The sequence below is a fragment of the Pogona vitticeps genome, chromosome 4 (assembly GCF_051106095.1).
Source record: "Pogona vitticeps strain Pit_001003342236 chromosome 4, PviZW2.1, whole genome shotgun sequence".
In the NCBI taxonomy this organism is placed as follows: domain Eukaryota; kingdom Metazoa; phylum Chordata; class Lepidosauria; order Squamata; family Agamidae; genus Pogona; species Pogona vitticeps.
In genome coordinates this window covers 200,505,921-200,650,099 of record NC_135786.1, presented here as the reverse complement: position 1 = coordinate 200,650,099, position 144,179 = coordinate 200,505,921, and the positions used below count along the sequence as shown (strand labels likewise).

Genomic DNA, 144,179 nt, shown 5'->3' with positions numbered 1-144,179 from the left:
TATGGTGATAGTTAATAACATTGTGCAACTGCATTAATGATCAAATGGCATTGCCATTCTAATTCTTTTATATATGTATTCTCCTCTGTGTACTTATGCAGGAATCAGAATGGTTCAAATAGCATTCATGCACAGGAAGGAATTTTTTCTTCTTCCTTTCCTAAATGAAATGGAGTTGGGGGGCAGTTGAGATTTTGTGCAATATGGTGCTATATTCAAAAGCAAGCATAAAACATTCAGAAGGAAGACGTATTTTGCAGTGCTTTTCATACCTCTCCCCATCACTTGACAAAATCAGGGAGGCCAAAGTGGGAGGTATAAAACATTTTAATTTTTAAAAGTCTGCAACACAGTTGTAATCCAGAGCAAAATTAGAAGTTCTAGTTTTCACGATTTATTACGTTGAAAAATGTAACAAAAGAAGATACAATTGTGGTCCCTCTTCTAAATGAGGGTGGGAAGCAGAGCACACATTCATAATAGCCATTAGATGTAAGGAAGCACCTTACAGGTATTGTGGGTTACAATAGCCTCAATTACACCATGGTCTACCTATGAATAGCATTAGGTCCCTACGATTCACAGGGCTAGATGGTGTGCTCTGGTGTTCAGAAGATTGTTTACAGCAGTGTGGCATGAGGTACAGTGATGTTTCTATCTTCCTGTGGCATGCGTGCCTGAATAGTGTTTTGAGCATGCACAGATATATGTGTGAGTGGTCTATGTCCCCTCCTGAGCCCCTTGTGGTTATATGTGAACCAAGGCCTACGCTGGAATTCAATCATGTCCATTTTGAATAGAATCAATATTGGTATAACCAATCACTCAGAACAAATGGTACATTAAGATCAGCAGGCATTTTAAACCATGGTTTAAAGCTATGTTAATTATATTATATTATTACTAAGATTTAATCAAGTTACAGAAGAATCATTTTCATATTTCGGATTCCTCTTTTCTTATTGCCTTCAATTTTTTACAATAGTACTGTTTTTTACAGCACATTTTGTCTTCTCATGATGTTCCAAAAGCACGACAGCATCAGTTTAATCATTTTTCTTTCTGAAGAGAGTTCATGCTTTATTTGATCTAGCATCCATTTAGTTGTTTTTCTGGTGGTCTATGGTATCTGTAAGGCTCTCCTCCAACACTATATTTCAAATGAATCACTTCCCCTCTTTGTTCCTTGTCCAGCTTTCACATGGTACATCTAAATACCATGATGTGGATGATCTTTGTCTTCATCTTCAGGGTCACATCCTTATTCTGAAGGATGTTTTCTAGTTGCTTCCTAGTTGCCTTTCAAAGTCTTAGTCCTCATTTGACTTCTTGGTTGCAGTCTCCACTTGGTTTGCAGACTGAACCAAGATACTGAAAAATCTTTGTTTTAAATTCCCATTATTTTTGTTAACATTAAAGACATATAATTCTTCTGCAGCCATGATTTGTCTTTTGTTATGTTCATGGTAGTCTGAACTTTTTTCTTTGTTTTTTTCTTAGTAGTCATTTCTGTGTTCTGCCATTAATATGGTGTCATCTTTTAAATTACTGATGTTTTTCCTGTAGTAGAGAGGGTACCTGAATATGTATATGGCTTGGCCCTCTTCATTGCTTCTGATGGAATTGAATAACCAGTCAGAACTCTTCAGGACTTTTTAAAGAGGAAACTCTGACTACATAGTATTTTGGTTCTTACCTAAGCTTCAATAGATGTGCTTCATTCATGTCCCAGTTCACCTTTAAAAAAAGTGTGTCTGCATGCTATCATGCTATTTCTAAATCTTTCTACCTATCAACATCTTCAGCTAATGTAAGCGAACTTCTTTTATGACATATTCTGCATATAGACTGAAGAAAGATTGAGATACAATACTCACATGCCTGACACTTTTGCCAATGCGAAATCATTCTTTTTGCCACAATAAGTCATAAAAATATACTCTTGTCCAGAGAATAGGTTATGCATAACGACAATGAGATATTGTGAAACACCCATTTGTTTGAGAACATTCCATAGCATTTCATGGTCAAAAGCTTTGCTGTAGCTTGTAAAGCACAGACTGAAATTCCTGTGAAACCCTTTGATATGCTCCAGCAGCCAACGTATATTTTTGATATATAAATGCTTTATATTGCCTCTTCCTTTTCTGAATCCAGCTTGAACATCTGTCCTAAAAATAGCCTCTTGTCCAGGGTACAGGTTATCAATCTGGTATTGTCCATGGGTAGTACAATACTTTTCTGTGAAAACTGGAATAGCAGTTTTGCTTTTTGGGCAAAATCAGTGCTATTCTCATCCATTTCTTTGCACTGATTATTGTAATAACTTTCTTTGTCCCCATGTTTCAGCCACAGAAAATTTACATTTAGAATTCTGACCCTGTTTTTGTCATCTTTAGCATCTTGCCTGTCATTAATGATAAGAGTTCTTCAATCATTCATCTAGTTTTTTCTTATAACTACAGGAATAATTTGCCTGCATTTTCCCCTGATCATTTTACTGGTTTCAATTTGTAGTGGGTTTAGTAAACATTCCATTTCTGTTATGTTGTGGAGCTTCAGACTCTTGTTTTGCCTCTGTGCACACTGGCAAATAAACATTTGAACTTTAATCTAGTTTGCAATGACTTTTAGTAAACTGCTATTCAAGCCTCATTTTAAAGCAAAATATACTTTTAGGGTTGCATTTTTACAGTCTGTTTAAATCTGTTATTAATTTGTTGTTGTTGTTGTGTTGTTTTGTTGGCAATAAAGACCTGCATTTTCCTTTCATACATTTTGCAGCAAAATCAAATACTTTTCCTCCAGAAGCTTATTACCTTTTGTTCGAGGGGGGGGGGGTAGCTATTACTTAATAAATTATTTTTGTGGGCTTCAGAGTTTATCAAAGATTTTTCTTCTTGATATAATTTCTTCTGTAGCTGAAATGCCTTCATGTCTTTCTGCATGTGAAATTGGCAGTGAAATTGGTATTGCATAAACTGGAGCTACTGTTGTTCTCTTGATCATTCAGAAAGGACAAACAGTTCTCCTAAATAGCTTATGCTGTTTAAGGTACTAACTACAAATTATACATTAATTGGCACAGTTCTGATGTATCTCTGGTATTTCTTAGTATATTTTTAAAATATGCTTTTCTTCAGTGAAAAATAATTTTAGAATACATACTGAAGTTTTGTCACTGCAACGTGTAATCACTCCATAACATGCAAGACTCTTAACATGCATGCATGTTTCATATAGAAAGAACTGAGAACAAATCATAATCTGCATCAAAAACAAACAGAACTCACATCTTATGCATGTTTACTCACAAGTAATCAGTACTGTCTGAAATAGGGCTTACCTCCAGGTAAGTATGCTTAGGATTTCCAGTATCTAACAAAAGACAGTAAGTGCTATGTCTAACTTATTAGCTAAATGTTTTCCATATTGTGTTTCCATAATTACTAATGAGTCTGATGAACTTTACCTTGAGATACTGTGTAATAATTTTGATTTATCTTTCATGTTTAATTTCAATAAAGCAGCAACACCTTTTTGTATTCTTAGCAAGCTGGAAGTTTTTCTAACTGGTCTGGAGGCTTCATCATGGAAGACAACATAACAAATACCCTTAATAGCCTTGGGGAGCAAACAAATGATTTCTACAATGTGGATGATATGCAGGGTGCAACAGCTCAGCAAAACTCACCTACCAAATATTTGGCTGTGGAGGCAAATGCAGTATTGTCATCTCTGCAGACTATTCCTGAATTTGCAGAGACACTAGAACTTATTGAATCTGTAAGTCTTAATCAATGTATATGTTTTAATGTTTTAATCTATATGCAAAAATAGATTAAAGAAAACTAACTTGGCACAAAGTTCGGCATTTGTTGTTATATACATCTAATAGGGGCAACAATGGGCTTTTAATATTAAGTATCTTGTTCACTTTTGTGGGGACAAAAGGATGTTGTTAGTAAATCTATACAATTTGGAAAAGCAAAGAATTACATTGGAGCTAAACCAATAAAATGTGTGTTAGGACTAGAGGTAAGATTTGTCGGGCTACATTAGAATGATACTTTGATAGGAATTCAGTTAAAATAATTCTTTCCTTAAACAGGAAAATGTGATACATTTTCTTCTTGTCTTCTATTTGACTTGGATTACTGTAGGATCCTGTAGCATGGAGTGATGTCACCAGCTTTGACCTATCTGATGCAGTTACCTCCCCAGTCAATAATGCTCCTGTAAAACTAATGCGGATTCAACACAGTGATGGAGCAATGGAATGCCAATTCAATGTAAGTGTTGTGCTTGATGGCAAAAAAGCAAGTGATGAAGAAGAGTCAACGTTCCCAAGTGCAGCCAAATTCAGTTCTCCTCCAACTATTTTGCGCAAGAAAAAGAAATTCAGAGCTGGACAATCACAAGTCAGTGAACAGAATGATGGCTCATGTAGTGGTGTTCCCAATATAGCATTAAAACAAACACCAGTGAAGACACTACCTTTTTCTCCTTCCCAGGTAAATAATATTACAGTGCATACAATAAACTGATTTATTTATTTATGAATTTATGTTATTATTCATCGCAATGACCAGATAGGCGGGGTATTAAATAAATAAATAAATAAATATTTAATGTTATTAGTTTCCTGTATTGCCCAATCACCAGAGCCTTCTGCCAGTTCAGAGAACAAGTAAGAAAGCCTTAAAAATACAAGTGATACAAATATAAATTATCATGTAAAATCTAAAGCAAATTAAAATAACCTTTGAATCAAATCTGAGTGAAACCAAAAACTGAGGACAACAGCAGTAGCACAATATTAAGCAAGACTCTAAACCTTTTTTTTGTTGAGTTGATTAGACTTTATCCTTTACTATAATCCGGTTCAAGAGAAGATGCTAGTTCATCTTATTTCCCTTGAAAAATTAAATAGCAAAGTATGCTGTTTACTTATTTTATTTATTTATTTTATTTTATTTTATTTTATTTTATTTTATTTATACCCCGCCCCTCTAGACCATGTCTACTCGGCTATTTTGTGTAGACATTTATACAGCAACATGTACAACCAGAACTACAAATGTGGACTATGTTCACTAGCAGTGGCTTAAAGATCCCTGTGTGTGTAGTGCAGTTTACTATTAGCATATAGATATATAGATGGGTAAATAAATACATTCTGCAGTTTTTAACTGGAAGTGAATCAGACCAATCTTGAGCTGTTTCATGGCAGACATTAACATCTGTAAAGAACTTCCAGTTATTTTGTGTAGTTATGGGGTTTTCTTTAGTCCTGATGACTAGGGATTATCATTTTAGATACAGGAATGGCAAGTCAGAATTCAGGAACTCAGCAGAATGGAAGCAATGTCTCACAAACAGCTGGTAAGGCTGCTATTAACTACTTGTTTTTTCTGGTGAGAGGATAGTGGATAAATGTCATGACGTAGAACCACAAAACTATATTGCTTTCAGAACACTTGAGAAATGCTGTGTATAGTTATTCATACAGCAATATATGCTAATAGACACAGAAAAGTGAATCATGTTTGCTCATAGTGTGATCTATATATGTGTATTGTGCAATTTACTACTAGCATATAGATATATAAGTGGATTTTAGACGAAGTGCTGAATAAGCATTTTTCTTGCTACTGCACTGTTCAGAAGAGTATGTGTAGCAAAGTTAAAGAAAAAACTAAAACAATTAAGATATATAAACCTATCTGTGATATTCTCAGACATTTAGAGAGAGGTTCTGTTCAATTTACAAAGAACAATTTCTGTTCTTGTTTCTTATACAGTTCTTCAACACATGTTCTGGAAATGATCAGTTCAGTCTTGAAAATCCTGCATTCACATCAACTCCAATTTGTGGCCAAAAAGTTCTTATTACAACTCCTTTGCATAATAAAGAATTGACACCCAAAGATCAAAAGGAAAATGCAGGGTAGGTGGATTATTTGATTTGAAATGGCTGTTAGAAATTAAAGATGAGTTTTAAAAGAAAAAGAAAATTTGGAAGTACAAAAGGGACTATCTGAAGTACCACAAAAGAAGTGGAATAATTTTTCCAAGGCTTTTCTTAAGAATGGCTGGTTTTTGACTATTTAACTTTAAGTCTGTGCTTAAATAATGTTTGTTTCTTGCTCAGTTTCAGAACCCCTACTATTAGAAGATCTCTGCTGGGTACAACACCAAGGACTCCTACTCCTTTTAAGAATGCTTTAGCTGCTCAAGAAAAAAAATATGGTCCTTTGAAAATTGTGGTATGTAGCATTTTGATTCATACTTCCTTTACAAAAAAAAGCAGAATACAGTGGTGCCCTGCATAGCAACGATAATCCGTGCAGCAAAAATCGCTGCAAAGCGATTTTGTCGATACGCGGTTTAAAAAAGCCCATAGGAATGCATTGAAACCCCTTCAATGTGTTCCTATGGGCTGTAAACTCAACTTTAAGCAAAAATCCTCCATATGGCCGCCATTTTCGCTGCCCGGTAAGCGAGGAATCCAGGCGAAAACAGCAGGTGGCCATTTTTTTACCCGCCGGCCATTTTGGAACCGCCGATCAGCTGTTGGGAAATCATTGCTATGTGATGATCGATATGCAAAACAGGGTACCGATCATCGCAAAGCGATTTTTCCCTATCTAAATCATTGCAATGCGATCGCAAAAGCGATTGCAGAAATTCATCGCTATGCGGACTCGTTGTTAAACGAGGCGTCCCTTAAGCAAGGCACCACTGTAGAGAAAGCAAAGGGAAAGAACAAGAGAACTGTACCTCCAGATTTCATTATCTGAAGCAATGTTTCTAGTATTGTGTAAATTAAATGATAACAAGACAGAACTGCTTGTACATTTGGATGAATATGTTTCAAAGTAGCATATATTGTACTCCTTAGGGAAATATATTCTTTGATAGTTTAACTTACTTAACTATTTCACAATGAGCAGTGGAATAAGCAAGTCATCATTTCTGATTTGGGTATCATCTGTCATTTGAATTATTTAATTTAGTCACAGCCCCTTGCTTATTTGGAAGAAGATATCAGAGAAGTTTTAAAGGAGGAAACTGGAACAGATATATTCTTCAAGGAAGAGGAGGATTCTGTGCCTAGAAGTTGTAAGTTAGAGGTAAGTTACAATACATGTAATTCTGAAGTTGCAGGAATAATGGGAACAGTTTAATTCTGTTTTTTCTTAAAATATTTGTTACAGAATCCTTCTGCAAAAAAAGTCAGAAAATCATTGGTCTTGGATCCTTGGGAAAAAGAAGAGCTTAGTGTTCCTCAGTTTTTTACAGAAGACAGTGTTTCTGATGTACAGGTGAATAGCATGATACATAAAAGCAAATATTTTATGTAAATGGAAACAAAGCTGGATATGTTTTAGTTATTTGGAGCAACAAGCAATGCAACAGAGTCCCAAAACCTTACCATCTAAAAATAAAGCTGCCTGAAAAGATTTGTATTGGTAGGAATAAATGGGAGGAAAAAAGCAGCAATCTTACTTCCTTTTTGATTGTGGAATTGTATGTCATATTAACATTTCTAATTTGTTTTATTTCTATATGAGCCTTTACATCAGGCTTGTCCAACCCGCAGCCCAAGGGCCGCATGCGGCCCAGGTCAGCTCGTAATGCGTCCCAGTGCAATTTTTTATTTTTAAAGTAATTCCAAAGTTTCAAGTTACACTGCCGGCACTTGCGGCCGGAATGTGGCCGGGGCATGTCACAACAGTAGAGGGGGAGAGAGAGAAGGAAGGAAGGAGTGGGAGGAGAGGGGACAGGGGGGCTGCGTGACTGCATTGCGCTGTCCCTGTCAATAGGTGGGCCCCCTCCCGGCCCCATAAAGCTGCCGGAGTCGAAGCTGGCAGCCTCTGCTGTCTGAGATCGCAGCTGCCGGTAAGTGCACTTGGAGCGGGGCTGCGGAGGACGGCTAGGGCTGCCACCCCATGTGGCCCAAACCAAATGTATGTGTTGCCCAAACCAAATTTTCATCTTCTAATGTGGCCCAGGGAAGGTGAAAGGTTGGACACCCCTGCTTTACATCATCTAAATAAGGCACTTTTAATCAGATCTATGTAGCATATTAATGTGGAGTTTTTGGAGTGACTATAACTTTCTTCCTTGTAAGAAAGGAAGTCTTCCTTGGAAAAGACTTTGATGTTGGGAAAGTGTGAAGGCAAGAGGAGAAGGAGACGACCGAGGATGAGATGGTTGGACAGTGTCATCGAAGCAACCAACATGAATTTGACACAACTCCGGGAGGCGGTGGAAGATAGGAGGGCCTGGCGTGCTCTGGTCCATGGGGTCACGAAGAGTCGGACACGACTAAATGACTGAACAAACGAACAAACAAATAACTTTCTTCTAAACATATTGTTTGAAGGTTAATAATTCAAAGTATATTATGTAGGATACTAAATCCTTCTAAAGCTCACTAATTACAAATTTAATGAGGGACAAACCTGCCAGTCTGTATTGTTAATATTAAACTAAATTATAGATTGCTTAAATATTACTTTTTTCTTTGCAATACAGCCAGAGAATATTTATACTACATCACTCCTAATGATACCATTATTGGAAATACATGAGAACAGAGGCAATATGACTCCAGAGAAACAGGATTTCAGTTCAACAAAGCTGAATTTTGCAATGAGAAAAAAGAAGAATACTTGCATTTCAAAAAATGTCAAACCGGAAAAAGCACTTCAGGTCTGTATTCCAAGAATTTTAATGTTGTGCACTGATATGTTTTTACATATTATCTTTCAAATAATACTTTCCAAATTGTTTAATCATATTTCTTAATATACATACATATATTCCAATCAGGAAAAGAGGATTGTTATATTTGAAACAGACTTTTTTTGCAACATGCTACCAATTGATTCATAATAATAAAAATGTAAATAATAACGACAATATGATGGATTAATTGTAGGTTTAGTAGTCCTCATGTAGACTTTGAAATGTGATCTTTAGAAAACTATTACTAACAAGTTTGCAAGTGTACTAGAACCAGATTGCAGGAAACCAAGAAAGCCTAGAAAGTTAGAAGTTGCATGCTAACATTACTGTATGTGATAGAAGATGTAATAGTACTGTACTACATCTAGTACTACTAGTACTGCCTGCCACCTCCACACCAAATATGTATATACCTGCTGTTATGCACCATTTATGTGTTGAGTAGAACATCAAAGAGGAGAGCCTGCATTTCTATAATAGTATATGTGTGGGCTCATTATAAGGACATTCCACTCAACATTCTAAATTGAGTGGAATGTCCTTATAGTGGAACTCAACATGGAATGTTGAGACAGAAGTCAAATCGATCAGAAGCAGTGTGGGCATATCAGAGATATGGAAGAAGGTATGGCTTTTGGAGGCTGCTACTCATGCTACCTGAGATGTTCCAAATACTTCACATATCTTTTTCACTGTGTTTATATTGGCCTGTAAGATATCCAGTACAGTACTATGTTTCTGTATATGTGGCTAGAGTAAGAGTATGTCTTAAAACTGCTAAGTGAACAGTTGTTAGGGATTTTCAAGTAGAATTTGGATTCTGTTCCCCCTACATTTGACTTTGGATTGCAGTGGCTTTTGTGTAGATGACAGTAAGTTTGATTTGATTTGTTAACTAGACCATGTGTTACAGGCAAATTGTGAATGGGAAACTGTTGTTTATGGGAAGACAGAAGATCAGCTTATTATGACTGAGCAAGCAAGAAGATACTTGAGCAACTATACAACTACAGGCAGCACTTCAAGAGCTCTGGTCTTGTGATTGTTTCAAAATGAACTACTCTGTCATCCCCCACCCCCCGGACTTTATACTGAATTTTTTTTCTCCGGTAATGCTTGTATTTAAGGCTGCCTTATGAGAGAAAATGTATATCTTTTTTTGGAACATGTCACATGTAAACTTTTTAAAGCAACAAATCTTAAATGGTCTTCAAAAAGACCACTCCAAAGGAAGTGGCTATAGAATAATTCAGTATTTTCTGTATGCTTTTTTTATTCTTTAGTATATACTACTTTCCTTTTAAAGGAATGTTTTAATATAGACTAGGTTTACAGGAACTTTTTGGTCTGTCAGAGAAAAACATACACGAGAAGGCTTTTGCTGAAATGCCTATTTACTTAGGTAGCAATTTTTATAAACACGAAAGAAAGGAAAGGAAAAATGGAAGGTTGCACTACTTGTATTAGGTATGCTGCACAAAATTAATTACAGTGTTAAATATATTTATTTGAGAATGGTACTTCTAATATGAGTAGACAAAGAATTGAATTTTTATTAGTATAAAGCATCAATATTCATAAATCTCAACCTGAGACCATTGTTGAATGTATTGTTCAGCATGTGGGAGCAGGAAAGCTATTGTAAATTGGAAAGCAGGTTATGTTTAATTTATTTTTGTTTCAAAGCTTAAGGCTGCAATCTTACTAAGTGTCCACATACTCCCACTGCTTTGTAAAGCAATGAGAATCAAGGAGGAAACTGAAGCAAACTTGCTCCTCCTTGCAAACGGGAGAGACATAATAGTATCCTAGTGCTCACTGCTCAAAACAATGTGAATATGCACTGCTGGGTCCCCTCCTTCACATTTTTGTTGTGAATTCAGTCATGTGCAGCAAGTGCACAGTGCATTCTAATACTTTTTAAGATGAACTCTGTTTCCTCTCTATTTCTGTCAACTTCTTACTCTATTTCCACACATCTCTGTGTCTATAGGGCAAAAATACCAGCCCGACAAGTCTGTCCAAGCACACAGTTGTCTTTGGTAGACAAGGCTAAAACTTGCTTACCAAATCCTTTCTCCTTCCAAGCACCACTGCCCTCATTCTGGTAATATTCTGGTAACATCTTTGCAGAAAATACCAATAGGCAACAAGGAAAAAAAAGCAGTGTAGGAAGCTGAAAGTAAATGGATATGGGTGGGTTTCATTCTGACACAGCTCTACTATGAAGAGAAACATAAGGGCTCTTTTTATTTCAAGGAGATGTGAGCAGTTTTTTTTAATGGCCTATTGTCATTTGCAACTGCAGAGTATACCTTTTGATAATGCTTAGAATATCTTGCTACTCTATAGATACTAAAGTGTATACTGTATCAGGGAAATCGAAGGCAAATGGATGGTAAGTGTTGATTTTGCAAATGGTTTAAGGAAGCTTAAGGATAGCAGATTATAGCATTATACAAAGTAAATATTGCAAGTGATAATATTGTAGGAAGATTGTAGAATAAAGGTCAGAGCAGAAACTAGAGTTGGAAAAGGTGTGGAGAAAGCGTTGAGCTCTTTAAAAAAAAAGCAATAGAAGCATCTTGCTCCTCATTTCTATTGATTAATTATAATTTCTCTGGAGAGAACACAGAATAGGGATGCTGCATGGGCTGTTAGATGGAAGTTGGTGGTCTTTGAAATGTTTGCAGCTGGTCTTTCCCAAGATTCTGAATCAGAGCAAAAGAGTTCTGCATTGTAATTTCAAAGAAGTGCACTTGCAGGCATAAACGCACCTCGGAGAGGAAAAATTCCCTTAGGCCAAGGCTGTTTTTCCTGAGTAGTGTAGTTTTCACAGTAAACATGCTAAAAGGGATAATGAGTGCCTGCTCTGTGAAGGATTGCAGTGGAAAATTAGCTATTCTGGCAGGTTGCTTGAAACGTCTGGTTTGCTCTGCCGATATGAGCATCTGAAGTGGGTCTGTGTGGGTACTAATAGTTAACAAGATTGCGGTCTCAGTGCATAGATATTTATAAATATACACACATATCTGTGCGTGCTCACACACACACATACACACACACACAAGCAGATTGTCTTAGAAGCTGATTTTAATTTTTAAGTAAAATACTGTAGATGAAAAAGTAGCAGGCTGTAGCTTTGGTTCAAAGAGCAGCAGCAACACAGGCTGTGAAGTACATAAATTTGCATTTCATCTATTTAAAGATTGCACTATTCTCTTCTAAATCATGTAGATCTATATATTTTAGAGCTTATATTGGCTACACTTTAAGCATTCCAGTAACTTGGTTACTGACGAAGGTTACTTTTCTGTAGAGACAGAATGGGATGACATACTATGACTTTGTGACCCTACACAGAAATTAACACCAATGCATTTCTTTACATGTCTGAGAGTATTGAGTGCGTTCATAGTCATTTCCCCCCCCAGTACAAGCAGCCACAAACCTTCTTTAGCCACATGTGGCTCTCTTTTCATGTGGAGTAATGTTGGTACTGGGCTGTAGTTAACTAACAGCCATTATTCTTTCAAGAATTGCAGGGCTGTCTTGTTAGCTTAATCTGTGCCCGGATCATGTTAACACTTGTTCATGAGCCAGTGCATGACCAAGGCTAGGCTGTGGCTGCTTGCTCTGAAATTGTGGACTAGTTCTACATCACGATAAAGCTATTCTCAGAACATTCAACAATGCAGTTACAAAACTTTAAAAAGGAAAGTAGTCATTTTTAAATGTAAGATTTCTGTACGTTTTTAATATTTACAGGTTACATTGGTTGCTTTATTTTGCCTGCTTTAGACATTTGCACTTACTCTTGTACCATTTGAAGGAATGTCTTGTTTATGCTGTAGCTATTCTTTAAGTTAATTTCTTGTAGAACATAATGGTGTTTTGTCAACCTAAATACTGACAAGAAAATAGAACTGTATACTGTAGATGTTAGCTATTTATAAATCTGACACTCTTCCTCTCCACTCCTGGATGTGCTGCTATGGACAGTAGCAGAGTCTGCTTGCTGCTATGAGAGATGGAAAGAGCGAGCATCATATGCACTGTATGTAACTGACAAATAGAATGATGGCATGTTCTCAAGTTAACATGATATCAACTGTTGTTGTGTGGGGAGTAACAAATTACTAGAAACGAAGCTGATACCACATAACCAAGAACTCTAAAAATGATTTTATTTTACTATTTTGTGTGGTTTGTAAAACAATCTATGGTGTTAGAATATGTTTTTAAAATTCCAGCTCAAGTCCCCATACCATAGTTATTTATTTATTATTCTAAATAAATATTTATATATAGAATATTTACCTAGCTGCCTTTAACAGGCCAGTTTAAAAATGGTTAGCATTTTTCTGAAAAACTCTAGAAAAGAGAATCATAATTTCTCATGAGAATATGAGAAGTTGGTTTGGAACTTATTTTGATATTGGTAGTTTTGGCCTATCCTCTCTTTACCTAAGCTTCTTTAGAAGACTCCCTAACCTAAAGCATGCAGAGGTTAAGTGAATATAAAACACATAGTAAGGCTGTAATTGTGAGAACTATACATCAACACTTTGACTTTTCTTTTAAAGTTGCAATCCAGCTTTATGCCATATTGAAAATTATTTCAAGCCTTAATGAGAGTTTATACAGTGGGGTCAGGGTGTTAGTTCCCCTGTCCCACTAAGTATATACAGTCACTTAACTATGTGCAGATGGCCTCTCTATGCTAGGATCGAAAGTGTGTGCTCCAGCACTGTCTGGATTTCCTCCTGACTATAATTCTTCAAGCTGCATTGGAAGGTACTGTAGAGAGCATTCTGATTTTCAGGAGTGGCTCTTGGGGAATAAGGAATAGCAGGGAAGGATAGGGTGGACATCCTACTGCTGTCCATTGTACATATACATTGGCAGTACCTGTTTGGATCTCACGCCATGCCTTACTCTTTTATACCTAAAAGGTCTCCTTTATCAGAGGCATGTAAATTATTCCATAGGATATTTTTAATGGTGCCAAAGCCACCAGTGCCAAGGTTTAACATAGGTCTTGAGTATGTAGTACAAACTGGAGTTGGTATTGGTTGAATCTTTCAGTGAATTGCTTTTGTATTGCTTTTAGAAAAACAAAACAAAAGGTTTTAAACCTTTGACAAGTTAGATATTTTTGGTACCTTTTTGGTCTTAGGTCTATTTGCATTTTAAGAAATGTTTATAAATAGAATATACCTGTAGCAGCGAAACATGTATCTTGGAAAGTGACCGCATAGGTTAATACTTATGTTTGTTCTAAAATTTTGACTTTAATTATAAGATTAAAATTTGTTGTAGTTTTTTTCTTTACTACAAATTTTGTTTCTTTTTGTATACAATGCAGGTTCATGTTAGCACCAGAAATAAAATGTGTGTGTGTTTGTGTGTGTGTATACACACACAACTACTGGACATTGTCTTTTGTTTAATAGAAATCAGGGTGACTTGAATTTGCTATATATTTATTGATCCCTCCATATACAGGAGAGGATTGTTAACGTATTGATGACTTATCACTTTCCAGTCATCTTCAGAATTTGCCTTGGGCTGCTTAAAAGCTATTTCAGTCTAACAAAACTGCAGTACACTTTTTATGGAACACTTTTCTTGCTTTGCTTTGATGAAGAGAAGTGTTGTTGGGGCTTACATGGCTATGGCAAGATCACTTATGATTTATTCAGATGTTAAGGGGAGGAGGTAAAATTTTAATGATAGAAATAAAGTAGAATGGAAGCAGATGGGGAGTTTATACAAAGTTCATAGCAGATGGGGAGAATACACCGAGAAATCAAAATCTAGGTTAAAGGACTGAAGGCTAGGGAAATGGAAACCAAAGGATGGAGTTTATAGTGCTCTGTTTGGGATTTTAAAATGGATAGCATATGGATGAAGAGGTTTGGGGTAGGGGGAGGAAAGAAGGCAGAAGGAACTAGCCAAAGAAAAACAAACCTGATAATCATTTATTAGAATAAGCTAAAAGCAAAAAAATTGAAAACTTGATGAAATAGACAAGAAACAACAAAATGCAAAGAGAATATAAAAGTTACACTTTTGTCTGCATCACTTGAAAGACTGAGCAATTTAGATTTGGTTTACTTTTGTTGGAATTCTGATTGCTAGTGGATGTACTGAACATCTGAAATCTATAACAACAACCCTATCCAGGATGTTCCAGGTAGAGAATACTCAGAAGTGGTTTACCATTCCCTTCTTATTGGGGTATCCTGGCATAGTGCAGCTTGCCCAAGACAACATAGGCTGGCTCTTCTCACAGGAGTCACAGTGGGGAATCAAATGTCTAACCTCTGACTCTGGAGACAGATTCCTAAATAGAAATGGGAATGAATTGGAAAAAATGATGCTTTGTCGTGACTCATCATTCATCAAAGTTGACAACTTAATGAAGCAACAAATTTTAGCAACAAATGAATGAATATTTGTCATCAAAACAGCTGATGATCAGGTCATCAACAAGCCAGCTGGCTGCTGGAAGTCAAACCCTGGGTTCAGTTGCTGCAGCCAGTCTGCTTGTCAGTGTCCAGACCACCAGCTGATGGTTGGGATTTGGGACATTGATAAGCAGGCTAGCTGCAGGAACAGAAACTGGAGTTTCCATTCCTGCAGCCAGCTTGCTTGTTGATGTACCGGCCATCTGCTGATGGTTTACCTTCCCACAGTCAGCCCACTTGTCAGTGTCCCGCTGATCAGAGGGACATTGACAAGCAGGCTGGCTGCAGGAAGGCAAACCCTATTTCCATTCTCACAGCTAGCCTGCATGAAGGGATGGATAAAAATGGGTAAATATTCATCCTTTCCTATTTGTTGGGGTGTCCAGATCTAACAAATATGAAGGGAATGAATATCCCACAAATCAGCGACATTTCAGAATATTGCAGTTCATTTTTTATTCATCCCCATGTCTATTCTGTCACGTTCCCGGAGGTTACAACAGCCGAAGTCCAATAAACCAGTCCAAGGTCAGGAATACCAAGAATGCAAAGCCGATAACCATTTACCAAACCAACTCACAGAATGTAGTCCAAGGTCAGAGTCCAGAGCCAAACACATAACGTAGTCCAAGGTCAGAGTCCAGAGTCAAATACACAATGTAGTCCAGAGTCAGAGTCCAGAGTCAAGAACACGGTTCAAGGTTGGAGGAGCGTGGATGCTAGCCAGAGGTTTTGACTTGTTGCTTCCACAGAAATTCTAGCTGACTAGGAGCTGTTTTTATAGCAAAACAGCTCCTTGAGCTGCTGGAAACCTTTCCATCCTGTCAATACTCAGGGCTAGTTGAACGGATGTTTCTGTGGACAGCCTTCGAGCGATCCTCTGACCTTTTTGCCATATGTCTTCCCGAAGCCTGGCCCGAAGCTTGTCTGCTGAGGAAGGAGAATCTGGAGGCAATTCAGGTGTTTCTGATTGCTCAGCATTCTCCTCAGCCTGAGTTAACCCTTCTGGTTCCAGGTCTTCAGCTGCACTCATGAAATATTCCTAGACTAATTGCATTTATGTGAAATTTGATGCATACATTTTCAAAATGGTTGTGTCTGAATATTTGGAATATTTTTATACATGCATGCCTTTTAGAAGAGCACCAAAAGAATCCTAATGCCAAAATATAATTTGAATAACCATTTTGAGAAATTTAAAAGTCCTCATAAAGAACAGATTTGTATTAAACTCAACTGACAGTTCTAAAAGAACTGTCGATTGAAACCAGAGATATTAGGGAAGAATGCAAAAACAGAATTGCCATAGTAAAAAAGAAAGAAAGAAAGACCTAGATGGATGATGGAAGAAAGACTTAAAATTGCTAAGGAGAGGTGAGAAGCAGAAAATATGATAGAAATAGGGTCAGAATCCTGAATGCAGGTTTTCAGCTATCACATAACGATAATATGTGATAGTTGGCCAGTGGAAGGCCAGTGGAAGGAAATGCAAGAGAATAACAGTAGAGGAAAAATAAGAGATATTTTCAAGAAGAACAAATAAATCAAAGGGAAATTTAAACCTATATTATGAATACTGAAAGACCAGCAGAGAACACTATCTGACCAGGAGAAAATAAAGAGAAGGTGGAAACAATACACTGAAGACCTATCCCGAAGAGATAAAAGGATGACAGATTTATCTGAAGAAGTAGTCTATCATAAAGAACCTTAGTTCTAGAAAGTGAAGTGAAAGCTGCTCTGAAAGCACTGGGAAGAGATAAATCAGTAGAGGTAGATGGGATACTGATAGAACTGTTTCAAACCACAGAACATGAATCTGTCAGAATCCTAAAATTAATATGCCATCAAATATGGTAAATAAAACAATGCCCCACAGACTGGAAATGTTCAATACACATTCCAATCTACAAGAAAAGAGTTGCCAAGGAGTGCAGTAATTATAGGACCAGTGCTGTAATTTTGCATACAAGCAAAGTGAGGCTCAAGATGCTGCAAGAAAGGCTTTTATATTATGTGGAGCAAGAAATACCTGCTGTTCAAGCACTAGTCTAAAAAGGAAGAGGCACTTACTTGAGGTCATATTGCAAATACTCACTGGCTATTGAAGTGCACCAAAGAAGTGCAAAAGATTAGTCGGTTATTAGGTCAAACCCAAAATGCACAATATTATATGTACACTTTTGCATTAACAGGTTGCATCATCATGTATGATGTTACACAAGACACCATCTCTCCCCCCCCCCCCCCCGCTACCCTTTGCATTAGCTTACCTGGATCATCTTGAAAGATTGCACATAGTTTTGTGCCGGGGGTGAGTTGGGGATTAATTGCTCATTTGTTTCCAGGAGTTGTTCAAGTTACTGGTTATTATTTTTCATATAACATTACTTTTATAACATGCTTTTATGTTTAGAAATGTGAAATATGTAGTGCATAAAATGCCAAATAAACCACATTTCCTCATTTTTGTCTTTGTCCTTTCTTTAAGTAACATTCAAATCAGTTGTCATTTGATTGCCAGCTGTTAGTGAGTGAGCTTTTGCCTACCAGAAGGGTCCGCCTCCACAGCCCACTAGCCCTGCAACAGTTCCTGCCAAGGATATGTGGCAGGCATGAGGTGAATCCCTTCCCCAGGGTATTACCCTGACACATTGTCTTCCCTTGAATCAGAAAAAAAGTGGGAAAGAGGAAAAGAATCTGCCAAGGGGGATTTATCACCTAAAAGAGGATATGGAAGAGCTGGCTATGGGAGAAGAAGGGAAGGAAGAGAATGAGCCAGAGAAGTGGTATGGATGCTCCTGAATGTCAAGGAGAAGAACTGGTGGTGAATATTGTGTATGCTACTTCTGCCTCCTCTGAAAGGAGTTCTCCTTTCGGCTGCATCCTCCTGAACATCATCGTCACCATCATCTTAGAACAGCAGAGCTGGAAGGGACTCATTGTTGAAATGACTACAGATAAGAGTTGATCTCGTCTCTGGAGAATTGGAGGCTCATGGATTGAGTACAAAGGGAGTAGAAAGGACCTGTGGCTGTGGCTGGTCCTAATCCGTCACATTAACAGACACAATACTACACTGGTTTTGCTATCTTTACCATCCCAGTATGAGAAACAGGATAGCCGTGCCATGTTTATCAGGAAAAGAATAGCATTTACAAGTGGGAGTCAATTTAGAACAGAAAAGCACAGCTTTTTGTCCAAGTTACACTTATTAATATTTGAATATCTTTTCTAGTATTTGAATATCATTTCCAGTAAGATACAGTTCTCTAATGTATAATGCAACTGATTTCTTAGAAGTTTTTAAGGACCATGCTGCCTTCCTGTGGTCAGAAAGCAAACTCTTGCTGTTGGGTCCTTAGAAGATTATAGCTTCTGTGTGCATGTGTAATTATAGATATAGAGAGTATATATAATAAATATATTACTGTTACATAAATTAAAAGCTATATGTCACTGAGCTTTTTGGGTTGATACAGATTTTCTCAGGTGGCCCCATTCTATAAGATTATTTCATCTCCGCCTTTAAATCTTATTTTGTCGATTTAGTGAGCTTCGACTATAGAAAAGCCTTCACTCAAGCACGTCTTGATATGTTGCTGCTTGCTAGCTTAAAAGGGTGTTACACACAAATTCCGTACTATGAAACAGTATGTTCTTGCAACCAAAAATCAGTTGAGGACTTAGTACATGTTGTGTTTTACTGTCCCCTACTCGTGACCCACCATGAAGGGCTCCTGAAGCCTATTATGAAAAAATATCCTGGAAGACCCGACCAGGAAAAGCTCAGGATCCTGCTCTCAGACAGAGATAAATTTATTACATTTCAAATGACAAGGTTTTTATACTTATGAAGATGAAACTTGTAGCCCCCACTACTACTAATCAAGCGGTTATGTAGGTTCATGTACCCTTGGGGTTCCCCCTCCCGCGATAGATGCTTGTTATTGGCACAAGATACTGTCTATCAACTGCCTTCACTTAGTTTTCCATAAGGTTTTTTTAAGACGTTAGAGGTTTTTAGCTGTGATAGAAATCTAACTTGATTTGGGTCCCCCCCCCCATACTACAGTGTATTGAATAGTACTGTATTGTATTGTTTTTATTTGATGTACTTTGCAACGGCCAGTGTGCCACACAATAAACTTGTGTGTGTGTGTGTGTGTGTGTGTGTGTGTGTGTGTGTGTGTGTGTGTGTGTGTGTGTGTGTGTGTGTGTGTGTGTGTGTGTGTGTGTGGTTTTCTCAAGTTGCAAGGAATAAAGCCAAGACTTTTTCCAGTCTCCAGGTATTTCAGCCAGCTACATCTGATTTGTACTGCAACTCTGTTTAGAACTGAGTGATGTGCCTTTGATTTATAAATAAAAGTCAACAGTGGCTTCTGATTGAAAGTAATCTGCCAGGCTGCAGGATAGTAGAGTTCCCTTGAGACTGCCATCCCAGAAGTGGACCAGATCAACTTATGAGCATTCTCCTGCTCTGGCAAATGGCCAGCCGTTGTGCTTGTGCTAGACACCAGATGGCATGCTATTGTGAGTGTGAGAAGCGGGTCATCTGGCATGCTCTCTGTGGGGATACTGCTGCTGCATAATTTTTTATGGGAATACAGCTTAGTTTTCTCTTTTGGAAAATATTCACTATTCCAATAGCTAGAATTATTTTTGCCTGGAAACTTCTATTTTCTTTCTTTTTTGTAGTCAAGAGAACCTTATGAGTGAGTATAATCTACCCAATTTTACTAAGAAGAGCAGGGTGACATAGATCCCCATCTAAGAACTCTTTCTCTTTAAAAGTCAAATAGGGAACAAGGCTGTCACATGTTATAGAACATGAAAGTAATATGGCTATATTCTGCAAATGTCATTGCTCAGCTCCACTGGGGACTGCCTAAGGCATGCCTAAGGTTTCATAGCACAATAAATACAATAATGAGAAACTGCACACAGTTCCAGATCCAATGTCACAAGCTCAAGTGAAATGCTAGTTTTTACTCCCCAATTAAACTTCAGTATTTTTAACGGCTGCTGTATGCAGATATTCAAAGGGTGTAGCTTTCCCATAAATATGGATGTGGTATTGAGGATATATATTTTCCCCCAATTTGCCTGTTGTGCAAAAAAAAAAAAAAAACCACACACACACACACACACACACAAAGAGGTGATACTCTTAGCTGAATGAGGTGCTTTTTTAGTCAAATATCAAGGAAAAGCTGTTATTACTTCAAGGTAAAAATATTAACCCTTATGAGGTCAAGAAGAAAAGGCTTGAAAAAGACATTTTTGCCTAACAGAGTCTGACAGCCTGGTTGTATGTTGATTATTAATTTAAAACCACAGAAATATTTCAGAAATATGGTTAAGCCACCTGATCAACCCTGTGACCTTCTATGAAAAGTACACTGCACAGCTTTCCCTTAACAGCTCAATTCAGCCAGCAAGCTTTCAAGTTATCTCCTTTTATCATGGCTATTGGAGGGAGAATGATGAAAGAAGACACCACCTGCTATGGCCTTTCAGAGCAAGTAGGAAATTGTGACAACCTGGGTCTCCAGAGAATTGGTTCTCACTGTCAGAAAGCTTTCAGCTGGTTTGAAATAGTCTGTGTTTTTCCAAAGGTACTTAGCTACTACCATTGTCCTTATTTAATGATGTGGGTACCTTTTTTTTAAACAGATGTAGAATTTCTGAGATGAATTGCATAATCTGAATACAATAGAATTTTTTCTATGCTGTCAAGTTGCCTTTTGATTTATGGCAACTTGTATGAATGAGTAATCTCCAAAATATCCTGTCCTCAACAATCCTGCTCAGTACTTGTAAACGCAAATCTGTGGCTTCCTTTAAGAAGTTGATCCGTCTCATATTTGGTCTTCCTTTTTTCCTGTTGCCCTCAACTTTACCCAGCATTATTTTTTTTCTAGTGAATCTTGCCTTCTCATGATGTGCCTAAAATATGACAGCATCCATTTAATCAGTTTTACCTTCAGAGAAAGCTCAAGCTTCATTTGCTATAGGACCCACTTGTTTGTCTTTCTGGCAGTCCAAGGTATCCACAAAGCTCTCCTCCAGCACCATATTGCAATGAATCAATTTCCTTCATATCAGCTTTCTTCACTGTCCAGCTTTCACACCAGTACATAAAAATCAGAAATAAAATAGTGTGAGTGATCTCTGCCCTAGTCTCTATTGGCACATTCTTATATTTGATTATCTTTTCTAACTCCTTCCTGCCCTTCTGAGTCTCAGACTTCTGATTTCTTGCCTACAGTCTCCATTTGGACTGATGATTGAATCAAGCTATATCGAATCTTTCACTATTTTTATTTCTTCATTTTCAGTATTACAGGCAGAATGCAAGGCTGCAAACAAAACTACAACAATTTCCAGTTTCCTTACTTTCTTCTATTGACTCCCTTACTGATTGTGGTATCTGCCCAGGTCATGAATATTAATGTGACATCTGCATAGACCAATGGGAGTGCTGGAGGGACTGAGTCATGAGATGTAAGAGACTCAGCAGGAGGAGGGGAATTAGGGAGACTGAGAGTTTAGGGAGAGTGGTGGTTGAGAGTGGATAAAGGAGCATGTTTGTTTAAGAGTTAACATTGCTTGTCCTGTCAACGTCTGTAACAATAAGCAATTTCTATTTGGTTCTTTTAAAAATGACACATTTCCTGGACCCCTATTATTAATATTAAATAATGCTGATGTAATTAACTGGTGTTTGCTGAAAGACACATAACATGAGCTCTTAGTTTGGTGAAACAAGCAGGGGCCACATGGGGATCGTGACACTGATTAATTCTGAATTTACTCCCTTTGTGACAGAGAATGTCCATATTGGTTTTTTTACTCAGCCAAATGATGAGCACTGATTGCTTTTAAGAACTGCTTTTTCTGCTGCTGCTTCCTGCTATGTACCTTTTATGAATGGGTTAGTTTAGATTGCAGCATTCATTTTTAAGTTGTCCTCTCCCTTGAATGTATAATTGTCCTCTACCTACAAAAGATTCCTTTGTACTTTTCTTTTCAACATTTCTACTGGTCGTGAGTAGGCATATGCTATTGCTTTCCTACAATATGATAGCTGTCATGCAGGTGAAATGTATCTTAACAGTACATTGCTCTTGAGCCATGTCAAGAAAAATTAAGCTTTATTTTGTAAGAATCATGTTTAACTCTGATGGTATGCAGCCAGAATCAGTGCTGTTTTCAAATGACTATTGTGTTTTCTAAGAGGGAGATGGTGGGCTGAGCTAAAGAGAAGAGACAAGATTTTATGTTTATATTGCTTACCTGGAGTGAGGAGGGTGGTGGAGATGAGTCTGGAGACCTACTTTCTTGTTTGTCAGATATGACAGACTTCCCATGCCTAGCATCTGGAAAGTTGTGGGCTGTAGTCCATCAAAGCTGATTTCATAATAGCATTCATCCAAGTGCCATAATACTCTTTGCTCATGTTCCTTACTGCTCATGTGGGCAAACTTTGGATACTGTTGTCAACTCATGGACCACACTACTAAAAGTAAAATATGGTGGCAAGCAGCCATAACCTATTCAGTAATGGGCAAAGACTGTGATGCCAATTCTGGAACATGGAAAACTGTTTGAGCTGTTGCCCCAGGCAGCAATTTTATGTGTTTCCTGCTGGTCCTACCAAATTAGGAAGTATAGTCAAAAGTCTACCCAATTTCACTAATTAAAAACCAACCAATTAACAAAACAGTATAGTTTTGAGAACAACAGTGTTATATTTCTTCTAGGATTCAGTCTGAATGTTGTTTCCCAAATACAGATCTTCATAACAATGAAGCTTCTACTTTTCAGTGGCACCAATTTAATAAAACATGTCTTGAAACTGATAAAGCCAGAGTAATAGGCTAGAATCCAGTTAGTTTAAACTACTACATAGGAGCAGTTACACAAGTCAGGTGGGCTATTTTTCTGCTTTTCTGTTGGTGCCAGGTCTGCCCAGTGAACAGCTGGAAAAACATGAACAGTGCTTCTGTGAATGCTTCTTTGCAAGTGAATTCAGCTGGATTTTGATCTAAAAGTTTATGGGGCATACACATTTGCCTCCCAGACTTACGTTGGAGAAAGAGACTAGAGTTTCCACAACCAGCCACCCCAATATTACAGAAATAGCAAATCACTAGTGTGAATTATTGTGTCCCATCAACAGTACAGGCAGACTCATGTTTGATGATCCCAAAGGCTGGCATCTTTTTCCTGCCAACTAGCTGTCCATGGGAAGGCTACAAGCCTAATTCTTGAGTTAGATATCGAAAATGTAGATTACTATACTGTTTCTATGTGGGTAGTACTGTATATGGTTTTTCTTTTCATGAAGTCATAAACTCAATATGGACCCTCTGTGATGTAGCCTAGGACTGGGGAAGATATAGCATTTTAAATGGTGCTGGACCGCAACTTTCGTCAGGCCTAACCAGCATAGCCAATGGTGAGTGATATTGTGGTTTGGTGTCCAAGAGCATCTGGCCACATGTTGCCCACCCTTTATTTATAATTAATCTCAATGCACCTTTCCTAAGTCAATGCACCTCATATTCATTATTATCTTTTCCTTCCTTTCTGGAGAACCACATACAGTGGGGTCTTGACTTGAGAACTTAATCCGTATTGGAAGGCGGTTCTCAAGTCAAAAAGTCTGTAAGTCAAGTCTCCATTGACCTACAGTGCATTGAAAACCGATTAATCCCATAACAGGCCGTTTTTGTTCGGTTTTGGTTTTTTTCTGGTCTGTAAGTCAAATTTCAGTCTGCAAGTCAAACCTAAATTTTGCGGCCAGAGAAGTCTGTAACTCAAAAAGTCTGTAAGTCAAGCCGTCTGTAAGTCAAGGGTCCACTGTATTCCCTATTGAGAAGATATTCTATGTCAGCCTTGGATTGTTTATTTTTGCCTCTCTCTCTCTCTCTCTCTCTCTTTTTTGCTGCCTTAACATATACCTTCTTCAGTCCATGATAAGAAGTAGAAAGTTATGACCAATGCTCAGCTTAAATCCTTTCAAAAATAAAAATGTGTATAAAATGTTAATAGCTACAGGGAGTGCATAACAGTGGTGCTGTGATGGACTCTAGAGAACAGCCTTCAAGTATACTCAGCTGGTTGTGCATGTAGGGAACTGTTTCTGTAGAACTTTGACAAAAAATTACAATAACTAAAAACTTTGGATGAATTGCATTAATCGCTGCCCTTCATTATTACGTTTGTCTGAAAAGTGATTTGGATCCAAGATCTGCCATCTAGTAGTGGAAGCTCCTCTTTCTGGGTTTTTTTTTTTTTTTTGGTATCTTCCTCTTTTCCTGCTCATGTTCAGCCAGTTCCTCTGACTCTCTGTGTAACATTTTCTAGTGGCTGCAAGGGCTGGCGAGAGAAGGAAGGGATTAGCATGTTGGAGTTTCAAATATTGTGTCTTAGAGTGTTAAAATACAGTTAAGGGGGAGGTATAGGAAAAGCCACCCAGAAAATGAAAATAGATTTAAACCTGAAGCTTCAGTGCAGTTTCCTATAGTCACTGCAAAAAGAATTTTTAAGTGCACCAGTTTTATAGCTTACTAAAGTCATGGAATCATAAATAGCTGAATGTGTTTATCTTATAAAGAACATGTTTATGTTACAGTCTGAAAACATGAAGTGGCATTTGAAAATCTTATAGCACACCCTATAGGTGATTATAATAGTCTGACTTTACAATAAGCTGGTGTCTTAGTATCTTGATATTATAAGCTTCTGGTATTACAAGGGCTTTAGGCTGCAAAGCCTTGTTTCACCAGGTTCTGTAGAATTAATCATGAAAACAAATTTCTTATCACCATAATGGCAGCCCACTAGTTTCTACATTATGGACACTTGGAGGTACGGAAAGTACAGGGATAATGGAATTTCTTCTTGGACTTCCAGGGCCCTAGAACTCATAAACCCTGGAAGACAGATTGTTTACAAATTGGGGGGATGTGGAAACAGTAGTTAAGTGTTGTAAGTATAGGGAGATAGGACATACAGAAATCAGATAATTCATCCATCACATCATCAGAACTCCACACCACTCTGGGCACTAGACAGCAAAGAACAACAATCATTATGGATTTCCCTCCATAGATGCAAATTGGCATAAGACTGGTTTGGCTGGGTGAGCATTCAGAATTATTTTGCGTATGTTCTTAATATGTTCTTAGAGGCTAAGAAATTTGGTTTTTTTAAAATATATTTTTACTTTTAAGAACTTAAATATTTTAAGATGTATTCCAAGCTTTAAAATGTACCATTAGGCTACCAGCTTCTAGATTTTTAGAATGTAATTGAAAACATTCTTTTTGATATTTTATTGTATTTTCCTCCTCTATGTTGGATTGAATTCTGAATTATGTGTTTGCCTAACACTTACATTAGTTTTTATGTATTTTTAAATATTTGTGCCAACCAGTTTTTTTTTCATAGTTGTGAAATTTTTGGATTTTGTAACAGCTGTAAGGTATTTTGTGTATATGGAACATAGAAGTAATGTAGATAAATAAAGCTTGTAGAACTAGACAAGCTGAAGTTGCCTGAAATCATTGTAACAGTGAAAAGACTTATATCATGATAGATGAATTTTGGTATGATTGTCAATAACTGTTTGGTTTCATTCTGGAATTAACCCATTTTTGGGATAATGGCAGCTCTAATGAACACAGACTTCTGATTTTCCCCTGGAGGTCTGTAGAACTCAGGGAGGGTCAGGCATCAGGTGTATCTGATCTGACAGGCAAATCCATTTGCAGAAGGTTAGTTCTACCCACCTAAACCTGAATCCAACTAGATGAAATAAACTAGTTTTTCCCAGTAAGTTCTCACAGAATAGCCATCTCTTCCCCTCTCCCTGTTTTCTTCTTGAGGGGAAACAGGTCCATAGAGTTGCACATACAGTAGACACTCTTTATTTGGAACAATAAAACAAGTACTGACTACATGTTAAGAAAGACATTAAATAACATTAATGAATATAAATTAAATTACCACTTTTTGGGTAAGACTGATATATCTAAGTTATAAATTAAATAAATTAGAACAAAGTTAAAAAAAACACAGCAGTGATCAGATAATCAAGTGTCCCATCTCAATACTGTTTAAAGCTATTATAATTAAAACCTAAGGTAGATACCTCTGAACATGCAAGCTTTCTCGCTAACTAGCCATTGATACATTTTATTCTTCAACAAATTTACTTATTAAGATTTCTGACTTCAGTGTGTTTAGTACATGTTATTATACATGTTTGAACAGAGGGTTTTTTTTTTAAGTGTAGTTTAAAATCTGACCGAAAATAACTTGGCATAGGATTATGCAACCAGTTTCTAATCTGTATTCCCAAGTAGTGATAGACAGAATTTTGGCTTGTAGAGTCTCTTTTGTTTTTTGCCATGTTCTGGAATCCATTGGAAGATAGCCACTTAATAGAGATGAATTAACTACCACTGCTGGCTTCCCATGCCCAACTGGAGATGACTATTGACCATGTGCTAGCCGCTTGTATTGTTCATTCACAGGAGTCAAAAGTAAAATACAAGGGACCTGTATGTTGTCTCAAATGAATGGAAAGTTCACTCCGGAATGCTTCCCAGAATTAGTTATTGTTATCAAAGGCTCTGCAGCAAAGAAGCTGATATGGGAAAGCTTCTCTGAAAATCAGAACACATCTGGTTTAGCTATCTTGTTCACTTAGCTAGAACTGTTACACAATAAAGGGCAGGATTATGTGTGTGATGGTGTGTTGCAATTCACATGTGGCCTGTTGGAATTACACTAACACTTGTAAAACCTCCTCCTCATAAATCCTTGATCAGCCAGAGAAGAATGAGGTATACAGGGTTGATTCAGGATCACAGCTGAATCTGTTAACAAGTTTGCTGAGATGTCAGAGACATGTGTCAAATGTATGGACTGAATTGTTTGCATAGTTTGCACTCCTTTAACTTTTCCGCTTTGTGATTTCTTCAGAAGTTATTTCCCCAGAGAAGTGTGAACTGCAGTGTGTCCGTTGATGGATAAACACGAGGCCATTTCTGCTCTTTTGTTAAAAGAAGCTGTGGCCCACAGAAACAAGGATGAGGAGGCTTCTCAGTCTGCCTCAAAGGCACCGTTTGTGGCTCCCAGGTATTCTGACTTCTTTTTATGCTTCATCCATATTTTTCGCAGGAGGCTGGGCGTGCCATACAAAGTGCTCGTTGTCAAGGGTAAAGAGGCCTCATTTCCTTGAATTGCACTCAGTTCTTCTTCAGTATTTTTCCGTGAGAGCCTTCCATGCCTATGGTTGAAAGTAGAACAAATTCTAAGCTTCAGTTGCTCCAGAATAATTAAAAGACTGCACAAATGATTTGGTAAAATTGCCAAGAATATGTTTTGCCAGTTCTATTTTTGTGGAAATACTATTTTTGGCCTTCTAGATTTTGTAATATTCTGGAACGTGGACAACCACCTTTTCCTTCAGGTCAAATCACTGCAGAACAAAAGGAGACCTACCTTGGCCACTGCACTCCCCTTCATATACATAGTACTCCAGCTAAAGTATACATATATGCATTTTCATACAGAATACATGGACGCCCTTCCGTTTAATTCACACATATATGTGCACACATGTTGCAATAGTTATTAATAATAATTATTATAACTCAGTCCCCCAATCAACATGGGGGATTCTAGGAGCTGAAATCCAGAAAGTAATCTTTTGAGGATGCATGTTTGTGTGGGCATGCACCCCCCACCCCATACGACACCCATGGCATATTTAGGCTTGATAGAATATGACACTTTCTCAGGTCTTCTGTTGCAAAGGGGTACTTTGGACAGGGTTTGCAGAAGATGGGAAGTGTTTCCTGTTCCTCTACAGGCAGCATGTTCCCTACACCTCTGCTGTGTACTGAAAGCAAATTATTGATGTGAGTACAAGGTCCCTAGGTTACCAAAATGGCACCAACTATGTACAAGAAAGAAGTATCAGCAGGCACAGAATCTGGAGATTTGCAGCAGTATTAATAGCATTTTACACCAACTACAAATATGTGTGCTGTGCCTGGTGGGATGGGAAACAAGAGTCAGGAAGGCGATGTACAATTATGACTGACTGGCTGTTGGAGAAGAGTGGAATTCAATGGGGGTTATCATAGAATGGGTTATGTCTAGAGACCAATACATTACAAAATTGTATTTCCAAACATTCCACAGATTAAAGCAGTCCCCATTCTCTTAAGATTTACAGAACTTTGGAGTGTGCCAGAGAATATGGGTTGGGTAGGGTGATGGCAACACTGTGGGCTTCCTTAGTTTGGCTGAATGTGACAGACACACAAAAAAGTGCTCAGCAATGGGGTAGGTATTTTCTTATTTCTTCTTTATATAACACTGTAAGTGCAGCAGCTTATGCGAAAGGGGCATTTTTGAACACAAGTGGCTCATGGGCCTAGCAGTGCCTGTCCCACCCTGAAAGTTTAGGATGAGGTATCTCCTCCTCAGAGCATAGCTATCTCTCACTTTTACCCTTATGGCCAAACTTTTAAAGAGCCTAGTTTATAAAATGATGCAAGCCCCTCAAACATAACCAAGTAATTGCAAATGCATCTACAGTTAAACTTGTTTAACAGCATTTCCTTCAATCTGGGGAAGTGTAGCCCAGTGGTAGGTCAGAGTCTCTAACTGAATTCTCAGAACCTTTGTCCAACTACAATTCCCACAGTTCTTTGAAGAAACCATAATACATACAAATCCTTACAGAGCAAAGAACCCCAATACTTCAGGCAAATGCAACTAATCATTGGGTCAGAGGAAACTATACTTGGGCTCAGTGTTATTTATAACTTCGACCCACTAGATATTTTAACATACATCAATCATGGGCAATATTAAGGAATTTGGGGAACAGAAAATAACATACCCTTCTAAGAAAACACTATCCTTTGGTGCTTGTTCTGTGCTTGCAATCCGTCTTGCATTGTGACGTGATATGGGGGATGCCTGAGGCTGGTGAATCAAGTGGAAATTGAAAATATTATTACATTGGCATAAAACAGCCAAATACTATTTCAAATGCGAAAAACCCACAAACCTTGCCTTGCTAGTAATTGTACAGAAGACAGAACAATGACATCTTATCAACTCATTGGAGGTTTGAGTTATTTGCTCATCCATAAAATATCTATTTTACTTGATATGCTGTTAGCTGCCTTATAAACCAAAGGTGGTGTGATTTTCTCAAAAAGTGGTGCAATAATAAAGTAAGGTCAGAAATCTAGACAGCATGTTAGGAAGCTGAGGACGTCGTGCTGCTAGTCTCACAATCTCAGTTATCCTTTAATAAAATTACAGAATCTGATGAGCCAGACTGGGGTGAATCCAGAATTGCCAATGCATGAAACCTCTTTTCTCCCAAGGGAAGTACAACAATTCAGAGAAGCTTCCTTCCTGACAGAAGTCAGCAGGGAGGTGATTCTTTCCTGAGCTCCTTGTCCTCTTTGCATGCCTCTCTATTTTTTCAATGCCCTGGAGCACTTGGTTCCCAACGTTAGGTTTCCAGATGATCTTGGATTACAACTCCCAGAAATCCTGGCCAACATGATGGGGAAGAGAAAATACGGCTTCTGGGAGTTTTGGTCCAAGAACATCTGGGGGCCCAAGATTGGGAACCAGAGTGCTCTCCCAGCCTTTTAGAGCATATTTTCAAATAATGGAGAGAGGAACTGCCAGGAGAAGGAAGAACTGCAATATTACTCCCTTGTCCCTCCCAGACCAGCCAATGATCCACTTCACTGAAAGGGCTTGTGGAAAACACACTGTAAAAAGAATTTAGCAAGAGAGAATGCTTGTGTCATTGCCTGGGGTTTTCTCTAGCTTTCTCTTTTAGGGCTTGTCTCTTTATTTTTGATCAATGCAGTCTTATCTCATGATGTTCCATTCTCTTCTTTGCCACTGTATTGGAAGAAGGATCCAATCAAGAGTAACACAAAAGCATCCTTTGTAAGAGGATTAAGGCTGTTAAATGAAAAGTTTACATGAGCCTGTGTGACAATCATGATTCACATCATATCTCACAGAAGTATCTGGCTTTCTTACTTACTGAAGATGCTGAATCTGTCTGGTTATTGCTACAGCTGAATGTCAATTGTTTTGAAATTCCTGCAGCAATGCACAGTAGAAAAGAAACACTTTATTATCAAACAATAGTACAGTATATAGATAAATTGTACATTACAGAGAACTGTGCTATAGTGTGTGCACTAATATAATCTAATAATTTTTATGAGCACAAATATAATTTGGGTCCTTTTGGTGTTTGTGGAATGAGAAATTAAAGTGATAAGTGGAGGTGAAAACAGGTCAACTGGAAATACTGCTCTCTATGTCTTCTTTCTTAAAGACAAAGTTATCTGAAAGAAAAGTGATGGTGATGATGGTGTTTTAGCATGATATCTGGAAAAACATATTCTGAACATCTTCATATCTGTGGGTGTGTGGGATATTTTCCCTTCAACGGGCATGTTCATTATCGATTTAGCGAACTTTCTTCTTGAACTCTCTTGTTCAATGCAATAACCAGATCTGCTTTGTTTTTATAAGCTAATATATACCCTTTTGCTACCATTGTTCCTATCATCTTCATTTAATGGAATCTCTTTTTTTAATGTGGAGAAACCTCCTTTTCTGATCAACATTGACTTTTTCAGAGAGGAAAAGCTTCCTGCTTTTCAGATGGAAATGTGGCTCCATCAGAAATGTTCAAATTGCTCATGCTGCAGCAGATTTGTCAGGCTTCTACAATCTCTTTCAACAAAAAGCCAGTTTTTCTTGCAAGAGATTAATGGGGGCACCCGTCTGGACAATTAGTGAGCCTGGGCAAACAATGAAACATTGGGACATACCATGTGTTGCACGGCATTTGGTAGGACTAGAGAAGAATCGTTGTTGCCTGTTCTGCAGATGGCCAAAGCCTTGTCCACTTTCATCTTTGCAGAAGACTTGAATGAAATCCCCTTCATGTGGCCTGTCTTCTGTTCCCTGAGGATGGTAGTCAGACACTGCAATCACCTAGGAAGGGAAGGTGAAAGTGTCTCAAGATATACTATGTGCCAGGTGTAGCTTCAATGTCTCATACCAAAAAAAATCTGTTCTAATGTAAGATTTATAGTGCTGTTCTCTCTGCCTGTAAAATTTAAACAATTATGAAATGATCTTCAGGGGAGCTCACTTAAACACATTGATTAAGAAAATGTGTGTAGGAAATTGTAAAGTTTTGTGTGATATATAATGAAATACATATACATACATATACACTATATACATAGCCCACTGATTTATGTAGGCCCACACTGACCTCTGCAGTGCAATATTTCTATTTATATATTCCTTACATAGAAATAAAGGCATAACAAAGTATAAATACATTTACACAGGAGTGCCTTGCCATCAACACAGACCCAGACTATTTATAGAAATATAGAAAATAATAATTATATTAAAGAATAATAATTATCGATTGATCGATCGATTGATCGATAGATAGATAGCATTGCAGAGGACAGTGTGGGCCTACATAAATCAGTGGGCTGCATGTGACCAGTCAGCTACATATTGCCCATCCCCCCACGTGTGTGTGTGTGTGTGTGTGTGTGTGTGTGTGTGTGTGTGTGTGTGTGTGTGTGTGTGTGTGTGTGTGTGTGTGTGTGTGTGTGTGTGTGTGTGTGTGTGTGTGTGTGTGCGTGTGTGTGTGTACGTACACATACACGTCAGGATGATACATCTCTTTGCAGGTAGGGTGGTATCCAATGGATGGCACATCATTTCCTCCCAAGTGTATTATTGCTGTGCACTAAACATGACACTATCAAGCTCTAATATCTGGGTTTCTGCCTTGAAATACATAAGAATTTCATCTCACTGTATAGTTTTCTATTGTGAAGACAAATATATTACTACTTATTCTCTGAATGGATTTATGCTTCACATCTTGGAATGCTATTTATTTAACATACACAAACACACATGTACACTTATTGTAAACCACCTAGAGTAAATCTATTATGGGAAAAGACCAGGTCATTTCCCATCTTATGTGATTTCCTGAATTCAGGCATAGAAGAACCTCTGTCCCAGCTGAGGAGTCACAACTGTAATGCCTCTTTAATGAAAGAGTGTGTTTGCTTTTAAAGCAGAATGCCATATAGAATATTGGGAACAGAACCGAAGAGGCTGATACACAAAATCTGCCTTCCTTATATAGAAATAAAGGCATAACAAAGTATAAATACATTTACACAGGAGTGCCTTGCCATCAACACAGACTATAACTACACATAAAAGAATATTACTGTATAGTTTGCTTGATTTACCACCCTCTGCAAAAAGGAACCAAATGTTATGAAACCGCTAATGTATACATGGGACCATGCTGCAAGATGCTGAGGTGCCTTATATAGGTCAGGAAACCAAGCCAAATACTAGCATAGTTTAGATCCAAACAAGCTTGCAAGCTTTTCTAGGTCATTATGAGCAGGCGAGGTAAATCGCTAGGATTATCTTGAAGTCACTTTTCTTTTCTAATTGTGTCAGAAAACTTAAGGTGAGTTTGGCTGTTATTCAACGGAATGGCTGTGTCATCCAAATTAATCAGTATTAGTAATCAGCTCTGTAAATTATTTGAATCGTGTTTGTTTGTCCACCAGCCACTTGTTCATTTGCTGTTTAGTTGTTCCTCTTGCATGGACAAATCCTGAAATGGAAAGCCGTGCAAAACACCCTTTCTCCCTCTTTTCGCAGCATCTCTCAGGGATTCATAATTCTGTCTTAACAAACAGTGTTGCTGAACTGCCACACACCAACATTAGCAAAATTCCTGAGAAACCAGTGCAGAGATGCAGGAAGAAAGAAATGCAGGGCACTCCGAACACAAGCCTTGCAAAAAGCAAAGCACAATGCCACCTTGGGGGAGCTTAACCTCATGTTAATTCCAGAAAATGTAAATTAATTTTACAGTGCAGGGGTCCCACCCCTTCTTCATTCCAAGAATGAAAGCTCTTTTTCTAGAAAATATAAAGCCTAAGACCTAGTCAAAGTTAAGCAAATACAACCTCAACTGCATTTTAGCCCTCTGTTGAAATTCATAGGCATTAAAAGTAAATGCAGCAGATAAAGCTAATACCAGGGCAAGATGAAGAATAGATTGAAGACTGGCACACTTGTAATATTGTTAGCAAATGCTTAATTGGGAATCTGCAGGACCAAGGGTGCACAGGAAAATATTCCTTAAGCATACAGTATTTGCTACCAAGAAATGGTTAACTAGAAGGCATCTGAGGGCAGTAATTCACAGGGGTAGGAGTCATATGACTGAGCAGCACTTAACACTGCCTTGGCTCACTCAATGCCTATTGCTGTTAAAGACTCTGGCCGGCTTCCAGGAGGCTTGCTATTTTTGCTTTGTCTGAGATTAAACAAACACATTTATCAGGATTACCAAGGTAAAAGACCTCAGGTCATCTCAGGCAAAGTTGCAGTGTTAACAGGTAAAGGAGCCATGTTTGCAGTTCCCTCCTGTTTTGCATTGCGAAAGAATCTTGACCCCCCCCCAGAACTTTCTTTTCTGTTACATATTTACCATAAAGTTTCGATACATTTTTTAATTTTAGGAGTTTGAAACATAGCACCCTTTTTTTAAAAAAAAATCACGTATAGGACAGTTTATTCTACAAGCTGAGACATACAATTAATTTGAGCCAAGGTTATGCTCTTGGAACGTTTCAAATTCTGAATGCAATTCAAGTTGCTCCCAAACACATGCAGAAGGAATTGGTGAAAATAGTGAAGCTTACATGCTAAACGACACATGGTTTTCCAATGTGCTTGATGCTGTGTTTATCCTCTAAATGCTTAGTCCCAGGCCTGTGTTTGTCAAGATAAGATGAAAAGTGACAAGGCTGTCTTTGCCATTAAGACACAGAGAGAGGCAGCATGAAAATGCAGCATATGAACTCTACTGTGGCATTAAGGAATTCAGATTTCTCTAACCAGCTAGTGTTGAGCTCCTAGCACTACCCTCTCTGAAGTTCCTGCTTTTGTATGTTGGTTCTACACATGAATAAGAACCCTAGAAAATCTGGGTTAGCAGAACTTACATATGAGCAAAAAACTTCTCTTCTGACTGCTCAGTCATTGCATGAAGAAGGCAGCAACGGAGGGGTTGGACCTAGGTGCCCCACTCTGGTTGTGTAGAGGAAACTGGATCCACGGATACTTTAGTAGTGGTTTTGTTAGTTATTTTATTTAATTTTACAGTTTTTTCCTCTTTGGTGGACATTTGTGGGATCTTCTGTCCCAGGTGCTGAACCAACTGGCCCAGTGTTGGAAGCTATTGTTCACCACTATTGATTGCAAGGAGGTGCAGCTTGTTAGTTACCTTAGATAGCAACATATCTTGGGGCAGCCATGATAGTGAGATGCGGGTAAGTGGATGCCATCTGATTCCCCTTTGCACATTCTTGCTACACAGTTTATCCTCAGTAGGACTCCACAAGCAGAACTAAGCTCAGCTGACATTGAGGGAAATGGTTTTAAATGGTACAGTACAGGACATTTGTAGGTCAAAATATGAAGTACTATTTTTACTGTCTTAAAAGTAGTTCCCATTCCCATAAGGGAAGTCATGGACATCTATCTTTCTATCTTAACATCTAGTTTAGCATTAGTAATATCAGTTTAATTACATGAAACTAAAGTGGTGATGCTGCAAGTTAAACTGCAGAAGCCTCTGTGCTGCATGGTCAGAAGACCCAGCAGTCATAAGATCGAATCCACCCGACAGAGTGAGCTCCCGTGGCTTGTCCCAGCTCCTGCCAACCTGCAGATCTAAAGTATGTAAAAATGCAAGTAGATAAATAGGTACCACTACAGTGGGGAGGTAATGGCATTCTGTGTCTAGTCGCACTGGCCATGTGACCACGGAAACTGTCTACAGACAAATGCTGGCTCTATGGCTTAGAGATGAGGATGAGCACCACCCCCTAGAATCGGACACGACTGGACTAAATGTCAAGGGGAATCTTTACCTTTACCTAAAGTTGTATAATGCGTAATTAATTTTGGAACTCTGAGCAAGTACTTTGTTCTCTCTTATGCACAAATGAACAAAATTATGCAAGTGAACATCACCTTTTAGTAAATTTAACCAATCTCCAATCCTTCTTGCTTTTCCAGGTATGTTAAACAGAGGCTATGAAGTAGCCCAGACTGAGATATAATTCCTGTTAATTTATTTAAAGTCAAGTTTCTGTTGTGAATAGAATTAATCGAAAGATGTTCCCCAATCCTCCATGCTATTTGTGAACTATGCCAGCTCTCTTTCTGTGCAGTATATGTGCCAGTTCCTCCCCAGAGACCTGAGAGATATGTGTTCAACTTAAGATTATACATGTGGGATCCCCTTTAGTCTAAAAATTTCCTTACCTTTTTTGATAGGATGCATTGTGTGCTTTTGGCTTTTCTTCTGACTGGGCTACATGCTACAAAAAGAACGGAAACACTGTCAGACTGAAGCTCAGATACCATTTAAGTACTCTTAAATGAGCTGCAGGCCTAGTATCCATACAAAGTATCTCACAAACATGAATCCTCAGCAGGAAGTGGACTTTGAAAACTAGCAATGAATATACACAAAATCAAATATAGGTAGGTAGGTAGAATAGAATAGGGGTACAATTTTAGTGGTTATACCTCTGGTGCAAATTATGCAGTGGAACAAAGCACTGGCTCCTCTAAGTACTACCCAATGATTCACCAGTCTGGGCCTCAGATAATGATAACAAACCACTTCTCTTCAAGGATGCCCCAATTATTCTAAGTCAAGCACCCAGGAGAGAGTAGGGAGGATGTAGAAGAGAGCTTTAAAGAGTCATAGGAGAAGATTTATGCAGCTCCCCCACGTGGACTGGAGTGAAGAATGCCTTCTTCTAGTCCATTCCAGGTACCACATGGAATTATGGAAATGTAGTTTTGTCCTGATTAGATGAGAAAAACACACGGGGGGTTATCCAAGCTACATGGCCTCTAGGGAGCATCCACTATCCTGCTACAGTGAAGACAGTAGCATGCAACATCCCACCTCCAGTCTATACGCAGGCCTCTAGTAAGCCAGGAACCTTAGCATATCAGCACCAACTGCTGACAGCTGCAATGGTATCTCTTTAAGTATTTCTTTTCAGGCACTTTGGTCCCCACCAGGCTGCGGAAACTGGGATCTCCCACAACGCCCCACAGTGAGGTTATATTTGAGATACTGGGATAATGTCTTGGTGGTCATTCTGAGGTGCTGAGTGTTCTTCTAAGGCAGACACTTCATCTCCCTTTTGTCTTTCTGCCAGTAGGCAAAGAGCTGTCTAACTCAAGTAGGCTTTTTGCTTGCTCTTAAGTGGGTGGGTGTGTATTTTCTTTTATTGATGTGTTTTTGTGTTTTAAAAGTTTCTGGATTTTTTCAATGTATGCTTCATTTATATTTGTTCTATTTAATTGTCCTATTCTTGGGAGAAGGAGGGATATACAATGGATGGCTGGATGGACGGCTGGCTGGCTGGCTGGCTGGATGGATGGATGGATGGACACATAATTAATTACTTTAAAATCATAGCACCCAGCTATGTGGCAATAACTGGAGTGCTGGTTCTGCCACTTCCATCAAATAATTCTTCCAAAACCCATTAATCTAGGAGGAAACATATTGGCATATGCCCTCTAGAGGGAACTTTGCCACAGGAACTTAAAGATCTGAAATTGGCTCTTTAGATCAAGCACTTGGTGAAGTCAAAGATCCTGCTGAGAAATGTCATGGAGTCTAAAATGTCAGGATTGTATTCCTGACTATATTTGGAAATCAGTCTTATGAATGGCTACTATATATCAGCCTTCAAACAAAAATATTGACTATTGAGTGGTACAGAAGTAAATACACAAATAAATATTGCAAATTTTAGATTAAAGCAATATCATAAAAAACATTTATAGAAATAAAATGAGATGTAATGCAGGATGTAATGACTTTGCGGAACAGGACACAAGTGGGCTGCTCTGACTAAGAAGTCTGCATCATAGATTGTCACCTGCCTTGCCTCATTTGGTTGGATCCCCTAATAACCCTTGGGCATTACGATGTGGTTGATGGTCCTTTGCGAACCCTGGTTGCAAGCAACCAAAAGAGCTTTAAAGGTGAATACCAATGCTTTGAAATGTGCCCATAAGCAGAACTGGCAAAGTATATTCCTAGCAGATGGTCCCAGCTGGCAATCTCCAAGCTATATATCTGAATTAATTGCATTGGGTTACGGTTTTCAAAAGCAGCTCCATGTACAACACATTAATAGTACAACTTTGAGGTAACTATAGTTAACCATGGAAAGATTAATCAAGTATCCCACAATTTTGCCAGCAGATGCATGCCTAAAACATAATACAATAGCAACATGTTCATCATTATCATCATAATAACCTACTGAAAGTGGGAAACACTGAAACACCCAAGGCCTCCCCAAAAGCAGGACATTCAACACTGGCTTTTCAACATAAGAAGACTTTATGTAGATCTTCGCAGTCAAAGATACCTTTGAATTTTGAAAGAAACATATACCACATGAACAATTAATAAAGATGTGTATCTTTTGTTCTAAATCTAAGTGCTTGATATTAAACAATCAGAGTTGTCATTTGTCTTCTGTACTATATGTATCCAAAAAATGGAAGTGAGAAAATTTTTTGAAGTCCATTACAGGTACAGTGGTGCCTCGCACAACGAGCGCCCCGTAGATGTTAAACACAATGCCACAGTAATAGTTTCCAGATTTTTAAACATGTTTCTATAATGAGATCATGTTGACTGAAATACAGTAAGTGCAATACAATTAAAACAATCTTCACATTGCAATAACCCACAGTATTAACGATGATTGTGCCATGGATATGCACTGATACATAAACTGTTGTAATATACATATTTGATTACTGCAGTGCATTATATAGGGAGCTGCCTATGAGTAATACTAAGAAATATCATCTGGTTAAGAAAATTGTGAGCTATTTGTTAATTACAACTTGCCAGCCTGTTTGATCATAAGCCCACCAGCAAGTCAGCAGTAATTCAAAGGCAGGCAAAACATAGCCTTTCAGATATTGGAATGAAGTTTCATTGTTCCCCAATAATGGTTCTGGTGGCTAGCATTGATGGACATTGTACAGCCAACAGTATCTGGCAGACTACAAGTTGTCCACGTATGTTATGATAGGTCAATAGTTTCCTGCCTTGGATCCTTAGATGCTCTTGGACTGCAACCGGCTGGCACAGCTAATGGAAGGCTCCTGGGAGCTGCAGTCCAAGAACATCTGGGGAACCAAGATTGGGAACCACTGTGATAGGTGAATGGCATGATGTTGCCCATCAAAACACTGTGCTCATTTTTGGATGGGCAACATCCAATTCATCTTCCACCTCCAGTGCTGAGAAGCTGGTGAAGATCCTTGGGCAAATCATTATTGTCCACATAATCCAGTTTCTAATCCAATTTGAGGATTGGATGTGGTGGCAAATATATTTTCCCAAATAGAATTGTATCATATTTTCTGTGCTGAAATTGTTCTGGAAATGCAAGTGGGGGCGGGCCCAGCCTACTGTGAAACTTGGTGAGATGGTTGCCTTTGGTGGCAACATGGTAGGAGTGGCAAATGCATTGTGCTGTTCTCCCTATTTTCAGTGCCATCTTTTTCCTCTTCTTTGATGCCAAAGCATGAGAGAAAAGGGGTTTAGGCACTTTCCTAGGTCACTCTCCCCACAGTGCCTTGAGTCTGAGGAAACCTCAGAAACTTCAGAATAAATGTGCAACATCTAGTAAAGCTCAATGCACTCAGTCATGGTCATAAGAGTGAGGGTTGGGAATGCAGGACCAGCTTCCCCGAATAGTGGAAGAAGAGAGTGGGCATTTTGATTTCACCTGATGGCACTTGCCCATCCTGCATCAATTTTTATCTTCTACCACTGGCAGGCCCAGAACTATAACCAATAATTTTGGCACCCAGGACTTTGCTGGCCTATTGATTAAGGTTGATACATGAGATTGTTCTATGTGGTCAGAGGGCAGAGGAAGAGGGAGAAACACCTGGGTCTGGACACATCACAATTTGTGATAACTGTGGAGAACCAGCCTCTTTTATGTGTCCTTCTGCTAAGGGAGAAAAGGCTGGAGGCACTATAAGTGCTTTGTGTCCTTCCTGCAGCAGGTTCAGACCCTGTAGCAAAAAATGTTTGTTGCCTCTGAATTCCAATACCCTGAGTCAAATCTGCAGTGAACCCTCCACAATTACAGCTCTGGGCAGAGGAATGAACAGTAAGAACAGTTAGCATAAGAATATGTAGAGCTACCAAATAACCAGAAAAACACAGCCAGGTCTCATTGCTAAATACTTTCATCTGCTAATGGCTACAAATTGATCTGTTGTTAAACAGGTGTGCACAGAGGCTTATTCTAGAGTTGCCAACCATTTTCAAAGCAAACTGAAATGTATGTTCTCTGAAGTTTTGTGTTAGTATTCAGAGTATAGTTGATTTAACTTTCATTGGCTTGCTTGTTCAAGTCTTACCTTTGAACAGTTAACCAACATTCACATCACTACTGGTTTATGCAGTTGCCCCAGTTCGAAAATACAATACCTTGCTGTGTGATATGATGGGAGCACTGTTGAAGGGCGATGGGAACTCTAAAATTGACCTCACAGATCAGAGTCCATAGTTCTTTGGATTCCAGTAGTATATAAGTATAACCTACTGTTGTGGATATTTACATTTTTATAGTTTTAGTAAAGCAAAGGTGTTGTGACTGTTTAGAACTACTTTTCCGTGTCAAACATTCCTCATTGTTCTAACAGGTTGCTGTAAATTCTGGCAATGAGCCTTGGCAAAGACTTTTGCAGAAGCAGGATACTGGAAACAGCATGTGCAACTATAACAATCTTTCTGAGGCTCTTCCAGATTCATTGGCAGATTGTGCAGAAAAGTGAAACAAATACCTGCACACCCATCTCATGGTTTCCAGCCCTGCTGATGTTTAAAGATTGGCTCGTGATACAGTACTGTACCTATCCCCCAAAATTGAGGTTGTTCTCTGTTTTAAAAGATAGGCACTCAATACAATAATTCCAACAAGTCAAACAGCTGTGGAAGCAACTGCTAATAGCCAAACAAACTAATATCCAATGAAATATCCAATAATATGCTAATATCCAATAAAAGTTAGACTTTAAGGTGCCACCACATTTTTTTCTCTTTTTTTAAAAACTTTTTTCCATCTATAATGCTTGCACAGACTAACACAGCTTCCACAACTACTGCTAATATCCAGAATTTTAAGTGGATATATCAGCCCCATTAAAGTGATAGGGAAGAAGCACTTAAATCAAAATACCCATCCAGGAAAGGTTTTACTATTCATGCAAGCCTCCATTGTCATGCAGCTCATTTCTGAGTAGAAAGCAGAGGAAGAGACTGGAAATTATTTACATGTGCCCTGTTTTTCTAATACAATTTTAATTACATTAATGCTGTTCCAGATTAAACAGCAACAAGTCTTTTTACATCTGGCATATTTTCAGCCTATCCATGTAGCTGAAACTCGAGACATGTCTCTAGACAAAGAAAGCAACACGCTGCTGTTCCAAAGGGTAGGAAGGAATTGCATGAACAATTCCTACAGAGGAAGTCTCTTCTGAAATTGGCCTTTTAAGGAACAGTTAGTTATGGGGATGACTTCCAGGCAACTTGCCTCCCTCAACACCTGTCATCATCACCCTGAAATAAGGACAAAGATAATTACTTTATACCAAAGCAAATTAATATCACAGTAAACTTTGTGCATTTTAGGGTGTGGTGATATTTTTAGGACTCACTCTGTCCATCCTGGTTTCAGTTTCTCTGAGTGCATGAAAAGTGCCCTTCTGAACAATACATCTCAATGCAGGTACAATCCCATCACTGCTGGATAAAACATGGCACCCAGAAACCATACATGTTGACAGCAAAGCCAATAAATTTCCAGTGTTTGGTCCTTTTAATGGAAAAGCACTATGCATGCTTTGGGCTGTTGTTAACTCAGTTGCTGGCTATAAGCCTTACTATACTGTTTTTTTTTTAAGAAGTAAGCTGGCAGCAGAAGCAGCTCTTCTTGTGGCTGCCTGCCAGCTATCTATGACCAGGCCAGCAATTCTGATTATGATTTGCCAACACTGAATACATCCAGGGAGGATAAGCTTGTTAAGGGCAACTAGTTACAATGGCTTTTTGTTAGCTTCAATATCTAAGGTAGGAGGCCTCTCTGAAAAGCAGTCGCTGATGTCACTGCTGTTATTGTCCTGCTGGAGGGGTTCCCAGTGGGCTGTTGATGGGTCACTGAGGGAAACAGGATGCTGAACAGGACTTTGGATAGAACCTGCTTTTCTTATGTTCTTACAGCTCTCTCTGCCCTCTCTGGGACACTGGGTGGTTTTGCTTGGCCACGGACAACCCTGACCTTCTAGATATCATTGGACTGTATTGTCTATCACCATTGAGCAGGCTAACTAGGGTTCATGGCAGTTGCAGTCCTGTAACATCTGGAGAGCTGCAACTGGTCCCCTCTTCTCCTAAGTAAATAGATTATGGAACATTGTGCATGTGAAGTACTTGCTTTGTAGCTTGACTTGAAGGTTGCAGTAAAATAGAGGGCATACATGGATGTACTTTTATTGTGATCTTGTAATTTACTGTCACTCCCCACCACGAGTGGTGGTGTGTGCTGAATAATAGTTATGCCAAAGCTGTGTAATTCAGACCTAGGCTTCTGAGCTTTTTAAACAGTCTTATCAACATCAACAGATGAAGGCTTTCATGCTACAGAACTGAGAAAAGGTTTGCTTGTGTGCAACCCTTTTTTTATACAAAACAGTTTTCATACAAGACTGATTACTATCACTTCCATGTAATAATCTAAGCCTTATAGTGCAGTGCCCAACTGCATTACTGCTGAGTTCGGTCCCGGTGAGCTCAGGTAGCCAGCTCAAGGCCAGCTGAACTCTGCTTCCCCTCCTTTCGAGGTCAGTAAATTGAGTACCCAGCTCAGTGGGGGGACAGACAATGTGTAGCCTGCATAAATAAACTGTAAACTGCCCAGAGAGTGCTTTAAGTGCTATGGGGCAGTATGTTCCAGAAGGCTTTTAACTGAAATAATATTAGCTGTGGGTCCGATGGCAATTTTATTATATATTTTAATTGTATTTTAAATGTTGCATTTTTATTGTATTTTAAATATTGTAAGCTGCCCAGAGACCTTTGGGTAGTGTGGGCGGCATATCAATAAAATAAAATAAAATAAAATAAAATAAAATAAAATAAAATAAAATAAAATAAAATAAAATAAATAAATAAATAAATAAATAAATAAATAAATAAATAAATAAATAAATAAATAAATATAATCAGCACAGTTTTGCTTTTTATGCCTGGCTAAAATGGCTAAAAAGGTGGGAAAATGTCCCAAGACATTTTGCTGCCTGAGGCAAAGGACAAGATTTCTGCCTCTTAGAGTCCTTGCCACTGCTCCATACATAGATAGTACCCAGGCTGACAAGTGACATTCATTTCAGGTGCACAAGACAATCTCTGTGGTGGACACAGTGGCAGTAAGGCAGCAGGTGATAGCTCTGGCCTCCATTACTTTACCTCCACTGCCTGCCTCTATGTCTCTATGGTAACCTGATCAGGCTACTTTGCCTAACTCTAAGGCTGGCCTTTCCTTGTTTTAAAAAGTCCAGAGGATGAGTCATGGGCATCTTTAGAAAAGAAAGTTGGAGCATATTGCTTCCCATATAGGATATCTGTCCTGACTTACTCCAGATAAGGTCAGATTTAGTCACATTTTTTTCGTATTAAAATTTTACTTCAAAATCCTAAATTCTATCTCTAGTCTAAATTAGAATTGCCAGTCATTTCTCCCCATCAGTCATATCATGAGCCCCATGACTAGTAGCATGACAGACAGAAATTCACCTGTGATGAGCTTCCTGCTTATAAAATCTGAAACTGCTGAATGTATCATCATCATCATCATCATCATCATCATCATCTTAGAACTGCAGAGCTGGAAGAGAACCTATGGATCATCATGTCCAAACCCTGTCAGGAAGCACAGTGAGGAATGGAACTCCAACCTCTCCTAAACCACTGAGGTATCCATCAGTTCACTTCTCTTAAAAGCAATCCTGTGGAAAAGATTCCAGTTCCAAAGAAAGCCCAATTACTGGACATCAACTGGAGAAAATAAAGTTTTTTTTAGATGATCTGGGTTGTTTGGGAAGAATGGAGAAACCCCCCCCCCCCGATAAGAACTGTTTTTAATTTGTGTCTTCCAACAAGCTTAGTCTCCTTGATGGAAAGCAATAATCTATAAGACAACAAAACAACAACAAACTGGGAATTTTGGAATGTACTTATATGTATTTTTTTCAGAGGCACACTTTAGACTTAGGGAACTTGCTGGATAGCTTATTAGTATAGATATCTGGCTGCAGAGCCAGAGGTGGAGAGTTCGATTCCCTACTGTGCCTTCCAGGAAAAGAGGCATGGGCAAGCTGTACAGTCTGAGGGGAGGGCACTCTCAGAAGAACAGAATAATAAACCACTTCTGTGTATTCTGTACCTAAAAAATCTGGAAAGGTTCACCATACATCAGCATTGATTTGATGGCACATGATGATGATTATTATAGACTCTGTAGTGGACTGATGGCAAGAGACTTTGGTTGGCACATCTGCCCTTACTTAAACTGGATTAACTATCATTAAAAAGGTGTGTGCGTGTGTATTCATGTTTGTATATCTCCAGGGCAATAACTATATTCTTATCATAATTCTAGTGATAATTTTTAGTGGTGTTCAAAAACATTTCATAATAATGCAATTGTAAAGCACAACTGAACATGGAAATAAATCCTGGATGGTATTTTCTTCTGCAAAGAGTGTCCCTTCTTTAATCAATCTCCTTTGGCACCAGGAATTTAAAAACTATTGTTCTCATGAATGTATATTGATTTTTGTCTGACTTTTGTTCCTTGTAACAGACCAAGGCTAAGGTTAAATACAAAATCACTTCCACAAAGAACATTCATTTGAAAACAGTCCCTCCTTTGATCTAGTGGACCATGACTGAACAGAGCTGGGTTTTTTTTTACATCTAATTATTTAGGCTGTCATTTTCCATTTCCATAATATTATACCCAGTCAACTTAATAGAATAGTTGGAGGTCTAGCAGCAAAGCTGCATGCAATTAGGCAGCCGACTGCACACTGTTTCGACCGGTGGAAATAGTTCATCTAGCAGCTAGTGTATCTAGCCATCTGCCGGCATTCTCTCCGAAGAGGGGGGGAAATCAGATCGCAACACAGCAAACACAATACAGCGAGCATGCTTCTGAACGTACCATTTTGAAGGCATTTTTCCGTTAATGCCATTTCAATGAAACCCACAGCCCCGAGAATAGCTCTAGGTGAGAGAACATACTCACATTTGGAAGAAATCACAGTGAAGACTTCTAAATTTTCATCACTGCAGCTGTAAATCTGGTGCATTTTTCACCTCTCCCTCCTGGCTGCCTATCGGCTTCATGCAACTGCTCTGAACTTCTGGTAAATAGGTTTCACTAATCCCATCTGGCTTTGTGATCATTGTCCAGGTCCACAAAGGACAGACTGATGCTATGATCTCATCTCATTCCATATTCTTCATCGCAACATTTTCTGCCCCCATCTGCCTTTGTATGAATTCTGCTCACGTTAGGGTTTAATTTTGCTCTTCCTTCAAACCTGAATGCTAGTAATATTTTATTTGCATAGCCCCTCTTGTTACCATACAATTGACAGACACCCCTCAAGAATACTAAGTAGCAAACTGAAGTAATGTTTGTCAATTGTAGATGGAGGAGAAATTATGAAATATGAGATTACTGGCTGCATTTTTTCTCTACTGTTTATTCTTCACTTTAGGCACTTTTTCATTTCAAGGATTAAAACAAAAGCATTCCTTTCTAAAAGCAACAACAAAGGAGAAACTGGTCAATGATACCTGCTGTGATAAAAGCATATTTTATTTTCAAACTTCTTTTTGTTTTACAAGCCAGTGGGAGAAAGTGCTTCTATACTGCCTAGTCTTTGAATGCAGAGATTGCATTTTCAAATATAGATGCTTAGCCTTAAGCACTCAAATCTACATTTAGCTCTGTTAATAAGTGGCCTGGTTTGCTGAGGTGTTGAGCTCCTTCTAAAGGCAACCAGACAGCAGCTGCACTTCTCTACCACTTACTCAAGAGTAAAGCCCTTTAACACTATTGCAAGTCTCCTCTCTTTCCCCAACTTTGATTCTCACACACCTAAGATCTAACATGTTTTCCACACTTTGGATTTTGCATCCTCATCACTAAAGTACTGCTGTGATGAGCACATTAGAAATGTCTTAGATGTAATAAAACATTTTGGACAAGGATCTATAGTGGCTGACAAGTTGCTGAGTAAGTGCATGCAAAAGCACTTTTTGTTTGAAGCTGTATGAAATGCTCATTCAGGGATAACCCAGTTCTGGGTCAGAAGCACAGGCTAGCATTTCACATTCTCTAGTGGTAGATGATGTAGAAATATAACTTGCTCCAGAGGGGAAATGGGGGTGGGGTAGAAAACAAACAAACAAACAAACAAACAAAAGACAGTAGGTTGCACTAGAAATATTTAGAGGAAGAAGCAACATTTGATGAATGAATCTGAGCCACAGAGAAGAGAGATATCGCATGACAGAAATGAAAAGACAAATTAGCTGAATATCTGCATCATTCAACTTTCCTATAGGATAATTTCCAAATTGTCCCATGGCACCAAATCCATCATGGTGGGAGGGAGGAAAAGCTGTTGTTTTAGAAAACACTGGAGTACTTAAAATGTTCAGGGAACAATCAATACAACAGCTCTAAGTTCAATTAGTTTTTGATTTATTGTGCCACATGCTCTACTTGTATGACGGATGTCATTAACATCAGACTTGTTTGGTTTGTTCATCTGTCTCTGTCCAGTTTCTCTTGTACACAAACACACTAAACAGATGGGGGATTTCATGGCCACAAATGGAATTGTTTATCCTTCCATTGTTCTTGTGTCAAGCAATCAAACCAAATCCATTACCAACCAATAAAAAGATCAGGGCACTGTCTATTCAGAAGTGACCAGAGTGGAGGAGGTAAGACAACGGGGATTTCAAGCTTTTTAAAAATAATCAGAAATAATAGAGACACAAAGTGAACCATGGACAGAAATGGAAAAGTGTAACAGATTCTGTCTTTATTTCCTGCACCTGCCAGTTTTCAGATACTCAGTATGGAAAATGCTTACAGGGGTGTATCCAGATCTGTTGAAGCGAGACTTGTTTTTGCCCCTGAGATTAAGCCATTGAATTCTAAAGGAAGTTTCTACTATGATAGGTACCTCCCAGACTTTATAATAAAATATTGTTGCTTTCCTTATATGAAAAACAAAAGTTTAGTTGCCCTGATTATTGCAGCAGAAAACAAAATGCTTGGTTTGAGAAAAGCAGCTGGTGAACGCATTACTCCTGCTGCTTAAAAGCTGCCATCCTGGAGCAATGGTTTCCATTGAAAGGTTTCTAAGTTCTTCGTGTACTGAAGGTCACATTTCAGGCTGCAATTGATAAGATGAGGATACTAATGACCTAGGATAGTGCAACCTCTGGCACATCACGAAGCCCTGTTTTTTGATGTTATTTCCATGAAGAGTATCGGGATGTGGTGGCGCTGTGGGTTAAACCGCAGAAGCCTTTGTGTGCTGCAGGGTCAGAAGACTAGCAGTCGTAAGATCGAATCCATGCGACGGAGTGAGCTCCCGTCGCTTTGTCCCAGCTCCTCGCCAACCTAGCAGTTCGAAAGCATGTAAATGCGAGTAGATAAATAGGTACCACCTCGGTGGGAAGGTAAACAGCGTTCCGTGTACAGCCGCGCTGGCCACGTGACAATGGAAACTGTCTTCGGACAAACGCTGGCTCTATGGCTTGGAAATGGGGATGAGTACCGCCCCCTAGAGTCAAACACAACTGACTAAAACGTCAAGGGGAAACTTTACCTTACCATGAAAAGGCCCCACTTGTGATGTCAAATAATTTTCTCATCCACTCCACGTGAGGTGTACCACATTTTGCACAGAGTAGGGATAAAGAACGTTTAGCCCTCCCAGTCACGTACCCTCTAGTTTTCAGTCCTGCTGGGCGGGGCTCTGCCTTTCTCTCTCATAACTTCACCCCTGCATGCATGCGCAACTTCACCTCCACGCGCTGGGTTTCATTGCGACCAGAACCTAATGTGATCACTGTGCAGGGGAGGAAGGCAGCTGCGCGCAGGGAGGCAGAGACGCACATGTGCATATCCCCGGTTTAGAGGGAACCTTGCCTCCCAGTGCTTGGTTTTCAATTCCCATCTGCCCATCCAACTTGGACTGCGATGAAGGGCTTTGAAAGTTGTTGTCCCAAATATCTGGAGGACCAAAGGTTCCCCAGCCCTCATGTCAGGGAAGCCGGTGCTTCTCAAACAGGCCTATATGCAAAGGCTTCCCCACTTTGACAGTCAGGTTCCATGTGTGGAGGCCTAGGAGTGAGACCAGCAGTGCCGCCCTGCTGCCACAAAAGGAGCTTATCTCTTAATAAGGCAATTTTCTTGCTTTATTATATAGTTTTGTTGCTGTAAAATAGATGCTGATATTGGGCACTATCTCCATTATGCATGTTTTCAGTACTGGAACTAAAAATGAAGTATTACGCTTATTTAAGGATCTCTGAGTATGTGCAGAGTTCTCATAAGTAATTATAATTATGTATTCTGCAGCAAATGCTGTGACCTCCAGATAGTCTTGAGTCCAAGAACATCTCTAAATGCAATGGTGACAGATGTAATATTCTAACTCTGGATCATTGGTCAAAGAAGGTGAAATATAGAAGTAGCTGAACAATTCCCTTGCCAGAAACAACAATAACTGCAGCTTTTGCAAAAAGTATTTTATTTTGGTTTAGCTTAGTATATAGTCATACTGGGTAGGTGTCCATTTCAATCTACTGGTGATGAAATAGTTGTATACTCTCAATAAGCTTAAAGGATGTCTGTAAGACTGGATCAACATTTTTATGGATCACCAGCTTTTTTCATATAAAAATTAGGTATTTGTTCCTTGGGGCAGCATCTAATAAACATTTGGGGCATGGGAAAGAATGACTGTTGCAACACTTGTTGAAAACTATCTGCCTCCATGTGCATTACATGAAGATATTGTTGGAACAAAGAACCAACTCATGTAGTAAAGTGACATGAACAGGGATGGGTGCAACAGGCAGATGGATAACCATGCCACGGTGTCCCCTTTTGGCCAAAACCATGCTGTATCTGAAGAGGAATGTAACATTCCATTCACAGTCTTCTCCAACCTGAGACTTTCCGTTGAGCAAATCAGAAATGGCCACAATTCTTTTCAATGGGGTTTGTGCTTATACAAGAACGTACTAGATATGATCTTGCACAATACTTGAAAAAGCCACTGTGCTTGTGCAATAAAGTGTTGTGCCAGCATATGGGTGTGGCAGGATTCTGGACCAATGGATTTGGAGATGATTGACACTTTTAGATGTCTTTCTTTCTGTTTCTATCTATTCTTGATACTCCATCTTAGCTAGACTGAGGCAGATTTAATATACATGAAAGCCAGAGTTTACGGGCTTCTGTAAATAAGTTTAGCAGCCTTTCCCCCTCTTCTTTTTAAGTATCCTTAGACAGATCTTTCTAGTGAGTAAAAAGCAATTCCTGCCCCCCTCTTTACTATCTTTACTATCAGTTTCCAGAGTGGATTTTCTCAAAATTCATAAACTCTGCACTAGGGCACAGCACTCTCTGAATAAATGGCAAATAATTGTAACAGATATACCAGCACAGTTGCCAAGATCAGATCTTCACTGGTGAACAGCAAGATTGCCATGGAATACATGATCTACATTGGCAACCAGAGTGATATTCTCTGATATATCACATGCTTTTGCAAATGATCTCAAGACCCAGCTATGTCATCATCTGAAGGCTTTAGAAACTCATTACCTTATCTAGTCCGAAGGCAAAAGGACAACCCTACTCCTTGGTGCTGAAATCCTGCACAAAAGTGCACCACCGGCTACATGCCTTCTTGCCCTCTGCAAGAATTTTGTAAGCCCTTAGCCCACCAGAGCCATTCAGGAGCAAATGGAGGGAGAAGTGGTGGTACATGGCTAGCATTCATCCCTGACGCTAGTGACAGCGGCCTGACATTGACTTTAAGGCAGCCAGTGGTGCACGGTGCTGCTGGAAGCCAATGTAATGAATGAGGCCAAGAGGTTGGGGTACAATGCATCAAAAGTCTCTCACAGAGAAGTCTAACTGAAATAAATGGGAGTCAATTGTTTTCAAAGCTACTAGCACAATTCTTTATTTCAAAACCAGTACAGTGGCCATATGAAGCATGTGGGCTCAGCCTCACTCATCCGGGTCATCCTTCTCTGTATATTTATTTATTTATTTTATTTATTTTATTTATATCCTGCCTATCTGGTCGGGTCAGGACCACTCTAGACAGGACTGGTTACCAGGTCTAAACCTCTACTTGCCTAGTTCTCATTGGATTCTTTACTCTCTTGCGTAACAGTAAATCTGATCGTTACTGAGCTACCTGAGCCTCCTTCTTACTCTTTGGTTCTTGGTATGGTGAGGATAAACAGCAAGTGTTTTCGGACTGAGGCAGTGAACTGAAACATTGCACAACTGAATTCACTGTTGAAAAGTAGCACAAATCAAACCAAGCAAAGAAGTGAAGAAAGTGAGTAGTCACTGCTTGGCACAGCGGCATCCAGAACCTCGATGACTATCAGAAATAAGATTTGCATTGTTAAAAAAATGAGTACAGTAGAAGATATGATATTTCTGACAAAAACTCCTCAAGAATCTTCCCATAAATCTGATGCATGAATTTGCAGATAAAGAGTAGATTGCTTCAAAACAAAACGAAAACAACATCATCCCACCTACAACCCAAAAGGCTTGTGACCTGGCTGTTTTTTACTTAACACTTTGGATTACAGCAAATACCTTTCTGGTGGAATTTTGGAATACATAGGAAAAATGAGATGCTATTTTAAGAAGTCTCACCTATTGAATTCAATGCACTTGAGTTTTTAGTGCACATGCATTCAAATACAAGAATGTGTAAGAAAGAGGACTGGGGAAAACCCATGTTGTGGTTAAATAAGGCAGCATGATATGCTTAAGCAGTCTGATGAAATATGTTTGGGTGAATCTGGCTCATTCCACATTCATTTCTGGCTGTCAAACTCTAGGCAATATTAAACTGTGTACAGAAACTTTACCTCTAATGTTACCCCTGAAAATGGGTTCTTTATCTCCGGCGAAGAACACAGACCAAGATGCAAAGACCGGCTGTCTATTATGCCAATTTATTAAAATACACAGCCAGGGCCCAACCTCTTAAAGGCAGAGATGGACCTCGAACAATAGAAACATAAGCAATATATAAGTTTTCAAAGTACAGCGTTGGGGATAGGGTGTTACAGAGGTCTTGACCTGATTGGTTCCTTGAACCCCTGACTTAGGATTCTCCTGATTATTGGCCAAAGAAGTTCCTTGGGTTATCCTAATTGGTTGGACTACAATGTCCATGTTATGCCCACGTGTTCAGTTGACCTAGGATTGAGATGTTCTCTTGAGGAGTCAAGATGTCTGCAAGGAATGCATCTGAATTACTTTTATCTCCCTTCCCCATGTTGATGTTACTTTCTTTGTATATGTAAAATAACCCAAGTTGCTAGATTTAGTGGTGTTTTGTTTTCTTCTCCTCGCACATTAGGGTCAACTATCTAGGGTATTTGTCTTCATAAATGTCCTTGATGACTCTGCCTGTTTGAGTCAGATGGTCCCTTTGTTGTTCTTTTGGGGAGGGAGATAGCTGAGGATATGGCCTTATATTACTCTTATATTGTTTCCTCTTGTAGTCTGGCTTATCTCACAAGTGAAGCATGTTGTAGCTTTTGAAGTGTAAACTATTGGTTCCCCCTTCTCCTTCTACTCTGTTCTTTCTCTGGCCAATCTTCAGGATATGCATTTCAAGAATAAAATATTACATTTCTGTTAATAAAATATTACATTTCTGTTGCAATGATCGGAAGTAAACTATTACATTGCTTACAAGGTACATGCATATTGCTTCAAAGTTAGCATTACATACATATTAAAAGGGAATAAAAGGCAATAGAGAGGATTCTGGGGTATACATGATATGCAGGAATACATTTAGGTATATTTGTAGTGCGCCTTTATAAACTAAGTGCACATTGTGTTAGCCTCTGAGCATGTTAAATATATTATGTCTGTCGGTCTACTAACACTAATGCTACGTGTATTATGATGACCTTAGTAGGGTTTCTAAGATATGTGAAACATTTAAGAAATGGTTTTACCATTGCTATGCATACCCAGTGAGCTTCCAGGCTAGCAGGGATTTGAATCCAGGTCTCCTGAAACAGTCTGACACTCTATCTGTTACACTATGGTGGCTCACATTTGTTTAAGATTACTGCTTGTCGAAAAGGGAACTCTCCAAATCATTTTCCTATTTCAGCTACACCTAAGCATAGGTGAACTGAATTTATGGATGACTTTGGTATAAAATTACCTTGCCTGGTTATGACTCTAATATATATTAATGGCAGTCCCTTAGGAAAGTCACATCAGTGACATAATAGATCCCACAAGCTATTCTTTCTGACCTTAGCCACTCTATGAAGTGTTAAGTACATGGCTTGCTTCTGTGAATCTGATTAAAGTAAATCAGCTCAGATAACAAGATCTATGAATGCTACAAATACATAGCGAGGAGGATTTCCAACCTTGTGAGCCAATATATATAGGGCAACCCTTTCTGCCCCCTCACTCGTGATGGCTATGCCAAGGATCTCCAAACTTTTCAGTGTGAGGGCCCCATCATATATTTTCCATATTTTCAAGAGCTGAAGGAATGCACATGCACACATGCCTGCCCGCACGCATGCATGCAGCATGCACAGGCTAAACGGAATGGACCTGAGACTGTGGACCTGAGCCTGCAATGTTAGCCGGGTTTGATAAAAAGGCAAGGCGGGCAGGATGTGGCCAGCGGGCCGTAGTTTGGAGATCCCTGCTCTATGCAGTGCAAGATATCAAAAGAGATGGAAGACCTGCCATGTGTACATCCAATTCCTCTAGCTTTTTGGGCACTTTGAAAATTAATTCAGAGTATATACAACATGTTGACCTGGTAAGCTTTTCAAGTGCACATTTCCATTTAACTCCATAATAAAGGAAGAATAACCCTTGGTTTGACACACTTTCCCATACAATTTCATTATTTTTGCTACCAACATGTCAGGGAAGTGTGATGGTTCACCTGCAATAGATGTATTCAAAGATTTTTCATCTGATGAAGATTCCGCAAGGAAAGCTGCTGTGACTTTTATAACATCTCCTAGTCCAGGAAGATCTGGATGGCCCGATCTTTGCCTTAGAAATCAGTAAGAAGCTGGTTTTGTGATCAAGTGCCAAAAGGATTTTGTTTCTCCTTAGCACTCTGGGAGATAAGGATATTGCCTTTTACTGCATTCAGAGTTAATCGCATTGAAATTGTTCCCATATTTCTTCCTTATTTTAATGCTTGTGCCAGAAGTGTGTTTGTGTGTGTGTGGACACATACACATATGTACACGGAGAAAGGGAGAGTACTTCCTCTGAAGAAAGAAATGGTCTCTCATTGAAGAGAGTAGAGCAATAAAATGTTACAGCTGTGTCCACAGCAACACCAACAATGACAGACAATGGCTGGTGCCCTTTGAGTGCCTAGAAGCAAAGGGCACAACAATGGAAACAAGGGGAGCAGCCCAGTGCCATTTCTGAAGATCAATCCATCTTTAAGATGTGTTATCCAGTTTAGTTGCAGCTGTAAATCAGCATCTGAATAGCAAGGAGTGAACTTAAGCCCCTCGGGACAAGCCATTCAAATGTGCAACAGTTCAATTCAAAGGTCACCAAGGTGACTAACAGAGGCTCTCTCTATTATATGTGGGCAAGGCGTTTAAGCAAAACCAACTTCACAGAAGAGTTAGCATGGTTGGCTGGAACATGGCCCTCTTCATAAAGAATATTACATGGTTCTGTCAGGGAAAAAGGACTCAAGGCTGTTCCACATGCTTTACATTATAAAGATGTATTCAAATGATGTATAGAATGAAGTCATTTGCAAATTTCTTTGGATAGGGTTATATATGCAATCTTGTCAGGGAACTGGGATGGTTGACTGCAGCTTCCTGATGGATGACTAAATAATCAAGGGCAAATACTGGTTTACAACAGTGTCATGTGTGAAGTGACCTTCGCTTCACTTCTTAAGGACTGTGTGCACACTCATACACACGAAGATGCCAATATTTATATCCCAAACTTAAATCAGTGTCAAAGCAATAACAGCTTTCTCAAAGACTTTTAGATACAATTGTTTTGTGAGATGTCAAGGATATGCTCTCAGAAATCCAGGAAACCTCCCTATGAATATTCTTAAGAAAGGAATGTGAGACAGAACAATTTAAGTTTATAGTGTATACATGTTCTAACTCATCTTGAACCACAGCCTAACCTGATTTGTGCTTAATGCAATCAATACTTTGTGTGTTTGTTAACATTCAGCAATTGTAGCATGCAACTCTTTTTGTCTCTCACTCATTTGTCTCTTATTTTAAAGTCTGTGGAAATGTTTGAGCTAAAAAGACTTTTGGACCAAGTGATGGCATGCTAATGTATCAGCTTTGCTCTCTTGCTGCTCTCTGATTTTTACATCAATCTGAAGATGAACACAAAGCCCACTACCACCATCTCCTCCTGACAGTGTCTTTTTATGAGCAATGAAGTGACTTTCAGACCGACATCCAGTATACTACCATAAAAGGTCCTATAACACAGAAGGAGTGGGTGGCAGTCTTATTGAACCAAAAGTTCAAGGCAGTCATAAAAAAAAACATTACAAAGCATCTTTTGTTTGAATGGGAGCCTTGGATGAGAAATGACTGTAGAGGACAGTGTTTTGTAAACCTGTAAAGTTTATTTTTATTTGTCACAACTGATTCAGAGGAAAATCAAGCTAGGAAATTAATGGTTATACTGATGCATTTTTAAACCATGCACCAATAGAAGAATATAAAACAACAATGTAATATAACAGTAGGGCAAAATAAAAACAGCTTTTCTGTTACTTTTAAGACTTAAAATTCACAAGTGCATATTATAGTAAATCTATCAAACAGATTGCGACTTGATAGATCATACTACCTCTAGTTTGTCTGCGGAAGGGAAAGCTGTAATCAGTTTCCAATTAAACTAGACACCAGTAAATGAAAAGTAAACATTTCCGATTACAAAAGTGAGCATAAATTCTAAATAAAGAACAGTAATCATTTGAATTACTCCATCCCCTTTGAATAAAAGCTTACAAACTACTGAAAAATATTAGATTGTGTGATGCTAATAGAGTTTCATAGAAGCTTCAAATAAGGCAGATAATTCTTCTTCAGTTTGGGAACGTGGAGATAATTTAGTCACTCTTTCCTTTAAAAAGAAAAAATATATTACATAAAGACTTCAACAAACACATCATTTAAATGTCACAACTTATGGAGGAATCCATTCAACTAAACTCCACAACATAACTACAGATTCTATGATTCTCTCTCTCAGATCAACTGACGTGCAAGAACATTAATTTGTATTAACAAGTGACCCCTTCAAACAATACCCAAATTTCAAGTTTACAATCTCCTTTCTTGTTGTGATGTTTTAAAGCTTTCTATACCAGTCTGTCACCTTGTTCCCAGAAATGGCTTGTTTTGTGTTGACAATTCAAAATTTAAAAATGACAAAAGATCTTTCAATTGTGTATGCATAGCATATTAAGACTTAGAGATGTTTTAGAAATCAGTAACAGATTGAAGTGAGTGCCCTTGAAAATAATTCTATTGAAATCTATTTGAACCCTTTGTGCTATGGTTAAATCTCTCAGTGCTAATGAGGCAATCTTAAGCAAGCATAATTTACCATAAGACTCATTGATTTCAGTGGCATGGGTTGGATTGTGCTTTACATGAGGAAAAGGAAGGCATGCAGGTGTCTATTTCTGTTTTTCCAGTTTTTTACACTAAGCTTCAACTACCCTCCCAGCCACTTTAATCAGCTCCATGTGGCAGAAATTCTGGGAGCGGAATTGTATATTAATGGCACCATTTTTGACATGATTTGTACAATTTGGGATAGATTTGGTGGGTAGTGTGGAGGTGTTCTTTCTAATCCTGCTTTCCGATATACGCCTTGTGCAGACCCTAATCCTTATGTCTTGCTTGTTGGGCCTGGCGGTATAAAACACATATGGTCAGATATCCGCTCCTCACTAAAACCAAAATAAATCAGAGAGTTCTTTTTTTAAAGTGGTGCTAGACTGAGAGTTGCTTCTGGTTTTGTTTTTTGAAGTTGGTCACAATTGATTATTTTATTTATTTATTTTATTTATTTATTATGTGTGTTTGTGTGTGCATCTCTCTCTCTCTCTGTGTAAATTTGCTGCTGCACTCCAGGAGCCTACTCATCCATGCCACAGAAGTACCATTCAGAAAATCTAGTGTTCTCTTACTAACTGCTTAATCAGTACCGCCTTCTGTTACCTATTAATGATGTTTTCAGCATAAACAAAGAACCCCCAGAAAATACCAGAATCTCATTATACCTTTGTCTACTCTCTAATCTCCCAGCAATGATGCCATCTTTGTGTATATAACAGAAATATTTATGCTTGTATTAATCAAAACACACTTTCAGATCCAAGAATTTATAATTTCAAAGAAATAGATACAAAGGACTCATTAACTATCTAGGCAATTAATCTGCACTTGCATTTGCTGATCAGCAGACCCAGAGCTGGGAAAAGGTAGTCATTTGAATTACAACTCCCAGAATCTCCAGCCAGTAGTGCAGTACACATGCTGGATGAGGATTCTCAAAGTACGTAGTAATAAAAAAGAAAAGAAAAGTAACATTCTGAAGCTCTGTAGCAACTGCTCAAGCTGCAAAACAAATTTGTTTTGGAACTGAAAGGAGGTTGTATGATGCGAATGGGTTGCCATTCATTAAAAAAAGTGAAAAATTCCACTGGGTACACTCAAGTCTTTTGGGCAACGTAAGTGCACTCCTTATATCCTAATTTACATTAGTGTACCAGACTAACAAACTAATGATCACAACTGGCTTGTATAGAAGGAGGGCAAGGTTTCCCTTGAAATAGTACAGTTGATTGGACTAGGAAAGCTGTGGCTCTTCATATATTGTTGGACTAAAACTTCCATCAATCCCAACATGCATGACCAATAGTCATGAATGATGGGAGTTGTAGTCCCATAAAGCATCTTGAAGGCTATAAATTTCCCTTCCCAGACAGTAATATCTCCTTTCCTCCTTCTCTGCCTACCCAAGCTAATCAAGACAGGTAATTACTACAGTTTGGATGAGGTTCAGTTGTAAAAACTCCCTGTTTTAAGGGAGTTTTTTTTTTAAATCATCAGATGGCCCTTCCCGAGGAATGGAGAAAAGGACTTGTGAAAAAACATCACAAGCATGCTCTGGATAGTCCTATGCAAATGCCAGATGCAGGGGAGGGGGTATCAGGAGACAGCTATCTAGTTGTCTTGTGTGCTCCCAGAGGCATCTGGTGGAGCCACTGTGAGATACAGGAAGCTGGACTAGATGGGCCCTTGGGCTGATCCAGCAGGGCACTTAAGTTCTTATGTTCTCTGTTTTCCACCAAAGGTCTTCCGCAAAATACACTGGGCTTAATCAACAGTTTATTCATTCCTTATTGTCTGCTGTCAGAATAATAATAAAGGCAAGAAAGAAAACTGCTTTTAAGATATTTGTCCTCTCCTTTCTGGCCTACCTGAGGCAGTGTGCCTTTAACTAAGGCAGGGATATCAGCTGTGGAATAACCAAGAGCAGCTAAGCCATCATCAACATTCAGATCAAACAAGAATTTCCGGAGAGTGTCTGCTAAGATAAGCCCAGAGTCTTTCATTTTGGCTGTGCTGATGTTCGCTCCTAAAATAAGAGGAAAAACTTTAAGCAGCTAAAGGAAAATTTCACTTATTTATCAATAATAAATAAACTAAAATTGAATAGAGGGAGAACACATACACATGGGTGCATACACAAAGCTGTCATTCCCCTGGAGACAAGTTAAAGTGAAAGGGTGATAAAGCCATTAATCAGTTAATAAATCGATCAAACAAATACAATCAAAAGTAGTTTGGCAGAGCAGAAAACAATGTTAATTGGTATTAATAACTTGCAAACCAAGTTATTCTACCATTTATAATATTACTAGTTACATACTCATCCATTGGATGGCTAGTGTGTGGATGATAGCGATTCCAATAGGAAAGTATGTGGACCATAAAAAGGTGTTGAAAATAACTTAGAATAGCTTCTCCTGTACAGTAGTACCTCGGTTTGCGAAACGGATCAGTTCTACACAATGTTACGTAGTACAGAAATTTCGCAAACCAAAACGCCAATTGTGCTATGAAAGGGGTGGCGCTATGGGTGCAATGCACCCTGGGAAAACCCTTTCATAGTGTGGGAAAAAAAGAAAGAAAACAATGTAAACTGGGGCTGTATTTCTTATGGATTTCGGTTCGAAAACCAAAAATTACATAAACTGAGGCGTTCGTAAACCGAGGTACTACTGTACTCCCACAATAGCTGTAGGAAGAATGTAGTGAGACAATCTGCACTAAGCCAGAGCCTGAGAGAGTTATTTTTTGAAGACTACAGATCCCAGAATTCACAGCCAGGAAGGCCTCTGATGCCACTCCCTCAATTATTCCAGGCTCTGAACTAAGAATAGAAGACTTCCTTTTTCTCCCTGGATGGCTGATGATGTGTTCTTGCAGGTCGCTTGTCTCTGGAAAGGCTAGCCAAATGCAAACACAGTCTGAGCTTGGGGGCTGTGTGCTCCCTATCCACTGTGCTTGCACCTCAAGAGGAGAGGAAGAGACAACACACTGGAAGAACATTGCAACTGAAACAATGGAAGCCAGAGAACTGGCACATATGTAACATTGAAACCCATCAGGCTAGCATATTTGAAAATAGTACAGGAGGACAGCACCACTGGCTTTTTTCTTTTAATCTCTTAAAATAAAGTAAAACTTGGAATGCTATTGTTCCTTGTCAATCAAAATGACATGCTGACCGACAGTTTTGAAATGCAATGAAATTGGCTTTTATGAATTTTCCCGCTTACCGTAGGTGACAGGTTTCTATAACTTCCAATCCAGACATAGGTGCTGCGTGCATTGAAAGAAATCCAGCCATACACAGGGGGAACTTTGAAAAGTTTCTGAAACCTTTAAACCCTCTGTATGCCAGTTTTGAGATCCTTCCAAATGAAACAATGTAAATTTGTTGTAAATGCATTAGTATTTCCTGCTGTCACAGAGTGTGGGGGAGCTGACACACATTTAACTCATCATTCCTAAAAACACCGTTAATGTATACTCTTACATGTTATCAACAGAATCATACCCATAATCTGGGCAGCTTCCAAGTGACGTTCAGGGCACATTGGTGCTGTGAAAGTAAACACTGCTGGGGATGTGAGGACAACAGAAAGGCCATGTGGCTGGAAGAAAGCAGAACACATAGGGTACCTTCATCACACTTGTTGCTATGTCATGGGAGAATGTGTCTGAAAATAACAGTAGCATTGTCATGTGTAGTTACAGGCAAATGACTAATAGGTATTACCACTAAAGAATGATCCACATTATAATCCTTTGCTTTATAATTCTTCACCAAGCCAGAAATTGGGTAGGACATGCCATGGCTACAGAAAGAAAGAAGGGAAGAAGTATTAAAACACAGGGAAGATATCAGTGCAGCAAACAACTAGGAAATGCACACATCATTCATAGTATAATTGATCAGAGGTGAGGCAGGAGGCAAATACCCTTGATTCTTTCAGTTCATATTTACTCAGTAGTGGCTGGTCCAACTGAGGCTCAGATCACACCTAGCCAGCCCCCTTCTGCTTGCCTTCTTATCAAAGGTCCTGCCTGTGTTCCCCCTCCTGCTGAATTCCTCTGTGTGTGAAGATAAGAAAGAGAATAGAGTTGGAGGAGAATATAGGGAAGCAGCAGCAGCAGGTGGTTCTACCCACCCCTGCCTTCTATCCCGTCAACCACAAATGGGTACCTGGCACCACTGCATTTGCTTGTGCTTTGCTAACATCAAGACATGAAGTGACACTCTTTCGTAATAATACATAAAAATTAATCCCGAGGCCCTTGATCCAGAGTTAATCATGTGCCCCATGATCGGTATGGTATGATATGTTGGTAATTTTGCATATGAATGCAAAGAGAGGCAAAGAGATTGGTCACAAATGATTTTCTTTGCTGCTGGTTTTTAAATAGTTTCCTCTGAATTGTTTTAAGTTTGGTTTTGTATGGATGATGTACCCCGTTCACCTGTACAGTGTTCAGACTGCTGCTATTCTTTTATAATAATGGGACACCTTTTGTTTTCATGTTTTATTTGTACATGAAACACACTGGGAGGAGTTGAAAGGTAACATAGAAATAGATGTATCTTAATGCAAAAGCAAATTCTCCTCGCTTTCTCATCTCAGAGACAACCAGTTGATTAGGGTTAGGCCCTCTTGTGTGCTGACAAACAAACAGTTGTGGTACAACAGTGAAATCTGTTCTATACTCACCAAAGATGTACACCAGCATTTCCAAAGCCCATGCCAGCAAAAGCACTTGCCAAGTGCATTTTAGCCCTTGCTTCTTGGTCGTCTGGATTCTTGATGGCTCTGCCAGAATGAAAACAGTTTATCCAAATAAGAAAATGCATGTGGATGGAAAGGACAAATGACACTGTAGCATGTTAGAGGTTTATCAGTGCACTACTAGGGTAAGGGACTATAACACAGGGTTGATTGCCCCGGAAAGGGTTCCTCTGCAGGGAGGAGAGTAATCTCGCTTAAAGTGATCCTTCTGTCCATCAGGGAATGACTGCAACCCAGCCCCCAAAAGTAGTAGCTCTACTTCTTGACCAAAAAAGGTCCACACTGGACATGGATTGGGGCTGGGTGGAGCACTATTTTACAGAGGCCACACAACACATGATGATAAATAGTACTCCAGCCCAACTACAATCATGTTGTGTGGTTGCTAGGAAATAGCTTCCACTGGGCCACGCCACAATTAGCCCAAAATGTGAGATAGATGCTGTGTGATCACACCTTCAATGATACGATGCACTGTGGACCAGAAGACCCTCCTGCCAATTTAAACCCTTATGTATTTAGTTAATTCAGGAGAGCACCAGGTTGGATCATACTCTTTCATTCATGATTAACTACTCATCTGTGAAGGATGATGTGGTTGTTGTTCTTTCAAACAGAAGAAATTTAAGATTACTAGAAAAATATTACCTCTTCAAATATTTAGAAACAATCCTTAATGCATGGATGGCCCAGACATCACTGATAGGGTTGCTTCCTTGGTAAGCTGGTCGGTTCATTGGATTTGAAGGACAGGGGCTACGCTGATTATACGGAAGAGCAGTATAGGATTCGAGGGCATGGCTGGCAATGGGATGGAGAGGAAATGGAAGTGTCCATGTAAGAATATATTCATGTAGCTGTCCTATAGAACAGCCTGCTTTTCATTTTATTTCACATCCTATTCAAAATCATTCAATTCCTTCTCTAAAATATTTTGATTAAAAAAAAATTTATCAACACACATACCTAAAACTGTTAAAATGTCTTTAAAATAAGGTAGTCTTTTAAATATATGAAAAATACTTACCAGAGCACATCAAAGCCACTATTAGCCATCACCCGTTCAGGCATATGGAAAGTATGTAAAGGGTCAATGATGCCCAAGAAGGGCTTAATGGCTCTTGAAGCAATGCCTAAACATGGACATCACATATTTGTTAAGCTAGAGATATGTGGCATTATCCTGAAAAACTGCACTGGCTAGTCTTACTGAAACTGCCTTAGAAGTTTCATCAAATTCCTCCATGAGGAGGAGGGATATCTATCACCTACTTTGTATTTTCCCCAGGTCTTTGGCTATCCAGATGTTGATGGACTACCATCATATCTTATCACTGGCCAGACTGCTAAGACTGATGTGAGATGGAGTTCAATGGCACCTGCACAGACACAACTTGCCTAGACTTGCTTTTGGTGTAACACAGAGAGGAGAGTGGGAATTGACAATTGGTGGGAAGTCCCAGATGGCAGTTTGTTCCCCCCACAAGTGAAGGGATAAGGTATCCCCCTACTTGGATCACAGATAGCCAGAAGTTCCCATATCATGTTCATACAGGTAAATAGACCGCTGCATATTGATTGCTTTTTTCATCATGTTCACATGGAGTGCATAGACCTTTGCATTAAGAAATGTTATTGTGAGTCAGTTCTAGCCATAAATTGGTTTTTCTGCTCATGCCACAGAACACCATGGAATATCACAACATTTCAACAACTTTTTTCTTTCTCTCTTCATTTGTAGTAATAGTTTTTTTCATTGACATGTATCTCATCGCCCTAAGGTATTTGAGAAAAACTGTTTCTTTGAAGTAACTGCTAATGAATTCCATAAAATGGATGTTAAAGAAAGCTTTAACAAAGAAACAAGCAGTAATATAAAATCCACAGAATTTGCATGCAGCTACAATCCTTACCAGTTTTTACTTTTAGTTCTTTGTAATCAAAAATAGCGACTCCAGTAGTTTCGCTTCCAGTTCCAGCTGTTGTAGGAACTTTGGGGAAAAAAACCAAATTCAGTTAGTCATCACTGTTGTAAATCAATCCAACCTTTAACAAAAAGTGGAGGGATGGCAGCTATATCACTGATTTTCAGGAGGAATTAAAAAGGAGTGGTAGTGATGCTCTTCTGAGGAGTTGCTGGCTACCAGCCTCTCATGTTACCAAAAACCCTCTCAGAACAACACTTCAAGATTATGTAGGTCAATTTTCAAGAGGCATTCTGGAGAAAAAATTGTCTGCAATTTTGAAGAGCAGTACCACTGCAAAATAGATGGGAGGGAAAAAAAGAGGAGTAATTTGGAGGGAATGCTCAGCCAGTCTTCTGCTTGCAAGCTTGAGATGTTGGACCAGAGCTGTCTCATGACAGCTCTTAAAACCATAGCACAATATGGTGCCCTTTCCCATTCCATGTTCAGAGCTAATGAGCCTGGAACTGAAGAACAGGGTAGCATCTATTTACCTGAGGATGACAAGCTCCCTTAAAGGAGGGCAAGTAGTCATGTGGCTTGGGTAGTCAATATTTCACCTCTACTCTCTGCATTGACATCTGATCACTGAGGCCATCACCTTAATGCCTAGTGTCATGTCCTACCAAGAATTAAGTTCTATTACCACACAATCAGGCTTCCCAGTTTGGATGGAAACTTGTATGAATTTTTAAATGCAGCATGATCCATTCGTCACTCTTGTACTCTACTCTTTCCCTCAGACAGCTCAAAATTCCTTATATAAGATTTTGAGGCAGTCCCTCAAATCATGTAGACTTCTGACAGAAGAATAGATAACTCAAAACTATCATATACATGCTATAGTTTTACAGTCACGCAAATATGGAATGTAAGTTTTCTTACCTGCTATCAGTGGCTTAAGAGTGACTTTAACAGGCTTGCCCTTTCCAATGGGAGCATTGACATAATCCAAGAAGTCTGACTCTGGGCTGGATGCATAGAGATTGGCTATTTTACAAGTGTCTATCACTGAACCTCCGCCTACAGCAACGTAAGAGTCAAACTCCCTCTTTTTTGCAAACTCAATGGCATCCTTGAAACTTGAAAGAAAGAAGTGTTATTTTACTTTGACACACAACCTTACAGCCCAAACTAGACAATATACTCAAAACATTATTAGAATAAGTGACCCCTCAATTGGCAAAATGTGTGTTTCTCATAGCATATGATTTTTGTGATGTATGTATTTTGTATAACATGTTTTGTTTTGGAATAGATCATTGGAAGGTTAACACAATGCTGGAGCACTTATATCTGAGGAAATCCTACTGACTGGTAAATTGTAGGGGGTGTGCATTCCCCTCATGATATACTTTGGCTTTTATACTCTAAATCATGTATTTAAAGCTACAAAGAGAAACATAAATACTTGACCAAAATTAACAGGCAACAGTTCAGACAGCTACTTTGCTTGGCTACAACTGATGAACTTGCTTCCAAGATTCCTGCCGCCCTATCCTTGATAACAGGTAGCTAGTTGGGTGCTTGAAGAGGAAAATCTAGATTTTGTCTGCTTGTGAACAGAGGTCTGCCCACAGAACTCTTGGGAAGGGGGATTTTTTTGGTCCCCTGATACTTCCTTTTTTCTTTCTGATTCTTTCTCCCAGTTATAGTCCCTGTGTCTCCCCAAAGAAGGTTGTCTGAGGGCTCTGAGGAATCCTCTTGAACCGCATGGGAGACAGTATTTCCCCTGCTGGGGAAAGATGGGGATCAGCATCAATGTGAAAAGTTAGTTGTAACAAATTTAATTCCTTTTGGGCTTTGACTGTTATCCTGTAGAAACTGACAGATGGATATTCTCTCTTACCATAAGCCTTTATTTGCAAAAACTTGGAAAGCAAACGGTAAATGTCAAGTTGTAAAAGTGTGAGACAGAAAGTACCTCTGGTCTGATGGCTCCACCCTTACATTGTCATATATTTGGAAGTTTATACCATTTGCCGTTAGAGAATCCAATACCGCTTTCAGAGGAGGGAGCTGAGAAATATTTTTATCTGTCACCACGCAAACGTTTCTAGCACCCAAGTTCTGCAGATCCTGCAGCAAGAAGAGCAAATGGAGAAAGAAAGAGGGGAGAAAAAAAAAGAAACCACTCTGAAGGGAACATGGAGTGAGCCCCCATTGCTTGTCCCAGCTCCCGCCAACCTAGCGGTTCAAAAGCATGTAAAATGCAAAAATGCGAGTAGATAAATAGATACCACCCCGGTGGGAAGGTAACAGTGTTCTGTGTCTAGTCGCGCTGGCCACATGACCACGGAAGATTGTCTTCGGACAAATGCTAGCTCTGTGGGTTGGAAATGGATATGAGCACTGCCCCCTAGAGTCGAACACGACTGGACAAATTGTCAAGGGGAACCTTTACCTTTACCTTACTGTGGCGTTCACCCTTGTGGCACCTGCATGTTTTGCCCTCACAAAGGCTCAAGTCGTGTTTTCCTCTCGCTGCCACCAGTGGATTACCTCAATCCACAATATAAATGACGTTTGTCAGAACACTTGTCTTGTGAATACAAACCGCCTAGAGTGGTCATGTCGACCAGATAGGTGGGGTATAAATAAAATAAAATAAATTAAAATAAATAAATAAATAAATAAATGAACGGAACTTATTTATTGAAGTGAATCAGATTTAATAATAACAGAAGTTATTCAGATAAACATTATACACAAGCAAATAATTAACAGTTCTCTCAGTACATACTTTTCTCTTTCAAAATCATTACCACCTCCTCTACTTATTTTCTTAACCAGATTTATCTCTCAGTATTTGTCCCCTCTCTCTCTCTGACGAACCAGTCCCTTTCTCTTTCTGGATCTCATCCCAATCTCTATCTCTAGCTTCTTCCGCCAAATCTTCATATAGCTGCTGACTCCACCTCTCCAGCCCTCTCATAGGCTCATGCAAATCAGCTCGTGACTATGAATGGATTGAGTGACGTGGGCCGATCGTCACAATTACAATTAATATATCTGTATGAATATAATTCATTACATCCAGTCATTCATCTCTGCAATGTTACTAAGCAATGCAGGGGTGGGGTGCTGCTGTTCTGAACTCCCAGCTACTCCATTCTGTTCCTTTTATCCTGGCTTTCTGTTCCCTCTGCGGTAATCTCTGTGTTCCATGCTCTCACTGTTTTGTTTGGGGACTCTGTCTTGGTTCAGGGTATTTCTGAAACTGTTTTTGTACTTCTGCAAACCTTGAGATTCTTCTAACCTTGCTGGCACTACCCTTTTGTATATTTTGCCACTTTGACCAAAATATACGCTTGGAGGACTGAGACAGTGCCCTTACTATGTATAGATGACATACCTACTATGCCCTTACTATGTATAAATGACATACCTATTTGCAGTGGTTCATCACACAGTTGCAATGCTGAGAATTCAGAGCAAAGTTTCAGATTTTATTCCAAAATCCTAGTGCGTTTGCATTAATTGCCTGTGTAAATTTCTTGTGCTGTACTAATATTAACTCCACTCATTCTTTCACATGTTTTATTTCATTTTTTTGAAAAAGAAAAGAAAAATCACTCAAAATAGTGAAACACTTTGCACAAACACATTTCTGGGAAGTTAACAAGTGATAACAAATAAGTTGGAAGTAACCAATCAATAATAGTCATTCCCTCAGTGTTAAACTTTCCCATGTGAAAACACGGGGAAAAGGGACATCTTAAATCCTTCTTAAATCTGTCCCAAAAAGTGACAGATGATGGCTAAAATCCTATTGATGCTCTTGTAAGGTCTGCTTAACTTGCTGCTAGAGATAGGCATGGCTCGCTTCATGCCACATCATTGTAAGTTGTCATCATGGCGCCACAGGTGTCGCACATTCCCTTCCCCCACTCACCAACCCGCACAAACTACTTGTCTTCTGCTCTTCATGAGACCACCCAATCACAGCAGGAACATGGACTTCATTTTTCCAGCTCCTCCAGCAGCTGCAAACTCAGATGAGGAGCAGGGATTCTTGCAGTGCTGCCTTTGAGTGGACAGTCATGTGAAGAGCAGGAGATGAGCAATGTGTGCTAGCTGGTGAGTGGGAGAGTCAGCTGGGGTGGGGTTGGGGGTTGGGGAAGGGAATGTGTGGCACCTCTGGTGGTGCACCAACTATTTGTGACAACATGGCACAAAGCAAGCCATGCCCATCTGTACTTGCTGCAGCTACTTGACAAGGTGTCAGGGTAGGTCTTGGTCACGTGACTGATCACATGTTTGATTGTACGACAGAGAGGCACCCTGGCTCTTCATAAGATAGCTACAATTAGCTGTGGCTGGTTAAGCAAACCTTATGTGAATACGCATATCAATAGGATTCCAGCTGAGCAACATTACTGTCTGTAAAGTATTGCTTTCAAGCTCTAATTCAGAAGTAGATTTTTTTCAAAAAAGGCTACCCGTGCATGAAAAATCTTCACAATGAGTGGCAGTCTTTTAAACATCAAGTGAAAATATGTAAATGCTTCCTTACCATTCCCACTTCTTTAGTAACACCCTTTCCATATCGGATATTAGAAAGAGACATCTAGAAAAGCCAGGAAATAATATATTTCAGAAAAATGGCTACATGGAGCTAAGATTCCAAAAGTTATTTTTTTCAAAGGGTAAACACAATGGTTGTCTTATCTAGAATGGACCGACTCGTTGAATTCAAATAAAGTAATTGATTTCAAATGATCAGTACATATATTAGCTTGTGTAAGTTGTAGGTTTAAAGAGAGCACAGTATTTTACTTTCAAATGGGTTTATTCATTAAGTTTACCTCAAAAGCATATTCTGTTTTTCCTGAAACAACTTTTTCAATACCTGGAACAGAAATTATAAACTGAATTGAACAAGAGCAGAACCAGACAAGAGATAAATTGTTTATGTTTCCAAGAAAGTTTCATGTAGTTGACGTACTTGAAGTATAACTCTCAAGAATTTAACATGCCATTTCTTCTCTCTCTCTAGCTCTCTCTTTTTCTGTGTGTGCTGGCATCTTTTCCCTGAAATTTACTCATATGCTCCATTGTTGTGCACCTTATTAGCTGTACATAGCACCTGTGTCAGACCTTGGAAAAGGTCCTTTTGTTGGTGGAAATGGAGTGAGGTATGATTCCTCTAGAGAATCTACTGTAGTTGTAGTCCACAACAAAGGAACAGTATCAAATTCTGACTTTCTCAGCTTCTTTGTGGAAGCATCAGTGGTCAAGAGTGCATTTGCACAGTTAAAACCAGTGTGCCTGCTGCACCTGCTCCTGGAGAGGTCTGATCTGGCCATGGTGACACAGGCCTTCGTTATATCCTGGCTGGATTGATGCACTCTATGTGGAAAGGATCACAAAACTTCAGTGTATCCAAAACAAAGCAGCTAGATTGCGAAGAGGGGCAAGACATAGGGACCCCTTGTTACAATAGTTCCACTAACTGCTGATCCAGCTTTGGGCAGAATTGAAAGTGATGGTTCTAACCTATAAAGCCCTAACTGGCTTGGGTCCAAGCTTTCTCAAGGACTGCATCTCCCTTTATGAGCCTATTTGAATGTTAAGATAATCAAGGGAGGCCTTTATCTCAGTTCTGTCACCTTCACAGGTGCATTTCGTGGGAACACAAGCAAGGCCTTCTCTGTTGCTGCTCCCAGATTCTGGAATTCCCTCCCACAGAAGACTAGGCTGGCCTCATCTTTATTGTTCTTCCGCAAGCAGGCAAGACCTTTCTTTTCAGAAAACCTTTCCCTGAGTGACTGGCTGCCAAGTGGGGCTTTTTAATGGATTGATGTTCCTTACTGCATTGAATGTACTTTGGCATTTCTTTTTTCTTTCTTTTAGTATTGCATTCATTCAGTTCTTTTAGTACTGTATACTCACTGTTGTTAGCTTAATTACTGCCTTTTAATTGTTGTAAGCTGCCTTGGATCCTTTTTAAGGAGAAAGGTGGGTTAAAATATTTTAAACAAATAGCATGTCCATATGAGCACTGCTTGGCCATGATGCCGAAGAGAGCACAGTGTGCTTCCAATGATCTGCTGTGATGTATAGCTTGCACAGAAAAAGCATATTGGGCATATATATGCAAAGGAAGCTCTCCATCCACAGCAAAATGTAACAAAATACTGCCAAAACTATATGGATAATTGCTATGTATAAATAATTATGCACCATCAGGTGAGTTCTAACTTATTATTATTTATTTAACTTCCGGAGTTGGAGTCCCGAAGGCAGTTCATGTCATTCTGCCAACTTCTGCGACGTTACTGGAACCAGTTGTATTGGCTCTTGCCTTTCCATTGGACCATTTCAACAATGTGGAGAGGGGGGATTTGCTGCTTGGGTAACAGCCTATCCTCCATATTACTTTACCCAGGCTTCATGCTCTGGAGAGGACACTCGAGACTGAAGGATGCCTATGGGTATTATTTAACTTATATGCCACCCACACTACCCAAAGGTCTCTGGGCAGCTTACAACATTTAAAATACAATAAAAAGACAAAACAATTAAAATGCAATTAAAATATATACTCTAAAGATTGCCATCAGACCCACAGCTGATATTATTTTAATTAAAAGCCTTCTGGAACAGGTTTTGGTGCCGAAATGTCATCAGCGTCACCACCAGATGAATCTCAGTCGGGAGGGCATTCCATAGTCTGGGGGCAGCTACCAAAAAGGCCCTTTCTCTACAAGCCATCCCTCTTACTTCCTTGAGGGACGGCTCTTTCAAAAGGGCCCCCTGGCTAGATCTTAACTGTGAGGTAGGTTCATATGGAAGGAGGTGGTCCTTCAGGTATCCAGGGCCCAAGCCGTTTAGGGCTTTATATGTCATGTAACTGTCATGAGACTCCGCTCGTCCAGGTAGGGCCATAGCTGGTAAAATTTCCACAGCTGAAGGAAGGCGCCTCTGGCCACCGAGTCCACCTGGGCTTCAAGTGTTAGACTGGGGTCCAGAAGCAGCCCCCAGCTGTAGACCCTGTCCCTTAGGGGGACTGTAACCCCATTCAGGGCAGGGAAATGGCCCTCCAGCCTGTCCGGCGAAGCACCCACTAACAGCACTTCCGTCTTGTCCGGATTGTATTTCAATTTATTAACCCTCATCCGGTCCATTATCAGGTCCAGACACGAGTTCAGCACAGAAACTGCTTCACCCGGATTGGTGGAAAACGAGAGGTAGAGCTGAGTATCGTCAGCATATTGCTGACTCCTCAGCCCAAACCTCCTGATGACCTCTCCCAGCGATTTCATGTAGATGTTAAACAGCATGGGGGACAATTTCGAGCCCTGAGGAACCCCATGACATAAATGCCATGGGACAGAGCAACTGTCCTCCAGCACCACCCTCTGGACACGGTCAGCCAGGAAGGAGCGGAACCACCGTAAAGCGGTGCCCCCAACTCCCAACCCAGCCAGCCTATCCAGAAGGACACCGTGGTCGATGGTGTCGAAAGCTGCTGAGAGGTCCAGGAGTATCAACAGGGTCACACTCCCCCTGTCTCTCTCCTGGCAAAGGTCATTGTACAGGGCAACCAAGGCAGTCTCCGTACCAAAACCCGGCCTAAAACCCGATTGAAATGGATCCAGAAAATCCGTTTCATCCAGCAGCACCTGGAGTAGCTATAGGGTTTAGAAGTAAACGGTTATAACCCGCTCCAACACTTTGCCCAAATAAGGGAGGTTCACCACTGGTCGGTAGTTAACCACCAGCCTTGGGTCCAGGTTAGGCTTTTTAAGGAGTGGACGAATTACCGCCTCTTTCAAGTTGGTAGGGATCACTCCCTCTCTCAAAGAAGTGTTCACGGTCTCCTAGACCCAGGTGCGAACCCCCCCTGGCAGATCTTCCAATTAGCCAAGATGGGCAAGGGGCGAGCGGAGTGGTGGTAGAACAGACAGATCCAAGCACCCTGTCCACATCTTCAGGTCTTAACAACTGAAACTCATGGCTACCCCTTTCAGGATTTTCTAGCTATAGAGTATTTTATGTACTGTTTTTAAAAAATATTGTCTGCATGGTATCTAATTATGTCCCAGGTTTGTGTTTACTGACAATACAGTTGATGAATATGGGTTGGCCTAATTCTTGTTTCTACTTGAAAAGAGTAGAATAGATTGCATCTTCCTTTTTTAAAAAATTAATTAATTAATTAAAATGAACTATTTCCAGTTAAGAAATCACAGCAGATTATTCTAAATTGCAGGCTTGCATCCAGGAGCACCTGGCTGCCTTAGTGTTTAGCATGAAATGTCAGTAACATGCTTAATTTGAGGCTAAGGGGTAGAGTTTAGAAGTAAACAGTTATAAAAAACCAGCTATTTTCAGTCAATTCTTTTTCTTGTGAACAAAGATAGAATTATGGCACTTTATAACTATACCTTAACGAAGCAAAAATTAACTCCGTTTTTGTTAAAACTGTAATGTTACTGTACATGGCCTCAATAAATGGTGGAATATCACAGGGTTCATGTGGCAGATTGTGCTGTTGGGCTCTGTTGTGGGTGCTGATGCAACAATGCAATGGACAAGAGGAGAGAACATTTTGTTTCACAGGCCAGCTGTTTGTAATTTTCAAATATTTTTCTTTCCAAAGGACATAAAAAGAGAACTATCTTAGTTACCTTGAAAAATAAAAAAAAAGCTCAGTTAATGATATAATTGCTATCTAATGGAAACCTGACATTAGGAAAGTTTAGAACAGAAGATAACCAATGTAAGGGGGGGGGAATTGACTTACCTTGAGAATAATTGTGGGAATGAGCAGGACACATGCACCTAATGAAAAGGGGAAAATAGCTTCTGTAAAAAAGCACTGAGAAAATAACAGAACCAGAACAAGTGTCCGTTTCACAAACAGAAACAAATTCTTATGGTAGATTTAAGACTACAGTGGAACCTCTACTTAAGAACTTAATTGGTTTTGGAATGGTGTTCTTAAGTTGAAACGTTCTTAAGTTGAAGCAAAATTTCCCACAGGAATGGACTGAAAACCAATTAATCCGTTCTGGCTGTTTTTTTGTTATGTAGAGGTGCGTTCGTACATTGAAGCATTAATTCGCATAGGAACTAATGCAAAGCTGGTTAATACGTACTCTACCACTAGGGGGAGAATTTTTTTTAACCTAAGATGACCTAAGGTTAAAAAAAGAGCAGGAAAGGTTTTTTTTCCTGTTCTTATCTTGGATTTCTGTTCTCAAGTAGAAGCAAAATTTAGCAAATGGAGCTGTTCTTAAGTTGGATTGTTCTTAAGTAGGGACGTTCTTAACTAGAGACCCCACTGTAACAGACTCATTTCAGTGAGCTTTTATGGATTACAGTCCATGTGTTTCTGAATAAATAGACCAAATCTATGAAAGTTTACGCTAATATAAATCTATTACTGTTCAAAAAGCCATATTTTTCCTTACATGTGCTTACACACACTTACTAATAGGCTTACTTCTTGAAAATATATCATGGCATGTTTCACAAAAGTGTTGTGACATCTAGTGTCTGGAAGTGGTAATGACTTTTCCTTACTACTGGAATTATCACTTTTGAAGACTTTGAAAAATGCATGTATAATACCTAATGTTAATTTGTATGTCATTTAAATAGGACTTAGAAACTGGGAAGGCCCTTTTAGGAATATCAAACAACAGTTTTAAATAAAAAGAAAAAAAGACTCTTGTGACATATGGAGGAGTGAGACTTCAAAGCCGAATTTTATTTGGCAGTAAGTGTTCACAGATTACAGCTCAGAGACATGTCGCCACAACCCCATCACTTCTAATATTCATTAATCAGAAGTGTTTTTCTGCTCCCACCCATGTTTTTCTAAATTGGTAGAATAAACACAGATTTCTTCTGGGCAGCCTATTGCAAGGATCTGAGCCTACTAATTTTTCCCAGTCAGTTACACTAACTTCTGCTGAACCTGCTTCCAAGTAACTGCATTCACATTTACTTCAAAATGAGTTTAACACAGTGGAAGCAGGGTTCTAGCATTATGAAAGAGAAAAATATACCATCCATTTTCTTTACATAATGCAGTTTTATATCTTTAAGATAATCTGGAATTGCTGTTAAAAACCTGATATTGGCTCCAGAATAAGTGCTGCAGTGATAGTGATTTTGTTTTGATATACAAGAGTGCACCTTTGAAAATATGCATTCCAATTTTGAACTGCTACTCAGTGATTTTCATTTTGCTCAACCAGAAGTTTTTTATGCTGCATTTTCTTGTTGCATTTTATTTTTCACAGATGAATCTTATCACTCTGAGAACATGATTGATGAACAGCAGTACAAATCCAGTACGTAAATACGACTATATTTGTTGTTTCCATCTATGGAAAAAGGTTGGAACTAAACATTCTGTGAGTTTCTGCATACTTTCAGCAAATGCCAAAGTCCACTTCTGTGTTAGGAACAGCCTTTGACACAAGGTTTCTGTTTGCTTGTTCTCTCAGCTGTAAAGGAAAGAGAACTAGGCAGGCTATATTAATAATTTCCAAAGATAGAAAAGCTCATTTCTCAAAATACTGTACAGTCATTCCCTTGACTTCAGCACCAGTACATTCCCTAAAAGTAATGGCAGTAATATTTTGAAATGCTGTGTTGCTTTTTTAGTGGGAGGTTTTCTTGAAAATTTACATCTCAAGAACCAAAATCCATAGAGCTTAAGAAAGTGCAAACTTACGAGGCTCGATAAAGTTGTTTCAGCATATGAGTCACTCTTTCCCGTCCTCCTGCCATGACTCGCAGCCTTTACTTTGAACAGCAAGGCATGATGGGAAAGCAAAGTCAAGAGAAACTATGTAAACAGAAAGGGAACGGACAGAATAGCTGTCCATTTTCTGGTGTGCTTATTATAACTGATTGCAGAGCTACATTAAATTACCAACGGAATCACTTTAAAGTTTTCAAGGGGAGACCTAAGAAACCCAAACACCATTAAGTTTATTATTGATTCTACAGGTTTAACAACTTTGCTTCTCTTGACTCTGTGGATCTCTTTCTGAGTTGCTTGCCAAGGAGTGAGTTAACTGCAAGAGCGTGGTGCTGGTCTTCTCTAAAAGGACACCTTGAAAATTCACATCTAGCCTTTAGCTCTGCAGAAAACTGAAATAAGCCGTTCTAATGTATTGTGACCACAGATCAGCCAGTCTTAAGGCTTCCACAATACTTTGTAAATAAAGCACTTAAAATTATTCTTATTTAAGAAAACTGGGTGTGTGTGTGTGTATGTATATATGTGTGTGTGTGTGTGTGTGTGTGTGTATGTATGTATGTACAGTATGCATATCTATATCTATATCTAATTTCACAACTAATCTGTATTTTTTTACAAAATAGAAATGACAGGATTTTCATTGAAGGTTGCTCTGCTAGCTTAACTATTTCTGTCCACTGATTCATCTGTACATGAGCTGGAACTTGAAGGAACTCCAAGCTAGTGGTTTATAGCCCTTGGCTATCTAGGTGTTTAGAACCTGAACTCCCAGAAACCTCAGTTTATATGGCTAAAACATTTGAAGGGCCAAAGATTGAGGAGTCCTCCAGAATATGAACAGCTGCTCCCAGGATTACACGCCTTACCTACTTCCTTTTGCAAAGCACTACAATAGGATAAAGAAAAATAATTGTGCAATTGAGTGAAATTTAAAATCAGAATTGAATCACACAATTGTGTACTAAGTACTCTGAGTAAAATGTAGATATTGATCACATAAGACATTTGTGGGAGATAAACTTCATTGGCTATGCCTTAATTTATGTAGAAAAAAGGTGCTAAATATATAAACAGATGACCTTGCATCTGCAGGTATGGAAAGGACCGGATGGGAACTCTTGGGAAGCTCTGCTGAGGATCCAGATTGCCACTCCTAATCTTGTGAAGGTGCACTATCTCAGTCTATCCTTAGCCAGCCTGTAAAGATTCCCCTTGACATTTAGTCCAGCGGTGCTATCCCTGTTTCCAAGCTATAGAGCCAGTGTTTGTCCAAAGACAGTTTGGAATGCCATTACCTTCCCACCGAGGTGGTACCTGTTTATCTACTTGCATTTTTACATGCTTTCGAACTGCTAGGTTGGCAGGAGCTGGGACAAGCGACGGGAGCTCACTCCGTTGTGTGGATTCGATCTTACGGCTGCTGGTCTTCCAACCTTGCAGCATAGAGGCTTCTGCGGTTTAACCCGCAGCGCCACCATGTCCTTTGGTCAGGGCCCCACAAAGATCACTCTACTGTTGTCTGGTTGTGAATATGAATACAGTGGTGCCTCGCTTAACGAGTGCACCGTATAGCGATGTTTCCGTATAGCGATCCCTTTTTCGGGATCGCTATACGGAAACATACCCGATCTTCGCAATGGGGAAAACCCGCATTGCGAAGATCGGTTATTGCGGCGGCCATTTTGGAGCCGCCGAACAGCTGATCGGCGGTTCCAAAATGGCCGCCGGAAGCCCGGAAATGGCTGCCGGCAGCCGTTTTCGCGCCCTGCCCTCGCTTAGCGAAGGCGCGAAAATGGCTGCCAGCTCCTGGAATCCTCGCTGAACGGGTAAGTAACGAAGGTATTGGAACGCATTAAATGAAGTTTAATGCGTTCCAATACCTTTCCCCTACCCGTTTAGCGATGATTCCGTATAGCGAGGGTTAATCCGGAACGGATTAACCTCGCTATACGGGGCACCACTGTACTTGCTGCCTATCATGCTTGGGTTTTACCACTTAGCTATGCCTTCTACTGCAACCACAACAGGCACAAAATCATTGCTCTTAATTAAATGTTCCTTTTTTCCTAGAAACTACTTACAGTGGTGCCTCACTTAGCGATTGCTTCGTTTAACGATGTATTCGCTTTGCGATGGGTTTCTTTGAGGAATTTTCTGCATCGTTTAACGATGTTCTCTATGGGGGAATTTCACTTAATGATGTCCGTTTTTGCTCATGTAAAACTGTCTTAAAATGTTTGAAACGTGTTTTAAATGCTTGGAATAGTTAGTCCACCTTGTGAAACCTATGCACACTTAGTTTGGCTTTGTTCTGAGTCTTCGTTAATTTTTGGTGATTTTTTGTTTTTCCCTCATTGAAAAGCATTGGACTGTCCGTTCAATTAATTTAAATGGGGAAAACAAAAAATCACAAAAAATTAATGAAGACTCAGAACAAAGCCAAACTAAATGTGCATAGGTTTCACAAGGTGCACTACCTATTCCAAGCATTTAAAACAGGTTTCAAACATTTTAAGACACTTAAAAAATGAGCGAAAACGGACATTGGAAAGCCATTGAAATGCATTGAGTTGGCTTCAATATATTTCAATAGCTTTCCGATGGGGGAAACATTGTTTCACTTAGCGATGTTTCCTATGGGGATTTTCGCTTAAGGACGGTAATCCGTTCTCATTGGAACGGATTAACCGGTTTTCAATGCATTCCTATGGGAAATGGTGTTTCGCTTAACAATGTTTTCCCACAGTGATTTTTTGGAACCAATTAACATCGTTAAGCGAGGCACATCTGTACTTTAAAGAAGTATTGAAATTTTAGCTTTTCTGGAACAGATGCTCTATTTACAATTTTGCAGTTTGAAGTCAATCTCTTATAAAATGATATGTAATTCCATTATTGTGTAAAAATTGTTATAAAACCTCATGGCACAATGGTTACCAATATTTGCATAATAAAATAGGTATGGAATAACTGTAGTTGGGAGCCTAACAATAATGAACTGGAAACAACGTTACTAATACTGCAACCTATGGCTTAAATAGTGTTGCAAGTCTCAGCTAGACTCACTGGAACTTAGCATTGATTCACCAAGTCTGTCACTGATTCAACAGGCCTACTCTAGTGACAAGTTGCTACACAGAGCAACGAGATTTCAGCCATAATGTATCTACTCAGAAGCAAACTCCAGGGAGTTAAGTGGGCTCATTTCTAGGAAATAGTATGTACCATTGCAAACAACTACAAATGAAAAATAATAAGAACATTGCATACATCTAAGGAAACAATACTGATTACCCATTTCATGAACCAAAATACAGTGATCCTGATGGTATTTACTCATTAGTTAAGCTCTATGAAGTTCAACAGGACCTTTGTATAATGTACAAGACTTAGCATTCAAAGATTGAATCCATTACATTTTATTGCAACTTCTCCACAGTTTAATTAGAAAATATCCAATGTAACAGGTTAAAGAAAAACTGTTCATTTAAAGTTCACGTTGGTTATTAAAATGTCTCAACCACTGCATTTCATTTGTGACCATAGGCACAGAACACAAGTAGAATTTAGTTTCCTGTAGATCTTATTCTCAACAAGTTGCATCTTCTTATGCATCCTTTTTAAAAGACAAAAAACCCCACCCCTTTTTGTCTTTTCTTCTGTGATTTTCAGAAAATACATGTCCTTGAGGTCAAAGGTAGGCATGAAGGCTTATATTATGAAGTCTGGCACTGGGACTGGACATGATGAACGTCATATATTACTCTGAAAATCTGTTACACTATCAGCATTACAAATCTGCACATCAAGTGCCTGCATCAGATTTTATTTTTTACAGAACAGAGACTTCTCACTATCCCAGTCCCATACATACTCTCCACTATTCTTTGGACTTTCAACCATTTCAAATAACCTGAGGGATTAAAAAATGAACACAACTACCTGAAACTTTGTAAAATTATACGATCCACCAGATCATATACGCTTTTTAACTCAAGGATTTATGCTAATACTGCTGTCCAATTACGCAGTAAAATCTATTACTGCCTTTTGTCAACAACTCCACTTAAGATGGACTAACTCCTACTCCGTTTTTTAATTTAGAGGGCCTATGTTCACATCCCACTTTTCCCAGGCTCTACAAAGTTCACAAAAAATTTAAGGCCACTGTCGAATTTGTAGAAAAATGCACCAAAAAGTCAGAGCCGCATTCTCTTATTAGCACCCCGTCAGTAATTAATCGGGGGCTCGGGATAATTTGTGGGGAGGCATTCAGTTCCCGAAGAGGAAGTGCAACTCGAGGATAAGGGCTCCAGTCCGCCACTTGGGCCAGCCTTCTCCCCAGGCAGGCTCACTTCTTTTTCCTCTTGCCGCCACCGGTTCGGGCCGCCCCTCCGCCCCGTTTGCCTTTGGCCCCACCGGGCCTCAGCTGCTGCCGTCGGGCCCTCTTGCCGCGCTGCCCTCGCTTCTTGCCCTTGGCGCTGGCCGCCTCGGCTTCCTCCTCCCGGAGCTGCTTGTTAACGGCCCGGGTCAGGTCCAGGGGGGCCTTCTTGCTGCTCAGGCTGCGGGCCAGCTCCAGCTGCCTCTTCTTTTCCCCTTCCAGGTCTCCCAAGAGCGGCTTGAACTGGCGCTTCTTCCCGCGCCCAGTGACGGTGGGAGGCGTCGGCGGCTCCTTGGGGAGTCGAGGCTGGAAGCGGCCGCGGGAGGCGGTGGAGACGCGGGCCAGGGCGGCGACGCGGCCCAGCTCGGCCCGGTCCTGGTGGCCCGTCGGGTGCAAGGTCTGGGCGGCCCCGCCGCGGTGGGCGCGCGCCAGGTTCCGCAGGCGGTTGAGCTCGTTGCGCGCGACCTTCTCGCGCTTCTCCTGCCGCCGCTTGGCGAACTGATCCTCGAAAGGGTCGGCCGAGTCCGGCACCTCCAGGAGCCAGTCCCGGGAAGGGTCTCCGCCGGCTCGCTTGTAACCCCAACGCCTCCGCCACTCCTTGGCCTCCTCGTCCCAGACCAAGGTGCCGCGCTTCTTCCGCGTCGGGCGAATGCCTTTGAGCTTGGCGAACTGCTCCCACCGGGTGAGCGGCCGCGGCTTGGGCAGCGGCTTCTCCCTCGGCAGGCGGGTCGTCGGCTCCGGCAGCTGCGCCACGACAGGGCCCGCGCCTCCCTCGGCCCGCTCCGACGGCAGCGCCCACAACTGGCCCACCAGCAGCTGCGTGTTGTCGCGGGCCAGGGCGCGCAGGTGGCCCTCGCGCTGAGAGGCGGGCGCCCCTTCTCGCGCCACGCCGCGCGGCGCGGGGTTCTTGTCGACCGCCAGCAGGTTGCCCACGTCGAACTCCAAGTCCAGCTCCTTGTGCACCATCACGCTCCGCTGGGTCTCCGCCTCGCGCTCTTCGGCGCGCGCCAGCAACTCCTCCACCGACAAGGCCGCCATTCCCCGCCGGATTGCTACGTATCTCCCTCCACGTGCCAGCCACCACCAGAGCGTCTACCCCGTCTCTTTCTCCACACCGGCTCCTTAAAGAGTCAAAGAGAGAGGTTCCGGGGCGAAAACGCCGGATGTGAGTTCGGCGCGACTTTCTTACCATAGAGGGCAGACACTACACAGGCCGCTGAGCTCCCAGCATGCTGTGCGCATGAAGCGTTGCATGATGGGGGTTGTAGTCAGCCGGGCTATTGGTGGGCGGGACCTGCTTGGTTGTGAGGGTCCTACATCTTGGAATGTGGAAAGCAGACGATTAGTTTAGCAGCCTTGTTTGCTGTGGTGGGGTCGAAAAAAGATTTGAAAAATAACTGGTGAAAGGATTCGTGCGTTTATCATGTAGACTGAAAATACCGTACCGTACTAATAATATGTGGAATTCGGGGGAGTGTAGTTTTGCCTTTAAAAAGTCTGGACGGGATTTCAGTTGAAATGTGTGCGCGCGCGATGGTATATTTCCAAACACGGCCATTGCCAGCGGTTAAACGAAAGAAGGAAAAAAAGCAAACGTGCAATGCAATGGACGGGGAGCAGCGCAGCGTTTATAAGTGTCCTCATTAGGAAACTATGATATATACGAGGTTTAGTTACTCATAAGAAATTCCTCCCGGATAAATATGTCTGTTTCCGCGGGTTGTACTCTTACGTGTGCCTTGCTCTGCAGGCACATTGCACTCATGGATGTGTGCCTTCTAGAAACTTTTGTTGTTAAAAATCTGACTTTTTAAAATCTTTTTCTATTTTTATTTCGAATTGTTACTTGTAAAATCCCCATATGTACAGCAGCAATGCATGCTTTGCAGAATAAATAGTTGCAGTTTATACTCTTATTTTAAAATAGCCCGTCCTGAAGTGATCCTTTATTTCAAATCATCCATTTTTAACAGTACTGTTAGTTACCAGTAGATGGTACTGTTCTTTGCCAACTGGTTTAATCGTTGGTTCTGACTAGAGATGGGGGCTCAGTATTCCTATAGGAGTATCCCCGCACAGGTGGTGTTAATGAGGGTCCAGTTCCATGGGGCCAGACGGTCCACTCATTGATCCACCGCGGATGGGGACAGCACGATTCTAGGAATGGCTCTACAGTGCGTGATCCGCTCACCACTCTTCAACCTTGCAGAGAGGCTTGTCCTGCCTCTGGCCAGAAGTGGCAAGCGGATCGCGTGTTGCGCAGCCATTTGTAGAACTGTGCCATCTTCGTCTGCTGCGGATCAGTGAGTGGACCGTCTAGCCCCGTGGGGCTGGACCCTCATTAACGCCACCTGTGCGGGGATAAACAAATACAAATACCCCCATCTCTAGTTCTGACTAAAAATATCAGTTGCAAGAAAGTGTATGCAGTTACCTTCCGTTTATATAAGACACTCCTGTTTATAAGACCCTCCCTTCTAAGCCCCAAAATTAGGTTAGCTGTTTCGAAAGCTAACTTAGCTTTGAAAACTTAGCTTTGAGTATTCAGGCTCGGCTCAGAACATTGGACATTACGAGTCCCTGTTGCATCTGAGCCTATAGGCTCCACTTCCAATGAGGTGTCTTTGAATTGGTATGTTGAGCATCAGCTGACATCAGTTCCATAAGGCCGGTGATTGGAGGTAGCTAAGTCTCCTGACTGTAGGAAGCTAAGCCTCCTGAGCGGAGGCAGCTAAGCCTCGTGATTGAAGGAAGCCTGTTTACAGAGGTAAGGTACAGGCCATTTTGTTCTCAGCTTCGTCGTCGTCTAGTTGTTTAGTCGTGCCCGACTCTTCGTGACCCCATGGACCAGAGCACGCAGGCCCTCCTATCTTCCACTGCCTCCCGTAGTTGTGTCACTTTCATGTTGGTTGCTTGGCAGACACTGTCCAGCCATCTCATCCTCTGACGTCCCCTTCTCCTCTTGCCTTCACACTTTCCTAACATCAAGGTCTTTTCCAGGGAGTCTTCTCATGAGATGGCCAAAGTATTGGAGCCATCAATACTGTTCTCAGCTTACTCCCGTGTAAAAGATGCCCCTCAATTTTTAGTATAATGATTAGAGATGGTATTTATATTCTAATACAAATACCCACACACAGGTGGAGATAACGAGGGTCCAGACGGTCCACTCACTGATGCGCTAATGCTGTGGGGTCCGCGCTGCCATCCTATCGCTCCAGAGATTGCGATCGCTGAGCCACTCTTCGACCTGCCCAGGAGTGGCTTGGCTATCCGGCCCCCTTGTTATCTCCACCTGTGTGTGGGTATCCGTATATGAATATGAATACATCCATCTCTAATGCTATACCCAGTTCAAATCAAAAGGGGTATTTGTATTTGTATATGTAACAATATTGAGAAATGATAGGACTTGTAGTTACATAAAGAAGATGGAGTCTGTTAAGTTCTGTATGAGATGATGTTAAAAGCAATGGAATGTGCAAGATTGTTTTTGCAGAGTTGCCTGGTACGAAGAAGCTTGTTACAGAAGATAAGAAGGCAAGGCCAAGAGAGCTTCAAAGAAGACCAAACATGCATACCTCTGAATTGCAGGCGAGATAAGCCACCTGTGAATGTGTGTGAATTATGGGTGAAGAGTTGAGTTAAACTTTCTTGTAATTAATTGGTTACCAGCTAAGAAGTGTCAGGGGGGAGGGCCAAGACATGTAGAAAAATGATTGCTTTGTATATGTGAAGAGTTCTCTTTGTTGTTGGTTGGTGTATGACAAAGAATATTTTGCAGGATGTAGCAAAGAAAAACAGTTTGCCTTTTTGAAACCAGAAAGAGGAGGAGGGAATAGCCCAGCTTAGAAGCAAAATGATTACTTAGAGATTTTAGAGGTTATTATTTTATCTAAAAATAGCAGCTTTATTTAACCATTGAAATTGATGGATATGTATTGCTAAATGCTTTTGCGCAACAACTGTATACTAATAAAACTATTTTCTTAATAAAAACAAATACTTTTAAAAAGAGAAGACTTGTCTTTGATACAGCAGGGCTCACATCTAAATCCAGTGGTGATTTTTAAAAGGTCCTACTTTGCAGGGCTGTTGTGTTGTCTAAGGAAGCACAAAGTCAATGCTTAATTACTTGGAGAGTAAGCAAAGGTTTTTCTTTTAAGGTTAGGCTTGTCCATGGGACTTATGCTACGCACTCCTGAGGCCTAGAGGACCAACTTTAGAGATAAAGGTGGTAGTTTTGTGCCAACAGTGACTCCCTGTCCAAACCTCATACTCTCTTTAGGGAGGGGTGAGTGTTACAGTATAGAAATACAAATACCCCCATTTCCAGTAATGATTTTAGGAAAAAAGTAGCATCTTATAATCAGAAAAATATGGTACTCCTCACAGAGGAGGCATTACAGTTACATAATGGTCTCCTACAAAATGCATTGTACATCCCATGGGGAGAAAGCCTAGGTATGTTTACTAGGGAACAGATTTCAACAGGGTTTGGTGATGTTTAATCCCAGGTAAGTATGCACAGGAACGTGCGTGCAGTCTTAGGTTCCATGCTGGAGGACTGATATGAAATAAATTGTCATACTGGTAGTATTCATAAAGTGACAGTTGTTGCAAAAATCCTGTTTGTCAAGATTGGGGAAATTGGTTGTCTTTGGAATGGGAACAGGGAGGACTATCTTGGATGAACACTTCTGCTCTCTTCTGTTTTTGAGCACTAGGTACTCCCAGTAAGTTCCCATAGTGTGGGAGTATTAGCATCCATATTTGAGGTTGCTAATTTATTTGTATACAAGAATATTTAGTAATTTTTACTCCACTTTAAACAGAAACACAGTACTTTTCACCACATGGTGAAAGGCAGTCACTGGGTGAGCTGTACGCTTGCTCAGTCTGCTATTGATATGCTGTTTATGGGCCTTTCCAAGGCTTCTGCTCCCCTTCCATATGATTCGTTATTGAAAAACTGGACCTGAACTGGACAGCCGTTCAACTAGAACAGTGGTTCCCAATGTTTGGTCCCTAAAGATTCTTGGACTGCAACTCCCAGAAGTCCTTGCCAGCACAGCTAATGGTGAAGGCTTCTGGGATTGTGGTGCAAGAACATCTGGAGACCTAAAGTTGGGAACCACTGAGTTAGTGAGCACGGTTGTCTGAAAAACCATAAAATAGTGAACGGACCTCAGTAAAGTAAAACACCACCAAAGCATACTTTCCCCTTGTTTCTAGTTTATTTATTTACCGGCTGGATAGCTCAGTGAGTTAGATATCAAGCTATGGGGCCAGAAGTTTAGAAGAGTTTGATTCCCCATTGTACCTCTGGGAGAAAAGTTAGCCTGTGAAACCTTGGTAAGCTACTTGGTCTCGGAGTGCCCAGAGAAGAAGGGACTGGTACACTACTGCTGTTACTCTAAACCTAGAAAACTCTGGAAAGTGTTGCCATAATTTGGAATCAACTTGACAGCATGCAATTATTATTTATATAAAGCACGTCAATTTCTGCCCTACACACAAGAAAAAAGGTGGGGAAGGAGAATGAAGAACGGTTAGTGTAGAGTTCCTATAATGGTCCCAGGATTCCTCTGTATGGGATCATGGCTGTTAAAGCATATCAAAGTGCTACAGATGTGTTACTGCAGATACACTTTCATCCCAGCACTAACCTTTACAGTGTGCTAGGTTTCCAAACTTTTGAGCATGAGTGCCACATCGTATATTTTCAACATTTTTCAGGGCCAAAGAATGCACAGCTGCATGCACACCTGCATGCCTGCACACTGTATGCATGCATGGATGCAGCTCCTGCCCGTCCCCCATGCACATGTGCATGGGCTGAAGGGAACGGCCAGAAAAACAGCAAGGCAGGGTTGGATGTGGCCTGCGGGCCGTAGTTTGGAGACCTCTGTGTTAGATAAATACATTTTAGGCTGGCAATTATTGCACTTTCCCACTTTTCTCTTTCTACCACCCAGGTCTTTATGCTCCCTGCTGTATCTTTCCTCCAAAGAAAGAACATGTCCCCCCTATTGGAAATCATGGGAGCTTCTCCCCTAAACATTACTGCCACATGGGAGTGCTTTTGGCATGTGTGTGACTGGGAAAATAAATTACAACTCTCCCCTCTCTGTGTGGTGTGACCCTGTTCCCACATCAACTGAAATCCTGCCCTTAACCCCTCATGTGTGCCAAATGATTTTTTTTCCTGAAGGGAGTCATTGCTTGCTGGGAAGAGATGCTGCTTTCTCCATCTGTGTTACCCAAACTGCCTACCTGCTTGGCAAATAAACTTACTTTCCTTTGGCACAAGTTGACACATTTATTTTTCTAAGGAAACGTGGAGCATAGCATGTAGGTGCCAGAGTGTAGGCCCATTCTCTACCCAGTTATCCACCCAAAGATTTTCCCTTTGCAGAGTTTAGGATTGTTGGAGGAAGCTCCAGTCAGCAGTAACCCATGCCTGAGTTTGTGTATAAATTCTCATGAGATCTGGTGAAGTCTTATATGACTTGCTGAAATTTTACAGGACTTCTATACTATGCCCCTGGACTTCAATCTGTGGTGGATGCTTCCTGGTCAGGTGGTGCATGCACTGCAGTCTCTCTCTTCATTCTAAAGTCTGATCCTACAATCAAGCAGAAAATCAGCCCCAGGCTTGGATAGCAGGAGGGATAGTGACAGGATTCTGGGAAACAGATTAGAGATTGATGTTTCATGCAGCAGGGTACATACTTATTCATCACCAAAAAGGATACAAGAGGACAGTGATTTGCATAAAATTGCATGTGTTGATATATATGGACAGGGCAAAATTAGAAATTGATTTTAAATTAGAAATTATTTTTACGCATCTTACTCCGCTGGGAAATATAGTGGATGGCTACCTTGTACTCCTATTGAGATTGTTGGCCAGGTGCTTGTCTGGTTTGACAGCTTCAGGGTTGTAGATCTTCAATTGGTGCCGCTTCAAATAGAGGACACCTTCAAAAGGAGGATTTTCCTCTGGCAGCCCTTCAAATGCAGGCCTATGTACGTAAATGAGGGCAGGTGGCCACCCTGTTCTTGACTCAGGCTTAACAATGCTTCACCTTTACAAGCCTGCAAGTCTGTCGAAAGCAGAAGTAAGAGAGGAGTCATAGAAAAGCTTATGAGAGAATTTGAAAGGAAGGAGGGTAGAAGGAGGAGGAGAATAACATCTTGAATGAATGATTTGAGTGATTGCATTTCCTTCGCTCCAATTTGCTCAAGCTGTGCAATATGGCCTGGACAAAAGTACATTCTCATTATGCTTTTGATGATTAGCGAAATTGGTATGGGAGCAAATTGTGGATATTTAGATGTCTTGGGAGACAGACTTATACTACAAGATAGTACAATCAGAAAATTAGCTAATGTGAGGCCTTTATATTCTAAATTAAGCTTCTACGCAAGCAACTGTCTAACGTACCATATCTCTTACTGTCTCCTGATTGTAGCCTTGGAGATGGAGAAATTATTGAACCATGTTTAAAATCCATATGAACTCATCTACCATAGCAGTACATTAAAACAGAAAACTGCAAGTTGTTCTTTTAAAAAATGGCTGAGGTTTCTTTGAGATTTCCTACTGGCTTCTACTGTAAGACACAATCTGCCATGGGTCTTCATTTGAACACAGTGACTCAAATATTCCCAGCTGAAAATCCTGGTTAATCACCTCCTACCATTCAGAGCAGTGTAACTTTGTATTATAAGCATCCCTTTAAAAAATGATCCTGCTCATAGAAATATTTGTTTCATTCCCATTGTAATGATATGACAGGAGAACCTACTTTGATACTCTTCAGCGGGCTATCCTTCATGTGAGTGGGCAAGTTCTGTATGCAAAATTGGTTGCACAATAAGTTGCTTGACTGTGTGAAGGTAAGTATGCCAGAGGATGAAAAAAAAATCACTGTGTGATTTCTTTTACTTTTGCTCAATACATCAATTGGATTTTGGGTAATGTGTTTTATGATAAGTCTAAAGGACATTTTGGCCTGATTTGAAATGGTCTCAAATTCCGTCAACTTGACAAGGCTTGTTTCAAGCAACATTCATAGCCAGTTGGGTTAGGAACGTACAGCTGGCTATTGAACAGGAGGAATTATTTTGTATATTGGTAATTAGACAAAAGGGGACGTGGTAGCGCTGTGGGTTAAATCGCAGAAGCCTCTGTTCTGCAAGGTCAGAAGACCAAGCAGTCATAAGATCGAATTCACGTGACAGAGTTTGCTCCCATCGCTTGTCTGAGCTCCTGCCAACCTAGCAGTTTGAAAGCATGTAAATGCAAGTAGGTACCACCATGGTGGGAAGGTAACAGCATTCCGTGTCTAGTTGTGCTGGCCACGTGACCACGGAAACTGTCTATGGACAAATGCTGGCTCTACAGTTTGGAGACAGGGATGAGCACTGCACCCTAGAGTCGGACACGACTGGACTAAATGTCAAGGGGAACCTTTACCTAATTAGACAAAAAAAAGTGAGGGGGAGAAGTAGGCTGCATTATCTTTGGAAATCTAGTCAGGGACAATGAAGGAGCAAACACCCATTACTTACTGAAGCCAATTCCTACTGGTAACCATTACGGACATGACATGGGGAGCTGGCCACCCGTCTCTAACAAAGGAGGTGGAGGAAGAAAACCTGAGAATATCAATTTATGTAGCAATCAATAATTATGCACAGAAGACAAGATGGACCGGAGATGTTTGGTTCCATCTGATTATTTGCCTGTCCATCCTTCCCCTTCTCAATTCAAATTACTTGTTGCATGTGGTGCTCAATTTGCAGCCATCCTTGAGTATGCATGCTGCTAGCTAGACTTAATGGGTATTGGAGCCTCACGACAGTGGGAGGGTTTATAGGTTTAGTAAATGTCATTATTTTGCAGTGAGCATTGATCTGGAGCACATTCTTTCTCTGTGGAGTTAATGTATGAGATAGTTTCACGACTGAACAAGTCATCATTCTTCATAACTATGCTGAACAGAATACAACTCAAGAAAAAGTAGATTTCTTCTTTCATTTTTTTTGCTTTTTCATTTAAAATCTCTTCTTCAATTTGTCCAAATGAAAGTATCTAATTTTCATACATTGAGCATTCTGTCCCCAATTTAAATTAAGCATTTTAAGTATTTCCGGAATGATTTTACAACCTATTACATATTTATGTGCATGATTCAGCTAGTAATAAAGCTGAATAGCTGAAGGACTAGATGAAGGCTATAGATTTCTGCTGGTATGGGTTCAAGTCAATTTCACTTAAGTCTTAACCTGTGCTTGTCCAAAGTATCACCAACCAGGAGGAAATTCAGAGGAGAGCTGCAAGAATGAGCAGAGGACTGGAAACCAAGACCTGTGAAGAAAGTCTGAAAGAACTGTGCATGTTTAGCCTTCAGAAAAATATGATATGGAGAGAGATGATAGCATTTTTCAAATACATGAAAGATAGATACAGAGGAGGGGCAGAATCTTTTCTCTATCATCCCAGAGGTCAGGACATGTAATAATGGGCTCAGGTTACAGGATGCCAGTTTCCAGTTGAATATCAAGAAAAACATCCTAACTCAGGAGGTGATATGTGATCCAACCCTGGAGGCGTTCAAAAGAAAATTAGACAAACATCTATTAACTCTGTGTTGATTTGGATTCCTTCGTTGAGCAAGAAGTTGGACTCAATAGCCTTATAGGCCCCTTCCAATGCTATTATTCTATGATTCTATGGAACAGTGTACTGTATGTATATCTCACAAAGCAGAGTAGAAGAGGTGAGCAACAGAAGGAAAGGAGTGGTGTCAGTTTGAAAGCTCATTAGTTTGTTACTTTTGCTTGTTTTTCATTTCTATCAGGTTCTGACTTGATCAAATACAAATCCAAAAATTGTAAGATAATGCTTTTTTTGCAAGTAGAGTATGATAGTAAAAAACACAATGACCAGACTATGATTATGTTATTCAAATTGGTATGTGGATGCTTGGATAAAATGGTGTCAGGTAACATGACTCAGAAATTGTAAAGCATACTTTTTATAATGACAGCTCCCATAGTACCCCAATCAGCCTGGCCACCAGGCATTGTAGTCCAAAAATCTAGATATTTTCATCTCTGACATCACTGTGGTTCAATTTCTATGTTATAATATATTGTTTTATTATTAAAAGATAAAATGTGGACATTGTCTTTTATTCAATGTGCAAATACGGTTTATTTGCAATTTGAGCCATTCACAGAAGTCTCCGTAGCACTGGTACTGAAGAAAGTTTCACATCCATGATCACACTGTGCCTGCAGAGCAGAATCACAGAAGTTTTGGTCTGCCAGATATTTTGGGCTGCTGCTCACATAATTCCTCAGTCAACTTATCTTGACTTGAAGATGAGAGATGAAATCCCAAATATGTAGTGGGCCAATGATTCCTTACCCCTTCTTTCAATAATGAAGTAATTGGGGGCCTTCGAAAATATGTTTTGTTGTTTCTAGTATTTCCTGGAAACTATATTTAAATAGTTAAATACTCTTGAGGGTAACATACAAAACCCAACAATTTAAGCCTGTTTGTTTTAACTGCAAGGTGATTTGGTGAAAAGTAGGGTAGAGAGGGAATGAGAAAAAGGGCAAGAAAGACAGTCTGTCAGACAGATAAGGAACGAACGGCTCTATTTAACCTAAGTATCAAACAAACAAAAACCAAAGGGTTTATCAAATGCTTTCCAGTAATTCTGGCAAGCGTAGCCCAAAATATTTTGCTGTCTGACATGAAGCAGCATATGACAGTCTTCTATCCCCAGGTCAAGGTCATAGTGCTCAAGGACAGTCAAGTTATTATGGTACCTGCTGCAGAACATTTGAGAAACACCTCTGTCCTTCCCCTGCAGTAAAATGCAATAATAAACAATGATTTAACAACTTGCTGTCTTTTCATGAATATAGTCAAAATTAGTTGTCTCAAGCAATTACCTCATGGTCTAACAGTAGGACCAGTCTTGTAGAATTCCACATCCCTTTTTAAGCTAGAGAATATATCACACAATAGATGCATTTTGCACTTGTATTGAGAAGCTACCATTACTGCTCACATAAAGCAGCAGCTCCAAGATCTTGCAGCAACTCTCCGATGTTCTGATGGTCTCTTCGTTGTTTGATGACATGTGGTGGTCACTGGTCACAATTGTTCATTGTTGGAAGCAGGTGACTTTGTTGTGGATGGTATGATAATGAGACAAATGTTTTCATGACAAGTCAGAAACCAGAGGTTACTTCCTCTTGTAACGGCAGGTGGTTGTAATACGAACATATCCTGTTAAATACATTAACAAAACAAATTTTGTTTGTTTTTGGAACCTCCCTCCCCAATTTACTGAACATTTTAGATTAACTCTACGTTTTAGGTGGAATCATCACTGATTGCAGGATGACTACTTCAGAAACTATAACAGAATTGTTCTTGCCACATGAAGGATGTGTTACATGTAAACATGTGACTGTGCTGTTTCCTCCTTTCTGTAACCTCTCCCTCCATTCCTGAATGGTTCTAGGAGGGTAATAATAGGATGCTGTTGTGCTGAAGGCCATAAATAAGCAGTTCCCCATAATGTTGTATATGTTTCCTCACAAACATCTTAGACACTTCCATGCAGTGACCAATCACATTATCTCATCAAATACTGTATACATCTCAGGGATACTTGTATATAATCCAAAAGTCATAGTTTTGTCCCACAATTATTTTTTATGGGATGAAATTTTTTCTATCTTTTTCTTTTCGTGCCACTCACAGAGCAAATGAAATCCAAGCTGCCAACATGTAACAAAGCACTCTCTTCTTTTAAAATATGACCGTGGGTGGTTTGTCCATAAGGCCACTTTTGTCTTTGCTCTCTGAATGGGGGGTGTGGTACCATAGAGGAAAAAATCATGCTACTAAACAGCATTAGACAAATCTCATTCACTAACTGTTCATGGAGCATAAATGATGCTGGAGGTGACTGGGTGCAACCCAGATTAAACTAAAGATAAATGACTTTGCATGGGCAGGATTAGATTGATAGGGATGTCCTTGGGTCCCCGTACTGTCTTTGATCTGTTCTACCCTCTTCTTACTTCCTTCACCCTGGACTAATATTTCTTGAGGCTCTTGATGTCACTTCACTTCCTACTTTTTTCCCCCCTTGACCTCTCTTGGAGAGCAGACATTTTGCCTTTGTTCATGAGAGATAGGGGCAGCTATGATTCCCAGCATCTCTCCTTTAGTTAGCTAGAACTAGGATCAAAATGGTCTTTTGTTATTTTCCTAGCACAAAGATGTGAATATGATTTTCCCCCAGTGGGGAAAGTATTCTAACGATTCTGATATTTGGGGGCTAAAATGCAACTGCTGCTTGCTTTGATAACAGGTAGGGCATAGGACTTTCCTTACCTACTTTGTTTGAGAGATGATGGGAATATGCTAAGTATGCAGAATAATGTTAACGCTCCAGTCCATTTGGAAGGACCCTGACATTAAAATCTAAATGAAAAATGAACAATTATTCTAGTAAGTGTGGTATGTTGTTCAGATGCGACTGTCTCCTTTTTGTGCCTGTGCGCTCGTGCTACAAGAAAATGTAGGTGTGTCTCTGCAAATATAGGCTAGGTCAGAACTTGGAGAAGTTACTTTTTTGGATCACAGCTTCCCAAACTCCGCAGATAACATCCCCAGTTAAAAGAAAAGAAGGTGTAATAGACCACATTCTAGAACTGAGGAAGAATGGAACTAGAATTGCTGTCTTTTCCTAGTTATGTTTCTGTGCCTTTAGCAGCTGCATTACACCTTCCAGGTAAATCTTCTGGTGCTTCCATCCTTAATTATCATGCAGCTATGCAAACCCCTTTATAGAACTGAAAAGGTGAGAAAACTGTGAATATGGAAAGGAATAGAACTTCTGGATCCCTGTTGGTAATGATGGAAATATCCTTACTTGAAGAACTGACCCAAAACTCTTTGCTGCCTGAGGTAAATGTTAGTGTGTCCCTTCCCCCTATACATATAGAAGTCAAATGAACTAGCAGTATTGAATCTTACTTCAGTTCTGGTGAAAAAGATGGCATATGAAACAACAGGTAAGTTTAGGTGGCTTGAGAGAAGCCATCTGACATATACAATGCTTGTCTTTCAACTGTAGGGAACAGCCAGGGTCTGCCTTTGCTGCCCCTCAGCATCTGCTGCCTGAAGTGGTCCTCTTACTGTGTATAAGGACTGAGCTAATCTTGCTTGTGTGACACCAGGGAAAAGCTAGGTTGAGAATCAAAGCACCTCAAACTGCTGCTATGGAGCTACACTATTCTAAAGTAGTGTATGATTCTGAAAGAAAATATTAGAATTCCAGAACATAGAACATGCATGATCACACAAAGCTAGATTCTCAAAAACATTTTCGACATCTACTTTGAAAAGCAAATAAAATTTGCAACAAAAGGTAAGAACAAATTGCCCTAGACTATGATTACGAAGTTATGTGTGCTAATCTAGCTTCCTCTTCTTAGAATGTCTGGTTTCTTGGCTTGTCCTTGTTTTTGTTCCTCTTTACTCCTCTACCAAGAATGACCTCATAATGGCCAATTCAGAGGAAAACAGTGCTCACAAATACAGTATCTCCAACTGTGCTGTTACCATTGTTCTTACGGATTAGTTGCTTGCCGCAGTTCTTCTTCTTCTTCTTCCCACTCTTACGCCGCTTATGCTGCCGAGCCCCTGAGCTCCTAGATCGACAGGCACAGCGTTTTCTGTGTCTTGCCATCTTTGGCTGGGATTTGTGCTAAATTCCCCAATTAAAGGGCTCCATCTGTTGACTGGGCTGAGGTAGCCTGTTCCTCCCGATGGTCTTTGGGCTTCTAAAGGGACATGCTAGGCTAATGCAGTTTTTAAGGCTCAGGGTTTTGTGATGTAACAAGGGATGTGGCTGCTATCCTCTCTGTCATCACCTGAGGGCACTGGCTGGTAAGTATAAGCTCATGTTGAAATGGTCATTTATATTATACGTATTGATTATAAGCCTTATAATGTTAAAGGTGCATCCTTCTTATGAGGCTCATTTAAATTTTGATGCATCAGAAATTTGATATACGTGATATTTACATTTAGAAGATAGACTTATCATTCATCAATTATCACTCAGTTCTCTTCCTCTTTTTGCTTTTACTTTCTCAGCAATAGACAGCTTAATGCAAACCCTGGATTATATGTTTTACTTCTTATTGCTTCTTCATAAACTTTACAATATAGTGAGCTGCTACCATTTAAAAATATCCTGTATGAATTGAAAATGCAGTAGTTTGGATGGGTGTGTATGAAATCTGATGTAAAGTGTTACAAATTGATGTTTGGTATTTACCCCCTGGCACGCCCCTTCATTATTTTATTACAAGGGAACATATATTAACTATGTATAAACACTTTTGGACACAGTGTTCAATGGCCAGCCTCATTAAGTTGTGAGTTAATGGCTGTATTACCTTGTAGTGAAAACCATCTAAGAGCATTATTGGCATTTTCTAACCTAATTAGTAAGGGTGGGTTCAGAGGATTATTAGCTGATTGCCTCACAAGACATGTTTTTGCAGTCACTTTTGTCATGGGAATTGACTTTCACCCTTATTGCGAAAAGATTGCTTCTACATTTCCTTGTATGTTGGGACTGTGAAATGACTGACTTAATAAGGACGGAATCTCCTTTATTAAGATCACCATCAAATATACTGCACTATGTCCTCTTTCCAACTCAAGTAAGACAGGAGATCAGAGGCAGTGTTTCTTTTTCTTCGTCATCTACTTCCTCAACAGCAGTAACTCATTTCTGATACAACTTCCCAGGCAGGGTTGCCAAACTGAGCACGACTTTATTCTACAATATTTAGAATCAGAGGTGGGGCGTACACTTTGTAATGTCCTGGGGTGGGGCAGTGATTGGGAACTATTTTTGGATCAGCTAGGTGTAGAAATGGGCATGAAAGAAACTGCCATGCCCTCAGGCGGGAAGTGAAGCACTATAGCTCGGCTCCATCACAATACCACCCCAGTGTGTCATGGTTGCCCACAGTGGCAGAGGGGCTCTATGTAAGGCCCCACTGCTCCCACAAGCAGACAGCACAGCTCCACACGGCTGCTTACTACTGCAGACAGGCATTTGGGAAACAGACAGTTCTGGAAAATTGAGCGGAATAGGAATAGGGGTGAGGCCTTCTCAAGGTGGAATGAGCACAGAATTTGCCAGTGTTGATGCTCCATGCGTTAAGTTGCCTCACTGCATTTAAAGGAAGGATAAACAGTCTGAGAATACATATGTATAAAGGATTTCTGAACCATTGCTGTAGTGTGTCTTATAGGTTTGTCTGATCAGCAGCTTCTTCTTTGCTGGGGTTTCAGGGTTCTGCACCACTTCCTAGATGAATACCTACAACACACAGGTGGTCAGCGGACCTAGTCCTGTTTGGGATTATACCCTTAATACATATGAATTTCAGTGTGCTGAAACAGGTTTGTGTCAGATACATGAGCCCTGATGTCAACGAGAAATGGGGAAGACCCAGACACTCATGCTTTAAAGACATTCTAACACAATGAAATCAAAATTTTCTCTACCCCAGCATCAGTCAAGCTGAGATTTGTCTATGTCTGGAGAACTGTGGAAACAAAGTAATTATGTGAAACTTCAGCTGGTGCCCAAAGGCCTGGCAACTCTTGCATCTAGGGACAATCGTCCTAATGGCTCACACAAAGCCATTTTTCACAGGAATTTACTGAACACATACATGAGAATTTTTTATGCTTGATTTTGCAGCAAATGACACTCCTTTTTAAACTCAAAGATGTAAATTACCCACAGCCAATCATTTCATTTAACACCTGAGGCAGAAGAAGCACCCCTCAGCCTTTCTGGTAGAATAAACACTGAAGATGGGAAATTAAATAATAAACAATTTCCTGCCAGATTATGACACCTAGAATCTGTTGCCTAAGGTGGATGTGGTTGCCTCCCTCTATTTAGTTGTAGGACTGGCCCTGAACACCCAGGTGATGAACTATATTGCATCAGGCTTGTCTTTTATAGTATGTCTACAGCAGAACTTTCAGCGTTACTTTTTGGACTGCAGCTCTCAGAATCCCAGAGAATCCCAGAGTCAGCAAGGTTTTATTGAGTGGGGGGTCCTGGAAACTGTAGTCCAAAAATAAAAAAGTTGATAATGTTTCCATAATATATAAATGTGATTGAGAGAGAACAACACAAGCTGCAGTGAGGAGACAGACAATGGTTTCTTGGTAATATCTACTGGATGCTGGATGGATAGTCAGTGGATTACGGATTGGCAGTTCAATTCCCCACTATGGCTCCTGTGAATAGAGCCAGCCTGTGTGGCCTTGGGCAAGCTGCACAGTCCCAGGGTGACCCCAGAAGAAGAGAATGGTAAATCACTCTACTGTACCTAGAAAACTCTGGATAGGGGTAAGTCAGAACTGACTTAATGGCATATGATTATTATTATTATTAACACATTGGTGTTCACTAATTCACTTTTCCAAGGAGTCTTCTCTTCTCATGAGATGGCCAAAGAAGAGAAGACTCCTTGGAAAAGACCTTGATGTTGGGAAAGTGTGAAGGCAAAAGGAGAAGGGGTCGACAGAGGATGAGATGGTTGGACAGTGTCAATGAAGCAACCAACATGAATTTGACACAACTACGGGAGGCAATGGAAGACAGGAGGGCCTGGCACGCGCTGGTCCATGGGGTCACAAAGAGTCGGACATGACTAAACGACTAAATGACGACAACGTTCACTAAACATGAATGAATTTCATAGCCAGTCTTTATTGCAACTGTCGGTGTCACTGAAACTATGCATTAATGTTTGTACAGCCCAGTCATTCATTCTTGTACCATTGCACACCATGCAGGAAAAGGTCATAGAAACACTTCCTTCTTAATTAAGTGGTGTGATAGAAACCCTATCTAATCTGCTTGGTAACAGGGAAGCAAGGAGATTGGCTAGGTGGCGCATGAGGACAGCTTATCCTGAAACTTGAAGGAGGAGTTTGCTGGAAGGCTGAAGAAAGAGAAGAGGAGAAGAAAAGTAGAACAGAAGAAAGAGAGTGTGTTGTTGGGCTGTTGAGTTGTAACTGAAGAAGAGGCTTAGAACTGTTTTCCAGGTTTTTGTAATTTTTGTTCCCAAGTTGATGTTATTTTGCAATAAAGAGAATATCATTTGTCACTCTTTAACCACTGGGTCTGGTGTGGTTAATGGCTGATGTCAGACTTTTAAAGGGAAAGCTATTTTAAAAAGGGACAAGCTTAGGTTGGGGCTGTTCATAAGTGGTAATTAGTGTATTATGTGGTCTTTTGTTTGTCATGTCCTATTACGTAATCTATGCAGTTAGCAGTTAACAGAAGTAAAAGCTCTGTTAATGCTCTCAGAGGAAAATTATGTAAAACAATGCAAAGCATGTAGTTAGTAAGTAACACAAATGATTTGTGCATTTCAAATTATGTGCTTATTCCATTGCTTGATATAGAATGCATTTTCTAGGATAATCAGAGTGCCATATGTGGATCTGACCAGTCTAGAATTTTAAATCATTGATCAATTCACAGGATCATTCTTGGTTTCATTTCTAAAAAATGTTGCATGTTTAATACTGAAACAAAGTCTGTTAGTTCACTGTTTAGTTCTGCTCTATTTCTTGCAGAATTTGAAAGTTACTTTTTTGGGTGTTCGGTCCATGAACTATGCTGGCTGGGAGATTATGGTCATTGTAGTCCAAACTCTAGTAACTACCGGTACTTAAGGCCACTAAGGTACTAAATAGTGGATGGAATCCTGTTGTGCAATTATGCAAAAAGCATTCCATTTGGAAGCAAAGAGATGTAAGTTAAGAAATCTCCATAGCCATTATCTTTTGCATTCCAACTCATGTGACTTGGCATGCAACAGATAATGACTACATGGATCTCTTGATTTAGAGCAATTCACTTCCAAAGGTATGCCTTTTGCTTAAAGATGTAACAGAATTTACTTTACAGAAAAAGTACTGGTAAGTCTTTTTCTCTCCTATTGATGTGACTGTATGGGAGAAACACAAAGTCACATGAAACCTCTGATGGTGTCAAGACGATGGCCTTTCACAGAGACAGAGGTGGTATTACAGGATTGTTTTTGGTTATGCAACACTACTGATTCTGTTCTGCACAGGTCTCTGGCCAAAATGATTTTAGCAATTCAGGCACAGAACTTGATCACTTCCAGTAATGCAATGAGCACAAAAAAGGTGAAAATGAATTTATTAATAAATTTCATTTTCACAGTAGTTTACTTAATTGTTTAACAACTGCAATGAAAACATCCTCCTGGAAGCAGGAGGAGACAAGACATGGTTTCATCTGTGGACATACTCTCAACAAGGAGACAAGTTACAAAGAAAAGAAAAATAATGCCCCTCATTGCCTCTTCTTGTTTCCTCCCACTTTCACACTCCCACTTTTTTAAATAAGCGATGCAGTGCATCTGTACTCCCTTAATGCAGTCAAAAAAATTAACCCTCTGTCCCTCTAGGGATCAGAAGAAGTATTCAATTTGCCTACAGTGGTACCTCGACTTAAGAACTTAGTCTGTATTGGGACTGCGTTCTTAAGTTGAAACGGTCTTAAGTTGAAGCACCATTTCCCAAAGAAATGCTTTGAAAACCGATGAATGCGTTCCGAGGGAAGAAAAAAAGGCAAAAAGGCAGGGGAAAAGGGCTGGAAATTCAAATTTCCCACCCTTTCCCCCTGCCTTTTTGCCTTTGGAGGTCTCAAAGGGCTTCCTCCGATGTCGGGGGAAAGCCCTTAGAGACCTCCAAAGGCGCTGATTGCCCCGTTCGCAAAAATTGGCATCGACTTGCGAACGGAGCCTCGACCTCCGAAGGCAAAAAGGCAGGGGAAAGGGGCGAGAAATTTGAATTTCCCACCCTTTCCCCCTGCCTTTTTTCATTCATAGGTCGAGGCTCCGTTCGCAAATCGATGCCAATTTCTGCGAATGGATCAGTTCGCAAGTCAAAATATTTGTAGGTAGGGGCGTTCATAAGTCGAGGTCTCATTGTACACACACACACACACACACACACACACACACACACACACACACACACACACACACACACACACACACACACATACATACATACATACATACATACATGTTTCCTGTAACCATTATGTAAACAGAACCCACTTTACTACCACTGAAAAACAGAAACGCATCAACCAAAAAAGAAAGCAGAAGACACTAGTTTGCATTCATATTGCATATGAAAGCAAATTAAGGAATCACTGTACAGTGGACCCTTGACTTACAGACGGCTTGACTTACAGACTTTTTGAGTTACAGACTTCTCTGGCCGCAAAATTTAGGTTTGACTTGCAGACTGAGATTTGATTTACAGACCAGAAAAAAACCAAAATGGAACAAAAACGGCCTGTTACGGGATTAATCGGTTTTCAATGCACTGTAGGTCAATGGAGACTTGACTTACAGACTTTTTGACTTGAGAACCGCCTTCCAATACGGATTAAGTTCTCAAGTCAAGACCCCACTGTAATACAAGAAGAAAGACTGTGGCCAGATGCCTTAGTGCCTGCTTAGTCTAAGTCCAGTGCTGCCCATTGATGGACAGTTTGAAGGTCCCAGCTCTTCCTTCCCATGGATCAAAGAGAGAAAGTCCTTCAAACAGGCATTTTTCTCTGACCGGGTCACCTTCAGATTTGTTCGACTATGGCATGCATCGCCCCATGCATGCCATAGTCCAATATGAAGGCAGAAGCAGTCGAACACACCTGTGGTTAGTAACAGACCAGAAGACATGGAAAGAGAAGGCTGTCCTTTCTATAAAGTAGGACATGTGTCCTCCTAAACTGGGCAGGGAAACTACCTCACTAAGAGGAAGGATTAAACACAGGAGGGGTCAATTAGCCTTTGAGAGAATGGTTCTAATGTTTCAGTTGAGGACTAAGCCTTTGAAATCTGGCAGTGGCATCTGTATTCCTCTGGTCAATCTAATCTTTGGCTTGCACAAAGGACAATATTATAGTTCAGGAGATGCCCCTGGTGAAATCCTGGAAAAATATCTAAGAGCTGTGTGAGATCTTGGAGATCAACAGATGTATTGCAGCAAGAACTTTGATGGAAACATGGCCCATGTCCTCAGCTGCATTGACTGAATGTACTTGAGGAAGTGGCTGTGGGTCCACAAGAAAGCCCATAGTGTAATAAAACTTTTAGCATGAATGTCAAATAAACTTAAAGGAAAATGCATATTTCCTACACTTACAACCTTTCCTTCGAAGCATGGAAATCCTTCAAATCTTGAAGAATTGAGGAGCCAGACAAGCAAATACAGCATGCATCCACTTCTTGATGCTTCATTACAGAATAAACAAAACATATTTTCAAAATGCAGATTGAGGCAAGCTCAAGTTAAGATAAATATACAAGACTTTACCTCTGAAGGGAGCAGCTTCACTTCTGATTATATGATAATTGTATGATCTAGTTCTACCTCTCAAGGTGCCACACAACGTTTTTGTTGTGTGGCACCTTGTTGCAAAAATAAATAAATAAATAAATAACACCATTATCCCAGTTGGATAGTGCAAATTGAGAATTGTGCACCTTTAAATGAAATTTTAAAAGAATTAAAGCTTGTGAAGGCTTCTTTTTCTCAGTGAGACTTACGCATGAATTTTGTTGCACTGGCTAGCTTATTTTTCTTCAAGTCTAAAAGGATTTAGTGCTGTCACTTTGTAGATTTTATTCCTTTCATTGCTCTCGACAGAAAAGGGCTGATGAAGTCAAAGGGAATAGTTTAGTGAGATGACAGCTCCAATTATGAATGCTTAGGAGTCGTTTCAATGTGCTCACTTCTATTACCTTATTTCCTATCAATGACTGCATTGAAACCACTCACCTCATTTTTCAAGTCAACATTTCTTCAAGCAAAAGGTTTAACTTAGAATAACTGATGCTTCACAATCTCCCTCTCTCTGACATCAGGGAAAAATTCATCAGCAGTTTCAGAGTATTTGAATGAGTTCTCAAAAACTTTCCTCCTCCTCTTTACTTTTCCCCTATGAGAGCATATCTGTGCAAATCATGTGAATGACTGGTATTCGTTAATTTTTGTTAATTCTCAAATACAACTAGCTTTAGATTTTTTTTTTAAATCAAAGAGTATGCGTATTTTCCCTAAGTACTGTTTCAACAGGTTAGAAATGTTGTTGATAGAGCTTATTTTCCTAAGAGTAGTAATTGCCCCTTTTCAGACCTCAACACTGTTGGCAATTTAGTTGCCTTTGGAAAAACCAACAATACGTGTGAGCCTCTGAGGGAACTCAGTGTTAAAAGAATGATTCAGATAATTCTCTGTACCAAAGCGATTGGGCAATAGCTGAGGGGGCTATAGGCTCCCCCTTCCTGCTTTAGAACTCATAGGCTCCAATCCTATGTGCCCTGCAACATAGAAAAGGGTGCCAGGGTAGTGCTTTTCAGGAAGAGGAACAAAAGGCTATGCTATGTGAACTGGCTTAATCTGAATGGGCGGTAGACCAAGTTGTTTCCAAAGGAAAACATATGGATAAAATTATGTTGCACATTGTCAAACCCTATTTTAAATATTAACACAAAAAGTGTCATACTTAACAGGACATTTGAGTTCACATTTGATGAACATTTCACATTTGACTTTTCAAATTTGGCCTGTTCTTCTGGCACCAAATGACCCAAAAAGTCTAGGGACTTGAATACACTACAATTCATCTAGCTGTTTGAGCTGCAGTTGTCACAGTCCTGGGTTATTTTTTTCAATTTACTACTTGATGTATAGCTTACCGTAAGATTTTATGGTCCTTTTGCATGGCCATCCATTGCATTTTATTTGGCCACTGGGGTCAACTCAATATGAGCTGTAGTGATTCAACTCATATTGCTTTGTTTTGGGTTCAGGAATGTCTGATTGTCACTATTGGTCCTAAGGGCTGGTGGCAGGTGTGTGATGTCAATAGGGATGTCTTCAGTGGGGTGGGGTATGGTAGTACAGCAGGGACTAGTGAACACCTCTTGTCTATTCTCAGAGGGATTTCTTTCCCTCCTAATTTTTAAAATGGTTCTACCGCCTAGAGTGGTCAAAATGACTGGATAGGCGGGGTATAAATAGAATAAATAAAATAAATGTGACACTACATCAGATAAGCGGAATGTTCATAATGGCCTTGGTAAATTCTTTTGTGTAGGGATAGTAGCGGCCATGTCCTTTTAGGTCAGCATGGGGAGAGGGAGGCAGAGAGACTAGTAGAGGGGTCAACTGGATCTTTGTCTTATATATTTTTACTACTACTACTACTGCTGCTGCTGCTGCTGCTGCTGCTACTACTACTACTACTACTACTACTACTACTACTACTACTACTACTACTACTGTAAAGGAAAGAATCTTTGGAGGAGAAGGAACCTGCAAAGAGGTTTTAATTGTCACATATATGAACTCTCCCATGATCATGCTATGTTCTTCTCATTTCAATCAACCTGACTACATCAGATGAGAGAGTATTATTTGTCACATCCACCCACTTCTCTCTCTTTTTCAAACACATGCACAGGACTTGGAAATCAAAGTGTTTCCTTCTCCTTCTGATCTCCTCCCCTCCTTTCATCAAGTCATTGAGAAAACAAAAACATTCTGGCATATCCGGACAAGCCATCCTTCTCCACAATCCTGAATCCCTGTTTAAAGAGAAGAGCAAGTAGGTGTATGAGCATGCGCACATACACAAACAACAGAGGGCACTCCGAACTCATCCTGACTCTTATTCATATAATATTTCTGGGAGGCTGTGATCTAGTTGAAAATTTTAGTGTTTAGAAGGTGTGGTGTGGACTCTTGCCATGGGATAATCAAACATATCTGTGAGCATGTTCATAGTGATTTCATCAGTGGAAACTGCCTATGGTGTGGTATAGAAAACTCTCAAGCCCCTCAAAGAAACTCCAGGCAATCTCTCTGTGAATTTGAGCCCCATGAAAATGCTGCTCCTGGGGCCCAGGTAGATACCACTACTACTTACAATATTTTAATCAAAAACTTCAGTGTCACTATATCTATGAATAGAACTGTGTATGCGTTAAAGATTTGCTAACCAACATGTGAACATCAAATTCCATGTTTCTAAAATGAGACACATCCCATTTGTGATAACTGGATGTCTGCTTAAATTTGCTTGTGAGGATGGTTAACTTTTGTTAATTGAAATGAGAATAGCTTGAAGCAGATTTTGAACTGTGTTGCCTTCACTGGTGTCACTGAGCTCGCTCAATCATATGTCCTTTTCTTAAAAATTAACAAGGGTCAAAAATAGACTGAACCCATGATTTCTTCTGGGATTTCTCTGTTTATGAAAATATGTAGTGCATGCAGGTGATATTTGCTTCATTTCACATCTTCCGCTTTACTCTAATGCTTTGCTTCATTCTTGCAAAATAATGGGTTCAGAAAAATATTGTTGGTTACTAGATCAGACTGGAAAATGCTGCCACACTTGTCTGATCAGACCTCACCCCAATTCTTGAGCCCCATGAGTGTGCAAAAGAGATGCTTCTCCTTGTTGATTATCAAGACCATTTGTTAGTGGCATAAGTAGGTCAGTACCCTCTCACTTTTCTTTCTCTTTTCTCAGTGAACACTCTAGAATTCTGTTTGACATTCCGGATGTCATAGATGTCATTGAGCATATGTCTTTATCTGACTGGATTTGGATCTGCCATCATTTTATTTTTATTTTAATGAGGAAACTAATATAAATCTGCAATATGTTAAGAATTTCCAGAGAACACAAAAACAGCACCTTTTTCATAAGGTGGCTCCATTTTACTTTACTGATAGACAAAAAAAAAATCAAAGTTTTTATTTTAGAAGGAATCATGAGGCTAGTTAGCAAAGACATACAGTTGAGAAAGAAAGATGGATAATGTGCAGTCCAGATGTTTGAGATGGCAACTCTCATCTGCTCCCATCAGCATGACCAGTGCTCAAGGATCATGGGAGTTTTAGTCTAAAACACTTGCTTGCTTGTGCTCTGGGACTTCAAATAACCACAATAAAACCAGCATCCTTCCCTTGTTCCTTAAGCTCAGAGCAACTGAACAGGACAGTCTGGCTGAGCTTCCTTCATATCCTTTTTTCCCCACAAAAAGCAGAAAGTCTGGCATACAGAGGAATAGCAGAAAGGCAAAAATGTAAAGAGGAGAGTTGCTACTGATTTAGCTCAGAAACATGATTCTGGGATTGTGGGGAGCTAGGCATGGGTTCATTGAAAAAAGAAACATTACACCTTCTGTTTCATTGTCACAGCCCATTAAGAGAGAACCAGATCCAATCTGATCCTGTGCTAAATCAGCAGCAATTCCAGGCAAATTTTCCATGTCACTGACTGTACTGTAAAGTGACTCTGGATTTTAGCAACTGTTGAATATTGTAACTCATTATTAAAACTTACTTCTATCTTACTGAACCACAAATCTGTTTCCAACTCCACATAATTCAATGTCTATTTATAAATCTGTTTTCACTCTCAGACCTGCTCTGCGAGATGAAGAAATCAAAGGAAACCAATCTGAGTGGCACGTCTGTTTAAAATCATCTTGTGCACGCTTCTATTTGTTGTGTGAGGAACCACTGCATATATTCAGGATAATTTAATGTGTGAAGTGAGGTGTGACAGGGAACAGGCTGCAAATTCTGTTTTACAAAGACCTAATAGGAAAAGACAGTTAAAATTCAAGTTCGTTTTAACCTGCCTCTGGTTTTTATCATGGTGCAGTGCTGCGTTGTCGGAGATTTTCTGTTGTATTTTCCTATATGAGGATTGTCTTAAAATAGTCTAATAGAATATTGCAGGTTATACATGGCTTTGAATAATTGTGTAGGAGGTGTCAATAAAGTACTGCCTAAATTCTGATCTTAAATTTGGATAATGTGAATCATCTACTATTACAATCCTTTAAAAGAAAAAAACAAACCAACCCTATATTTAGGCTAAAGTTTGCAATAGTCTTATGGTTTATCTGTATATTAGAGGCAAGTTCTCCAACAACAGTTTTACCTACAATAAACCTGTCCTCAAAATATTTTGAGTCTTTAATATTTAGGTGATGAACTGCCATTATTTTGGCTATGATGGCTGAGGACTGGCTAGTTTGCCATTTCTGCCTTCCACTATTAAAGTGCCCATGTTCCTTTTCAGGCATGGAAAACTAATTGGCTGTGCACTGCTTGTTTATCCACTTGCCCTTCTGGTGTTGGAAACTGAGCACTAACTCTCTTAAGGAATGTAACAAGTAATCAGAAGCAGTGATAAGGAGATAGATAACAATGTGTACTCTTCTAAAACTACGAGTACTCAAGTATCTCTCCCCCCCTTGTCTTTTCTTGCTGGTATGTAGATTGCTACTCTCAGACTCACTTCCTCAATTTTCCCCCCTTCATAATTAAGTTTTTGAAGTTTTTCCAAAGTTCAACAAGTGAAGTTTATTGTTGCACTCCTTTGCTAGACTGAGGAAGCCCCAGATGGCTTCTCCCTAGTGGCTACCAGCAGGTCTGCACTCATGAAAATCAGCTCTAAGGACTTTTGTAGTTGAAATAGAATTCTTTCTTGTTGTACTGGCTTGTGAATCATAAATGGATTTCTTGAAACAATTAAGAAAAATTTCATTTTTGCCTCTCTTATCAATTTCTGGAGTAGTTATTGCTGTTCAGTATTCACAAGCTCAGCATTGAGCTGCTGCACTCTGCTAGAATAAATAACATTGTCAACTATTTCTACATCAGGAAATACTAATTCAGATCTTAAGCAGTTTTCTACTAGATGTAAGTTTGTTACCTTCTCAAGTGTGATATTGTCCATGCCTCACTTTGCTTTGACTGGATCTGGAGGCAGATACATGATGCTAATGCTAGTGGGAGACCAGTGAGCTTTGCTTTATAGCAGGAGTGGGAATTCTCTCTCTCTCCCTCTCTTTCTCTCTGTCATCTTCTTGGCCATTGGCTTCCTGAAACACAGGTATGCTTGTCCAAGGTGAGGACAAAACACAGAAAGAAAAGCAATATTGTGTCTCCAGTGCCCTCTCCTCTGTCTACATGCCACTGAACATTTATTATGGAGTCTATGCCCAGAGATTGGGAGAGATTCATATGTGCATACTGTTTCATGCCTGCCAGCCTTCCTGCCTTCCTGCCTTCCTGCCTTCCTGCCTGCCAGCCTTCCTTCCTTCCTTCCTTCCTTCCTTCCTTCCTTCCTTCCTTCCTTCCTTCCTTCCTTCCTTCCTTCCTTCCTTCCTTCCTTCCTTCCTTCCTTCCTTCCTTCCTTCCTTCCTTCCTTCCTTCCTTCCTTCCTTCCTTCCTTCCTTCCTTCCTTCCTTCCTCTTTGTCTCATCTGCAAAACTGCTAGGGCAGCTTGCAAAAATGAAACAAAGTACAAAAAGTACAAAAATAAAAATGAACTGCAGTATAATGGCCTTCAGACATTTGAATACATATTGCCCCCCTCCCTTTCTAGGCTCATTCATTTTCTATAATCCAAAGCGGACTAGCCTCTCCTATGTGTATCTCCTCTGCAAAGAGGCTGCGGATTAATCATAACATGAATCTGAAAAGATACGGCTGAAGCAGAGCTGCTGAACTGCCAGTAAGTGCACTTGCCTGGTTATTAGCAAATGCCTTAAAGAATTCCACAGAGCAGTGGTATTATTACTACAATACCATTTTCATCAGTTTAAATGAATAACGGATATCATTAGAGCAACTTGGACTTCTGTCACTGTTTGAGCTTCTCTTTTATTTATTGTTTTAAAATGACATTTTTATATTGCCCATTAACCTACCGTAATCCTCTGGGTAGTTAACAAAGTCTTTTAAATCAACAAAACACGGTTGAGTAGCATACAATAAATGTTAAGTAATATCAGTACCATATTATGCAATCATAATGAAACCAGCAGAAGATGCAAGTTAAGCTTTGTTGTCAAAGACAGAGATGTGCATATTTCTGAGAATCATATTCTGGGTATGCGACTCTCACCCTTTCCTGCTCACTTGCCTTCCTGCTTGCTACTGAAATCAGATCCTCCATTAGATATGGAAAGTCAACAAAGTGGCCCATGACCAGGTGCTTGAAGGAAAAGAGGGATTCATTATTTATAATGACAGAATTGGCCATCGTCCCATGTTTGACATGCAGCATTATGTGTCTGGTCTGTTCCTTTGATTTTCAGAAGCCTATCCTTTGGTCTGAGAAGCCCAGTTGCTGAAGAAGATAACCTTCAGGTCAGGTTCTCAGAAGAGACAGACCAGGCTGACAAAGCTGGTGTCTGAGCTTGTGGTATGCATGTCTGCTTTCATTGGGGAGATGGCTTAATATGTTGGAACATCTGAGTCAGGTGTTTAATGCCCCATTGTGACTCCTAGAAGTAAAGCCAGTCTGTGCATCCTTGGGCAAGTATCCGATCGCAAGACACCACTAGAACTGGTAAACCACTTCTGAGTACTTTATACTGAGAAAGCCCCAGAAAGGACCACCATAAACTGGAATCAGTGGCACATAATTAATTAATTATGTCTGTCTTTGTGGCTTCAAAATCAGAAGGAATCTGCTGTATCCTCCCCCCCACATCACTTCAGAGTTTTTTTGGCTTTGTTTTGTTTTTGTTTTTGCTTCCTGAGCTACAGCTAGACCCTTTGGAACTTGTTTGCCACCCTTACTTTTGTTGTGGTTCTTGTTATTAATTCAATATTGATTGATTCATGCATGTTAAAGAAAAGAAACAAAATTTACATCCCATGGGTTCAGTAAAATGGAAATCTGTCTCCACTTCTCAAGACTTAATTAGGGCTGCACAGAGTGGGTGGACATAAATATTACTTACAGGTCACATCTTCATGTGAAAGCTTCTGAGTCTCATTCTGTCTGCAGTGTTTCCTAGCTCTACTATATATGGTTACATCAAGAGTTTTCAGCATTCAGATGGTTTCTCAGGACGGACACAGGTTTCACCCAAGCCTGCAAAATGTTGGAAGCAAAGCCATCAATATACATAACAGGTAACCTGAGAAATCTTTGTTCCTTAAGGGAGGGGTCCCCAACCCCTGGGCCATGGCTCATTGCAGTCCATATCCTGGGCTGGACTGGGCTGCAGAGACAGATCTCCCACCCCCCCCACACTCCCCCTGCACAACCCCTTTGCACTTGTGTGTGAGTGCTGGCCCCCCACGTCAGCGCCCCACCCCTTCACACATGTGCGCCAGTGCCCCTGAGCAACCCCACCCTTCACACATGTGCATGAGTATGCACATGCCTGTGTGAGTACCCCATTGCTCCATCATGCATGCGCATGAGTGTGCACATGCCCATGCAAGCATGCGCCCATCCCTTCATGGATGCGCGGGAATGCAGGGGTGCCCCACCTTCCCCAACCAGTCCGCGGTGTTAAATAGGTTGGGGACCAAAGCCTTAAGGTATTTTGGCCTGCATTTTCCACAGTCCCTGATTATAGGCATGCTGACTTGGATGTGAAGTTAGTTAGTTAGTTAGTTAGTTAGTTAGTTAGTTAGTTAGTTAGTTAGTTAGTTAGTTAGTTAGTTTGCTTGCTTGCTTGCTTGCTTGCTTGCTTGTTTGTTTGTTTGTTTATTGAATATTTATACTGCCCAATTAGTGATTAACGCTACTCCAAGCTGTGATAATGGAAGAAACAAACAATCAAACCCTGACCACCACCCATCAACAAAGAACAAACAGTAAAATAAAATAAATTTAAAATTAACAAAAAAATAAGCCACCCTCTCAAGGTAACATCCAAAACATCTAAAGTGCCATAGTTTTACCAACCTTACTGTAAGGGACATAGCTCTTGGGGTACCCTTGAAAAGATTACAGTTCCCAAATGAGCTGGAAGCTCTGACACACTGTGGTGTCTAATCCTAGTGGCAGAAAGAGAAAGGGATAGGGGGAAAGAAAAGAATAATAATATTTGGCTTTGTTACTCCATGGGGCTCCTGCTGCGAACCATAATTTAAAAGGTAAAGGAGGGACAGAGAGAATACTTTGGAGGTGGTATGACTACTATTCTTTGGTTCTTTAGCCTGGAGATTGATCTAATCCACAAAGGAATTTGCACAGGGCTCTTCTCTGAACTAGCCTTAGATAAATTCTTATGACATCCCCAATCTCTACAAGCAACTTTCTTTTTGGTCAACCTGCCCCAACTGTTACCCAAATCTAAGGACCTATCTATGCTGAGCAACTGTGTTACTAATTCTGAGCTGTCTGGAGAGGCTGCATTCAGTAAGTGGTGACAAGGTACATGAATATTTTTAATGAATTTTCATAAATGACATTTTTTAAGGCTTTAAAAATTTCCCAGCTGAGATCCAAGTGACAACACAAGCATCAAGTGGTGTGAGAATTCTGGGAGGTGAAGTCCAAAAAACCAGCCTTTCCACTGAGGATTAAGTCCCCTTACCCCATGGAGATACCCAAGAGTGTGAGGTTTGCTTGTACAGTGGTGCCTTGATAGACGATGATAATCTGTTCCACTGAAATCGCTGTTTAGCGAAATCATTGTATAGCAAAAAGCATTTCCCCATTGGAATGCATTGAAACCTGTTTAATGCATTCCAATGGGGAAGAATTGTCGTTGTCTAGCGAAGATCGGCCATAAGAAAGCCGCTTTGCGAACCGCCGATCAGCTGTTTAAATAGCTGTCCTGCGAAGCTTAGGTCCCGAAAACACTAATTTTGTGAGCACGGAGGGAGCTGTCAAAATCGTTGTCTAGCGAAAATTGGTTTGCGAAGCAGGGACCAAACATTGTCCAGCGAAATTCCCCCATAGGAATCACTGTTTTGCGAATCGCTATAGCGATCGCAAAAAGTCAATGTCTAGCGAAAAAACTGTCATGCGGGGTAACTGTCTAGCGAGGCACCACTGTATTTGATTGTACTTATTCTGTCAGCTTATCCAGTAGGTGGATGGCTTACAAGCTTCCTACTGACAAATAAGGGAAAGAAAGTCTTTGTCTCTTCCTTAATTTGCCAGACCTTCAAACTGTACTTCATCGACTCATCCATCCAACTGAGACTGTCTTACTTTGGGCACATGAGATGGCAGGATTCTCTGGAAAAGACAATAATGCCAGGAAAGGTTGAAGGCAGCTGAAAAATATGAAGACCAAATACAAGATGGATTGACACCCTAAAGGAAGCCATAGCCTGGCATTTACAAGATCTGAGCAGGGCCATTGAGGATATGATATTTTGGAAATCACTCATTTGTAGAGTTAGCATAAGTCAGAGGCAACTTGATGGCAAGGAACAACAATAAATAGGAAATCCTGCCAGTTCATGGCCATTCTGCTTGTTCATTTATTGCCATTGGGTGAGCAGTGATCTCTATGAAGAACCTGCTAACCTCTGTTCACACAACAGTAGTGCTTGCTGAAGCAGCAAAAAACCTGCGCTGGTGAAATTGTCTACTCAGTAGGATATCGGCCTAAGTGTACTTACTGAAAACAGGAAAGGATCTGAAGAAGTCTCCCTCTGTACATGTTCAGGAAGATGCAAACAGGCCTGTCCACATGTATAGATCTATGCAATTCTTTCTTCACATTTTCTCCTGTTTGAATGCTTGGGAGGGTTGGTTGGCTTTTTAGTGATTTCTGTTTCATTATTCTCCCTCTTTTTTAGATTAAACATTAGTGAAGCATTTCAGAGAAAAGATAATGAGAAATGGTAATGCTAGTAACTGCTGTTGAAATAATGTATGTAAACATGTTCTTTTTAGGACCAAGGAAACTCCCATGGTTATTTTACACTGCAGAGTTGGTAAGAATTACAGGAAAGATAATGCGCAACGAGTTACAGTGTCTGCCTGTGTGTCACTTAAGCTGTTCTGCTGCTTGTTCCATCAAAAGGAGTGAAAAGAAACAAACATCTTCTATTTACCAACATATTATTTCCCTAAAGGTGCCCTTGCTCCAACCTACAGTGTGAAACACATCCTGCAGCAAAGGAAGGAAAGTTACCTTGTTGAAATGCAAGAAACACAAAAGGAAGGAAATGTTGAAGAATGGTCTCTGTTGGTTGTTGTGGGTTTTTCGGGCTCTGTGGTTCTGACTCCTGTCCTCTGAAGATGCCGGCCACAGAGACTGGTGAAACATTAGGAAGAACAACCTTCAGAACACGGCCAAAGAGCCCGAAAAATCCACAACAACCATCAGATTCCAGCCATGAAAGCTTATGAAAATAAAATGGTTTCTGTTACTTCTTTATTAACAGTGATGATACAATGGAGCTGCCCTTTAAAAAAGATGAAAAGAACATGATTTATTCATTAGCTCCCTTAACCCCATGTACAAAGACTAGTGAGGATTGCAAAACAATTTCTTATTGATTTGTTTTTTTATTCATAAAAGAGTGCTATAGGTATAAATTCTGGCAGTAAAGTATTAAAAGCAAAAACATTTCTTTTCCTAGTATAGTTACTATCCTAGAAGATGTATGAAAAGCAAGCTCGTTCTTAGATGTGGATTCTTTGGAATTACCACTTCCCAGTCTTTCTCCATTTAGGAAGGGAATAAAGACCCATGTTTTTAACTGGGCTTTTAAATTTATTTCTCTAACTATGCTGGCTTTAATGGCTCTGTTGTTTCAAATTGTTTTAATGATGTTTTCCTTGAGTGCTATTTTTAGTCAGGAAGTGAGATAAAGATGAAATAAACAAAACTGTAGGCCAATTGTAGCATGCATGCAGAAGAGACAGGTATCAGCAGCCTTGTTGAAACTCAACAGTTTGCTAAGAATCCAAAGCTGGGTCATGTATGAAGCTACTCAACATGAGCAGATGTAGCAGGGGCTCTAATTAGTAGCCTCTAATCAAAGAGTCCCTGCTTGAATGTCACTTTGGAGCACTGCAGATGATTTTATTTCTCCTACACTGGTATAAGTTATACAAGAGGATTTTAGCCAATATATATTCTCGACCAAGGCTTCTTGGGTCATTCATCCAGAAACAGTTCCAGGCTGGCAAACTTAGCTTTTTCTGCATACAGTACAACCATGAAGATATAACCAGCTGCTTCAATGATAATGCATTTTCTTTGTAGAAAGCATCCTTTATTTTATTTTATTTTATTTTATTTTATTTTATTTATTTATTTATTTATTTATTTATTTATTTATTTATTTATTTATTTATTTATTTATTTATTTATTTATTTATTTATTTATTTATTTATTTAAAATATTTTATCCCACCTTTCTCCTTGAAAAGCACCTGAGCATCTTACAACAATGAAAGATAATATTTAAAGTTGGAAACAATGAGTATACAATGGTGGTTAACATCATTAAAATGATATTTAAAAATTATTTAAAAATTATGAACAATGAACAATGATGAAGTAGGCATCTTACATCAATTAGCAGGCAATATAATGGCAAATATCAATAAGTATTCAAAAATTTAAAAAATGTCACTGAGAAATGGAAAACACAAGTAGTACTAAAAGCAGTAATGCATAACAATATATCTAAAAATCACACACAGGTAGCTGGTTTACTGCGGGGCAACCCTGCCTGAAGAGAAAGGTCTTTGCTTGCCTGCGGAAGGACAGCAAAGATGAGGCCAATCAGGCCTCCTATGGGAGGGGAGTTCCAAAGCTTGGGGGCAGCAATAGAGAAGACTCTCTCCTGTATTCCCATCAAATGCACCTATAAGGGTGGCAGAACTGAGAGAAAGGCCTCTCCTGATTATCTTAACATCTGAGATGGCTTATAAAGGGAGATTTGGTTTTTGAGACAGCTTGGACCCAGGCCATTTAGGGCTTGATAAGTTAAAATCAGCACTTTAAATTGTTCCCAGTAACTGATTGGCAGCCAGTGGAGCTGCTGTAACGGGGGTTCTGTGATACCTCTAGCTGCCAGCTTGTGAATGACTTAAATGACTTTGGTAGTTTTTCAACTGGCCAACCTCTCTGTGTCCAGTTGTAGACACGGGCCATTATGAGATCCAAAGAAGTTAGTCTTGCACTTTAATTAGTCAGAGGAGATTATGCTGGGAAGGCTTTAACACCAAAGATTCTAATAGAGATGACACATCATAATCTGGGATCTGCAACAGCTGATGGCTCGGGACATCAACATGAGAGATGTCCCAAGCCATCATCTTGGCTTGCAGACAAGCATATAACCCTACAACAATTGAGCAGATGACTCTTGTACTAGATGAGGTGATGTAACTTATAATGTATTTTTAGAAAAGAGTTCTGAAAGTGGCTTATGATGAGCAGAAAATTTAAAATGTATGGCTAGAGACATACAGTAGTTGTGGACTTCTTGGCTCCAGCAATTATAGCAGGAGCATCTTTGATAGTTTGTGCACAGTTCTATTTAGCAGCTGACATTGTTTTTAAAGCAACTGGTACCTCATCACCATCTGGAAATTTCTGACTAACACCATAAAGTATCTCTGGTAAAGAAGATCACAATGTTACTATCATATAATCAAAAGTCAATAACTTATTGATTTTCTAAGCATCCTTTTTCATGCTGGTGACTCCACCTCTAGATAATTCTCTTTTCCATTGGGTGATGAAGAGGCTTTGTAATATTTACATTTCATAGAATCTTAATAGAATACCCAGAGCTGTTCCCTCTCCCTCTCTCAGAGAAATAGATGTATGATGGATTTCATGTATCTTCTCTTGGATGGGGGACTGTCTCATGATTCTGCACAACAGCTCAGGACTTCTTCAAGTCTTTCAGTGAGAATGCCTTCTGTAGGTCCCATGATCCAGGTATAGTTCAAGATATGGAATTCTCAAAACAGTGTCATGGCAACAGATTCATTGTGCCATAAAGGGACACTGTAAACAAAAAGCAATTATTCTTGCAACATGCCAGGATGTATTGGAAAATGTTGATATCAAAAGAAATGCATGTATAACAAAAGTAGAAACAAAAGAGTAGTGACAACTGGAAAAGTAACAGATTTAGTTAGGTGTGAGCTTTCATGAGTTGCAATCTACTTCGTGAGACAGGTGAAGCATAATTGTTTGGCCATATGTTTATAATACACAAAGTACATGGTAGAAAATGGTAAACAGCTGACTCAGTCGTCAGACTATATGTATGCAACTGACTTCCTTGAGAAACTATGGTTAATCCTCAATCTCTCTTATGACATCTAGCCAACAAGTGTACAGAGCCAATTTTCATCAATTTCCCACACAGGGATGAACTAGAATTCACCTAAAATATCATTCTGAACAACCCATCTACTGTATAAACTAAAGTCTATGAATTTGTATTCACATACAACCTTTGGCAATAACAAGGATCACCAGATCAATAACATGGCTCTGGGACATTTATAGTGCTATAGTATTAATGGCCAATCTGGAACAATGCTTTTCTGCTCTTTAAAACCTCTTGTTTGAGAGTTTGGTTAGGGTGCCACAGGAACCTTTTCCTGGCTGGCTTATCCTACTTGAAAGTCACCTTTCTGGGGTGCTTTTTCTAATATCTTTTTGTTGCCTGGAATGTTGTTTCTGTGGATGATCTATTTCTTTCTGCATCTATCTCATTTAGTCACACATATGTTGTGAATTTCATTGGGTTATCTTACTTGGAAGTTGCCATTCCAGGCCATTGTGTTTCATTTGGGTTAGTTTGGGGGCAATAAAGTGTTAATGAAAGAGTAATATTCATTGGGTTTAAAATGTTGCTTAGATGTTTATCCAATACATTCCACTATTTTTGGCATAATTTTTTATTGAGAAGTCCCATTTTGCCCCATTTCATTCAATTCTGTCCTTTATCTAGTCCCAGTTGGTTCAGACTACCTACAAACCAGCTTGGAGAAGGTCAGTCCTGTTCTGCATGGCAAATATCTGAAGTCAAATCAGACTGGATTGTATTCACACACCCTTAGTCTCTACTCAACTTCCTCTCTGACTTTTTCCCCACCAGTAAACAGAATGTCAAAGCCTTTCAACATAAGGAAGCTGTTCTAGCCCCTATGCTAATTAAGATGCCAGTTTTGGTATCTTTCACAGCTCAGTAATATCGTGTTTTGAAGGATGGTGACTAGACATGGGCATGAACCACAACAATGGTGGTTTGTAGTGATTCATGGTTCGTGATGAACCTCAAACCAAAAACCATCCAAACTTTAAAAAAGAACAAAAATCTGGTTCTTTTTTTTTAAAAAAAATTGTGCCTGGGGGGGAAGGGAAACTAAACCCCCACCCCACAGCCTGATTCCCCCCCCCCTTTCCCACTGTCCCTGTCGCCTCCCTACTGGTCTTGTTGTCTTCTCTTCCTCCTCCTCCTCTGTCATCTTGAGAGACAGAAGCCCAGCTTCCCTTCTGGGAGTTGGGCCTGCTGTCTCTGTGCATCAGCCTGCCTGTATGGGCCACCGTGTCTCAAGATGGTGGTGGTGGAGGAAGACAAAGAGGAGGAGGCAACAAGACCAGGTAGGGAGGTGATGGGGTGGAATGGGAAGAGAGCGGGGGAACAAACCAGAAAGTTAATGAAATTGCAAAAAAGTTTGAGGTTTGACTCATTCAGGTTCATCTGTTTTGATGAACTCAAACCAACCCAAACTGACCCAAACCAATGAACCAGCGATTTTGCACAAACTTCCTGGCTTGTTTTTCAGTTTGTGCTGATCTCTAATGGTGGCCACAGCTCCATTCAGTATTCTAAATGTGGCTGCATCTTAAGTTTGTATAAAGGCATCACAAGATTGACATTTTTATTTAAGTTCCTTTTCAATTTTGAGATAAGGTTTGCCTATTCCACAGAACTTTCGTACTGGGTTAATGTTTTCATTCCTTTATCCACCACAGTGGATAAAGATTTGTTTCCTGCTTAATTATTCACTGCCAGCCAAAACCCAATGGCCATATAGAGAAAGCTACGGCTCTCCTCTATGAGCATCATTTTACATCTATTTATATTTAACTGCATTTACCATTTTGATATTCATTCCTCCAGTCTGGAGAGCTCATTCTGCACTGCCATATTGTCCATTTTTCTTTTCATTATCCTAAGTAACCTCGTGCTGTCAGCACACAGAATATCCTGGAAAAGTGTGTGACTGGCTGCTTTGTATTCTGAATGGGATACCCTTTGTACTGCAACGTTTTGCTGACGCTCCCATTAGCATGGAGGTGACTGCTATTGCCACTTGCCTCCATCTTATGCTTGTTGCTAGCCTGACAGTGCTGCTGAAGACGTTTTGTGGGAGCTGCTCCAATATGTGAAGTGCTTAATGTTGCCTTGCAGCTACATTCACCACCTCTTTTTGTGTGTGTGCGTTCTTATGCATCTGTGGAGTTTTGAAATTTTGGAAATGGAGAAATGCGCAACCATGCTTTCACAAGTGACTATGTGCTAAGGGGGTCACAGAGGCAATGGCAATCAGGGCCCCCTGGTGTGTTGCTTCTTTGTCTTGTTTCCTGTGTTTCTTTGTCACCTGGAGATTGATACTCTCAGACTTGGTTTCACTTCATCCAACATGCCTCTTCCTCTCTGTCTTAGTCATGTACCTCATGGTAGCAGACCCCATATTTTCTCTTACCCAAATGTGTAGTTCTCTATTAAAGCCTCCCCCCCCGAAAACAGTCTTTCCAAACACAAGCTTCCTATAGATTAATATTCAGAAAGAAGGAATTTCCCATTGCTTTCCATGGCAGGAGAGGCACTGTGCCTGCACCCTCATTGTACCTTCAGAACCTTACTTGACACTGAAAAAAAAAAGTATGAAACTCCACATTGTGCCAAATTTGATGTACATAACGGACTTCCACTATGTACACAAAAGCTGCTGGACTGCCAGGAGCTTTTCTGAGGACCATGACATAAGTAATGAGCTTGCAACTCTAGACATCTACAGATATTGGTTCTGGCACCCAGATGTGTGTTTTGATTTGCTACAGTACAAATGACTGGGCAATGGCTGTAACCTCATCCTTTTCTCCTGGCATATTAAGCCATAATCAATAGCTCCACCTCTGTTTGAAGCATTCAGGGTCCCTGGAGATGTGCAGAAAGCTCATTTGTTTTCCCCCTTTGTTGTTAAATCATATTTCCAAATGCTCTCGAAGATTCAACTGACAGTTCTGAAATTGTCCTGCCGGATTTTCAGAAACCTGCCCACCTGTTAAAAGTGACAGGCTGCCTTGTGAGGGGCTTGATGGAAGACATTGTTCACTTCAGATTTTTGTATTTCTTAGTGAACACAATTGTTGCACATTTTGGAGTAATTTCAAAAGAAATGCCAACTCATTGGAAAGTAAATACCACCAGGCATTGATTATCATGATTTACGCAAGTGGCTTGCTGTGATTAGTCTCCTTCCAAAGAGAGATAGGAAGCCCCATGAGACTGTGTAGGCTCAGTCAGTTGTTTTTAACCGCATGCCTTACCCCCCCCCAAACAAAACAAAACAAAAAGCACCAATGCTAAAACCCAAAAACAACCCCCAAACTCCAACCAAGTACACACAGCAAGTTAAATATGGCCAAGCCTCAAAAGTCACAAATCTGCATAGAAAACAAATGGGAGTGTTACATATCTCTACACAAACCAGCATCTTTCTTTTTCTCCCTGCCTTTCTTTCTGAGGCAGTGACTAAGTGGCTATTTAGTCCACTAGTTGTACCATATTTTTTTAACGGTTCCTTTTTGTTATTTATTTTGTCAGCTACATAATGTTAGTACTAATTCTGAGTAGATCTGATATTTTGGCACGAGTATCCTGCATATTTTGGTTTGTGGGTTTTTTTGGTTGCCTTTCCAGTCACATTATTTTCTCTTGCTTTTAGCTTTTGTGGTCGCACTCATCCGTTCTTAGGCACAGTCGCTGGGCATGTCCAGGTGATATCACTGATGTTATGCACAGTGTTGTGTGATGTGTGAGTGAACCCTAATCCTTTTGCTTGCCTCCTGTTCATGCTGGCAAGGATTACAACTGAATTTCAAGTTGTGAATTATATTTTAAAAATATTTTTATCCTACTTTACTGTTACAGCTATAGTCTAAACAGATACTGTAATGGCACTAATTTGAATTCTTACTGTGTCTTGTCAATTCAGTCCTATTTTATTTTTTAAAACATTAAAAAAACACATTTGAAAAGGATAGGTGAGAGAGTTTTAATAATGACAGATGAGTGTGAGGGGGAAGCAGGGGCTGTGGGATGTATGGACACTTGAAACCCATCTTCCTGGGATAAGTAAACATTTCTGTGTGAACAAGAACACCAATTTAAATGCCATGGTGTGGTGCAGAGAAGTTTGCAGAGGAACAAGCCTCTGTTTGGTCACATGTCTCTCTCTGCACATATAACTTTGATTTCCTGGCTCCCAACAATATTTTTTCTACAGTTTGCCTGTCTTGGTTTCTTCATAATCAAAGAAACACCCTCAATTTTCTGTTGACAATATTACAAGTCAGAGCAATGTAGGAACTGAAAAGTAACAAGCGGCATCTGGCTTGTCATTGGGATTATCAAACAGATGATGAAAAATATCTTCTACCACCTCAGCACTGCAGAAATGATGGCTGCAGTCCCATGAACCCAGACTCTTGTTGAACTCTAAAATGAACTAGTGCACTTTCAAAAGAAACCACATTAAGTTTTAGTTTTCTAGGAGACATGTTTTGTATATACAAGATACATTTTATGCTATAGTTCTGTGCCGATCCAATGTCTGAGTTGAGTTCTTGTTGAATACCAAATTATCTCTTATTCTGTTTTCCAAATGCCTCTTGGTGACATTAATTCAAAGACAACAAAAAATCTGGGGAAAAACACAAATTACCTTAATAGGTCATAGGCATCATTTAAAATGATCAGGGTCATTCTTTATTATCTACTAATTTGTGCACTGTTTAGAAGTGGGTCTCTGAAGCGCTTTGACATCTTGCAGATCAGTTTTATGAAATGTATTGCAAATATGATCTGCTAGAAATTCTTAGCTATCTGTTCCACACACAAGTTGCAGAGCTATTATGTTTACATGTTGACCCATATATCTGGGGCCTTCCCCGGAAAGTACTATACAGTGCCACATCTCATTGAACAGTATCAGCAGGGAATATGAAATGTGCTGGTCATCTCACCACGTTTTGATCGTAACTTGTAAAATACATAACATTTATGTAACATGTGTGTAATAGCAATGGGAGTGATTGAGAAGCTACTGTATTATTAAAATGGTAAGAGTTGGTGGAATTTACAAGAATTCATGTACTCACCATGGCAGTAACAGGGCATGGTCTGGGTGTGTGTGAGAGAAAGCACTAAAATTTGAACAGATGTGGCAGTTTTTTAAAAATTAAGGTTCTTCCAAATGAAATATTTGTTTGTCTTTAAGCATCAGGTTTTGCACTGAGGGTGCTATTAGACAACTGAAAAGGCTTGCATTCAGTTACACAAGACAGGGTCAATTGGCAAGGACCAATCTCCCCTAAAGCAATCCTTCCGTCCACTGGGGAAATGCTCCAACTTGGCCATCCAAAAGTAGCAGACCTGCTGCTGGACCAAAAAGATACAGTTTGGCCATGGATCGGAGGCAGGCTGGAGCACCAGTTCCTGTACACTGTGTGATCACCAGGAAAGAGATTACACTAGACCACGAGTGTAGCAAAATTTCTCCCACATCTGGACATGTTTCCTCTTATCTAGAGTCCTAAGACCTTTTTTCTCCCTCTTCAAAGCTTTGGTTTATTTTTATTTTCTTTTTTTGTACTACTTTGTACTGAGGGCAGGAGTTTTATGTTATGGCATTTCCTAGCCTTAGCATTAGCTGCAAGAAAGCTTAGTTTGTCTCTCCCTAGCTTCGTTGTATTATAGGGGGGGAAAGATGACAGGTCAGAAAGGGCCACATATCTGTGGCAATAGCAGTTAACAGGTAGTTCCCTAATACTGAGGAGGATGGAATCAGTGCAGCCTGACAACTGGATACCTTCTAGTCTGATCTCTTCAATTTTCCAGGGGATTATGTCCTGCTTCAACAACTTGCTGCCCTGTGTCTACAATACTTGCACCTTCTCAATGGATCAGGAGCTGACCAGCCTTATCACACGCACAGAGAGAGTTCATTCCCTGTCACTGCCATGGTGAGGACATGAGTCCTGGTAAATCCTGGCGTCTTCTGACAAAAAGAGATGGATGAAGCCGGCCCATGTTTTCTCTCTGGAAAAGCCCTGAAATAACTGGATAGATTATATCTTGAAATTGTTTTTCTCAAAGCCCCACACAGGTCCCTTGATAGCACCTGACTATCAGACTATCAGTGTGGGATAGTGGACAGAGTGATGGACTAGGCCTCAGAAGACCTGGGATCAAATTCCTGTGTAGACATGGAAACTCATGAGAGAGCAGTGAAACTCTTCAAACCACTCCCTAACTATCTTACTTATCCTGAAAGTCCTATCAGAGTCCCTTGGTGGTCACCCCTTGTCTTTGGAATGACCCCCCACCTGAAATTCACCTGGCCTCTTTACTGGGAAGCTTTAACAGATCCCTGAAAACATGGCTTTTCAGGCAGGCTTTCCTGGAGTATCCTACATCTTAATGCAGTGGTAGTTTCAGTGTTTTATACTACCTGTTCTGCCATCTTGCCTTTAAGTTATCCTATTACAGTATTTTTTAGTTTTTACTATGTTGCTAGTTTATGTTTAGAAGATATTTAATTTTGATTTTAATTTTTATTGTGTTTACTATCTTCTATTATTGTTTATCTGTTTTAGTTGTAAATCACTCAGAGTGGCCCTGGCAGCTAGATGGGAGGTATAAAAGTCAAATAAATAAGTAAATAAGTAAATAAGTAAATAAATACATAATAAATAAATAAATAAATAGATGATGATGATGATGATGATGATGATGATGATGATGATGAAGAAGAAGAAGAAGAAGAAGAAGAAGAAGAAGAAGAAGAAGAAGAAGAAGAAGAAGAAGAAGAAAGACACTTCAATGGTCCCCGTAGTATTTCACATCTTGTATATTTTGACATCTTGAGTTGAAGCCTTGGTACTCCAGCCCTCAGCTGACTAAATAGCTCAGTGAGATAGGCATCTGGTTGCAGAGTCAGATGCTGGGAGCTTGATTCCTCACTCTGACCCTGTGTAGGAGCCAGCCTGTGTGGCCTTGGGCAAGCAGCACTGTCCCAGAGTGTCTAAAAAAGAATGAAATTATAATTTCATTCTTTTCACTTCTGAGTACTCTCTATCTGGAAAACCCTGAAAGGAGTCATTGTAAGTTGGAACTGATTTGATAGTATGGGATTATTATTAATTCTACCCTAGTGAAGGCTCTGAGTATGGCCATACTATGTGGGTAAGTGTACTTGTTTCTTCTTGTATGTGGATTATTCCAATATGGCTCATTGGAGCCCTGCTTTTCTCTGTCCTGTATTCCCTTTCATATTCCCATTGAAATGTATGGAGGCAGTTTGGTGGAACATCAGAACTGGGAGCATTGTGAGGGCTTCACCCTGTCTTTGTGCTTGCTTCTTTTCTAAGCCAATTAACTTGCAGTGAGGATCTTCCTCATGTGGGCGTTGTATCTGTCATGCAAGTGGATCATGTACTTTGTGTATGTTGTACAAAAAAAGGTATACTCAAGGAGATAATGCCAAATGGATGCGTAAAGCTATCACAGCAAAGCAGGGCTGTGATATATTCTGTCTGTGGGCTTCATTACCAAGTGTGGACAAGCAAATGTCAAGTCTACACATGATGACATCTTTCCAACCTCAGAGGAATTTGCAAAAGCTTCTCTGTCATAAAATGGGCCTGCAGCATAACAAAACCAGAAGTATATTGACATTTAAATCTTGAGTCAACAGTAGGGATTTTTAACAATTTAGTTACTGTTAAGGAGAGGACTGTGCACTTGTACTATTATTCAAGATGAAAGAATGGGGGGGGGAAATGCCTCTTTTGGAGCAAAAGGAAGTAGCCAGATATGATCTGGATTTAGTAGAATTCTTATCCAAACATCTTTTTTTGCATCACAATATGACAGTATGGGAAGATTTGAAGGCTCCTATGAATTAATTACCCCTCACTGATTTAATTGACTTCAATTATGAGTAAATAAATCCTTTGAGGGAGGATGGCAGTATTTCATTCCTTCAGTGTCTAAAGAGAAATGCAGGGTGTCATTTTTATCAGGCTGTACATAATGCCAGAATCAAAGTGCCTATCTGTGCATTAGAAATTGCCATTTCAAAAAAATTGAAATGTATTTTGCTTTGCTTAACTCTACTATTTTCTATTGCGATAGTCATTTAGATCCACACATACTTAAATCATTCCTTGATGTCAAAGCAAATTGTGGGTATCAACAGATTTGGGGCTTTTCCAGTTTGAAATAAGGGGAAGTTACTAGCAAAATTTGGAAATGTTACTGGTTGGGGGTTGCAGCTTCCAGAGTTCCTCACTCAGTTATTCTGGCTGGGGATTCTGGGAGCTGTAGTCCACTTCCAAACTTTGGCTATAGGCAGCCAGATTCAGAAGTTTTGATTAACTTGCTTGTGGAGCATCATATGAGAAGCGTCTCTTCCATTCATCCCTTCAAGTTCTGAAGCATGCTCTGTCCATTGTTTATGTGGAATTATGTGTAGCTTGGAGCCCTGGGGTGATTTAATTCATAGCTTGAGCTAGCACACAACCAACAGTGTTGAAAAAGAAACAGAACCCATTTGGTTATATGAATACAGTACTGATGTTGTGGTTTGGTTTAAGTGAAAGGTTTGATTTTTTTTTTTTACTAACAAATGCTTTCTCGTCCAGAAATACTTTTTACAAAAGTCATTCTATGCCTTTCAGACCTTTTATTAAATCATTGTGAGAAATGTCAGGAGGTGAAGCACCTTTTTCTTGAAACAAACCTAAAAGTCTGAGGATCTACCATTTATGGCTGTTTTAGAGTCAGATTACCATTATTTCCTCCATATGCAATGCATTATACATACACGCTTTTCTGAGGAATCCTGATGTGTTGCTTTACACACCTCCTTTTTCTCCAGCCTGGTTAGAGAAGGCTGGGAAGGAAGCTGGTTGACTACCTTTTGCTAAGCTACTACTAGTCAGTGGTCAGGCATGTTCTAACTATTAGTGATACATCCACAGTAGAATTAACATAAAAGTCTAGGAGTTCATATAAGAATGTTAGTACTGTAGTCTTTAATCGAAGAGAAAAAGTGTTGGTGTGGTGAGGAAGAGAAACAATGTGGTGTGAGAACAGGTAGGGGCAGAAGCACTGTAATGGGGAGCAGTAAGAATTTCAAGCCAGCGTGAGTGGAAGCAAGGAATATAGCCTTCTGTATTCTTGAAGGCTTTCACGGCCAGAATCTGATGGTTGTTGTAGGTGTTTCAGGTTGTTTGGCCGTGTTCTGAGGGTTTTTCTTCCTAACGTTTTGCCAGTCTCTGTGGCCCACATCTTCAGAGGACAGGAGTCAGAACCATCAGTACAGCCTTCTCTTGACAAGTAGCTCTTGGGGTCTATTCAATGCATAGAAAAGCTACTTTTTGGAGATGTCAGCTAGGGGATTCTGGGAAGTGTAATTTTAAGGTAATATTTTCAAGCTCCAGGCCTGCTGTTGGAGTACACTTTTGTTATATATCACTCCATAGTGATAGAACACTCTCTGGGCAGTTTGCAACATAATTATGCAAGGAACACTTTGTCCCCCAGCAAGCTGGTTGGGATGGAAGGCCGACTCAACCTTGAGCCAGCCACCTGTACCCATCAAGATTGTTGTGCTGCAGAAAGTGTGGGGAGAATCTTCCATGCTGCTCCTGCTAAGGAAACTATATCCATAATCAAATAATCCTGGTGTAGAATCTTCAGATGGGAAAATGCTAAATGATTTTTCTCATTTGACTCAAGCACCTTAGCCAAAATAGCTTGGCAAAAACAAATTCTTGTGATTACCCTGTTTCCCCCAAAATAAGACCTAACCTGAAAATAAGTCCTAGTACGATTTTTCAGGATGCCTGTAATATAAGCCCTACCCCAAAAATAAGCCCCAGTTAAGTGATACCCCACCCTCCACCATTGTGCAGCAATCAAAAGAAGATGACAGGACCATATTTGAATAAATGTAGATTGTTGTACATGAAAAAAAACCATCCCTGAAAATAAGCCCTAATGTGCTTTTTGGAGCAAAAATTAATATAAGACCCTGTCTTATTTTCGGGGAAACACAGTACATTGAACAATCAGTCATCACCAATTCTTTGGAATGAGATAAATAGCTGAATTTTAAGAAATAAAACAAAATACAGTGGAATAAATCTTACGGAGGCTTTCCATGCCTTCCCCGGGTATCCTGATTTAGAGCTCTCTTTCCTTCTGTTGCAAAGAGCAATCTGTGTGAAGATCATGAGTGGAGAGACCAGACAGCAGGCTCCTCTTATCTTCTAAGTGCATGCATATGTGTATGAGTGAACAAGAAGCAAGCATAAAGAGTTCAGAAATAATTAATTACAAATTACTAGATATTGAGCTGTCAGTGTGATATAGTGGATAGAGTGGCAAACTAGGGCTCAAGACCTGTGTTTGAATCTCCAGTTGGCCATGAAAACTTGTTGGAGGTAAAAAACACTTTTAAAATATCTCCTATTCCTTGAAAACTCTATTAGGATTATTATGTCAGCTTGATAGCACATACGGCTTTCAAAATAAGTGAGATATTTAAAGAGTGGCTTTACCAGTTCCACTCCCGCAATGAGTTTCTATGGTCAAGTGGGGATTTGAACTCTGTTCTCCAGAGTCTTAGTCCCTCCCTTTATCCACTACACCACACTGGGGATCTGGTATAAATATAGCAGGATATAAAACATAGCAGAATGTTTTATATATCAAAATGGCAGAAATGTTAAAAGGTTCAGTAGTATTCCAATTGCATCTTGCCTTGGGAAAAACAATGATTTGATAAGGCTAATCCCATTGTTAGCCCATTGTAGCCCATTGTTAGGTTGAAAGGGCTCCTAGTGGAAAAATAGCTATTTTATCCCAATGAGCTACAAACTAGGCACCAGGTTACAATGCACTTAAAGAAGTGTTTTGAAAAGGTACCAAACTCTGCAACCAATTTGTACCAAAAAATCTGTCCTTTGTGAACCTTCAGACAATCTTTACATGATTAAATTTAGCAAGGATGGCTTATGGCACCATGTTAGAATATATTAAAGTATTTTTCATTTTACAGAATCCAAGTTTCTGTTCAAACCAACAAGGTTGTCTCCTTTAATGGTATCTTACACCTGTGATTAAAATATAAACTTTTTCTGATTGTCAGTCTAAATTTATTAACTGACTTTTCCTAGACTTTGTTCCTCTAATTACATATTTCTATGCAGTGAGGACAGTTTCTCCCCACAGATGCCCTGCTGGGTCAGGGAACTCGTGAGTGGTCCAGGGGCAGCATCACCGCATGAATTGCAATTATCCTCTGAAACCTGAACTGGGAAGAGGTGGTTGATTTGATGGTGGCAAAAAATAGTTAAATTGCTGGAAAACCATATCTGATCATTCTTCTTTGGCTGTTCAATCTTTGATTCAAAAAATACAAACAAAAAGAGTTGAATAAAAGTATTTTGAAGAACAAAGCTACCCAGATCACAGGGCATCATGTTCTATCTAGCCTCCCAAAATTAGAATGGCAAGGACTTTTGAGAGTTAGGAATGCTTGTTCAGATTATCAGGTATCAGAGTTTCGAAAAGTTGCTCTTTTTCACTCATAGTAATAATTATATGCTGTCAAGTAATCTTCAACTTATGTTGATTCTGATAGAGCTTTCTATAATAACAAATAGAGAATTGCATGAACCTGAAAAACCACCATTCATGAACCCCCCCCCCCAAAAAAAAGCAATTGGAAGATTCAACCGGTTTGGGGGCTACCTGCTCCTGTCATGCCACTGTTGTAATTGCGCTGCCTTCGTCATTGTTGCGGTGGCAATGGCAGTGGCATGACTTCCCTTCCAGGAGCCTGGGTGCTGCCTTCTTCACATATGCCTGACCCTCAGCTGATCATCCTGATCAACTGGGAGGCAGGCAATGCACAGAAGGCAACAGACCCAGCTTCTGGAAGGAAAGCTGGTGTGCTGTTTCTGATAATGGTGGCAGTAGAGGCAGTAGAGGCAACAGTGGCGGCAGGACCAAGGAAGGAGGTGATGGGGGCAGTGGGAAAGGGCTGGGCAGGCATCAGTTTGGTTGAGGCAAAACAGAGCATTGGTGGTAGGAAAAGTTGAGCACTTCATTTTGCTTCAGCAAAACAGGATCCCTGAATTGGATTGTGAACTGAATCATGAACCAACCCAATTCGTCAGTTTATCTGTTTTGTGCCCATCTCTAATAATTACATGCAGTCAAGTCAATTCTGACTTATGGCAACCTTTCCAGGATTTTCTAAGTACACGGTACTCACGAGATAGTTTACTATTCCCTTCTTTTGGAGGTACTTCTGGGACTGTGCAGCTTGCACAAGGCTACACAGATTGGTTCTTGTCCTGGGACACACGGGGGTGGGGTGGAATCCATCTCCCAGTTTTTGACTCCACAACCAGAATTGGTGTATCAGTCCTTCCTTCTGGTAATGCTGTGGAACCATTCTCTTTGCCCATGGCCACACAAATGGCAGGACACATGACTCCACATACACTTTGGTCAATCTTAACTGGCCTGTTTTCCAGGAGGCACAGTGAGGACAAGAGCTTTTAACACCTGGCTCTGCAACCAGGTGCTCCAACGCTGATAGGAGTCATCCCTCCAAGTGAGAGATTGTGAGACAGGCTCTCTAGTGAGCTACAAGGGGCACACAAAAAGGCTGGGGAGCTTTCTAGAGAGTTGCCAAAGGCCAAATGCCTCCCTGAGTGGGAACTTCCTGCAAGAATATTATCAAAGACGTGGCCACAGGGACTGTCTGTTCACTGGGGATCTTCAAAGCAAAGAGTTTGGATGGGTGATTGACAAGGAGAAGGGGTGACTGACAAGGAGAAGGGTGGTGATGAATGATAGGGTGGTGGCAAGACTTGTTTTCCTGCTTCTGATGGTGGGACATTTTGCTGCCTCACTGCACAAAGTACTTAAAATATTGATAGCATTTTATTGTGATTAAAAGATTTTTGTTGCTTAATTTTTGCCGTGACTGTTATTTTTATTATGTACAAGTACATGCTCTGACTTGATAGCTTTGTGATTTAGGTATCTAAGCTGGTGGTTAGGAATTAATTTCTTTACTGTGTCTTCTGGGAGTTTAGCCTCCTTCTTTAGCTATGGGCAAATTGTGCAGTCCCAGGGCACCCCCAGAAGAAGGGAGTGGTAAACTACTTCTGAGTGTAACTAGAAAACCCTGGAAAGTCAGAATTGAATTGATGGCACAATTATTATTGTTAGCCACACACCTGTTTTTCAATATGGAGAGCATATTGTACAGTTCCTGCTTTTTTTTTTTTTTTTTTTTTTTTTTACTAATCTTGATTCTTGTTAGTTTTGTGATCTCTAGTGGCTGAAACAAATGACCTATTTTGACAAGAGTCAAGACTAAGCAGTGGCAGTGGGAGGGGCAGTATGAATTCAGTCCTTTCTCAGCATGTGATCAATATTGTCAGATATAAAGGCACTAAGGATACATGCAATGTATAGATATGAACACCTCATTTCAAATATCACTGGATTGGGACCATACTCCTTCCAGTCCCATTCATTATGTTTATTCCATTCAGTAATGCAGCTGATATGAATGCTTGAGCAAATAAAGGAGCTAAAATATTTGAAACCTTCATTTATAGCTTAAGATGTGGATTGCTTCCTGAAGCAGTACAGCTGATTTTTCTTCTTCATTGCTGCCTTTGTCTTTAAGATGATGGATGATAGCTTAATAAAGCTGATCGATTAGATTTTGAGTGTCATCCATAGAAAGAATGAGGCTTGCTTAATGGCATCCGTTGACTAATAGACCCCTCTTCAAATGCCTGGTGGGTGGAGTTAGAGTCTACAGTGAGTGCTTCAACTTAGAACTTCCTGAAAAGCTTACTTCTAGTGTTCTTACGTATCTGTGTATGTATAACTATAGTTAGTTATGTGCTATCATGTTGCAGCTGTTGTATAGAGACCCTACTAGGGTTTTCGAGGTAAGTGAGATATTTAAGGAGTGGTTTTCCCTGTTCCATTCCTCCATTGGGTTTCCATGGCCAAGTGGGGATTTGAACCCCAGCTTCCAGAGTCCTAGTCCATCACATTATCCACTACTACACCACACTGGGTACCTCACATATAAGTATATGTACATATACACCAATTTATTATTTGTTGGACAGACTAAATACACATTTTTTTCTAAAAAGAGCTAAGAATATATATATATATATATAAGAAAAGCAAAATGACCAAAAGCATAAAAAAATGAATGTCGATTCAATAGGTTCAGGTATAAAGGGAGGGGAAGCCCTGAACAAAAAGGCCTTTCCTTGGAACAAGGAGAAAAACACAAAGACATCAAGCAAATCTCTGTAGGGACACCATTTAGAGACAGGTCACTGCAGTTGGAAATGCTCTTCCTGTTTCATCACTTGCCTAATCTGAGGGCCAAGATCTATGCTATGGATAGACTATGATTAGAAGGCAACATTCGTTAGTATTTCTGACAGGCTTTTATAACTGTAGTGGCTTGTCCACTAAATGGGTAGGGCATACTGTAAATTTAAACAAACAAATAAAAGAAATAATTGAACAATCATATTTTCAAACAAAACCTTACTGGTCTACCACTGATGAACCACAAAACAAAGCTATCTAATTTGCTCACTGTGGAAGGTGTGAAAAATTCCTGCTGTAAAAGATATTTCCAGAACTTAAGGAATTCTGTCTTCTAATGATATCCTGTCTGTAGTATATGGAAGGTGGGCATGCATGTAAAAGGACTTCAGGCTTTATTAGGGTTTTAAAGAGTGAAGACAGAAATCAGCATTTGGCATTGTACCTAGAAACGGATCACCAGCAGATGAAATTGCTGAAAAGATGGTGAGGTATATTGCAAACAGCTGGCCCAACGCAACAACACCCTAATAATGTGTGCTGTCAAGTTGATTCCGACTTAGGGCAACCCTTTCCTGAGTTTTCTAGGTAGTGAATACTCAGAAGTGGTTTACCATTCTCTTCTTCTGCAAGCACCCTGGGACTGTGCAGTTTGCATGCTCAGGCTGGCTCTTTTTCCAGGAGGCACAATGAGGAATTGAGCTCCCGACTGGCTCCACAGCAAGATATCTAAATCACTGAGCTATCCAGCCTGCCTCAGCACCCTAGCAGCAGTATATTGGGCCAGCTGAAGCTGGGGAGATATTTTTGAAAGGTAATTCCTTGTATGATGCATTGCAAGTGGTCTGCCAGTCAAGATCTTTCCAAACTATGAATAAGAGAGGCCGTATTATTTGTGCTCAGGAGAGTTCCTGATGTATCAACCTTGGCTAGGGAAAGTGGCTTCATACCATAGATGCCATTTTTCCAATATTATGCCAGGATTTAAAAGAACCCTTCAGGTTATGAACTTTGTCCTGGAGGGAAATCCCATCTGAAACGGGCTGAATCTTTCTCTGGTCACAAGAACTGCATTCCAAGAATATATCTGCCTTAATTTTATTGACTGCCTTACCCGAGGTGGCTCCCTCACTGCACCTAATGGGAGGGCCAGACTTCACTTGCAGATGTTTAGAGAATATGCATGTATTATTAATCTTTGAACCTTGTCAGTGCACACCCTGGCAGGGTTGCCAGACCATCAGGCTCTTGTTCCCTGAGGTTTCAGGACCAAAACCGTGGATAATCACAAAACAGTATATGTGCATGAGAGAGTGAGATAGAAAATGTAGATTTTCTGCACTGCCTCCTAAACAAATATATGTATCACAAAGATGTCCAGAGAGGCTAGTCCTGTGAGAACTAATATTATTGACGCTGATGCTTACATCTTAATTTGAGTGTGGGTGACCTAGAATGCCATCAATGCATGGGCAGGCAGGAATGGTGCTATTTAGGAGTTAGGAAAACCCAGGCATGTACATGAAGGCCACCTCACATAATAAAATCAAATATCCCCTTTAGTACAGCTCACAGTTAAATCTGTCCTCCTACTTTGAGGCTCAAGGTAGCAGTTGAATTCCAGTTAGTGCCCTGAGATATGGCACCCGGAACTATCTCATGTTAACGTCATTTTATATTATTACTCTTGTTTTTAATGTGTGATTTTAAATGTGTGGTTTTTAATGTGTGATTAAATGTTGGGACGTGGTGGCGCTGTGGGCTAAACCGCAGAAGCCTGTGCTGCAAGGTCAGAAGACCAAGCAGTCGTAAGATCGAATCCACGCAACGGAGTGAGCGCCCGTCGCTTGTCCCAGCTCCCTAGTGTTTCGAAAGCATGCAAATGCAAGTAGATAAATAGGGACCACCTCGGTAGGAAGGTAACAGCGTTCCATGTGTAAGTCGCACTGGCCATGTGACCACGGAAAATTGTCTTTGGACAAACGCTGGCTCTATGGCTTGGGGATGAGCACCGCCCCCTAGAGTCGAGCACGACTGGACAAAAAATTGTCAAGGGGAACTTTTACCTTTACCTTTAAATGTTGTGCATGTCTTCTGGCTTTTCGACTTTTGAAGTCTTTGGCTCAGAGAATTTTAAACTGTCCACTTGGAGAAGACATTTTGTAGCTAATAAAAATTACACTTTCTGCATATGATTCAGACTATAGCTTCAGCTCCAAGGACTGAGTTCCTTTCAGTCCATTTTTTAAATGATTGCTTATTTTACTTTATCTTATTATTGAAATGTAGGAGAGCACAGGGAATGAAGTTTTGCCAGCAAAACCATCTTGAGAAGGCACATCCAGCTTCTCCTCTTCCATTCATTTAAATCTAGAAGAGGCTTATATGAGATAGCAATGCTAATAATACACAGGAAACCCAAAGGAAAGAGGGGAAATAGAAGAAAGCAGCTAGCCTTTTCAAGAGGCACTGTTTTCACATTTTTGCTTCCCCCAGGCTAAAAGCCCTCCAGTTCTTTAATCATAGGTCCTGGACAGCGTGACTCCTTAAATATCCTGGCCAATTCATCACAGTGGTGGTGAGTCACGAAGCTCAGTTGATGCAGCAACATTGGATACATTCTTATAAGGCAATGTGATGTCAGAGTGCAACCCACCCAGTATGACATGCCACAGACTTTGTTTATAGTATCCAGTTCTTGACATATGGCAAGCTGATTCTAAAATTGGCTGTAAAAGTTTAAGGAAAGCAAAGCAAACCGAGGCCACTTTTAGTCATGTAACTTGTTCTGTGGGTGGAAGACTTGAGCAAGTAATTATCCTTTTATTTCCTATCTGTAAAATCAGAATAGAAAACCCTTGTTTTGCAAACTGTTGAGCCAAAGAGCAGCACCGGACATGTAAAGCACTTTGTGCATTAATGTTTCAGTTTTAAATTCAGAAGGCAAGGTTTGAACACTGTTGAACAAAGTGCAAGTTCTTTGGTAAAGGTGCTCTATGAATTATTAAGACAAGTAGGAAAAATAAAAATATCTCTTATCTCCAAAGCAGGTCCTTAGGTTTACACAGCACCTTTCCTCTTGACTGATCTCTTCTTAATGATCTCTGCTCTCCATAAATCATACACACACACACACAGTACCATTACTCATCCTTTGCCAACTTCAGAGATCAAATGCAGCAGTTATTCTGTCCCACTCAAATTAATCCCCTTCTTCCATTTTTCTTTTACTCTTTTCTTTCATTCTTAATAGGAAAGGAAGTGAAATATAATGTCATTAATTAAAGCAGCAGGAGGAAATCTAAGGAGCCAAGCTTTGATTTTAATTGCCTAATCTGGAATCTGACCAGTGCTTGGAACTTGTGCAGAGTGCTCTGAGACGCTGTAGTAATCACACAATTATTGCATGTATTATCCAAAAGATTTCTTGCTAAATGGTGCTGCTGTCACGATACTAGAACACTGAGATCAGCTGTGAAGTGAACTCATATTCAGAAACTGTATAAATGTACTCCCAGTACTTAGCATTAAAATTGTAGAATTGCTATACAGCCTATGGAAATGGAGGCAAAACATTTTTTAAAAAACTAAACTAAATTTTGGATACACAACCTGAAAAATACTATCTTGCACACATATATCAGGATTATAACCCTAGACCACCCTTTTAACCAGCTCTACCACTTGGTTGGGGTAAATGGGGTAACTGTGTTTCACAACCGTTGGATTTTTTAAAAAAAATAATAATAATGTATTTTCAGTTTATGAAATGAAAGGCAACTGCAGCCTCCAGAATGGCAGCTTGTTTCAAGAGTAGGAGAGATTTCAGAATCAAACGCTTTGGAAGATTTGGTAAATAAATCAGAATGGGTACACAATAAAACCCTCACCTGCAAGAGCCTCCCCACTCCCTGTCTGCTTACTCAACTGTTTCTCAGTCTGAGGATGGATTATTCATGGCCACAAATACCCTACTTCGTTAAGAGATTCTGACAAAAGTACTGTAGTCTGTATAATGATATAACCCCTGAAGAGTTCTGTCAGTTCCACTCTGTGGACCTGCTTTTCAGGCCTGCACCCAACCAACAATAAAGAAGCGTGTTTACATACTTATTGTGTAAAATAAGCATTTGTTTATGCTGAAATTATCATGATGAGTGCAACAGGATTAGCTCCTTGTTGTTAAAATGTGAAGAGGAGTGATCTGAAAAAATAATCTTCCCCCAATGATCCTTTGCTTTTTTAAAGCATTCATTAGTAGGCGTCCTTCAGTCTTGAGAGACTATGGTAACGTGCTCTGAATAGAGGTCTTGGAACAGCATCTAGTGTGGCTGAGAAGGCCGATTTGAGAGTGACAATCCCTTCCACACTGAAGACAAATACAATCTGTCCCCTGTCCAGCTTCCTGATTTTGCTGGTTTTGGGACTGCCTCTTTGCCTCGGCCTGCTGAACAAGTGCTTCTTCAAATTGGGAGAGGCTGTGATGTACTGCCTGCCTGCAAGCTGAATGTTCAGATGTTAAGGTTTCCCATCTGTTGTGGTCCATTCCTAAGGCCTTCAGATCCCACTTACAGATATCCTTTTATCGCAGCTGTGGTCTCCCTCTGGGGCGATTTCCCTGCACTAATTCTCCATACAATGATCTCTGACACTCTCTCCCTAGATGTCGAGCTGGATAAACGCATTGGCAAAGCAGCTGCCGTGTTCTCTAGACTCACAAAGAGAATATGGCTTAATAAGAAGCTGACAGCATATACCAAGATCCAGGTCTATAATGCCTGTGTCCTGAGCACACTCCTGTACTGCAGTGAGTCCTGGACCCTTTGTGCACAGCAGGAGAGGAAGTTGAATACGTTCGATATGTGTTGTCTCTGATGCCTTTTTGGCATCACCTGGCAGAACAAAGTTCCAAATAGAGTAGTCCTAGAACGAGCTGGAATTCTTAACATGTATACATTACTGAAACAGCAATGTCTACATTGGCTCAGGCATGTTGGAAGCACTCATTATAGACACAGAAATCATAGGGACTTTTTTATTATTTCTTGTTCTTGATTACTTGATAGTGAAGGACAAAAACAACCCTACAGAAACAGAAATAGTGTTGTACACATTATCTTTACTTTCCTGATTGACCCTTTTAATTATAGAATCATAGAATAATTGAGTTGGAAGGTCATCACGTCCAACCCCCAGCTCAGTGCGGGAATCCAAGCCAAAGCAGATCTGATAGACGGTTGTTCAATCTTTCTCTTATAATTTAGTCCTAATTCTCCCCCTCCCCATTTGAGTAGTTTAGTGTGAGGGCTTTTCAGGGTACCCAGAGACAAAAGATCAACATAACAACCAGTGAAAGAACAAAACAAAAACAAATAAAGCAGAAGACCAAATTGCCTTCCACAGTTAGACCTTTACAGAGAAACCAGTTAAAACATTTCCCCCTGATTGTCCAAAAGGAATTAAAATCTAAACATCAGGAAGAGGTCTAGATGAAGGGACTCTCAAAGAAAAATTAACAAACTCACTGGGAAATATTTATTTTCTCTCTGTCCTCTCTAAATATACAGATTCTATTGTCTACTCTACTTAGTCCTACTCCTATTCCAACATCATGTATGTTGTGACCAGAATCTTCTTGGGTTTGGGGTTTTTTGTTTGTTTGTTTTGTTTTGCATGTATGCATGTAAGTCAAAACAGGGAAACTGCAAAAGCTAATTGTGTGACCAAGGACTCTAGCGGGCATGCTACTGGCTCTTCATTTATTAGCTTCAATTAGCTGTTGCGACTTCCATATTTTCACTTATGCATCCATAAAAAACACAAGATTCTGGTCTCTGTGTATATTCCTGTGATTTGGATATTGCATCTGACATGACTTGTGGTCCACAAAAGCTCACACTGAAATACATTTTTTGGTCTCAAAGGCAGGGCTGACCTCAAGTTGTGGAGTTCTGGGAGCAGTGAGAGAGATGTCGCTGTCACCCACTCTCAGCTGCCTGAGTCAACCACAGCTGTCATCAGCCTCTTTCTCTGTACCATTATTTATATCCCCAGCCAAGGAGCAGCTTGGTTATGCAGGCTGGTGATAGGAGTGGGGGAAAGAAGATGCCATCATGGTTTCTATTGCTACCCTTCCCTTCCTTGAGCTCCTTCTCTTCACTATTCCTTATGGGTATTGCCAAAGGTGACATATGGCACAAGGCAGTAGCATCTGTTCTCTTCCTGCCTCAAGTGATGTGAGAGCTTGCAACCAGTGCTGCTTGAATGTGCCACAAATACTTTTGTTTTTGTTTCTTTTGGGATGGACTAACATGGCTACTTTTCTGAAAACACAGAAAAACAGGGCAACCCCAATATGTTTCAAGAAGTTTGCTAGCAAATTTGCAGATATAGATAAGCTTCTGCCTGCTGCAAAGATTTTTGCCTGCAGCATATAAAAGAGAAAGGGCTAGAGATGGGCACAGATCAGAAAAAATGGTGATTCATTTTGATTCACGATTAATCAAGGTCAACGAATCACAAATTACATATTTACGAATTTTTCTGACGAATCAACAAATTGATTCTTCAGTTTGTTTTTTACTTTAAAATCTTATCCCCCCCCCAAGCACCTAGAGAAATTAATTTCCCAGAGAAGCTTCCCCCAATTATCCAGTACAAGACATACAAGGTTGGTGAAGTTTGGATTTCAGATGTCCGAGTTATATACCTACAAGGAGGGCCTACCTAAGAAAGTTCCCCCCAGGCACATAGAAAGACCAAAATTATAGAGGAGCTTGTGCTGATTCTCCTCTACATTTCCTTCAAGTATGGTGAAGACTGGGTTTCAGACATCCAAGTTGAACACCCACAAAATGGGCCTCCCAGGAAAGTGTCCTTTAGCAGCTGGCTTGGGGAAACCCAATCTTCACCAAACTTGGATTGCAGAGGAGTGTCAGTAGAAGCTTCTCTAATTTTGGTGTCTCTAGGTCCCCAAAGGGAACTTTCCTGGGGGTCTTTCTTTGTTGGTGTATAACTCAGACATCTGAAACCCAATCTTCACCAACCCTTGAGCAATTGTAGAGGAGAGTCAGAGGTGTCTCTTGGTGCCTGGGGCAGGGATGTTTTATAGCCAAACATATCAATGAACCAAAAATAAAAAAAATAATTGATTTGTATTCATTGGGAGCATTGAATTCATATGAATACGAATTGACAAATTAGTGATTTTTTTTGAATGAATTTAGTCATTTATTTCTAAATTCATGCCAATCTCTAGAAAGGGCATTTTGATACAATTTTCCTACTACCCTGTTTCCCTGAAAATAAGACCTAACCTGAAAATAAGCCCTAGTATGACTTTTCAGGATGCTTGTAATATTAGCCCTGCCTCCAAAATAAGCCCCAGTTAAGTGAAACCCTGCCTTCCACCATTGTGCAGCAACCCAAAAAGATGACATGACTGTATTTGAATAAATGTTGCACATGAAAATATAAATAAAACATCCCCTGAAAATAAGCCCTAGTGCATTTTGAAGCAAAAATTAATATAAGACGCTGTCTTATTTTCAGGGAAACATGGTATAATTCTAGGAAAAACTGAGATGTAACCATTCTAAGCACGATTTTCAGGTGTCTGCATTGTTTGTTCCTTTCTGAAAAGGTGTATTGTGAACCTACAACACAGAAAACTATCATATTTATCAAACTTCTTTTACTTTATGCAAGGAATCATATTATGCAGTAAACATTTTATACAATTAAGAATTCAGATGTACTGACTTCAAGAAGAAACTTATGCACATTTTTCCTCAGCACTATCCCCCCTAAATGCCTGAGTATAGTTGCATTTTAATGTGTTCTTACTCTGTGTCTAGGTCTGTTTTTGTTTTGTTTTGTTTCTGGTATTGGTGTTTTCTCAATACTAGATCAAAATTGATGTTTTGAGAAAACAAGCTCTATACTAGTTTTTATCTTCTTAGAACATTGCCAGATGGGGAAAAATTCCACCTTTTTTTCCTCCTGATTCATTCCCCTTCCTCACAGAGTTGCATGGGGCTTATTGGCATTTGTGTCCAAAATTCCCTTGATTAAAACCACTTCCTAGAAATCCTCCTCTGCAGAAAAAATCCTTTCAAGTCTTTGAGTAAATATACAAAGCCAATTAACCAGTTAAACAAAACTAATGGAATATTTCTTCTAGACCTTTTTTTTTTTTTTTTTTGGAAATAGATTGAAAATACAGACTCTGAACATGGAAATGAAGTTAATAGAAAAGCAATGTAGCACTAAACTCTGGCTCCTGAAACAAAATGGGATATAAGTAAGCCAGACTTCAGGATGGAACAGAAAAGCATGGGAAAAAAAACTGTATTTTGTGTGCAGCATAAGGCACAGCAATCGGCAATTGAAGCTAAGGCTTCTTCCCGCCATGACACGGTTGCTAAGGAAATGGACTTGGCAGAGAGACCAGAAGCTAGAATGATACAATGTTTCCTTATTCAGTGCAATCAGGATTTATTGAATAACTCTGCAGAGTCTATTTTCATTATCAGCGTAATCTGGGTCTGAAAAATACATGTTCCCAAGACTTATGTGTGCCTACTAAGACCGTGCGTATCTACAATAATAACAAAGCCTGGTTTACAGCAAGGCTTAAGAAATTTCAACATGCCAAAGAGGTAGCTTATAGGAACGGAGACAGAACCCTGTATAATCAGGCTAGAAATATACTGAATAAGGAAATTCGAGCGGCAAAAAGAACGTACAGCGACAAGTTGAAGACACAAATGGAAAATCATGACTCTGCTACTCTCTGGAGGAACTTACAGAACATTACGGGTTATAAGAAAACATCTTCCCCGGTTCTGGAAAACCAGAAATTGGCAGATGACCTAAACAAGTTCTATTGCAGATTTGAAACACCATCATCTACACCTGCGGTAAACCATTTGTGTTCAGAAGTATTAAAAACCGCCTCTCCTACTGTTGTTCCTTTATCTCAGGAATCTACTTCCTTGGTGATTTGCGAAAATGATGTGCGTGATCTTCTTCAGATACAAAAGGTTAGGAAAGCTCCGGGAGCAGATGGGGTGACTCCCTTCTGTTTGAAAGTGTGCGCTGCACAATTAGCGCCTATCCTAACACGGATTTTTAACAGCTCGTTGGAGTTGTGTAGTGTCCCTACATGTCTTAAAACTTCCACTATTATCCCTGTACCTAAGAAAGCTTCTATTAGCGGACTGAACGACTACAGACCCATCGCCTTAACATCTGTAGTGATGAAAGTCTTTGAGAGATTGGTGCTGACCCATCTGAAGGACATCACTGATCCTTTGTTGGACCCTCTCCAGTTTGCATATCGGCCTAACAGATCAGTAGATGATGCTGTCAATATGGCTATGCACTACATCCTACAACATCTGGATTCCTCAGGGTCTTATGCACGGGTTCTTTTTGTCGACTTCAGTTCCGCGTTTAATACAATTGTACCATCTAAATTGTATCTTAAACTGATTCAACTAAAGGTACCCATTTCTGTTTGTAAATGGATACATAGCTTTCTGATAAATAGGAAACAGCAAGTGAGACTGGGGAAAATAACATCTAATATCCGTACAGTTAGTATGGGAGCCCCCCAAGGGTGTGTACTTTCCCCATTACTTTTTTCCTTATATACGAATGATTGTATTTCCACGAATCCCTCTGTTAAGATTCTGAAGTTTGCAGATGATACGACGGTCATTGGACTTATTAAGAATGGTGACGAGTCGGCATACAGACGGGAAGTTGAGCATCTTGTCGCATGGTGCAACAGTAATAGCTTAGTGCTCAACCCACAGAAAATGGTGGAGATGGTAGTGGACTTTCGAAAACACCCCCCTTGTATACTCCCACTTTCCGTCTTAGGCAGCACGGTTTCTGTAGTAGAGTCGTTCAGGTTCCTGGGCACTGTACTCTCTCGGGACCTGAAATGGTCAATTAACATCGATGGCATCATTAAAAAAGCTCACCAGCGTCTGTATTTTCTACGACAACTTCGGAAATTCAATCTGCCTCGGGAGCTGCTTGTCCAATTTTACAGAGGCATTATTGAATCTGTCCTCTGCTCTTCCATAACTGTTTGGTTCGGTTCGGCAACCAAACTGGACAAGAACAGGCTTCAGAGGACTGTCAGAACTGCTGGAAAAATAATCAGAGCTGATTTGCCATCATTGGAAGAGTTGTACATTGCACGGGTTAAAAAGAGAGCGGAAAAGATCGCGGCAGATCCACGGCATCCTGGTCACAACTTGTTTAATCTTCTCCCCTCTGGTCGGCGATACAAGACACTGTATACTAAAACATTGAGGCACAAAAATAGCTTTTTTCCCTGTGCCATCAAACTGCTGAATTTGTAACCATCTGACGCAACTGGGAGTTGAGGCAATTGGCTTTTGTAGAATTTGTTCTTAATTGTCTTGTGAATTTTTCTGTTTATGGTGTATGTGTGTGTGTGTGTGTGTGTGTGTGTGTGCGTGTGTGTGTGTATTGTTTTTAAGTGTGGCCGGTAGCCATATTAAATTCCGGGTATGGTTTACATACCTGGTCAGTAAATAAATAATAATAATAATAATAATAATAATAATAATAATAATAATAATAATAATAATAATAATAATAATAATAATAATAATAATAATAATAATAATAATAATAATAATAATAATACTATTTGTCACTTAGATATAATTCCTGAAGAGAATATGTTAGAACAAAACATCACCCTCAAAGGTATTAGCTCAGACATGGTGTGCTGCCAATGGCCAAAGTAGCAGGGAGATACCAGGGTTGGTCTGGTATATGGAAGGTAGCAGTGTCAGACCAAATCCCAGCTCCATGTTTGATCGACTTAGATCTCTGTAAGCATGTGCAGAGTGTTTTAGTGGTAACCCGCTAGGAAGATTTACTTTAAATGATTGTATTAGAAAAGCTAATGAGAATCCCATTCCACTGACCCTTCAACATCCAGAGAGGTTTATAGCTGATAAAAACTTGATATATAGAGAGGTTTTATCAACACCCCATAGGAGTGGAAATGGACATCACAAGCAATTAATTGTCCCTGTAAAATATGGGGAAAAGTCCTTAGAAGTAGTAGAGCCAAACTTGGGGGGGGGGGTACTCATGAAAAAGAGAAAGGCTGGTGTGAGGAAAAGGCCCAGGAAAGAGCATTCTCTCCTGAGGACAAAGTGGTGATGCTGAGACCCATAGGATGGAATATATTGCAGTTAGCGTGGTTAGGACTTGTAGATGAGTTGCAACAGCACTGGAAAGCTGAAGAGACTAGTACTGGGAAGGCTCTCCATGCAGCTGCAAAGACACTGAAAATCTTACAAGGCCAACCCCTACCTGAGAAACCAGAGATTACAGGAATAGGACCAGATGTTGAACATCTCAGTACATCTGACATAAGCCAAGTATTTGAGATGACACCTAAAAGAAACTTGCCTGAGAATCTTGAATTTACCTCTGATAGTGGTCCCCCACATATGGAGAACTTTGCAACAAAAGTACCTGTGGGTGAGTTTATTGGTGAGGGTGAAGGCAAAAACAATAAGATTTCAAGGAAGAATGCTGGAGGAGTGGAAGAAACTGCGTAACCTTTCCACAGCTGAGAAAATTAAGCCACTATTCAGAAAGAAAACAGGCTTAACCCGGAAGAGGCAAGTCGAGGACATCCAGTGGACATCAGAGTGCCTGATAATCATCAGAAGAGAGCGCGGACTTCAAGATCTGCCTTGGTTGTGCCGGACTACAACCGGGAGTTCACAATCTATGTGGATGCATTGAGCATCGGACTTTGAGTGGTGCTGTGCCAAGCGGATGACAGCAGGAAATCTACACCCAGTGACTCTGATCAGCAAGAAACTCCAATCTGGTGAGATACATTTGTCTGCAATCAAGAGGACGTACCTATCAATGTTTGGATGCTGCAAAGATTGAAGCCCTACAATTTGGGGAAGGAAATTTGTCCTTTGCACCGACCCTTTCCCTCTGGTGTGGCTGCAAACTATGAAATACACTAACAGTAAGCTTGCAAGATGGACACTGAATCAGCAAGACTTTGACTTTGTGATCCACAGTATAAAAGGGACTCAGAGTGTGGATGCTGACACCTTGTCTCGAAGGCCAAATGACTAATAGATGGAAGAAGAGTTTGTAATGTTGTATAAAAGGTTCTATTTGTTATGAAATATGATTAAAGTGCAGTTTGTTTGGATGAACTGAGAGGTGTATAGTGATGGGAAATAATAAAGATGGTGCAATGTAATTTGTATTAATGTTAAATGCAAATTTTTATAATTATATTAATTTTCTCAGATTGGACCTCAATCTTTCTAATTAAAGGTTGTTGGCAGGGGTCAACTGATGGCAGTGAGGTAAAGGACATGTTGGGATACTAGCGTGAGCTCTGTGTTGGGTGAAACAAGCAGGGGCCACGTGGGTAAACATCACAAGCTGTGTCAAGACTCTTTAATTAGAAAGATTGAGGTCCAAGCTGAGTATAAAGCTGAATAAGCAAGTTTATTGGGTACAGTTCACCTAAAGAGGTTCTTCACAGACTTTAAAGTATTCATTAGATTAGTAATAACTTCTTTCAGTCTTAACTCTCTTAGCTCTGTATACGTTCCACACTCTTAACTGTCTACCTAAATTCCTCACTATACCACACTCTCTAACTCCCATAGACTAACTTCTACTTCAGACTCCATTTTGTACCTAGACACACTAAGAGTAACATCATTTGGGGGGTAGGAAAAATGTTGATAACGTCAGTGAGAAAACTGGTATATTTTGAAGAACAAACACCCTGTCTGGAGGAGCCCTCAGGTATAATATAAACTGTTCTGCCTCTTTGCACCTTTTACTTTTCTCTTACGAAACCCAAAAAAAAAGCCTGTCATTTAATTTCTTGTGTGGGTGTTAATGCCTCCTAACCCAATCTGTACCCAAATTCTCATCCTACAGATCAGGACTGACCCACTCCAAGCTGTCTCAAGGTGCCCTGAATCAATTTGTTTTCAGATTCACACAGGTATTTGGTTGTTTCTGGAACAGTGTTAAAAAAAACCCAACCAACTCAAACCACACATCTGTGAACAAAGAAGATAAAGAGCTATGGCCTTGAATGGGAAAGGAGGATGCTATGCAGCACTGTCACTTTTGAGAATATTGTGGATCTTAAACAGAGGGTTCAATGTACTGGCCTTTCCGACAGTTGTGCATTTTCTCAGGTGTAAGGAGGAGAATTGCCTCCATAGTAGAGTTTTGGACAAGAGAAAGAATAATCTGCCAGACCTGAATGCTAAAGCAGCCACAAGGCTTGGCAGAGGATCCATAGATGGGCTTGTTGTGAAGGTCATTCTCCCAAATGGTAATTTAACTTCTGGAAATACGCCCACATAGGACATGAAAAAGATTTTGTTCTCAATCATGACAGAATGCACCAAAGGGCTGAATTGAATTGAGACATACTAATTAGAAGAGCAGAAGGCACAGGTATCTTTTTGCAGCAGAGTAACAGAGAGAGAGAGGGAGGGAGGAAGGGAAAAAGTGGGGGGGGAAGGGGGACGATTGAGGGAAGAGAATTCCTAACTACTGTGACCTATCTAAACAAAGCCAGTTTCAGAAAGAACACATTCATTTACCCACATTTTCCTCACATCCCCCACAATACTGTAATGCGCAACTATAAACTGATTAATAAATAGTTTAAAAAGAGAAAAATTCAAGAGCACAACAGCAGGCCTAGAAACAGTGCAGCACTTTCTGTCCACCCTACCTTAATGTGAAATGGCTGGCTGAGCAACCACAAGGGGGTGTATAGACCTTAACCAGAAACTGCCCCAAGGTCTCAGTGGTTGGACTGCTCAGGAGAACTCTGAGGTATCATTGATGGTTCAGCTGTCATACATCTCTTATGACATTTTGTCTTGTTCTGCTATTTAATATATGTATATATTAACCCCAATACTGCTGGAGGAAACGTCTGTGATCTTTTGGGATGGCCAGCTCATCTCTCTCTCTCTCTCTCTGTGTGTGTGATTGGGGAGTGTTTTGCTGTATCCTGCCTTGAGCCAAATGAACAAAAACCTCTGATTCAGTCCCTTTTGTAACTTTTCTCCCTTCAGAAACAGTGCACACTTCTAATTTCTAGTCACTTACTACTCAAGAGTGAGAACATCCAGAGCCAATGAACCTGGATCAGAATTTAGAATAATGAAAATGTAGTTAAGGAAGTGAGATCCTCTTTTGCTTAATGTCGGAGTGTAGAACATGTAAAAGTAAAGGTAAAGGTTCCCCTTGACAATTTTTGTCCAGTCGTGTTTGACTCTAGGGGGCGGTGCTCATCCCCGTTTCCAAGCCATAGAGCCAGCGTTTTGTCCAAAGACAATCTTCCATGGTCACATGGCCAGTGCGACTTAGACACGGAACGCTGTTACCCTCCCACCGAGGTGGTCCCTATTTATCTACTTGCATTTGCATGCTTTCGAACTGCTAGGCTGGCGGGAAGTAGAACATGTAGCCCTCCAGATATTGATGACTTCATATGCTAAAGTCAATAAATGACTTATTACAATAAAGAGAAGTCTTGTAGCTCTTGAAAAGACAAGGAAATTTTACTTAGCATAAACTTTCATGGACTGTAGCCACTTCATCAGATGTGATAAGCTGAAGGTGCAAAAGCTCACACCAAATAAAATATGTTAGTGCTGAAGGTTCCAACCTAGTCTTTTCCTCCACTAGCAATACCTGGAATGTTTTGAATGGTTAATATTATTCTCCTGGTATGCAAGTGTTTCAGGAAGCTTTCTAATCAGATTAGTTCTTAGGTTTGTGATAGGGCTCGGACAAGTGACAAAACTGCTGGACATCTAAGCCTACGTAACTTCACAGATCATTGTGAAGATAAAATAGGAAAGAGGAGAGCCATGTCCAGCAGCCTGAGTTTGTCTGAGGAGAGATGGAGTGCAACTAGAACTAATATATAACTGGTACCTGACATAAATAAAATTAGTTAGTAGTACAAAATCAGTATTAGCTCTACCTGAAGCCTAGAAGATAATTCACAGCTACATGTCATATATATCTCATCAAGTTGGTTTAGTCAATATAGTGACTCTGTGTCCAATACATGGAATGTTTCCATTAAAAACTGCTGTCTTTGAGTTGATGTTGGAGAGCTAAGTGGTTCAGGTATCAAGTCCGAGGTTGGGAGTTCAATTCCCCACTGTGCCTCCTGGGAAGACAGCTGGGCTGTGTGGCCTTGGGCAAGCTGTACAGTCACATGGCATCCCCAGAAGAAGGGAATAGTAAACCGCTTCTGTGTATTCTCTACCTAGAAAACCCTGCAAAGGGTCAACAGAATCGACTTGACAACATGCTGTTTTGCTGTTGTTGTTGCTTCTGCTGTTATTGAGTTGAGTTTTAGAAGATACTGATATTCATTTGTGGTCAAACATCTCAGATTTTCCGTTCACTCATTGAATCTCTGGAGGCTTAGGTGGATGCATACACTTGTAAGTGAAATAAATCTTGCATTAGGAAAGAACATATCAAATGTGGCTGCAGGCTGTATTTTTGTAAGTGCATTTTTGCCACTATCTTCTGTTTAGGAGTAAATGACATCAGATGAAGTTCTAAATGTAGTTGTTAACAGTATGCAAGTTTGTGGCAACTAGTAATCTTTTAATGTTAAACATCAGATGTTTAAATTATCAGAGGTGTGTGTGTATGTGTGTGTGTGTGTGTGAGAGAGAGAGATCTAATCTACAAGTACCATCTTATCCACTGATTTATGTAGCAGGTACATCTCAGGCAATTGCAAATTGCTATGCTGATCTTCCTAGAGAAATTAAACTCCAAAGAAGCTTTCTTTGTAGCTATGTATATGTGAAAAAAACAAAAAACAAAATTCTTTTGAGTGATTCAAAACATGGTTGTAGTGAGTTTTTTTTGGTGAATATTCAGAAATTCTAAATTTGACTCTTACCCACATCTCTCATGCCTCCCTCAAAGCTATAAACAGTTTTATTTGATATTTCCTTTGGGGAAGGAAGCTAAAGTGTTGTTGTTACAGCTCAGATGAAAAATTAATTCACAGCAGAATGAGAAGTAAATTAACCATTCATTCTGAACCAGCAGGCCTCCTGTTAACAAGGGCTTGAGGTTCCCATATGATTATACAGCCAATGAAGCAATTCAATTTCTCTTTAATTTCCATGAATTAAGTGTGTGTAAATGGTCTAAAAACTGCCTGTTGGAGATGATATATGTCTTGTATGCATGCTTTAAACTTTGTCCTAACAGCAGGATAGAATATGGTTCCACCAGGCATGATTTCATCAGGCAGTGACATTACAGAGACACATAGCCTGTAGATATAAACCAGGAAAAAGCAACTGATAGTCAGTAGCTGTTACCTAGAAAGACATGAAACATTGCCATCTAGGCATATTTTGCATTTGTAAATGCAGGGATGAAAGGAAAAAAAGCAGAAAAGTGTTAAAGCAAAAGGCCTATTGAACAACTAAAACAAGAAGAATAGAATTTAGTAGGCATCTAGAATAAGAGGGCTACACCTGCAACAGTCACCATTCAGCAAGAATTCAGTGGTGAAATGCAGGATTTAAGTCCAGAATAGACAGTGTTGCCCATAGACTATTTATAATCCCAGGACATTGTGTGAGAGACCCCCTTGTCCTCACAGCTTGTGTCCCTCCCTAGGAAAATAATAATGATGGAAGTGATAATTTTCTACTCCTAGATTGGTCAAGGAACAATGCTTTTCTATAGCTGCTCCCAATCCTGCCCAAACAAAAGCAATAGCAGAAATATTCCTCATTTCTGACACATAGTGTGTCCTAAGGGCAGAAATTGGCACCGTGACATAAGAACATAAGAAGAGCCCTGCTAGATCAGGCCAAGGGCCCATCTAGTCCAGCTTCCTGTATCTCACAGTGGCCCCACCAAAAGCAAAGCAAAAGCAAAGTGTGCTGCTTATATACCACCCCATAGTGCTTCAAGCACTCTCTGGGTGGTTTACAAGTTAATTATGCAGGCTACACATTGCCCCCCCCCCCAGCAAGCTGGGTACTCATTTTACCGACCTCGGAAGGATAGAAGGCTGAGTCAACCTTGAGCCGGCTACCTGGGATTGAACCCCAGGTCGTGAGCACAGTTTTGGCTGCAGTACAGCAGTTTAACCACTGCGCCACGAGGCAGTGTCTCTGGGAGCACATGGGACAACTAGATACCTGTCTCCTGATCCCACTCCCCTGCATCTGGCATTTAGAGGTACCTTCCTTTTAAGCCTGGAGATTATACATCCCCATCATGGTTTGTAAGCTGTGATGGATTGTTCCTCCAGAAATCTGTCCAATCCCCTCTTAAAGGCATCTAGACCAGATGCCATCACCACATCCTGTGGCAAGGAGTTCCACAGACTAACAACATGCTGAGTAAAGAAATATTTTCTTTTGTCTGTTCTCACTCTCCCAACACTCAATTTGAGTGTATTTCCCCTGGTTCTAGTATTGTGTGAGAGGGAAAGGAGCTTCCCTCTATCCACTTTATCCATCGTCTACGTAATTTTATACATCTCAATCATGTCCCCCCTCAGCTGCCTTTTCTCTAGACTAAAGAGCCCCAAATACTGTAGCATTTCCTCATAAGGAAAGTGACCATCTACAGTTGCCCATTCCTGACATAAGATGTGCTTTCTAGTTACAAAACCAGAATCTCTCTGCAATTTTCAGCACACATTACTGTTCTTGTAAGGCAGTGACACATCAAAGTTGTGGTGTTTGTTCAGAAAGGGAGGCACTAATAGATCACCAACAGCTGATTGGTACAGAAGTATCTCTGAGATCTGGACTTATTGCCCCAGTATCACCTACTGAATTGATGTCTGATGGCCATGCCTTCTATTTCCAGACCCTGCCTACTGGAATATATTGTTTCTTAACTTCTTGTGTTTTTGCTTCTCATGTTTGGGAAGGGTGGATTTGGTTGTTAGAAGGCCAAGAAGATCTATGTATCTTTGAAAATATGTCTATACAGTATGTCACCCTTCTAGTGC

General features: G+C 40.0%; 4 protein-coding genes and 2 long non-coding RNA genes across 11 annotated transcripts in view; 2 read left to right on the top strand and 4 right to left on the bottom strand.

The window, feature by feature from the left end:
* The window catches only part of MYBL1 (MYB proto-oncogene like 1), a 21,972-nt gene extending 11,478 nt beyond the window's left edge, over positions 1 to 10,494 (top strand). For all 4 annotated transcript variants that reach the window (XM_020812109.3, XM_020812101.3, XM_078393787.1 and 1 more), the window contains exons 9-16: positions 3,553 to 3,786; positions 4,164 to 4,514; positions 5,805 to 5,950; positions 6,155 to 6,269; positions 7,020 to 7,136; positions 7,221 to 7,328; positions 8,545 to 8,721; positions 9,671 to 10,494. In XM_020812109.3, the coding sequence (XP_020667768.3) occupies positions 3,553 to 3,786; positions 4,164 to 4,514; positions 5,805 to 5,950; positions 6,155 to 6,269; positions 7,020 to 7,136; positions 7,221 to 7,328; positions 8,545 to 8,721; positions 9,671 to 9,799 (1,377 nt within the window). In that variant the 3' untranslated portion in view covers positions 9,800 to 10,494. The remainder of the gene's footprint in view (positions 1 to 3,552; positions 3,787 to 4,163; positions 4,515 to 5,804; positions 5,951 to 6,154; positions 6,270 to 7,019; positions 7,137 to 7,220; positions 7,329 to 8,544; positions 8,722 to 9,670) is intronic.
* A 15,205-nt stretch (positions 10,495 to 25,699) lies between these two features.
* On the bottom strand, positions 25,700 to 45,213 carry VXN (vexin). Its single transcript, XM_020813044.3, has 6 exons — positions 44,840 to 45,213; positions 35,721 to 35,776; positions 31,145 to 31,310; positions 30,343 to 30,401; positions 29,164 to 29,249; positions 25,700 to 27,537 (listed from the first exon to the last, which is right to left on the bottom strand). Exons 1-6 carry the CDS (start codon positions 44,901 to 44,903, stop codon positions 27,351 to 27,353), a joined length of 618 nt encoding a protein of 205 aa, XP_020668703.3. The 5' UTR covers positions 44,904 to 45,213; the 3' UTR covers positions 25,700 to 27,350.
* A 9,297-nt stretch (positions 45,214 to 54,510) lies between these two features.
* ADHFE1 (alcohol dehydrogenase iron containing 1) lies at positions 54,511 to 73,765 on the bottom strand. Of its 3 annotated transcripts, none has more exons than XR_013545433.1 (14): positions 72,978 to 73,765; positions 71,034 to 71,071; positions 67,090 to 67,133; positions 66,798 to 66,851; positions 64,206 to 64,360; positions 63,167 to 63,363; positions 62,231 to 62,308; positions 61,345 to 61,450; positions 60,966 to 61,118; positions 60,243 to 60,341; positions 59,273 to 59,351; positions 59,030 to 59,147; positions 57,405 to 57,562; positions 54,511 to 55,033 (listed from the first exon to the last, which is right to left on the bottom strand). XR_013545433.1 is itself a non-coding variant. In XM_020812067.3 (14 exons), the coding sequence occupies exons 1-14, from the start codon at positions 73,031 to 73,033 to the stop codon at positions 54,950 to 54,952; spliced, it is 1,398 nt and encodes a 465-aa protein (XP_020667726.3). In that variant the 5' UTR covers positions 73,034 to 73,765; the 3' UTR covers positions 54,511 to 54,949. The 3 variants fall into 3 exon arrangements, 2 of the variants coding, with proteins under 2 accessions (XP_020667726.3, XP_072855093.2); XM_020812067.3 differs by having other exon boundaries at positions 59,051 to 59,147; XM_072998992.2 differs by lacking the exon at positions 67,090 to 67,133 and having other exon boundaries at positions 59,051 to 59,147; positions 72,978 to 73,063.
* A 2,648-nt stretch (positions 73,766 to 76,413) lies between these two features.
* Positions 76,414 to 78,557, bottom strand: RRS1 (regulator of ribosome synthesis 1). The gene has a single exon (XM_072998993.2). The coding sequence runs from the start codon at positions 78,427 to 78,429 to the stop codon at positions 77,362 to 77,364; it is 1,068 nt and encodes a 355-aa protein (XP_072855094.2). The 5' UTR covers positions 78,430 to 78,557; the 3' UTR covers positions 76,414 to 77,361.
* A 2,537-nt stretch (positions 78,558 to 81,094) lies between these two features.
* Positions 81,095 to 109,631, bottom strand: LOC110089166 (uncharacterized). Its single transcript, XR_012086910.2, has 3 exons — positions 106,347 to 109,631; positions 105,388 to 105,521; positions 81,095 to 88,711 (listed from the first exon to the last, which is right to left on the bottom strand). It is a non-coding gene; the product is annotated as an uncharacterized LOC110089166 (long non-coding RNA).
* LOC140706949 (uncharacterized) lies at positions 88,830 to 95,870 on the top strand. The gene is made up of 2 exons (XR_012086912.2): positions 88,830 to 91,390; positions 94,417 to 95,870. It is a non-coding gene; the product is annotated as an uncharacterized LOC140706949 (long non-coding RNA).
* Positions 109,632 to 144,179: the final 34,548 nt, after the last annotated feature.

Excerpts from the sequence above, each read along its gene's own strand:
- VXN (XM_020813044.3), bottom strand. The coding sequence starts at position 44,903 with ATGCACCAGATTTACAGCTGCAGTGATGAAAATTTAGAAGTCTTCACT. Across the intron at positions 35,777-44,839 it reads CACTGTGATTTCTTCCAAAT|CATGTAGCCCAGTCAGAAGA; the intron begins GTGAGTATGTTC and ends TTCTTTTTGTAG. Across the intron at positions 31,311-35,720 it reads AATGCATCCTATCAAAAAAG|GTGATTGCAGTGTCTGACTA; the intron begins GTAAGGAAATTT and ends TTCCCTTCCTAG.
- RRS1 (XM_072998993.2), bottom strand. The coding sequence starts at position 78,429 with ATGGCGGCCTTGTCGGTGGAGGAGTTGCTGGCGCGCGCCGAAGAGCGC.
- ADHFE1 (XM_020812067.3), bottom strand. The coding sequence starts at position 73,033 with ATGGCAGGAGGACGGGAAAGAGTGACTCATATGCTGAAACAACTTTAT. Across the intron at positions 67,134-71,033 it reads TTCCCACAATTATTCTCAAG|GTATTGAAAAAGTTGTTTCA; the intron begins GTAAGTCAATTC and ends TTTCTGTTCCAG. Across the intron at positions 61,119-61,344 it reads AGTGGCTTTGATGTGCTCTG|CCATGCCCTCGAATCCTATA; the intron begins GTAAGTATTTTT and ends TCCCATTGCCAG.